The following is a 142517-nucleotide window of genomic DNA, read 5'->3' on the forward strand; positions in this document are numbered from 1 at the left end:
GTCGACACACGAAGAGGTCGAGATATGACGAGTATAATTCGTGTGTGTCGTGATCAAATGCATCGCTTAAACACAGAAAGAAGGAGGTGCCATCTTTCATTCATTTAGCAGTGAAAACCAAAATGTAACTTTGAAGTCTGTGTCCAAAGGGGAGCCTGGAACGTTCCCCATGAGGGACAATCTAAGAGAAAACGGAACAATAATCTGCGCAGTGCGTGGCGGTAAGCTAACAGCACGATTGAGATGTGCAGGTTAGGAGGTAATGATTTGTCGCTACGCTTTCACGTGTTTCCTGAGAGAGGAGTTGTCGGCGCGCAGCGCCGCCAACTCGTCATCGGCGGCGTCCAGCCAGAGCCGCATCTCGTCATTGAGGCCCCTCAGGTGGCTTTGATTATAATCCAGCTCCACTATTTTCTCAAGCATCTTCTTCGGTGTCCTACACACACACACACACACACGCAAGACAATCCGCTTTACGTATCGCTGACTCATCCATGATTTGATCAGTGCACGTCACTCACATGCTTTCCTCCGTGGTGTCCATCCTATTCTGCTCCTGGCATCTAGTTCTGCTTCGACTCCAGACGCCAGCACGGTGGAGGCGGGGTACCGGTGTGGGCTCGTGTTCTTAAAGATGGCCGAGTTGGACCTTTTGCGGGTGGAAAATGGCCTCTACACCAACTTCCAAATCTGCTGCCAGTTTTTAGAAAACGCTTTTCAAGCAGCGGTACAGAAAATAAAACATGTTCTTGACCAACAGACTCCGTGAATGCAAGGCTTATGACTACAGTACTACTGAAAATAAGGGCGGCTTTATTGGTCAACGATTCTTTTTCCTTTTTTTTAAACTGTTAGAAATTGTTATTTGTACATTTTGAGTTGTTTTTTATTATTCTCACTTTGTAAATGAAAATAAATAATTGTGCACAGATAGACATTCTCCTAAGAAAGCCAAAACCTCACATTTACCTTCTTAAATGTTTAGGCTTGAGGTTTATTAAAACTTTCAATTGACCCAGAGCAAAAGATTGTTCAATAATAAAGTTAATCCTCAAAAATACAACTTGCCTAATACTTATGCACACAGTGTATGTGAACATAGCAGAGATACCTGCAGTAAAATGTTAAAAAAATATTTAAATATTCAGCCCATCTGATATTTAAAGAGACTGAATCCGTTTAATAGCATGAATAAAATAGCAGTTTAATAGATTTTTATGCAATAGGGCATCTTTGAAGAACAGTCAACTGACGGATGTCCCACGGCTAAAGCTAAACCTGACTAAAATTAGATTAAATGGAAATTTTTATTTTAAACGTCGCTAACATTTTTCATGGAAGAAAGATTCTCAGAACAAAGCAGCAATCTCAAAATGTCAGTCACGCAATTTGTTGACCCCATTCTGTATCTTTTCATTGCTCAACCAAACTTTTATTTACTAGCATCTCTGTTAGCTAGCATAGTTCCGAATTTACAACAAAATGCAAATATCTTTATATATTCAAAAGTTGAACAATAGCCACGTTAAAAATAGGCAAACATTAACTTACCAGCCCATAAATCCAAGATAAGATGACAGTTCAATGTTTGTCCATGCAGTAAAGTTTATTACTATTGTTGTTAGCAATAGCGATGGTTTAGAAAATAACCGAGATAGAACGACGATTAACGATGATGACGTCACACACGGAAGCAACGCAGGGGTCCATTTTTCAGTGTGACCACATTTACACGTTGTTTTGAAAGCGAGTCCGACAGTGTCTTACCTTTTTATTTTACATCAAAGTGTTATATTTATCCAAAAAAAATAAATAAACACAGTTTAAACATGCATGCAAATTATTAAGAAGAATGCATGATGGCGTACTTTTTTTTCTATGTGTCGAATCTGAAACAGTTCTAAATTCTGTATACATTTCCATGACCTGACAGCGTGGGAAGTAAAGTGAATACTTATCGGTGATCTCTAAATCAACCTGATGGTCCACGATGAAATCAGAGATGTGATCTGAAAAGTCAGATGTCAGAAATTCAGCAGATTTGTACATTGGGGAGACCAAAAACCGCTCCACAAGCGTATGGCTCAAACATAAGACATTCTGAATGACCTATAAAATACATTCTCCATCCAGAGTTTTGTTTTATTCCGTTTTTTATTTTCAGTCCTCAGTGTTTTCTTTGTAAATATAGTGAGGCCAGCCTCTGAGAATGAAGCGATTACCTTTATGTCAAAGTCCACTCAGCTTCTAAGTAGCCCCAACATTTTTGTCCTTAAGTGGTGCAAATACCGGTCGACATTTATACCCAGAAACCCCTTCACCACACACCATTCTTTCTTTTTCCCATACCCTTCCAGCTCATCTCGATCCGAGCTGATCTTCCCTGCTGCTTTAGGATCATCACAAATCGACCGCCAGCTGTTACCGGGTGGGTTCCAGTGATCCTGTGACCTGGAAGTTTATCCCATCCCCAGGCAGAGGTGATGAGATGAGTGGGCAGAGCCAGCAGAGGTACCAACGAAGCCCCAGAGTATGGCGCAGGTTGCCCAAGACTCCGAGATCGTACGGTCGACGAGTCGAGTACCACTCCCTGGTGGTCTGTCCCCGAAACATCAGGAAAAGGTGGAAGAAGAAGAAGGCAGACACAAGGAGGAAGCCCACAACGCACGTGTCTGCGATGAAGGCAAATGCAAAAGCACGCGCTGAAACCTGGCCTGGGGGAAAGAAGGAAAATTAGACTGACGACAGAAATCCAAACTTACTGTAAGTTCATACTGGACAAAGCAGATGTTACCTGAAATCAGCATGATCCAGGGTACGAGCATCAGGAGGACGCTGTGTACCGTCACGCCCTCCTTCAATATGACAATGAAGACCTCTGCATTCATCACAGTGGCGTAAAGGAGCCCAGACCACATAAACAACAAGCAGCACAGGAAGTAGCGGTAGTTGCTGAAGCCCACACACTGGCCGAAGAAGACGCAGTGGTGGTCTCGACGCAGGACACACACTTTGCAGTCGTAGCAGTGGGAGCAGCGGGGAGGAGTGTGAGTCTCGCAGGTATAACAGAATCTGTATGTGGGGGGGGGGGAAAGGAAGTAAATATCCAGTTGACCCGATCTGACATGTAATTCTCTTTAAAATCACCAACCCATGGAAAAAAAAGGGACGTAAAGGCAACAGGTCATTGCAATAACATGCCAGCGATAACGGAGGGGCTGTGATGATGATGAATATATTTATTAGATAGAATGTTAGAGTACAAGTACAGTCACACAGTAGAATGTATTACAGTACAAGTACAGTCAAACATCCTGTCTAAGAGGAGCATTTCAAAAAAGCCCTTGTGGTCTTGTTTCCGTTGAAAGTCCTTCGTACATAAATCATCGACATTTAACAATACCAATAAAATAAAAATAAATTACTCCACAGATGCAAAATAACAATAAATTAAAAAGACACATAATATGTACAACGTAGGTGGACAAATTTGTACAAATTGTAAATTTACTATGACAGGAATGACTCCAGCAGATTTGCCAATGAACACGGCGGCATCTGTAGTACCCCCCCCCCCCCATGCTGTTTGCTTACCTCCATCCCTGGCCCATGCCTTCACCCCCCAGGAACACCCCCCTGATGCTGGGGCTGATCTTGAGGAACAACAGGGCGTTCCAGCAGATGTTTACCAGCATGAAGTATTGGGCCAGCAGGTGGACCGTTTTCCATCTGCCGGACCACGACGACTTCTTCTGGTCCGCCTCGAGCGGAGCCTCGACGACCACCAGGTAGCTCACCTCCCCGGTGATGGAAAAAACCAGAAAGGTGTTGAGCAGAACGGGGAGGTGGCGACCCGCCCTTTCCACCTTGCAAAACACTTGACTGGCGAAACTCGCCATGTTTTTCCTGCTCGTCCGCCTCCCTGAAATCACAGCTCAAAGGGCGCAGGGCTGAAGGTCTGGTCCGACCGCGCAGTTAGCGTCGTCTTTGATTATAAATTAATTATATGATACAAATATTCATGAATATAGTTCCGGAATAGATGAGTGAATTGTAGAGACTGGAAACTGCCGTCGTTCCGCCCTCGACACCGCTTTCCCTGCAGCAAGTATCTGTAAGGAAACTTGTTTTTGGTAATGGGTGTTACATGAAAATACGACCTAAGTGCAACAACCTTACCGTTGTAGTTCCGCTGTAAAGATGGGTCTTCTTCGCTGGCTTTAAAGGTGGCTTGAACACGAAAGATCACATTACTGCCGACTGCTGGACTGATAATATTGGTACATATATTCTATACAGTATTTCAGAGAAAACAGTAATACTTTTTATGCGAATTCTCCTTCGCAATTAATACAATTTAACACAGTTCTTTTCGAGTTCTTTAACCCAACATATTGCCCTGTTTGTCACGAAATCTGCTGCGCACATTTTATACAAAAATCCTCAAAAAGATAGTCTCTAAACTAGATGTTTTAAGACACAGCAATGTATTTTTCCAACACAAACCACCTTTAATTGTGCTTCAACCATTAAACCTTAAGGATTGCATTGCTACGACCTAAAATTCAAATTGTGAAAGTAAAAAAATATCAAATGTAAACTTTCAACATAATTACTAGCTTGAACATTGATTGCCCATTTGGTGTCTTTTCCTGCAGAAAAAATAATAGCATTCTCCTACTTATAAATAAATGATGCTGTCAATTTTCAATTAGTGAGATCTGTTTAAACGGCTGTCCGATATAACAGTGCTAAAGCTTTTCCAGGAGGTTTTATGCCACACTCTAACCTGTTTACAACCTTGAGGCCTTAACAAAGGATTTATTATTCAAAAAGAATATCCACTGATTCTAAGACAACTATTATATGCCACATTCCTCCAACTATATGGGCTGGTATATATAATTTAGTTTTAAATATGTTGCAATGTAATGAAATAACAACGGCTTTGAGGCCGACAATTAAGTGTTTCAGTAACTCTTCTGTTTGTGTACCACTGGAAACGTCTCCTGAGTGTTGAGCAGCTGTGATTTATGTGGCAGAGAGGTCCTCTGCCTCTCGGCGGGTCCGTGTTTGATCCCTGCTCCATGCACCCTGTATAATCCTGAGTGTTTGTATGAGTTGTTATAACCCCTGAGCAAGTGGCGTCTAGTCTGGCACCAACATATCAATGTTTGTGTGAAGGGGCCAGTCAATGAAGAAAGATGCCACGAAAGCCCCATTCATTCACTGTTCACTGATGTGGACTGGCTGTGGGTCCCCCCCCCCCCCTCCCCCGTGAGTACAGACCTTAATCCCTGATAATCCACTGAAATCCTTGTTGGACTGACGGTCGCTGGACACCGACTGGCATGGAGAGAAACACCTTCACAAAACAAAGGGACATGACTCCAAATAAAGGGTAAGAACCAAAGAGAGTGCCAGGGGGGGCGGGGAGGCGGCATTGGATATCGTAGACTCGCTCTCCTTTTCATTAGCAGCTGTTTATCAGACCCTGATGCCTCCCATCTGTAATTGTAAACCTCCACTTCCTGTATGGTTGTTCATCTATCTACGCTATCACTACCACGTGGTTATGGCGCTCAACGCTTGCTGTCTTTTTCCTCCTCATGTGTGTTACTGCAAGCGGGGCAGGCCGGCTGCTGCGGCGTTGGCATGAGCTGAAGGAGAGAGAGATGAGAGCGAAACAAGACAACAGGCAGCTGCTGCAGCAGTTTGAGGAGGCCCAGCACACGCTGAGAGAGATGATAACCCTCACTAATACCATGACAACCATTCGGGTGCATAGAAATAACAAAAAGGAAGCACACATAGAGAAAACAAGTCTGTCTACCGTGCCTTGTAAGACACTCGTACCTTCTACCCATGCTTTGCCCCTTTCTTGACTTCCGACCCCTCCAGATGGAGTATGGAAGATTCCTGGAAGAGCGCTCCCCCCTGCGGAGGCAGCAACTCAAGGAGCAAACACTGCTGCATCAAAAGAAGGTAGTAATCATTACGCATTAATCAACGCCCCCATCCAGCTAATCGTGAAGCTGAATTACATTGTTGCTGTTTGTCAGAATGTTATGTAACACGAATTGTATAATTCTACATTTGAAATGCATCTCTGTTGGCCTCTTATGGCACGCCAGGCAGCTTTATCGGTGCTAAAAGACGTGCTATTCTCTTACAGGGGATGGAGGCGTTTTTGAGGTCACGTCCAAAGGCCAGAGAGGAGGTGACAACGTCGCTTGTAGATGATCCTTTTCTTGCAGGAGGTTTGTCTTCTTCCTCACTGACTTTATTAAATTATATTGTCACATTACTTCTTGCGTTTTATTACGTCATCCCTGTTTGTTGGCAGGCACTACCAAAAAGATGCAAAAACACACTTTGCCTCAAAAGCACTACAGGCAAACTAGCCACTCAGACGACAACCCTCATCTTCCTCACATGCACCCTCAATCCCAGGATGCAATGTTTCCCATTAGATTGTCCTCTCAAGTGCAGGATTCCTACCATATTCCCATCCTCTCACATCCATTGCATCACCACCTCTGGCTAGAGCAGAATCCAGCAGGCCGGGCCGCCCTGCAGCCAGACTATCACAGTTCTGGCACCGCTGGTGCAACTGGAATGCTTTCAGGCTCTGATGGTCTGTGGTGTCACCACAATGTGGAGGAGGCTTCCCCCGAGAAGGATTTGGAACAGTCTGTCGGGGAGGAGGATGAGAGGAGCCCAACACTAAGCTCACATAGAGAGAGAGCGGTGGTGAGCAGGATCTGCAGTTTATCTGGACTGGACATCAAACCAGGTAGCAAAGTAAAATATCACGCATTCATGTGTCATCACTTTCCCCAGAGAATATTTCCCATCATCTCTGATATGCGCTTCAATTTTTTGGGGTTTGTCTAAATACCATGCTTAGTTCGTCTGCATGCAGAGAGCAGCAGAGAGTCCGGTCAGAGGAGCAGAGTTAAGAGGAAGAGGAGGGAGAAAAGAGGAAGATCACAGCATACGTCCTCGACTCGAGGAGGCGCCCGCTCTGAGTCAGTCGCACGGTCAACAGACGATGTTTTGTTGATTACAATCCACCGTAGCCATTAGCTACCCTTCCTCAATCCCAACACATCAACACATAATTGTATCAAAGTTAATGTAAGCAATAACGAACTGGACTTAAAGATTATCACAACTATGTGAACCTTTAAAAACATCCACCCAATTAAAGCATACATTATCCAATCCAACGTTTGAACACGATAATATTAAATACCTCGAGCAGCCATAATTTGTATGTATGTACATTTCCATAGGTGTCAAGAGTTAGAACCCGTCGGCATATTACACATTACATATACAGAAGCCACTGGTTTGGGTTTTTCCTACTAGACAAAATCTACTAATTAACCTTTTTCTGTACATTGTATGTATCCCTTTCAAGGTCCAGGACTTCCAGTGGCAATGTCACAGATGCCGTCTCAGTGGTCCAGAGCTTGGAAAATGATGTCAGATCCAGAACTAGGAGAAGTGCTGGGCTTGCTGTGAGGTCAGTAAGGGCAGCCATGAGGGTCAAGGATGGAATCCTGACCTACGGACACGTTTCAGGGGGTCTAGAGGAAGAGAGTCACTCATCTTGTGAGGGGTCCAAGCGGGAAAACCTAAGGGACCAAAGTCCTGACAACAAATTCGAGAGCTGCACAGAGGAGTCAGGATCCCAGAGGGAGGAGGAACCAGAAAGTGTTCATAAAGACACTGAAACAGAAGGAGGCACGACAGAAAAGGATGAAGACGATGAGAAAGATCTCAAGAGAGTTGGAGAGAAAGAAGAGACAGATCACAGTGTTTCTGAAAGTCACACCACCACAGAAGAAGAAGAGGAGGCAGGCCCAGAAGAAGATATGGAGGACGAGTCAGACGAAGAGGATGATCAGGAAGAAACAGCAGCTATTCTGGATAAAGGGAATGGACAATTGGGTTCTGCTTCTTCCCAGGATGAAGAGGGCAAAGGTGACAGTGACGGAGGCGAGGAGGAAGACAGACAGTCAGAAGAGGAAGAGGAAGAGAGAGAGGAGCAGAGACGAGATGATGCAGGAACACCAGAGGAGAGGGATTCAGAGGACAGCATCATCTCACCACAGAACAAGTAGGAAGAACATTCTAAGTGTTTCACTCACACAACACAGCAGCTACATGCGATGTTGTTCATTTCCAGACGCACACAGATGAATATCCCGGAGGAATCAAGCGAAGACGAAGAGGAGAGAGAAACAGGAGCCTCAGAGGAGTCAAGTGACGATATCGAGCATCTGCTCGCCCCTCAGGAACAAACACAGAGCACAGAGTGAGCGATGTCTTCTACTTGGTGGCTCAAACCATTTTCCAAAATGTATAATAATTAATAGAATCAATGTTTTTTTCAGAAAAAAGGACCTGAAAACTGATGAAAAACACAAAGGTAGAAAAACAGCCTCTAGATGGCCTGCAACAAACAAACACACAAACAAAACGTCCATTCTGATCTTTGCCGTTTCTTTTCCAGCTCCCAATGACAAGATGAAGATTTTTCAAGTTAAAATGAACACATCAACAAAGATGGATAACCCAAGTGACTCCGATCACTTTTATGACTGAACGTGGGTTTCCACTACCTGAACATGGCACGAAAGGAATTATGACAAAGCATCTTAAGTCTGGTAATATTAAGGAGTTTGATTAGATTATTAAGTGTTATCAAACCCAGAATAACACTGACCTCCACTACATTAGTCATTTTAAAACACTAATTTGTTTTACAAAGTGCAATAAAATCAAACAATCAACTTTGAGACTGTTCAATGACTTTAAAGGTCATTGACCCTCAAATTAAAGAATATTAATCAGATATGTGAAAAATGGGTCCAATTTAAATGTCTGGTCTCAGAACTCTTTTGAAAACTGGTTTATTTTCCTCTTACTTGAACCACGGGGACAGATAAATGGTAATAAAATGAACTACACAAAGGGAGACAAAACTTTATTTGAAAAATAAACCAACGTGTTTGTGTGCAGTGGATTTTTGAACATTCTATATACACGAGGATGTTTGCAGAGTGCTTTGGTTGGAGCTGTGAGTCAGCTGGTCCCATTCCTGCTATTAACAAGGATCCAAAAGTCTTTTCCCCCTTTTAGATTTTCACCACCTGAGCGGCTAAACAGGGGCTCGCTCTCCTCCCGTCTTCTGACGCTGCATTGCGTTGAATGAGCAGCCTCCCATAGGTCCCGCCCACCTGGCCTTTGGTTAGCCGTCCAGGATTGACAAATACGCAGCCAATCACATCCTGAGGAAAGAACCAGGGTGGGTGAAATAACATTTAAATAATCTAGTCACATAATATATATATATATATATCAGTGTATGAAACTTGAAGCTGATGAATAGATACGACCGCACCTTTACAAAGTAGCGCAGCTCAGATGGAACGATGAGAACGTCAGGGGTGATCGGCAGCTGTCCAAAGCTCTGGAACTTCTCATAATCCATGTTGACCTCCTCCGCAGGCGGGTACAGTGGGTAATAACTGAGGTGGAAAAAAACAAAAACACAAAACCGTGGGAATCAGTGTGCCAAAAACGTAGTGCCATCAAACCGAGAGGAAGCTTGTAGAGACTCTACCTCCGCTGGGTCAGCATGTGCTTGAGGATACGTGAAAATCTGTCCGAGCCGGTTCCGCTAGAACACAAAGCATATAAGTTTCATGATAGAAATAAAGGATCACACTACAGAACGGCTGCATTCACCAAAATAAATAAATACATAATAATCTCAAACGCTATTGCTCCATGAAAGGATGTAAAAATTAGGAAGGGCAAGTTCGAGGCAGTCTTCCACACCTGCTGATCTCCTCCGCACTCATGTGAAACAGGATATCGGTGGACGTCAAGCCAAAGGTCACACCATCAACCAGCAGGGTACAGGGGTCAGGGGCCAGGGTGACACGCTGCAGAGCAGGGAGACAAGCGTATAGGACCGGCTGCTTGGCCTGCGAGTAGGCACGTAAAAATCACATGTGCAATCCCCAAGCTGAGGTCTCTGTGTGTGTGTGTGTGTGTCTGACCCGAGCCTGGTCCTTGCTGAGGCTTGGCAGGATAAAGGGAGGCTGTGGGTAGATGAAGTGATGGTGGACGTCTCTCTGGGACGGCACAAAGACCAGGCGACAGCCAACACTACGTGGAAGAGAACAGATTGTATCAAGGTAAAGGTTTATGAGCCGGCGCCTTTTTTTTTTTTTTTTTTCCCTGACTGAAGTCTGGTCAGGTAGAAACGAGTTCTAAAGTAAAATTTGATGTGAAATCTCCCTGATGCTACCGCCACACCGCCCAGAATGGTCCAGTGGAATAATAGAGTGGGCTTTTGCCCGTCTGCGACTGACTAGCCGTTGCTCACAGACTCACGAGACTCACCTTCTGGTCCCGTCAACGATACTCTCTATACATCTTGTGAAAATGGCCTCAAACGTCTCGATCACCTCGGCTTTCTTTTAAGAGAAACACGCAGAGAATGAGACGGTCAGAACCAGTTTGATCAACAAACACGATTTGAAGTAATTCATATTTAGAAATAATGCCGCTCCCATTCGTGTGCTGTATATACGGAGGTTCAAATCCTCTTCCAAAAAGGAAAGCGTCACATTTAGGAGATTCAAGATGAAGATAAAATGAACTCAAATATGTTACCTCAATTTGCTCGTGTTTGGAGTCCACATATGGGCCCAGCTGGGGGAGAAGAGAAAGTTAGAAACCGCCCCCCCACAAAATGTACATGCAGTCAGGTGACAGCTGGAAAAGCTACCTATACCAGTATGCAGACGTCAGGACGGTCCCTGATAATGATGCCGATTAGGTCCAGCAGAGGGTCAAAGGTCAGGCTGTCAGAGGGCGTGTAAGGTCCACACGCTACCAGAACATTCACTGGCTCTGCCAACGAGATGAAATGAGTCGAAGATGAGATGAGAATTTCAAATTACTATGAAAGAGACAAAAAACAAGAACAACTAAAACTACATTTGACAAAAGAACAGATGTCCTGGTTTGTGTAACTGGAAGCATCTCAGGATATTTAAATCTCATAAAGGTCAACTGACTTTATTCAACACGGAAATAAGAAATAACGGTTATCAGGATGCGCTGAATTAAATGTGAACATCGCTCCTTACCCTCGTCCCTCTCCAGTATCACCTCGGGCGTGTAGAAAGGAAGCGGGACGCCCTAAGGAAGAGATATACGCAGTAAATGAATGATCTTTGAACATCCCTCAGGCGTAGCCTTCGTCGCCTTGCAGCCAACCTCATAAAGCTTAGAAGCCACTAGTTTTCCTCCCGTTGTGTTCATCCCCTCCATCGCAACCACCTGAGGAAAAAAGAGCAGACAACAGACAAGACATTAAAAACGTACACCCCAGGATAGAGAGAGTCTCTCTCTCCCTCTCTCCCTCCCACGTAGTTTCATAAGGTACAGCCAATACATTATCATCACTTATATACGGGACTCCATGTAGGTTTGTTAGAGTTCTCGGTCAGACACTGGGCGAGTCTCCCGTCCAGGTCCTTGGCGTGCTCCGTTACTCTTGGTGGCCTTGTAACCTGATGCACACACCTCAGTGCACAGGGAAAGGAGAGCCCACCACCCCCCACCCCCTTTGTGAGTCATCACCAACACGGCAATCAAAGCCCGCTCTATTCTAGTTACTTTAAACAGAACAGCAGAGAGGAGTCGGGTTATGCACACCTGGCCAGGAAACAGGGAGAACTCTTTCAGCTCTGACAAGACAACAGGAACTTGCTGACCACCTTGCTCTGGTCCTGCTTCCAACAGAACCGACTGTGCGTTCAGTTTGCCATTGCTGTCGCAGCAAACGTGACCCAGCACTGTAACACTGTCCTGGAAGGGAAGCGAATATTCCACAAATATTCTATGCTAAATCAGGTACTTTATATCCACGAGTAACGTTTCCATGCATTTCCTTTTTTTAAATTGTCCGTACCTGGGCAGGCAGAGAGACAGGTGAGAACTCTTCGATGCGGAAACGAGCCCCGAGCCCCTCGCCGAGCTCCTCGATCTTCTCACTCAACACTGGTAGAAACATAACGTGTACTGATCTTCAGCCTCAAGTGAGACGGCGCCCAGTGTCACCAATGGCTCTCCGTGTGACCCCATGGCAGCACACTATGGCTGCATCTGACATTTTACCATCTCTTTTACACAATGTACTGCGACAGGAAGCCAGGAGTAGTTTTTCGCATGCACAGAGAGGCTTATTTTACCATTTCGAACATCACGCAGCCTCTGGAACATGTACTTGTAGCTGCAGTGGAGGGAGTCTTCGGGGCCTTCCAGAAGGTCCAGTTGGATGCCTTCACCCGGAGCCTTCCTGCCTACCCAACGGGTGCCCTGCGTGGCCCCGAATGAGACCACCACTTCCCCTTTCGCTCCTCGCTGGCTGTACTTCTGTGACGGCGTTAAACTTTCAAGCAGAAACGGGAACAACGGCAGATCTGAGGGTCGCAGTTCAATCACCAGATAGCGATAAACGTTTACTCTGTCATTGCTGTGAGAGCGGCAGCGTTATGAAATACCTCCACTTCGTATTGTGGAGCGTGCCACAAAACTGACAGGTGGGTTTTGCGATCGGTGGCTGTGATTTATTTTACTCGCGCGTGTTTAATTTTCTGTCGTTTTCTTTCGTAGTGGGAGCGTACCTGCTCGAAAAGCTGGTGGGTGACAACAGCAGGCCCGGGCTGGCCAGCAGAGCGGCACTTCTTTTTGATTGAGGGTGTTCAGGAGTGGTCAGTACTCGCTTCTGAGAGCCCTGCACGCACACGCACACACACACACGCAGAGTCAGAAGAGGGTGTACGTGTGAGTCATATTCACTGAAGGAGAACAGTCACAGCTTGCCTTAGCCGGAGTGCAATAGGAATCGAGCAGGTTCTCCTCCTCCTCTTCCGCTTTGATTCTGAATGGCTAATGTCAAGGACAGTAACGCAATGGCTTCAGCAGACTCATTTAGAAAGGGAAATGGCAAGACAGTCCAGTTTGAACAGTTTACTTAGGATACAATTCCTGCAGCGAGTTGATGTCTATAGTTCTGCTAAGGGGCTCTTCTTTTCTGAAGCTCTGTTTGGATCTAGGCTTTTTGTTTAACACCTGCAAAACGAGATGAACACGGTGGATCAAAGCTTAGCTTGATCAGACAGTGGGTTGGTGCCTTTAAGGACGAACAGTCAACACCGAATTCTAAGTACTTTCACTTGAAACGTTACCTCATGGTCAAATTGCTCGAGTGAGGCCATGTTGAGTGGCAGTCCTTTTTTCGTAGTGCTGTAGGCCACCCACTCCAGCACCATCTCGTCGGCCTGTATCCGGTTACAAATGCACTGCTCCACCACTGAGGGACAAATGGGACGAGTGGAACTATTGTTCTTAAAGACAGTCTTGGAGCTTATTTGCATATCGCACTGCTTAAAATGTTCACACACACACACATACTGCATCTTGTTTAATTGCTACTATTATTATCAAACGTATACGATCTATTCATATTTTAACATTTATTCTTCATGTAGAATAGAATACTTTATTGTCATTGCACAATGTACAAAGAAATTACACTGCGACAGCCCTGAATTTAAAAAAGAAGCAGCTCAATACTCTCTCTCACACACACACCCTCATAAAAAAACCCCCATTAAAACAGTCAAATGAATTTTGGCAAATAATATTGCACACATTTCCCACAATGCACCGTGACCTGCTTTTGTTTTGTGTGGACTTACCCATCATTTCTTGTATGAATAACAACTTTGATTTTTGATTCATGCAAAAAATATCGATCATACATGTGACAATGTGCATGTGATTAACGAATGCTGATACGACAAAGTAATGACCATATAATAAAAGGAAAAACAACAAACATTGTTACAAAGTATGCACGTCCTTATATATAAATATGCGCGTTTCGCGGACAGCGTCAGAGGACGTTGAGGTAATGGTCGGCATGTTTGCTAACTTGCTACTTACTCTTGTCGAGGACGGAGTCGTCCCGGCACGGAATGCCGAACATTTCCAGCTCTGACTTGAGACTCTCTCCAGTTACTGCTGCCATTGTTCCAAATCCAAACGTTACACAAGCGGCACCGTGCTAATGTTGTGATACTGGGAAACACCACTAGATCTGTAACCACCTCATTAGCACGCCGACAAGAGAATTACTTTAAAAACACGATTTCGTAAATTCTACCTACAGAAAATCATCTTCACTTGAACGGTGTGTATGAAGAGCAAATCACATCAACATCAGCGAGATGTTTCGGTTTGCCGCGGGAAAATGCCGCCTGTCTTGGCGGCCGGATGTACGTCACGATACTGCTTTAACCGGAAAGTAGCCAGACCACCAAAATAAATGACATAAAGCTGTAGTACAGTACCGAAGTGGTAGAAGTCATCCACTGGATAATGAGGCCAGCGGTATTAATGCTAAATGTTCCATAAAGGTCTCAGACAGAACCATAAGAAAAATAATTATTATCTGGTAGCGTGATATTTCTATTTTGAAAATGGTTGTAATTTGCAACATACAAAGTCTGAGAACATTGAAAATTCTACTATAATGATGTTGAATGTTGACAAAAGTGTGCTAAAGTTCATTTGTCTTGTTTTATCTGCTTATTCTAAAAGGTATTAATACTGAAAGCTAGTGAACCATAAATCAATAAACAATGTCCTGTTCAATCTGTCCAAATGTAAAGAAAACAAAATGCAGTAACATAAACCATAGACCACATTAGGCCCGTACGTGTCTGAACAATAAGAAATAATCTGAGGCATGACAAAGCTATGCTGGTGTTTCAGTTTCTGGAGGACTCGTGTCATAGATCTGCACTGTGACCTGTGAGGATTGCTGAGTGTGACAACATGAACATCCTGCAGAGACAACCAGTAGTCTTAATAAAAGTAGTTTATAAAAGGCTTAAGAGAGTTTACTAAATACTAACAGGAAAGGTTTTTAGTTATTCATTTATTTTATACCAAAGAACTGTGTGAGGGAAAAAGAGATGAAGAATAGAAACAAACAAACAAACAAACTCCTTTCAGTGTTAAATAATTCCATTTCGCTTCATCCGGAACAACATCCAGCAGATTCTCACATTTCCGTTCTGGTAGATTCATCGTCCTCGCAGAGTTCGCCCCTCTGTGAAAATAATGGTTCATAAACGAGTTTGTTAAAATCTCTAAAAGCAACGACGTGCTGGTCGGTATCAGGAACAACCAACAGTCCACTCACATGAGCAGAGAAGCACCTGCCCTTGGGAATGACCTTCCACAATGTCACCATCCTCAGTGATTCACGGAGGGACGCCGACAGCTGATGAGTGTCCCGTACCTGGCGAACACACGCATTTAACTTCACACTGTCTACATGTCTACAGGTACAGCCTGTGCATGGCTGCTTTTACCTAACGGATGCATTCACAGTGTAACATGTCACCTGAGAACATCTCTGCCAATAAGAGTTAATCTATATCTATGAAAACACATTTCTCCACACCTTCATGCTGTCCAGACAGGCTCGCCTGAAGTCCATGTTGCTGCTGGAGCTCACGATACCGACGGACGAACCGAGAATCACCTCAGCGGCTGAACGAAGCTTCTCCTGGTCCTTTCATTTGGCACAGACCAACCAAACACACAATCTCAGATTAATCTGCTGCATCCTGCCAAAGTCTGACATACTCACTTGATAAATACTATAAACAGTATCAACTGATTCTTGCAAAAAATTGTCTTTAAATCAATAGATACAATTTCTCATGAAACAGTTACTGCGCATTGCTATATAAAATTGTTAATAATAAAAAGAGGACTTCCTCTCTGGAATGTGTGCACGTCGGACTCACCTTTTCTCTGTGATTTTGTGCCGTCAGAATGTTCTTCAGTTCTTTCTGGAAGGCTGCGGTCACCGCGTGTCTGTTGTTGCTCAGAATATCCTCCAGGTGGTGCTCTATCAACACCTCAGTGGCTGTTGGGAGGGTCACAAATCAACAGAGCGATGCCCAACCCGAAGCAAGGATTTTCAGTGACTTATACATGCGGGTTGTCTCTCACCCACAACATCAGAGAGCTGGCAGGTGAACTGGTCGTTGTGCTGCAGGAATAGAAGCACCAGGAGCCTCTGCTGCACCGGGGGGACGCTGATGTCTTGTTCTTGATCCGCCCTGTTTTCCTGAACAACTGTGTAAACAGTGCCAGCACTGTACACAAAAGCTGCAGAAGATATACATTATTTTATTTCTTTCTATATAGAAAATGTGAAGGAAGTCAAAGGAGAATTGGAGCACGAGTGATGATTTCCACTTTAAACAGCAAATGCACTACGAAGCTACACGGGCTGAAGGCTATGAGCTGGCGCTGACAGTAATTGTGATTCAATGTGTCATCCAAGTCAAAGAAATCCTTTAAGCAAGACTGCTTTCTGTAAACTCAGTTGTCAGTTTTTCCCCACTTCCTCGCGACAATGTTAGAGTCTGATTAAACATAAAAAATATATACTTTATAAAAAGAACCCTTTATATGCACCGTGTCTATTTAGATTCTTATGCAGAAGGTAGAGTAATAGCCAGATGCCTGGATAGCCTTCATCTTGTTTTCTTTATTTATATCCAGAAAGTTCCCACAGCAGGGCTGCCGTGTTTGATTTTTCCACTAAATGATCCATGATGTTCCCGTAAAGAAATGATCACTGAAACGTTATGCTCCTCCTCTGATAAACAGCTGCCGGCCCTAGAAAGGGATTCAATTCTCCATTTAGAATCCAGAATAAGTGCAACCAGACAGCTCATTAACAGGACTAACCCAAACATCAAACGCTGGAAAACTACTGGGAAATAATGCGAATCAGACATTCCTGTATCAGCCAGCTGTTTCCAATCAGAGAAATGATCAACTATGCAAAATAATTGCTTTCAAATCAAGCAATTATTGCTTTTATAATTGACATGGCCACTCTAGGTTTTAAATAAGGCTTACATTGACGAAATGAGGAATAAAACAGATACAAAAGAAAACACTCTTAAGAATTTGTTAATAAGCCACGACTCCCAAGGTAAAACAATAAAAAAAAAAAAAAAGCAAAATAATGTTGCCAGAATTGTGTTCTCTAAACATCAGTTGAAGTACAAATGTTAATAACACAAGAAACATTTTTTATTCCTCAAAAATCCGTCTTTGGAAAAAACTAAACCGAGACTCAGGTATGATGAGATGCTGGAACGGATGTGGTCTGAGCTGGACATGTCAAATGTAAACAGTCTTTTTCTAGTATAAGTCATGATGGAAAAACAAATGATTAACTCTTTATCTGCCAAAGATTCCACCTCTTTACGCTCTGCAGTGACAACAGCTTATAATGAATATAAATACGCATGTATATTAGGTGCATTCAGTGCATATTTTATTAGTGGGAGTTCTGATGGCCTGATTTCCGTATCACTGCCAGGTTTCTCTCCTCTTTCTACCATTTTAAGGGCTTTGTGATGGTGCTCTCTTTTCTACTTCTCTTGTGTTTTATTGCTCTGATTCAAATTCTGGTCTTTTGTGATCCATAAAAGTCTTTGTGAGCAGCCCTCGGCCAGCGAGCGTTGCTTCGCACATGAAACACATGTGGTTGAAATTAGTCTCCTCCGACTTAGGCCTCATTGTCAGGAACTGATTTCAGCGTTTCAGAAAGAACTGCTTGAGGTTATGTTTATATCCTTCTTAGGAAATCTGGCTTACCCGCCTTCTAGTAGAAAAAAAATAAATATATATATCCATGTCATCAGAATGTTTTATTTCAATTAGTGTTTGTTTTCTACCGTTGGAAGAAGAGGAGCAGCGAAGGCCTTGCAGGCCGAGTTCCTGACAGTCCAGATGTGATGGGAGGTTCTGGAGAAATGTGGAGGGCCCTGTGACAGGAACATTACTGGGGCTGCTTACCAACACATAGACAAAGTCAAGGGGGCTTCATTCAACTCGTAGACCTCTACCACATCAAATGAGGAACACAGTTCCCATACTCATTCTCTCACTCTCCATGCTTCAGCCCAGTCAGCCTCAGGAAGCTGTGTTTGCATTTCTCTCTCGCTCTCTTTTCATTTGTTACGCAACTCTTTTTTTCGTTACTTTTCACGTAAACAATTGAGTTCAACAGTATAAAAGCCGCCCCCCCCCCAATAAATGCACATCACTACACTAATATCTATTCTAATATTTGAATGGCATCACTTTGTGGCCATTCAAAACAATTCAAAACACATTTAACTTCCATTCAGACGGTCCATCTTACAAACTAGTGCTGCTTTGCTTTGTCGTCACTGAGTTCCCCCCCCAGTGTGAGCCGAGCAGCAAAAAGCAGAATCGCGGTTCAGAAACTCCACAATCCTCCAGATTCTGCCCATGATGGGCACAAACTGAACTGCAACGAAATCAATAAAGGATATTTGTATGTGAGTGAGCCTTGTTGCCAGATTGGGGTACTTCACCACACATGGGCTCAGGACTGTGACGAGTTGGACGCTGAGATCTCCAAACAAGCCCTGATCCATGGCGTCAGGTGGGATACTGAGTGGCAGCCTGCCTCCAATGACAGGGTGCCCTCCTCCGCACCAGTGTCCTCCTCTCGCACAGACCGGAGGCCTTCAAACACAACGAGACAACGTACCGGTACCTGGATGTGGCCTCGTATTTATCGACATGCTTTTTTTGTTGCATCAAAAGATGCATGGAACAAATACAGTTGATCCAGTTTAACTGCAGATTCAGGAATAGTGACAAGGGCATTACTGACTGTGTATCACAGGTGACGTCCAACAACAGTGACGGTTGGTTTGGCAATGCAACTTGACTCCTGACCTTAGCACTGCAAGAGTATGAATATAATGTTAGCACCACTTTACATCCAAACAGTCCCAACAACAAACAAACAAGACAAGTGAACCTTGTGTTTGTCTTCTTGTTATTTAAACTGTGTTGGCATGCAAACAAATAAACAATAAGATGCAGCCTACTGCTGTGCAGTTTTTGTATATAAACTGAGTTTTCCCTTGCATGAGTAACTTCATGAAACAAAAAAATGAAATTATTCATTCTGAATGAACAAATTATTATAGTATATACTGATTGATTGATATATTGATCATATTCAATCTATTTAAAAATATAAACAACGTAAAAACAAAGTTCTGCTTAAAGCCACGGTATTGAAAGTCATACCTAATCGTTTCCTGGATAGTCCGTTGACTGGAATTCAATTTGAGGTGGATTTTGATCTGTCAGAAAGAATTGCAGTCAAACATGTGCGACCGATTTTAAATCAATACTCCAGCCACACGGGAGAGGTGAAATGGACCTACCCCTGCATTAACCAAACAGAATACGCGCAGGAATTCTTTGATATGAACACACCAGTCCGGACCGAAATGTGCTGCATCTTTTGTCTGTACATTGCAAAGATAGAAAAAGAAATGTTATATCGCTGAAAGGCTCACTTGGATAACGGCTCACATTTCAAAGGTAATGAAATGATATACTCGATGTCTATCCATGTTCACGTGCTACTAAAGCTTGGTATGCATGATATGGATATTTTTTCTTACTTTCTGATATGTATAAGAATATCAATAGTGGTAACTTTTTTATTGTTTCACCTGAGGGTAAACAAGGCTGGGAAATCAAAGTAATCCCGATCATTGAAGTCTGATCGATTAATCTTTGAGTCCAAATTGACATTTGTGCATAAATCTGGACTGATTTTCTCAAGGTGTTCTACATCAACACAAATAGGACAAAAGGACATAGAACTTCAAAATGTACCATACAATGAAAGTCAATAATGAATTTAATTTATACGTTTTTTTGGTTCAATGAATTAATCATTAACATTTGCGTAACTGTGGCCTAATTACTTTTAATTAATTAAAAACTCAATAAAATGTTTCTAAACAGTGACCTTTGGATATTTACTAGAATTGTAAGACATTGTTCGGGCTCTGGTGTGACTAAATATTTGTACCTGAAATGACAGGAGCAATCTAAGGGAGCCGTAGAGGTCAGTGAAGGTGCACAGCTCCTCAGGGTCAGAAAGAAGGCCGGGGCCGGCACAGGGAAACATGCTCTCCTTCAAATCTGTTAGGACTAATGCAACACAGCACTGACATGGAGACAATACACAATGTGTGTATATATATATATATAAAGTGTGTGTACGTACCAGGTTGAAGAGCTTCCATTTTAACACCTGTGCACCAGGGACCAGCTGCTGCAACTACATCACAAATATGACAGCAGGCACTTTGTTAAACGTATAATGGGCTGCTTGTGTTGAGTATTATTCGAGTAGTATTTTTTTGCTTATAAACACTTTTTCTTTTTTAATAACACACATCAAAGAAGGAGTGTTGTGATTTAGCCATGTTTATACTATGAACCTCACATTACGCTGGTGTAGTAACGGATTTCTGTCAGGCTTACTTCCATCCCTGGATCATTACAAATTTGGATTCATAGTGAATTAAAGCATTATAGTGAGTTATACCCACTAAAATATGTCTACAAACTGGTAGTGATTGTAAATAATTGTTATGAACAGCTCAGACACTTTGGATGAAAGGCAGGTGTTGTTTTGTTGTGTTTACCGGTGCAGATCAGACGTCGGGGAGACTCAGTACTCAGAAGTACCAGAAGCCCCCCTGCATTCTTTGAACGGTGCTGTTGTCTCTCCTTCACCAAAAGCATGAGCGCCCGCAGCACCTTGAACGGTAAATAAACAACAACAACCACCCCACGTTAGCAAAACAAAGCTAAAGCTACCTGGCATGCTGGCTAGCTAGCTTCAATTTAATTTAAAAGTAATTAACTACGAGCAGGGATTTAATGGAAATTAAATCATAGTTTTACACGTCTAAAGGTGGCGACAATGCTTCATTGCCACACTACCTGACGTATTTCTCTGAGCATCTTCTCTGCAGGAATTCAACTTCTGAAAAAAAAAAAGCTTTCCTCCTTTCCACGTATTATCGCACCGAGATGACGTCACAGCAGCAGTGCTGCTTGATTACGTATTAATAGGATATGAATTCTTTGATTCCACGGCTCGTGCATTTTTATAAAAATCTATTAAATAATACTTTTTTTTAAATATATGAATCCATTCACAATACTGAATTTTAAAACTGGACTGGGTATTATTCAATATCACAATGTGATATACCACGTATAAGCCTAAGGAAAAATAACTAATAATAGGTATTCTCGCTCAACATTCTTTCTGCAGGTATTTCAGGTGTCTTTTAAATAACTAATATACAAAAGAAGACTGACAAAGGGAATTCTTTATTTAAATAACTCAGTCAACACTATGTGCCTTTATGTTAATCGTCCCATTCATTTATTATTTCTCAGATCAAGCAAACCTCTTTGTTTATAATGCATAAAAGCAGTCTGCTTTCAGCACATGATCATTTCCCCTCCTTCGCAGACCATTCATTGTAGGATCCTGCATAACTACGTGCACTGAAAAAGAAGACAGCGGAACAAAAATGTGAAAACAATAAGAGATAAACAGTGTGTGAGCTTTAGATAAATATTGAAACAGTGAGGGCTGTTCACCTAGAAGACTTGAGTTGCAACAAATATAAAGGTGTAAAATGTATAGTAATGAATAGGCGCTTATTTACTTAATATATCCTAGTTTGCGGGCCTTTTCTGTGGCCAACACCGCTCTCTTGCCAATTTGGCAGTAAAACACCAGCGCTGGTGCATCCAGTGCTGGCTTGGCAATGCCGTACTCGGCCTTGAACACATCTGGCTCCATTGCAAGAGCAACATCTACGGTATCAACTGGATGAAAGGGAACAAGGAAGAAAATCCTTTGAAGATTATTCATTCATTCAATTCAATGAATTATATACATAAACATTAATGCCTCATGTAAAACATTTACACATCAGTACACACAACATACTTCAATCAAAATGTGTAGACGTAGTAACAAAAAGGAAAAAAAAGACATTTAGAGGCCGCGCTGACTGTATAACACTGATAATGATATTGTCATCCTCGGAAATGAATTCAAAGGTATCTTACTTGGAATATTGACAGATTTTGGAATACGTCCTTTTTCCAATTCCTCTTGTCTCCGAACATCAATTAGAAAAAGATCCTGGCTTTGTTCAACAAGCTTTTTCAGCTCTTTGTAAGAAATGTCTTTGGTGCCTGGCAACAAGAGAGGGATTGCATCAAACACATTACAAAGGCTGTTATTGAATGCTACCATAAAACTGCAGCCCTCATACAAGCTTCAAAGGAATGAACAACCTGCCACAGAATCAAATCAAACAATTCCATCTATAAATTAAGTACTGAGGAAAACCTCAATTATTGATAAAAACAAACAAACAAACTTCGAAACAAATAATGATACCAATATAATTCCACATTTTAGGGGTATATTTTTATCACCAAGGAATCATCATACTTGTATTATGAAGCTCAAATTATTATGTCTAGTAATTGCACTTCTGTTAGATGCTAAACTGCATTTCGTAACCTCGTACTTATACATGTGTAATGATAATAAAGTTGAACCTAACCCCCAAAGCCTTTAAGATAGATCCTCATGGAATATTTCACTCAATAAAATTGCTCCTTCATTTTGTGCCTCACAACGTTTGTTTTACACTCCCTGTTGTTGTTTAAAATTAAAGAAGAAACACCCGTTACAGTTATGCAGACAATGCGGTTCTACTAGTGTAGAATGTGGAATCATCTTCTCGAAAGAACAAATCTGCTGAGTCATTACTTTTACGTCCACTTTAACTGTAATGACTAAAAGCTATTATTTAAAACACGTATTTAATTTATCGACAAACATTTGCGATGTTTCGAGTTATTTCTAAATTTCTAGCAGACGACTGTTTTTTTGGTTTTTTTTATGACGTCCGTGTCGCTGAGTGAAACTGGGAAACCCTCACCTGTGCTCGCCATCCTGTCTGCGTGGCGCGTATTCAGGTAACACCTTTCATAAATATCATAGGAGGTTCCTCTTCCGGCCATTGCATCAACTTCCGTCGAGCTTTTCAAAACAAGAGCATTTAGAATTGTTGCTTCATTTCAAACTGCAAACCTCATTGTTTTGGTAACTCAAGGATAGTGCATATTATTTGGGGTTAATGGTTGGACAAGATGACATATAGACATAATGCGGATTTTATCCTCTTTTCATTTTAATATTAATTTAATATTTTGTTCATAAATATAACTAAATTATAAACTGGAGCTGTATTGTGTAATTTTAATAAAAAATATGTTGCATTTCTTAAATAATCTATCACCCATTTAATTTTACAGCACGCAGTCCATGCTAAAGCTTTCAGATGAAAAATTCAGCCAAGACATTCTACACAGGTGTTATTAAAATACGTTTTAGTTTATTAAAAACATTTGAGACAGTGTATCATATTAATCAATAATATTTACAGTCAGCCATTAAAAAATGACAATATAATAAACAAAAAAAGAGGTTAATTTGCCAGCAAATAAACCTGAGTCCTAAACTAAAAGCAACAGAACTACCCTTGTTAGTCTCATTTCCCAAAATGCTTTCTTGTGCCTTGAACAGGTCTGTAAACAGCTTCTTATTTATGCAGTCGTCATGACAACACCACAAAACTATTTTGCTTTTGTGCAATTACACCGTTGCTGTGCCCCCTGCCTCACTCACTGTGGCTGGGATGGATTGTCTGTATTGAACTGATCTGGATCACAGGGTTCCCTCTGTGCTGTAAGAAGGGTTCCCTAGTCCGTCGCTGGATTCTCTCTTTGCTTTTTTATACATTTGATATTTCCAGAGGATGACAGCTGCCATAATGAGAAGTAGAAGAAGGGCAACCCCTCCTCCTATGATCCCAGCCAACAGTTTGTGGTCAGATGAGTCAAGAGCGCTGTAGCGTCTGCAGGAGAACTCTGATGGGAGGCTGCGCCCTGCATTGTTCACCGCTTCCACACACACCTTAACGCCAGGTTCCAAAGATTCAATGAAACCTTTGCGCGATGGGGCCTGAAACTCAAGGGCGTCCTGTTCTGTTTCCTGAATCACCACTCTGTATTCGGACACGACAGAAGAAGGAGCGCACCACTGGACTTCTACCTTTCCCCTGTTCTCCCCTTCAGTGATTGGTTGCAGCGAATGGATGCGTGGGGCGTGAGGAAGCACATCAGCCCCACTGACTCCAGGACACAAACACCCAGTCCTGTCTGACATTTGGGCGCAGGGCTCCTGATTCTCCAGGCAGGGGTTGTACTGACAGAGCTGTGATCTTCTGTTTAGTTTAGTTGTCATGGGCGACAACATTTCAGGATGAGAGCTGTGGTTGTCAGAGTACTCATCGCCATCATCGTCATCAGAGCCCACGTCCGTAAAGAATATGATCCGTGGGCGGGTAATGGGAGGGGAAGTAGAGGCAGCGTAGGTGAAGAGGTGGGAGTGAAGGAAAGGTGAGGCGCTCAGAAAAAAGAGAAGGAAAACCAGGTTCCTGCGAAGTGACGTCATCTCTACGGAAGAAATGAGAAATGTTGAGAAAGATTATACAGCCACAAACTGATCAGTGACAGCATGTTTACTCACTAACAAAGTCTAAAATATCCAATAAATCATTGCTCATTGTTCCTCTATTATATTAAGATCATATCTAAATGGAAAAATCAAGAGTTTGGAGTTAATGAGGTTTTGGTCATAATGTGAAGAAACTTGTTTCATTACTATACAGAAACAGGCTGGGCTCAGCATCCACACTGCAAAAGGTGAGAGACAGGGAGCTGCTTCATGTTTTTGTTTTCCTTTTTGAAAATTAATTGACATGGATGTAAAAAAGAAATAGGCCAAGATGAGTGTTGTATGTAGTTTCAGCCTTAACATTGTGTGTTGCTGTGTTTAGTGATTAGGTTAGACCGCAGTGGTGGCTAAAAGAGAGGGAGCCGGAACAAACCCTTTGTTGGAAGACAGAAAACACAACCATGGACTTTTTCATGAGGATTTTTCCATAACCCAACATTTGGGATGCTGTATTCACCATAGTGTAAACCCCATCAGCAATTTCATTTTCTCCTGGCACCACCGGAATGGATTTACAATCTATACAATCCTAAGACCCATGCTGTTAAAGCCTGGCGGTTTATGAATACACACAAAACAAGTCTCTATCGGTTGGTAAGCAAACATCATAAAAGTGACTCAAAGAAAGAATTGTGTTTCAAATGGTTTACTGTACCTGTGTGTTGTCTTCAACTCTCTGTCTCCCTGCTTCCAACTCTGCCTCCTCTCAATGTGTGCTAACCGGAGTCTTCTGTTCTCACCCTTTTAAGCTGCTTTTCCCCAGACTCCCTCCTCCTCCTCCTCCTCCTCTGCGACACCCTCCTTTTCTGCCCCGGCGCCCCTCCCTTCCATTTTACTTCTACTCCACTTCTCTCTGAATTTCTTCCACATATTTCTGCCGTGCCCTCTTCGCTTTCTCAAAAGAGCTTTCAACCAACCAACCAGGGCGGGGGGGGGGGCTTGTGCCACATGCGTTTGCTTAGCATTTTAATTTGCTGAGCAGGCTTGTACTTGTTGCAGTATGTGTTTGTATAAATTGGAGGTGTATCTGCCTTGTTTTAATTACTTCTTGAGCTTCAGAGAACTCTGCAGGTCTTCTGGAAACTCACAGGACATAAGGTCACATCAGTGTGTGTTTATATGCGCCTTCGCGAGTAGGGGGTGAAGAATGCTTCCATGCGTATTTATTATGGGCCCCCTCTACTGCCTCTCACCCCCATTGTGACAAGCTGGGATGGGGAACGATCAACGCTTTCTACTCTCACGTCCTTTTATGGGATAAACCTGGCAGAGAAAACGTGTTCCTTCTTTTTCAAAGTGCCCACAACACACAGATTAAAGGAGAAGTACCAGGCTAAGAGGCCTGTTCTTTTTCAAACGGAAAACTCCAAGGCCCTACATGACTTAAAGCATCTGCCTTTATTTAGAGGAAATAGTTTTGTCTCATTTGAAAATGAAATAAGGCTTGTCTATTTTTAAGTACATGTTTACGTAAAATAAACAGAAAGCATTTCACCCAGGAGTAAGAAGAAAATATCAACTTATGTTCACATAAAAGCAAAGTGAGGGACACAGAAGTAGTAAATCATTCGGAGATACAACAGCAACTTTAATCGGACAGCAGGAAACATCGTAGAGATTTATATTTTGTTTTTATACAAGGTTTTATGTAGTCGACTGGGAAAACATGTGGTGCTCACATCTGTGTGCGCAGCTGTGCAGAAGCACTCATATGTTGTGTTGATACCCACAAAATGTATTAAAAAAAAGGATGTTACACAACCAGATCCATGCCCAGAACCACTCAAAATGAAACTGAGGTGTAGCCTAATTTAATCTCTGTCCTTGTAGATGGATGAAATCGAAGAAAGCCGGAGCAAAATGATTGTGTTGCAAAAATGAATGTGCAACAATTTTTAAGGATTCTGGAGCTGGAGTTTGGTATGTGGAAGCAGTGTTCTAATCTTATCTTAGATCAGATGTCATTATGGGTTCCGTTAAAGGGAGTTTGGTTTAGTCTTAGTGTGGGAAGTGACAAGTGCGTTGTCAAATGTGTTAATCATTAGGTTCTATGCTAGAGACTAAGGCATAAGTCATAATGATGCTCATAATCCAACCTTGGTTCTCACTGTCAGCCATGGCAGGCCTGTTATAACTAAATCACCCCCCTCCTCACTAAATGATACACACGTCTGTTTTATAGTGTGATCACCTCCAGCAGCTGATCAAAATCATTGACTGATGAGTCTTCTAGATGATGTCAGTCCTCCATATCACATAATATTCCTCAACCTCGATGAGGTCCACAGCATCCCTGGATTCTTTTATATTCATTATTGCCCACGGCAGGTCAAGGTTTTTATTTATCCAACAAAGTATGGCAACCTCAGAGACACATATCTCCACACACGTTCAGGGCAACCGATTATTCTGACCCCCCCCCCCCCCCCCCCCCCCACCAGCCTTCAGCACCATCATTAGTTCATTATGCGGGTTTGAAAAATAGATATTGAAATAACTTTTGGTTGGCCTGACCTGACATTTGATGCCAGTGTCTTGATTATGATAATTTGTCAAGTTTAATTTGTTCAGTAGATGTTGGATCCTTGTCAAATTCCTGCTGCTACCAGGCTGTTTCTAAATTGCACAGATTTGGAGATTAATACTGAATGTGAAAAAAACAGAAAAAGGATGTTGAACACAGACTTGCTTTTATGCCAGTGGATGTTTTAGCTTCACAATGCCATGCAATTAGTCAATAATTGATTAATGGTTGTGATTGTATGATCAGGATATGAAAATTATGCAATACTACGATGACCCTCAGTAGTGCGCATGTCTGTGCAAAAACCCGCCTTTAATTCTTTTTTTTTCTCTTTTCATAGTTTCATTTCAGTATTCCAAAATCAACCTGACAAAGAACAATCAACACTCACATTTAATACAATAAAGCCTTTGCCGTTTTCCCCATCAAGCTTAATGTATTATTCCACCAAGACAGCAAATAAAATGTCAACATATGTCCTGCTGTAGAAGCACTCCTTTATGGGAAAATTAGAAATGCGTCCTTTATCCTTGGATGTGGAACGGAGATGAGGGGTTTTTCTTGAAATCTACTCGAAGTTTTTTTACTTGACTGAACACAAAATTGTTTTGACTGCACGAGACAACCATCTCCTCCCCTTCTGGCCTGCCCCCCTACCTGCAGAGTCAGCAGCTGATTAGTTTCATTTAACTGAATGGTACCGGTTGCTGTGACTTATCAGAGGAAGTGATTCATCTCAACATTCAGTTCTGAACAAGACAATCCAACACTCAGATCTTTGAGTCCTAAGTCCTCCCAGAAAGCATTTCAGCTTTCCCGCTGTAACATCTCACCATTTCCAGTTATATATATATATATATATATATATATATATATATATACATGGCGTGTAACTGAATTAGGTTGTGACAAATACAGCTAATATGAAACTGGATGAGTGCATGAGTGGAGATAAAGATAGATGCAGTGACCATACTATGAGGTCATGCTTGTGTATGGATTAGGGTTACATCATGAAACAACCGAGCGCCACTCAAATAAGGAAAGAGGACACGAGAGGAGAGCACAAGTACGTGAAATACGTGGAACACGGAAAATCTCGATTTGTTTTCTTTTTTGTTGATTTTACTTCTCTCGTGTCTTTATGGCTCATAAGAGACATTACCCAACAAATCCAGTTTCAGGTGAACCCAAGCCCGGAACAGGAGGCAGACACATACCTGCGATCGGATCAGGCTTCTGATATGGTTTGTTGTTCTCTCTGCATCGGTGATGAGTAAAGCGTCTAAGTGTCCACATCTAAACTACTTGACAGCGTTCCTATGTGGCTGACATCAGCGCAGAGTCAGTGCTTACCATCTACAACGTTCCACTGACGCTGACAGCCTTTCATTTCTTTTTGCCTATCACTGGCTACGGTACCAAGTTCCACAAGGAATTGAGGAAGCCGAGGAGTATGAGTCATACTACTTCAGATAATACTGTCTGCCACCATGCTTTCCCTCTCCTACCACCGCAGCATGTTTGCGCATGCTGGTGAACATACGCCAGACAGCCTGCATGGATCAGCGCCACCATCATTCGGTAGTAGATAGCATCAATGTGAGAAATGTGTGTGTAACAGATGCTCATTCCCTGTGCTACCCACACCTCTCTGAGGATTTAAAATATTCCCTTTAAAACAGGAAGCACTACTACTCAGCATAGTGCTATTATCTTCGACCTCTACTTCATTCTAAAGGAATTTCAGGGTAGCCGTGCATCCAGAATCCAGATGGAGTGGAGTTGTGCGACCAGCTATTTATAGCTAAAAAAAAACACACAGTGGGACCAGAGTGGGCTGTTCATGGTTGCAGTTCCTCATGGGGAAAATTGGAAACAGACTTGCAATGATGAGGCAGATCCATTTAATGTCAAGGACTAATACTGCTACTTTCACAGCATGCTTTCTGTGATCAGTAATAAGAGGTTGAAAGAGTGGGCTGGCAAGAAGAAAAAAAACAACAGCAACAGTTTGGATTAAGTTCATTTTGTTGATGTGTATTTAAGATACATTTTATAAGATATACAATGTACAGTACTGTACTATAAAATAGCTGCCTGTCTCACAGGATTAGATTAGATTAGATTATAATAAATGTTTTCTTATATATTGCAGCATGTTTTTGGTGTTTGTATCACATCTCAACCTTTCTACATGAAAAAATACTTTTAAGGAATTCAAAATTGTTCACTCATCAGTTTAGTTTGCCATCTTAATTATTATATCAGGATAATTTTGTAATAAATAAGAGATTATCATCTACGGCACCACAAGGGAATAACTGAATTATCTCTTAGAAACCCAATTTGAATAAAATGCCCTTTTTGGTCCACAAATGTATTAAATTGCAACCATTAAAATGGTCTATTTTGCCGTGCCATGCCCACAGCTCCCGTAATCATAGCATGCCATAAAGCCCTTCTGGGCAAGCATTTATTAGAATATGACACTAAGTCTGTAGGCAGCACGGTGGCTCAGTGGGTAGCGGTGTTCCCTCACAGCAAGAAGGTTCAATTCCACCTGGGGCCTTTCTGTGAGGAGTTTGCATGTTCTCCTAATGTCTGTGTGGGTTCCCCCTCAGGTTCTCCGGCTTCCTCCCACCACCAAAAAAACATGCACATGAACCGACAACTCGTCCAAGGGGTACTTTGTCTCTCGCCCTTAGGTAGGTAGGGTAGGCTTCAACGCAACCCATGACCCGGAGTTGTAGCTCCACTTAGTGGTGAGGTGAAGAATCAACCTGAAACCGTTTTTTCTTTTGTAGTGGGCTTGGTTTCTTTCTTTCTGATAAAATATAGCCCAACTAATTATTATTTGATTTCTCCTTCATTCCTAGAAAAAACATTTAGTTTAGTTTATTTTATTTAGAAATGTTGTCCCAATATGTACAACACATTACAAATCTGATTTTGAAACACACCAATAAATCCACATAAGTTCATGAAAACATTTACATTAATTATAGGCAACATTGTCTAATTGTCTAACCCTAACCCTTTTCTATTTTTTTTTAAAATAATTTGTTTTCCGGGTTTGCATTACTTCTTCATCTCTTTTTCTATTTAATGACATAGCTTTACTTGTTTGGTTTTTTAATCATTTTTAATCAGTTTAATTTTAAATTTACCCTGGCTTTTACTTTTTGTTTTTACATTCCATTCTTAGTTTCATTTATTTGCTTTATCCGTTGTTTTACTTTTGAACTCAAATGCGGCGGCACGTCAACAAAAAATGTGAATACCAAATAAAAAAAACCCCGAATTATTTAACAATTTCAGTGGATATACGTTGTATGTCAAACTCTGAGCCTATTATGAAGTATTTTTGAGCTGCGTTCGAATTTCCGATGTTGTTGATTGTCCACCTCGTCCGAAGTATTTCCCGATGGACTTGAACGCAGCATGACGCGGACATTCCCCGGCTCTCTACGTGTATCCGGCAAAACACGACGTGCAACCTCTTAAAGCGACTTTTACCGTAACGGCTCTGAAGCTCAGCCTTTGGTTCCTACGACTCACGCACCGGCGAGGAACGGAGGTGGAGACGGGAGGATGAAAGAAGGCGAAGCTTTGGTGACACTTTAACCGGACAGCTTCTGGGGACACGCAACTATCCCGCAAAAATACCGCGTGCATTTTCATCTTAAGAAGAAGAAGAAGAAGAAGACCCTCTTAACATTTATTGCGTGCCGTGCGCGGTACTTGCTCGACTCTTCGGCACGCTGGAAGCGTCAAGCGAACCTTTTCACAGGTTGTCCATTCGTTTTTGATGCCGAGCAGAGAAATTAAATTAAAGTAAACACATGACTTGAGAATCGCCGGTGTGTGTGGTTCACATTAAATTCCAAATCAGGCTGCCATTTCCTGGAAAAATTCAGACATCCGACCTGAAAGAGACTATTAACATTTGCAGGCTCGGATTTAGTCGCCGAAGTTTAAAATTCAAGACTTTTGGGATAGGAAAGAACGCGTAAGGCCACTGCGCGTCCGCACTTTGGTAGGGAGCCAATCAAATCTTGTTATTCAAATTAGCGCTCCAGTGTCAGTGACCTATATCTCATGCATACGCTCCTAGGAGCTACAGGAACCACCGCACCACACCAGACAGCATGGGGACCAACGGGTTAGACAGCCAGACGCAGCCGCCCGGCGCGCAACAGCCGGCGGAGCCAAAAGATGCTCCCCGCGAAGGAGACGAGCGAGGCGGCGATCAGGCGGCTCGGGCAGACGGCACCGTCCAGCTGATCGAGGCCGACCGCAAACCCCCGCTCCTCTCCCCCGCCTCCGAACCCGAGGCTTGCGGGCAGCGCGACCCCCCCGAGGGGGGTTACGGCTGGCTGGTGGTTTTCGCAGCCACCTGGTGCAATGGTTCCATCTTCGGGATCCAAAACTCTTTCGGCATCCTGCACATGCTGCTGGTGAAGGAGCACGCAGACCCAGACGACAAGACCTCTCAGTTCAAAGTGGGTGAGTACAGGTGGCAGAAGTGCGCCCCCCCCCCCCCCCACCGCTGGCTGCTTTGCCACAATAAATGATTGAAAATAAATAAGTAAAAGGTAGAAATCGCGCTCAAAATAAAAAAAAAAAAAAAAAAGGTCAATGCATGACAAGAACAGTATTGTTGTGTAACAACTTGGTACCGGTAGTAATAACGGGGTGTTATAACTGGATTTACAATGGAATGCAAAATTGTTCAATTCAGTTGTTCCTTCAAGAAAGAACTAAAAACCCATCTGTTCAACATTGCTTTTAATGTCTAATTTTATATTTTATCTAATTTATTTTCATGTTCCTATTTTATTGTCAGTATTGATTTGCAGTTTTTATCTTATGTACACATGTAAAGCGACTTTGAGTTTCTAGAAAAGTGCTATACAAATAAAATGTATTATTATTATTTCATTTCTCACCGCTTATTCCGCTATCGGGTCACGGGCCAAGCTGGAGCCAATCCCAGCAGTCAATGGGCGAGAGGCAGGGTACACCCTGGACAAGCCGCCAGTTCATCGCAGGGCAACACAGAGACAGACAACCAGCCACACACACACTCACACCTACGGACAATTTAGGGTCACCAATCAGCCTAGGCTGCATGTCTTTGGAGGTGGGAGGAAGCCGGAAAAACCGGAGGGAACCCACGCAGGCACGGGGAGAACATGCAAACTCCACACAGAATGGCCACAAGCCGGAGACGAACCTGCGACCATCTCGCTGTGAGGCAACAGTGCTTACCACTGCGCCACCGAGCCGCCCGTATTATTATTATGATTATTATTATTAATTCCCGGTTATATGTTTTTGGTCAAAATATCAATCAGCTGTTTACAGTAACCAAACCTCAGCAGCACGGTTTAAATAAACCAGAGGTTGCAACTGCTTCCCTCCAAACATCATGCAACGAGAGGAATCTCGTTCATCATCATTCCTGATGAACTCCATTTCTGCAGTATTCCTGGGGGTGTATGTGCTGCAAGCACAGTCTTCAAATCCTCTTCAAATCACTTTCCTCACTGTTGGCGGGGTGTTTTCCTTTATGATCCCATGCTACTTGTTGGAATCCATCTCACCCAGTAGATGTTGCAGGTTTCTATGGGAGCAGAAACAGTGCCAGGATATTACCAGGACCACCATCGTGCTCCTCTAGCGGTGGGGCGTTCTGCTTCAACATTTCACTCCTCCTCCGGACACGCTGCTGATACACTGGCTCAAAAAAAAAAACCTTTTCATTAAATGTATTCCAGACACTGTTCTTGGTTGATTTGGTTTTTGCAAGCATCTGATAAATGATATAGATAATGTGCAGTGGGATGAATCATTTTGAACAGCATGTGACATACTAGAGTCTGAGCAGATGTAGCTCAGCTCAAGTGACTTTGACCCTAACCTAAAGGGTGCAGGCAAGGTATAGTATCTCATTACATGTGCGCCTCAAATACCTTTTTAAGTCTGGATATTCTTCTAGCATTTTGAAAAGAAATGCTCCTTATCCCTTGGGTGAGTTGTTTTTTAGCGCATCAGCACTGATCTAGAGTGATTTTCTGATACTTGCCGTTCATCATGGACGACGTCGTTATTTTAACTCCGGTAGCTTTGATGCCTTCTCAGATTTTCTTGCTGAAGTGTTAACAGGAAAGCACATCAGGAATCTCAACAATATGAGATCCAATTGATCTACAGAATGTGAAGTGTCAAATATTCCATTGATTATTGCATTGCTTTTTCATTTTTCCGCTTTTAACTGTACTGGTCGGGATTATTAATCCTTCATATACTGAATTTCCTAATATTATCATCAAAGGAAATTCCTTAGTTTGTTCCCATATTTTTGATTTTAACCGCTTGTTCCAGTGAATGTGATCTGAAGGAGACCAGTGTTCAATCTTCTGTTAACAAGCAAGGCTTCGTTTTTCTCTCAAACCATTTATTTTAGGATTATATCACAAGCTTTTAGTTTTCAAATCGAGTCCTAAATTTACCACAGCGTGCAAACTATGAGACAGCCACATTGCAAATGAGAGACTTATAACTGGTTTTTATGCGACTTGAAGGGCTGAATGTCGATCTTAAACTTTGACAGCGTCATCAGTGGTGGAGCATGTGGAGCATATTTAAGTTCCATAGCTACCATTAAAGGTTAATGGACGAGCGTAACTCTGTTACAGCGGGCCTGAGATCGAACAGTTCACCGCATAGCAGTTGCTATAAAAGGTGTTCGGAGTCAGCATTGAGGATTTTGTTTCCAGCTGTTCATTGAATATGGATCTTGGCTGTTCTCTATGAGAAGGAATTAAATTTCCTCCCAAACCATGAAAACAAAGACAGGAACAGCTTAACTGTAAACGATCCCACCGGGGAAGGCTCCCATTGTCCACCTATCCAGTCTGAGAGAGGAATAGTCGGTGCAAGCTTGACCCACATGTGAGTAACGTCGAGCACAAATGCATGGGAAAACTTCAGCGTTGCTGGGGTAACCGTTCTTTTTATGTAAAGGCAGATAATGAGCGAACGAGTTGCAGATGGTGATTTGTTCTTTATAGCTTGGAAGGTACGCGAGCTTCTCTCACGTTGTGACCGCAGGGGTACAAAACCACGGGAACGTCAGTGGAGCACGTTGGAGCCTCGGTGTGCAACAGCGCATTCTTGGAAAATGAAGAACAAAGACAGCGGTGCTTGCATAAGCAGTGGGGAGCGAGCTTCATGTGGGGTTGCGTGTAATAGAATGTGTGTGTGTGTGTAAAATGTGGAATAGGAGTTCCAGCTGTCACAGATTTCAGCAAACTGGGAATATGTGTGTGTGTGAGGCGGCACAAGAAAGGAACTGGGGGGGGCAAAGAAGTGATTTATTTCTTTTGATGTCGGTAGCATGCTTCTTCCATAATTAGCCTGCGGCTGCACAAGCACTGCGTTGTAGCTTTGCTACACTACACTTCCAGGGTAGCTGGAAACCCCAGGCACATGTTTGACATTCCAAATGGAAAGGGCTTGGAATTAGGTGGGATCAACATGTCTAAAATCTCCACTGATAAGTACATACTGTGCACAATCTGGCCAAGGAATGGAGTGTTGTGGTTGGATGTAGTTTTTCACATCAATAATTGAGTTAATACTCTCTAAAAGGTGCACCTGGAGAGAGTGATGGGGTGGGGGGGGGGGGGCTTAGATGTAGCATCGACATCGGATCGTGATGTTGGTCTTGTTTTATAGGTTCATGGTTGTCACTGTCCTGTCTGCACTGTAATGGTGAAACCTTTTAAGAGATGGGCTTGTCCAATAAGTTATTGCTATTGATGGCCCTTATGGAAGAGCTGTAACCCTGGGTTACAGCAATCGCTCCACCGCTGTGGTGCCGCTTGCTGCAGCCGTCCAGGAGAGAAGCAGCTCTTGTGGTCAGGAGTCCTTTTAATTTGATATGCAGTGCAGAAATGTGAATGGAAGGTATTTTATTTATAAGTGCATTTTTATATTTTAAAAAATTTTTTTTGGCAACAGTAACAAGAATGTTTTTTCTTTTTAGTTTCAGTTTTTTCAGTTAATATAGAAAAATGTTCTTGCATTAAACTCATTAGTTCACTAATAATTGGACTATGTTCTCGTAGCTGTGTGTTGAAGACAATGTCGCCACAGAAGCAACCCAAGAGCATATCAGAAATACTGCTTCCTTTTCAAAAGATCCTACTCAAAATAATATTTTCATTTGGCTCAAGCAAGTGACTGTATTAGTATCATCCTACATTATTACATCAGAGAATTCTTTCTCGCTGTGCAAATGGATTTGTGCATTTAGGAGAGCTCATGTTTTTCCCAGACTCAAAGGCCGTTAGAGTGAACATCGTAAATTGCTATCCTTGCAAGATTATTTGAAATGTTTTCTATCCTGAGGTGAAGTCAAGTTCATGCCAATGCTGTGAAATACACAGCTCAGGACAAAGATGATGTGAAATTCCAAGTGAAACCTTGACTTTTTTTTTTTTTTTTGTCTTTATAATTTCTATTTCCTTTAGGTGTTCTGTGCAAGTAGTAATAATACTGCTTTGAGTGAATTCCTGCCTTTTGTTAAGACATCAAAGAAATAGAAACCATTGAAGGCTTACAGATGACAAAGTTAGTGGATGTATTGTTTCCAGGCAGGAGAAGGGAATCCATTTCACCTCATTGTTTTTGCTGTGTGTACACATGCACAGTATCGTATCCTGTATTTGTATCCTGCGCATCTATTATTGTTTTGCAGTACAGTGCATCTTATTTTTCATAAACTTGCTGGATCTTGTTTCACAGATGGGCTTGTTAAACCTTTAAATCTGAATTCAAGATGTTACATGATAACCGCCAGGGTTTCTACATGTTACTGACGGAGCATTCCCTTTCCTCTCCAGCTTGGGTCGGGGCCCTTGCCATGGGCATGATCTTCTTCTGTTCGCCCGTTGTCAGCATGTTCACAGATCACTTTGGCTGTAGAAAGACGGCTGTCGGCGGTGCAGCGCTGGCTTTCACAGGGCTTCTCACTACATCCTTTGCAAAGTAAGCTATTGATATGTTCACATCACTAATTCCTGATCTGATTTGTGCCCCTGGGTATTAGTTACAGTTTAGTCACGTGATTTTTTAAAAAAAGTTTTTTTTTTTCTTCTCTAAAAATAAATATTATACAATGTTTGACTACAAAAGCAAAAGTTGATTTAAATGCACTAAATCAAAAATGCACACATAAAAAAATAATAATCTGTTTTGTATGTTATGACTGTATTTCCTAAACCAGAATATGGAAATGTGAAATTTGCCTGAAAATCAGTTTTGAGTTTTTGTTTTTGTTGGATGAATTAAGCTATAGGATCTTTCCCGTTATCGTTTTAACAGAGCATTACTTTTTAGATTTAGTTTTTTTTATTTCCCGCCCAGATGGCCAAACTTAGGAAAAAAGCCACAGTTACTTATTATGTGATGCGTCACATTAAGGTAATTATTTAACTTAAATGGAAATCAATGTACAATAGCAGCAGGCACAGTATTCAACCCTTAAATCAGACAAATTGAGTTTTTGTGTTTTTTTTTTACATTATCAGTTTATGCATGAATAAAGTTACAACAAAACTACATAATTCCTCTGTCTTTGTTCCCAATGCAGCTCCCTGCCTCTTCGCTATTTTACATATGGGATACTGTTTGGCTGTGGCTGCTCCTTTGCTTTTCAGCCCACGTTGGTCATCCTGGGCCACTACTTCCGCCAGCGCCTGGGCCTGGCTAACGGTGTAGTGACGGCTGGCGCCAGCCTTTTCTCCATAGCCCTGCCTGTTTTCCTCCAAAAGGTGGTGACTCCGCTGGGCCTGAGCAGGACCTTTCAAATCCTCAGCATATTCATGCTTGTCCAAACCCTGCTGGGACTGCTTTTCAAACCTTTACTGCCTGCTGGAGGAGGTATGGGACCCCCAGGAATGGGTCCTGGCTTGGCTATTCCTCAAACCCAGCCAGGAGCCACTGCTCAAAGTGGGAGCAGGATGAGCAAGGTCCTGGGTGGGGTCAGGAAATACTTCAACCTGCGCGTTTTTCATATCGTGACATACCGGCTGTGGGCGTTCGGAGTAGCCACGGCTGTTCTGGGCTACTTTGTGCCCTATGTGCATCTGGTAAGAAAGTATAATGGGCATGCCTGTAGACTATAATTACTAATTGTGTGTTTGCACCTGCCTTAACTTGTCCAAATCCAAATTAAGACTGCACAGATAACAGTTAGGAACAGCCTGTATAGCTGGTGAGCTAATTCTAATCTTTAACCTAAAGGACTAGTTCGTTTTTGGCAGCCAACCACAGACACCCCCTTTCAGTGAGGACAAGAAGCATTTGTGATATTCCCAACAATGATTTTACTTTCCATGAATATTGGAATGCATAATTTAGTTAGTTGCCTGATAACTTGCACATGACCCATTTCCGAATTTGAGGATGAAGATGAGGATGAAGTGTAAAGCTCTTGTGCGCAGCTGTTAAGCTGATCTCTTTCTATCCAGATGTCTGATGTTCCAGCTCCGGCCTCCCTCTGTCAGACCTGTTGTTTCAGGCCCTGGCCCAGATGTAAACACAGCCCCGGCCTTTGTATTGGCTTGACCACCTCAGGAAATCTCTCCTGTATGGCCTCCCTGTATCCCTAAACATGCCTATGCTATGGCCATTGATGAATGTAGGATGTCCTTGTGTTATATTTGCTCTTCAAAGCAGAGCAAATATAACACAAGCTTGTTCAGGAAAGACCTCAGAGGGCAGTTTAATGTTTTGAATCTGAATTGGGGGTTAGTTTTTAGGCGAGTGGGAGCGTCTGACCTATATGCCATTGGGTCTCCCCGTCCTGCTGTTCCAGAGGTTGGCAGATGAAGATGTTCTGTGAGATTTGGCCTCGGGGTCATGGATGGAGAATTACTTCACTTCGCACACATTGATTTGCTGAGTTCATTGATCCTTTGGGGATGGAGCACAAAAACATGTAAAAGTTCACCAGCTTTGTACGATAGCTCTGCAAGCTCACTTATTGTTGGCAGCTTCAGGTGCAAGCACGTTCACATTTAAGCATGAAACGCACAACAAAAAGTGACGCGATACTCTCTGTTTGTCTCTCAGATCAACTATGTGAAGGAGGAGTTCAATGACACCCAGAAGGAATGGGTACTCCTAGTTTGCATAGGAGCTTCGTCCGGCGTGGGACGCCTTGCTTTCGGCAAGATTGGCGATCTCATTCCTGGTCGTAAAAAGATTTATATGCAGGTGAGGAAATATACGAAAGCATGAAAAATAGGGATTGTACGTTTTCTTTAAGGTTTCTGTCAAGCAATATAGGAAAAGTGAAAAGTGGGCCTGAATCATTAAGTCGAAACTATTTGTACCGTGTTGGTTATTTGATAATAAAAGTTTGTATTTTCTAATTCTAAGAGCTTTTTTGAAACTGCAAGTTGCTCTTATAACTTTTAAGACAGTTCCTACTACCATAAATGAAGAAACAGGGTATTGTGTCCCAGAAGTCTGACCAAGTGTTCTGGCATTATTCTCCGAATCTCTCGGTGGTCAGTGTTGCTAGGCAACAGGTGTGACAGTTGCAAAAAGCTTCAGTTGAACATGCGGTTCCGTTTTCAGAATCAGAATCGATTTATTTGTCATTGTCAGTGAGGATCCACAGACCAGGAATTTTTCTCTGTGCCATATGAAACATAAAACGCTGACGAACAATAAATGCAACGAGGATAAATGAGTTACTTCCTTGTACAGCGCACTAATGACTGTTTTAAATGTGTCCTTGCTGGGCCATAAATTATGTGATTGAGACGTGCACATTTAGAGATGTCACCATTATGTGAAACTTGATGCTTTAAATTGATGATCCACAAACTAACATCACTTCATGACAGACTTCATAAACTATTTATGATGCACTCTACGCCAGCTGGATGACGGGGAGGGGGGGGGGGGGGGGGGCTGCACATCTGTGAAACCTTTTTTTTTAGCCAGCTTTCAGAGCACCTTTTCCACAAGAAGGTGAGCACATGAAGGCCAGTTGTGGAGCGGGCAAACAGCAACAGGTACGCAAATAGAACCAGCTAAAAGCAGGTGTGAGAGTCACCGTTTGAAGCCATCGGTATTCCCGGTCATGCAGAAGAAAGTCGACGCCTACTGCTCTCATGGCCCGTTTAATTGCAGCCTCTGGCTTTAAGAACCGAAATGACAGACCTGAAGCTTGCTAATTTGAACTTCCTGTCTGTTCCAGGTGGTGTCCTTCATAACACTTGGCCTGATGTGCATACTGATTCCTCAGTGCTCTGTGTTCGAGTGGCTGGCGGTTGTGTGTGTGTTCTTGGGGCTGTGCGACGGCTGCTTCCTCACCATGATGGCCCCCATAGTGTTCGAGTTGGTGGGACCCATGCAGGCCTCGCAGGCCATTGGCTACCTTCTAGGCCTTATGGCTCTTCCCATGACAGCAGGGCCACCCATCGCCGGTGAGAAGCATGATTTCTTGTTTTTGTGTGCTGTTTCTTATATTTACCCGACTGCTGCTGCTTCATAATAGGATGCATGAGCAGTAACGATAGAGCCAAATGTACGGAGAAAAGGATGGATATAGTAGACAAACGGCAGTGCCAAGACCTACAGAGCGGTTTGGGCTTGTGGCCAACTGCAGGCTATCTTTAAGGATTTCATTTTTGTTTGAGAGTTCTCAAACGTGAATTCATGAAAACAAGTCTGTTCTTCGAAGGTTTGGAAAATGTTTAGCTATATTATAGATGATATCTTTAGAGAAAAGAATATTCAGATATGTGTTCATTACATCTTTAGAATCCTCATAGGAATATGAGGAATGCACTATAGATCAAGGATTTAACTATTTGATGAATACAATATTAATCTGCAGTTATTTTAGACTGAATAAAATCAATCAATTGAAGGACTCAGACTGCAGGTAACGTCTGAGTGTTTTTCTAGTAATGGCTAGCTGTGTAGTGGGTCTCTGCATTTTTCTTTTGTATAATCTCCTTTCTGAGTTTATGAAACATTCAGCATTATTTTCAAAAGCCAAAGTCCCCACATTTGTTTTTGTTTTTTAAATATTGAGAAATGATTCATTATATTAAACATCAGCAGCGCTCTTGAATCTGTCCGCACTGTTCCTGAGCCCGAAGGCGTGTGGAGCATGACGAGGTAACATGGTGTTTTTCCTGCTGATCAGGTGCTGCAGGCTCAGTGGGAGCGCAAACATTGAATGTATTATACTCATTGACCCTGCTTTGGTAAATAGAATTTGAATTTTCTCAATGATTTAGTAGCATTTCTTTTTGTCCCTTGCTAGTTTGACTTTGAAGACAAAGACGGCTATCTACTTTTTATAAATACTGGATATGGTGGGAAGTCTGACTGGATTAGGTTTCGGTTTTATTTGAGAACTATGACGATTGTCCAATGAAAAGAGGAGTTGAATGTTGTAGGATTTATATTTCAAGTCGTTCTCTTTTGACACTTTTCGTTTCATTTTAGGTTTGAATAAAACCATTTCCCTGTTTCATAAAGGCTTTTGGAGGATCTTTTCATCAGATTAGGCTTTCATGCTCCTTTCTAAGGCTACTAATCCACTTCTCTATAAAACTGGCCATCTATCCTGACCCAACACACGAGGACACATTCGTTTTCCCCTCCATTCATGAATTTTGTATTTTTTTCCAGTTATACTCATATGAAACAAGCGTCACTTCCCAGGGAAACATATCCGCTATGTCTCACGTCTATGTATTTCCACTCTTTTGTCCATCCAGGTCTCCTACATGATTACTTTGGGAACTACACAGTGGCCTTCTCCCTGGCTGGGGTGCCTCCTATTTTGGGGGGCATCGTGCTTTTCTTTGTGCCCCTGACTCATCGCAGACTCCGACGAGACCAGGCAGAGGAGATATCCACCACTGCCCACATGCTGCCCACCACCCAGCCGAGTGAGGAGCTCAGGAGCTGCTCCAATGGAGACGTCCTGCCTGGCTACACTGACGTAGAGACACACATCTGACTCTTACCGTACAAAGGTTACACACATTCATGCATATCGAGCATAGATCGTGTTTGTACGCTTAACGACGTACTCCTTTAACCAGTTACGACGGGCTTTCGGAAATGTAAAAGTATGTGTTTAGTGACAAGGAACGGGGGTTTCGTTTAACGATGGCAGCGGTTAGCGACCGCGTCTTTGGAGCGTAACTCTGTCGTTAAGTGAGGGCCGCCTGTACACCAGGAAGTATGTCAATGAACACATATTTCTTCCGATACATTTCTTTCCTTTTACGTTCCAGCACCTTCCCCACCCCATCCTAAGAATGCCTTCCTCCCAATCAGAACTCTCAGCCTAGGACTTCCTGTTGGCTGACCTTTAACCTTATCATCTTCCTGTACTCTCGTTGAGCGTTTCTTATTTTTATGTGGTGAGGAATTGAAAAGGTGGCTCGTTGCCACAGGATGACTGACTGCGGTAGAACACGGGATCGTTTTAATCTGGTCGATTCGACTCATGTCTGCCTCCAAGTGATAAAGTTCTGTTTTCTTTCTATGCCACACCAAGCTTCTCGTTTTAGCATGTTTAGTTTGTTACTGAAACCTAATCTCATTTTGACAAATTTGCAGATTTGATATATTTTTTTATTTATTTTTAATGGAAACATAACGCAATCACCTCAGCTAAACCGCACACTGAACTCACACCCAGGGTCTAGAAAAGGTCAGAGTTACAAGGGGTGAGCCATGATGTGCTACCTGTGTTCATGAAACTCAACCACTACAGTGATAGTTGATACAAAGTCGTCTTATGGGAGTGTACGGCCTTTAACCGTCGCCGTTTTGTCTTTTCCAATCGTCAAACTCTCACATTTCTATTGACCTTCTACTGTATTAGCAGGGTGCGAGATACATCTACTTTTACTGTGTTTGTTACAGCTTTTGAAAAATACATCAGAATAGTTTGTTTCCGTAGTATCGGCATTGCTTTTTGTTTTGTTTGGTCAAAGGCTCGTTGCAGGATTTGTCCTCACCTTTTCCTAGGTGCACTACAACTAAGTTTTTAATGGTAGAGGCAATTGCATAATATAAAAATGATTTTTATGGTCTGTCGATCAGAGGGAGCTCCTGAGCTGCCATCGGACCGTCTCACAGATGGTCCGGTTCGCATCATGACAGCGTCTCTGCCAGAGTTCCCTCGAGTCAGCAGTTTGCGGTTGCTGTTCTACATATACATTTGGACCACTTGCATCTGCACAATTACACACTTTTGTACAATGACAGATGTGAAGTAGAGCTGTGATATTTCACTGTTTTGTGCTACATGCTGAGGGGAGTTGCGGTATTCCTTACTCTTCAGCACCCTCTTTGCTTTCACTGCCGTTATTTGGTCAGTCTGAACATTTAAAAACTAAAAACTACACAAACCTCACTGCTGAGTGTAGTTTTTTATTAGGGAGGGGGGGGGGGGGGGGGGGGGTTGGTAATGTGATGGGACAAACTGTTGTGAATAGGAAACATACATCTATACCTCAGTAGTCAGACATTCCTCAGACACCCAGTGTTGACATTCTTCATTACATTGTGGTTTGACCCAATCTGAACTTCTCAAAATCAGTGGTCAAACTTTTTTCTTTTCTTTTTCAATCAACCGTTCTTTCCTCAACCTGGTCAGTGTCGTTTCAGTCACTATAAAACTGTGGATATTTTTACTCTTCCTTCTTATTTTTGGCTTCGGATCCATTTTGCTCTGTTCTTAAGCCTCACCGTTTCTACTGTCATTTAGTCCTTCCTGCACTTTATCATTAGCCGCTCTTTGCCACGCCATTTCCCTGTTTGTGATTGAAGAAATTCTAATGCCCTTAGCTAAAAATAAGAGACCCTAGAGCCTAGACTAAATGTAGTAGAGAACCATGCAATGGTTAACGCCTAATTGAAAGCAGAGCCATAAGGCTGTAGTTTGATTGATGTAGTTGTACTTTAAGCATCAGGAGTTGATAATGTACCAGCCATTAAAGCTAACGAGCAAAGTCGAAGTTCAGTTTTGAGATTCATCCTCCTCAAAACAATATAAATTACATTAAACTGAAAATTGAAAAAACATTGAACTCGACTAAAGAAAAAGAAAACTTCTCCGTCACTTTTAAATTGACTCATTTTACAATCTTTAATCCAACCAGGGCCCTCCTATGCAGCGAATACCAATTAACTGTGAAAGCGATGTAGTTTTATTTTGTCCTGTGAAGGTAGCAGATAGTACTATCAGTAAAACTGGAGTCCTCTGTTCAACTCTTCTCTAAAACTATGCAGAGCTGCATGTAAAATTAGTAAACCACATCTTTTATGATCTCTTGGTTGATTAGATGATGGTAATAATAAAGATAAAATACTTGTCAATAAGTTTATGTTTGACTAGTTTTTAATACTGTTAAAATTCTCTCATTGCACTTGCTGAAGGAAAAAGCGTTGCAGGCACAGCTGCATGTTTCTGTACTTCATTTAGTAAGAGTGATGAAGGGTATCTGGATGGTGCGTTGTCAGAAATAGCCTGTGGCTTGCCAAAAATCTTTTCCTATTAAAGCTGTAGCCTGCAGTAGTTCCGGGATCAGCTGGAGCCGCTGATCTGAACTAGAAACTGCTAACGCTACCTATTTTATCGTTTTTAGTGAAGTGTTTTCAAGTTAATTTTGGACTAGATGGATCCAGGTCAGAGCTACAGAGAGGCACGCATTCACATTTAACCTGATTATGGTTGGCAGTTATCTGTCGGACAGTTTCAAGATCGCATGACCTCTTTAGACTTTTCTCGACTTGCAGAAAAAAGAAAAAATCACAACTTGAAGTCAAGCCAAAATATCGCGATATTAAGCCTTGCGGTTGTGCCATTATCTGCTCCTCTGACTTCAATCTACTTTTCCTCAGTGTGAAATTCTAAAACGATATGTGAAACACTTCAATGGACAGCTTGGAGAAAGAAAAGTGCTGTCATCATTTACGTTTTTTAAAAAAAAATCATGCAGTATGTGAGGCTGTTGTATTGTTTTCACACACCAGTTACATGTAAACCTCTATGTGGGCCAGATTGTGTGGAAACTTGCATATTTTACTTGTATTGACTGTCATATTTTCAGTCATAATTATCCAGCTTTTTCTGCTGGTATATTTTCTCTATCTCTGTAGTTCACTCGGGCAACACTGCGTCCATTCCTCTCCGTAGCCTTGCATGTTGAACCGAGTAAAGCCTCTGCTGAACTTTCCTCTTTGATCCTGCAGTATCAGGGTGTTGCAGTTAAACCTCCATTGCCTATCTTCTCCTTTCAGTGATGCCAGCCTCTGTCCTCCCTATACATGTTCTATATTAATGCATATTTTTTGTTTTAGTCATTTATAAAAAATGTTTTAACAAGACCAGTTATGTTGCAAGATCTGAAATTAAATCATGCTGCCTGAAAAATACTTTTTTTTGTCAAAAGTAATTCTGAATCTATCAAAAGAGGCACATTTTCTTCTTCTTCTATTAAACCAACAATAAAGATGTAATATGAAAGCAACCCATGCTGTCATGCCAGTCACTCTTTTGTTGTCTGTGTACCTTTTGTCCTCGCCTGTCCCGCTTCCACGTAAGACGCTGCATGAGATCTGGTTGCTCTTCAGCTTGGTGCCGTAGTTCATATCAGTTCACTTGGGGATAAAATCCAAAATTCGATAAATCTATAAAGAAAAGAGGAAAAAACTCAGAACAAAACTGTCTGGATCATCAAAAACTGTCACTATGCCTCATACGAGATCATGCCTTAAGGACGCATTGAACGTGTCCTTTAGAAATGTTATCTCGTTACCATAGCAACATGATTGATTCAGGCTTGAAGCCCTCGCTTAACTCCCTATACCCCATTTAACCTAACAATTGCCACACTTTTTGCATGCCATAGAGCTCGTTATGCACATACATGGAACTATTGATGCAAGATGTATTGTGTACGATCCATGCAACAGCCTTCGCGCTACTGTCTATCCATACATTTGCACAGCAGTGATGAGTACGACGTGTTCAAATGTGGATTGAGATGCTATTTCTGGGTGTAAATATTGGCCAGTAGGTGTCGCCAGACACTAAAAGAATGGCTGCAGCGCAATTCATCGAGCAATGACGTGGGTTGTCCAGCAGAGATCCCTCCTTCCTAATCTTTAAGTGAAACACTGCGCCTAAAACAAAACGAGATCTGTTTGGCTGTTGTTTTTTTTAAAGATTATTATAGTAATTCATCAAAACAAACTAACATTAACAAAGCAAAACAAATCTGTATGTAAATTAGATAAGCTGCTAAAAGTCTAAATAAATGATCACACTGATTCACAATGAAATTGTATCTTTTATTGATAGTATGGCGTAGTAATATACTCATTCTATCATTAATTTATTATATAAATAAAATAGGTTTATTTTATTATTTTCATTCGCTTTTTTTATATATAAATAAAGGCAATCAGCAAAAAAGTCTTGATCAGATCAAGCGCGCAAAGGAAATGGAAATCAACCAAGAACCGAGGTGGTAATTCTTTCCTGCCCCTTTATGGCACTTCCTCAGTAAACGGCTAATCTGCCAACAGAGAGGAAGAGAAGTGAAGCAGGAAATTTCATAAATGTGACGTGTTTTCATTATACATAGTGCTGCCTAACTGGCAATGTGTCTTCTTATATATGAGTAAAAATATAAATGTGCCTTGTGGAAAAACAAAAAACTTAATGACATTCTGTTTCTGAAATATTTCTTCCGCCTGCCATTTCAATCTGTTGCAAAAGAAAAGAAGAAACAAGTCACATTTAAAAAAAAGGAACATTACGGTTGATTGCAAATTGCTTAGAATATCAAAACTTCCACTTTCTCACAGTAACATGCAATAATACATCTTCAGCACATGAATGTGCCTTGTTCTTTCACACGCCGTTAACACAAAGCCAGCAGATCATCCCACCTGGGCAGCTGGCCATGGCCTCTGCTCACCTCGCTTCCTTTTGGTTCACATGGCGTCCACTAGCTATCAGCAGCGGCATACGCTGCTTCTGTCCATCGCTGAGATTGGGGAACAGTGTGCTCTTGTTTTCAGAGAGATAAAGTATGACATGCATGCATAATGCAGTAGACACCATATCTGCACCGAAGCATGTCCTGTTTGCTATCACTTTCCTCCAACTCAAACACTGCCCTTGCCTGGAAGCTTCCTCGGCCGATAACGAGGTTAGTTGGACACAATCGTGCTCCTTCTGGTTCCATGTTTCTCACAGTCAGTCCCAACATACACAACGTAGGACAGCAACATGCTCCTAACATGTTGTTCTTACGGCTTCCCTTCCAATCAGTCTCCGCACTTCGTCCTTGTCTGTTTTCACGTCTGCGTATTTTAAGTTGTAACAGAACAATGTTGGAGCGTAGTCCATTGTTTCTGCAGGGAGGGCCTGGTGGAGGTGGATAAGCCAAGACAACAGAGGAGGGACATTTTGGACTAAAAACAGATGGAGCAAAGAACAAATGGAGATAATGTTCTGGAAAAAGGGGGGGGGACAGACAAATGTTTCATCATTTGTCTATGGACAAACACTCACCTGGAGTCTGTTGTTTGTTTCAAAGGATACTCAGTTGTTTAAATCTTACTTGGAACAGAGGTGTGTTTTTATTGCGTTGAAATAAGTGACAATAAAAACATTCAAAATTCATTCTTTATATAAATTCTCATAAAGCAGAAAAATACAAACTTTCCAGCAATACAGACTAAAAAACATTTTATACATCTATTGAAATATTTACACATGCTTGCATAAAAAGTATTAGCTAAAATACACATCAACTCTGATTCACTTTTACTTTTCACAGTTGGTGTATAAAGACACCAAGAACATTTTAGAAGCCTTTGGTGATAATTCAGATCACCATGTGGACGGAGTAAATCTAATGAGGGGAATGAGCTGCTCGGCGGAGGTCTGCGCTCTCTCAGTGCTTTTCTAGTTTCTGTTGCATCATGCATTTTTCTGCATGAAGTGACCACAAGTCATAAAAATCAAAATGTAAAGAAGTGACCACAGAAGAAATAATCTCACTTATACAGACATGAACATGTAAAGATATAACATGCTTGATGATATAACATATTCATCACTTACCAAAATAAAACCAGGAACTATGCCATTAAAATATTGCCGCATGCTGCCAGGGCTACAGCCAGTGGTGTCAGACACCCTGCTGCGTGTCGCATCCTAGGATCTCCAGACGCAGGGCAATGGTATTGATCCAACCTCGCGGGTGAATACGCAGGTAACGTCCGAAAAGAGGCGGATCAAAAACTGTGAGTGCCTCCTCATCTGAATTTTCATTTCCAGCAAATATCTGAGGAAGCAAAGAAGAAGGAAGAAATTATGAAGTAGAGAATAGGACCGGTCGGGAGGGGGGAGGGGGGGTATACTTAATCAAGCATTGAGAGGCCTAATTAGATACGGCTTTCAAATATAGTTGTGAATTTGGAATCAATGATTAAAAGAAGACATCAATCAGATGTTCCATTAGCTTCCCTGAGACGCTCTCTTGATTGGACAGGAAAACAATGCGCGTACCTTTTCGCTCTGGGAGTTCTCTTCCAACACGCTGCTCCAGGAGTTCCCATCATGACTGACCGTGACTGAGAACTCAGTCACCATCATTTGGGTCCACAGTGATCGTGCTCCTTGGGTCACAACCCCTGTGATGCGCTTTACTTTCTCCAAATCAACCTGCAGCCACTCATGGGGGTTATTGTTCTGGGGCAAAAAAAAGAAAAAGGGCAGAGGAAGCAGTTTAAAAAAAGGTTTATAATATAATAGGAAAACTTAAAGTTAGGATTCATAGAAAAATCTAAATGTTAAAACGCACAATTGTGTTTAACTTCTGTTGTGCATGGTTAAGCTAGTGCGTATCGTTTGCGAGATACACTGCGCTCTGCTGAGGACAGGCTGTGGATGAGCAGTCAGACATGCTGACCCTTATATCTGCTGGAGTGTCGGGATACTAAACAAGAAGGTTAGCTGTTCGGCCTGCTTCCTGTCGGAAATCCAACCTCGTCACAGCCTCGTATTTAACAGACACATAAGATATGACCACACAGCATGTATTTCTCTAGACAGTTTACTGGATATGACAGCGTTAAAACAGATGAGAAGTCTGGGTGCATCTGAGCTCACCTTTGGCCTCCAGGCATTGGCTCTGCCTTCCTGATGGAGGCGAGCGAGGGCAGGAGTCCAACTGAGCAGCAAAGAGGAATAAAATGAGGAGGCACTAATGCTGGGGTCTGGAATCAAGCCCCTCTGGAGGCCGAGAGGGAGCGAGCAGCCTGGTCACACAGAGAGAGAGGGAGAGAGAGAGTGAGACCAAATTCCTGTGTGGACAACATGCAGTGAATCGGTGCTGTGCTAAATTCTGCCAGTTTAAGCAAAACTCACTGTTAAGATCGCAGCCCAGCAGCTCCAGTCGTAGAGCCGGCCTCTGCTCAAAGTCCACCGGGTGAATTCTAACGTAGCGAGCAACAAATGGCGGAATAAAGCGGTTGCGTTTTACCTTGGAACTGTCCATGTTGCCGAAAAAGATCTAGAATGGAGACACAAATACATTGCGGCTCAGGGATCGTGCTACATTATCCTCCCGAGTACCAACGGATCCTTCAAAGCATACAAAAGCATGTTATTAGACTGATTTGTACTCCTTGTTGATTTTTTCACAGAGAATTGAAACTAGCATATTTACTTATTTATTTGATGCTACAACATTTTGTAGTCATGGACGTAATGGGGGGGGGGGGGGGGGGCATGAGAATTAAATACTATATAAAGTTATCTGTAGCTACTTGTCTTTAATATGGTCTAAGGATCCATCTGCTTTTAAATTTTACCAAAATGAGTCATGAAACAATGAAATACTGAGGAGCTCAAGACTCCCGAAGAAATCAATTACTCATTACGCACTTGTCATTTAGTAAATCTAACCTGCCTGTTCCAGATATAATGTATACTGTATGTGTGCAACAGTAGAGGACATACAGTGGTCTGGCTCGTGCTGCTTCCTCTGTAAGTGGTCCAGACTTCCTGGTCCAGGCTGTAGGACACGGTGAAGACTATGACATAGTTGTCCCTCAGCTTCGCCTTGACTCCCTGGGTCTGCACACCATGCAGCAGGGTAGGATTCTGAAGGTCAACCTAATGCCAAAAATGTGCATCAATTACAAAAAAAATAAAAAATGACACAATGGACTGCATAATGTTGCATAAATAGAGTATAGAAAATGCTGTAAAGGGTTAACAGGTGACAGGATCAATGTTGTACCTGTATCCATGACATCTTGTTCCTGCCAATCCATGCATTGATATAACCAGACTGATCCAGCCTTGCCAGCTCCGGCTTCCAGTTATCTGGACACGTGTAAAAAAAAAAAAACCCACACACATAAAATTCATGATCCTACAACCTTGTAAGGAAGACCCGCAAAACAAAACAGGACATCTTCTTACCGACGTAATCTGATGCTGTGATCTGGGAATCCTCAATTCTTCCTGATTTCATTCCCAGAGGCATCATACATTCTGCATGTCAGAACGAGAAGACCCCAGGTCAGTAACGCAGAACAAATAGTAATTTATTTTCATTACATTTTATTAATGATTTTTCAAAATATTTTTATTTATTTTTTATGATGAATTAGCATGCAATTTGCGAGCAAATTCAACAGGCTTCATTCCAGTAGGTATTTTTGAGACATATACATGTATAAATCTCTGTACCCACGTGGATTATGGACCAATAGTTTAGCCCTCATTCCAGCCTGCTGGTAATCCCCTATAGCGCACTCCACCAGCCATGTGCCAACTGTGGACGGTCTCATCTCCAAAGCTCCGAACACTCCTAGGTAACAGACAGCAATGCATTAAATCAAGTAAAAAAAAAAATCACGATTTTGCGAGTCATAAAAACATGGTTTAATTAATGTATTTCATGTAGACCAATCTGCCGATGCGTTTGTGTGCGTTTACCAGGGAAGAGGTTGTATACCCCCATGCGGTGTTCCTGCTTGGTATGAAGAGTGAAAGGTAAACCATGGAACTGTACAGCATGGTACTCTCCATCACTTCCTACATTGAGGAGATGCCACCTGACTCGCTGGTTCTGGGCGACCAACAGACCGGGAAGTGTTTCTGCCACATATCCATTTATTGCTGTGGAAAAAATTAATTCATGATTCATTTGGAGAAACTAAAAGATTACATTGAGGTTACTCGTAGAAAAAAAAAAAACAGTGAAGCTTGTTGCCTCCACCTGCAAACTTATTGCTGATGTGGTACCACGGGTCATCGGTGTTGGCATAGCAGGGTGGAGCGCAGTACCGCAGCAGGTTCTCCTCCAAGTACCAGCTTTTAGTTTCATCAAAAGTGTGGAAGAGGAGGGAGAACTCCTGGACAGTTAGCTGCGTGAAGCGATGAGACTTGAGGGTACCAGCCTTACAGATAACCAGTGGCCCAACCAGACCTGAGTGAAGGTCCCTCTCCTGGAACACAGTGAAGAAACGTTAATCCTCCTCCTCCTCCTCCTCCTCCTCCTCCTCCTCCGGAGCATTTTCGTTTTCTTTTTACAGACAGTGTCGACGCAAAAATATCAGAAATCAAAACAAGGTTAAACAAAAGTAAAACATCAGCTCAAGGCTTACTGATAAATTAGAGAAACACATACAGACCTTGTCCACGGTGGAATAATAGGCCCCAGTCTTGCAGGCAAATTCCGTATCAGTTGGACCTTGTGTCTTGATTATTCTCCAGGTGTACCGCCGTACCTCCCCGGGAGCCACAGGGTCTCCCGGGACCCCAGGTGGAGCAGAGGAGGCATGTGTTTGGGCAACGCCAGCCCCCTGGCTGCGATCATAGATGCCATGAAGGTGAAAGGAGTAAGGCCTGGATGCCTTGTTCTTAAAGACCACCTTAAGTACAACAGAGGGGTGGACAATTCCTGGTTTCACCGATCGCTATTTATGTTCGCAGCAGTAAAACAAATTCATGCGAGTGGCAACAACAGAAAAAAAAATGTATTGGTCGTTTTATTTTGCTCAATTAAAAGGATGACGAACTCACAGTGAGGAGATCATTAATCTCTGTCCTTATTAGCGGCCCCATGATTCCCAGGTGCTCCTGGAGCTCTCCTCTGCCCACAGGCTCTTGGAAACCTTCATCCTTGTAGGCCCGAAACACCACCTTCTTGTACCGAGGCAAGAACTTCCTCATCCCCCGACGCATGTCTCTGAATGAGAGACACAGTTAGCATCTTTAGAGGAACAACGAAACACAGCCTTCCGTGTTACATCATGCTGAATTTGCTAAGCTAAGTAAAACAACACCAATCGCCTCATGCTGCCAACGGTACATATATATATATATAAAACGGTCACATGTCCGGTACAGAAACCTGGGTTGGATGAGCTGGTGTGGTTTTCTGACACCGTAGTCCCAGGTGATCTCCTCGGCAGCAATATAGTAGTGATGATACCTGACCTCTCCAGATCGCAGGTTAATGTAATCTGGGGCAAATCCGCCTGACGTGCTGCTGTTCGCCTACAATGCAATTTAGAATCTTAGAATCCACCGCGGCTGAGACAGAGCATTCGTTTATGATGAAATATGCACTTCATAAAATGTCCAGAAGACACAGACACACCTCTTGGCTGTAGTCATCATAATCAACGGCCAGGCCGAGGCGCGTTAGGTTGCCATCGGCGGTGCGGTTGTATTCCAGGGCCGTGTGAAGTGGCTCAGGTTCAGATGCGCTGTCGTTTCGGTTGATGTCCTGTGAACTAGTTTGCTCTGCAGTTGAGATCTTCTTGCTCAACAATAATTTGCTGCTCAGGGAGATCTTGTTGCTCTCCTCGTGGTCTCCTCCTGGCATTTCCCCCCTTTCCTCAGCCTTCACCTCCGCACTGTTTGGCTTATTTTCCACAGCTTGTTCTCCAATCTCTATCCCAGATCCTCCTCCTCCGATATCTACTCCTGCCCCGTTGCCCTCTGCTTGTCTTCTCTGCCTCACACCCCCCTCTCCTCCGCGTTCATCCTCGTTACGAGAGGCCGTCCACTCACCATCTATCTCCATTTCCTCCAATATGTCCAGTGGGATTCCTCCACCCGAAGCTCCTTCCTGTGATGCTACCATCACTTTCTTCAGCTGGCACCCCGATTGTCCTTCAGCCGCAGTCCCTTCAGCTTTATTGTCATTTTGACCAGATATGTTCACTGACTGAGTGTTATTAATAAGGGTTTTGTTACATACTCTAATCCACATTGTGCGATTTTGAGGCCTTCTGCTCCTCGGCTGTAGATCTAGCTGATCGATAAATTCGGAGATATCGTCCTCATCCGGATCCCGATCAACCAGCGGGAGGTCTCCGTTGTCGCAAGGACGAACTGTGTAATGGATGCTCATTCCCTGACTCCTGAGGCTGCCATCAAAGGCACTGATCTCCCACTCCCCTGAGAGAAGACATAAAAAAGTGATATAAGCCAAGAGCAAAGCAAACTGCTGGTACATCAGTCAAAAAAACCCAAACCTGTGCTGTTCAAACTCAAATGATCTATATATATATATATATCTATATATCTGGTATTGATGTATAACTATCCAAAATGTTCAGCCAAGTTACTTTTAGGGTGTGCAAGGCTCCTATTTAACAGCAATAAATGAAATAAATGAGGTCATAAATGATCTTTAGCACCCTGCGGTACAACATCTAATCCCCCTGTAGTCGGATTTGTTTGATCAACCTTTATTATACAACAATGAGATTCAGTAGAAGCTTTAAATTGGGATTACACTTATATCATGTTAGTTGGCATCTTTATCTTTGGCCAGGTTTGAGAACGAGGTATGAAACGCGACAGAGGGAGACAGGTTAAAGTCAAATCACCGGAGGAAGATAAGTTTGGAAGGAGGTCACTGGCAGCAGGAAAGGAAGCAAGGTACAATTTATATAAAAAAATAAAATAAAATGAATGTGGTGAAAGCCAATGTATCCAGCATGTACTATGAAAAGCACACAGTCCCGCGCTGGCGGGCGACGCTAATGGCTGCACTGCAGGACGCTGGAAGCGTCCTCTAAAGCTTCTGTCTCACCCATCACGTCCGGTTCCATGGTGACGGTCACACCAGTCATGGGGAACAGGGTGAGGACGGACTGGTGGAGATCTTGATACTGGAAGAGGTTCCCGGAGAAGTAAACAGAGAGGAAATCACTCTGGGTACCCACGCTGGCTACGTGCCAGAAGGCAACATCCGTCTTACAGATCACAAACTGGCGGCCGCTGAACATGACGCCATTGACACCTGGAGGTGAAGGGAAATGCATCCGTTTCAACCTGAGCGCTTGATAGCTGAACGCATACACTATAATCAACCGGAGCATTATAACGAGAGACAACTCATAGTTTAGAAGCTAGAAAACAACATTTCAGTTCAGAGATTCACTTCCGAGTTCCGGCCATATTTCCACTGGACATCGGGATCATGTTTTCACCAACGGTTTAGACGTAGTATGCAAATGTGATGAACTCACTGTAAATGATGTTGGAGCTGTAGAACTCGGGGTCCGTGGCGTTGCAGGGGTTCTGCTTGGACTTCTGCATGTTCTCTTTAATGTACCAACTTTGGTTCTCATCAAATACAGCGAATATTATGCTCCACTCTTTATCTGGCCCAAACTTCATGCAATGATAGATTCAGCGAAGGAGACAGACAACATTCATATTAACGCAGGGGAGGAATCATTTTGCTGCTTGGAATTCAAATTGAAAACTGCCATGTCTGTAGCTTGAGAATATTTATTAGAAAAACATTCTTCTCACCAGGCGTCCTCTTCTGTCGATGGCGTTGTTCTTGCAAATCAGTAAGGTGCCCACCAGCCCGGAGGCCAAGTCCCTCTCTGGGGATACAGTGCTCTGATACAGCTGGATGAGACACTGGGAGTCTTCATTCAAGGGTCCATCATCAGGAGTTAGTCTCCAGACGTAGCTGAACGTCTCATTGGGGGACACTCCCATGGAGCGCAAGTCTTTCTCTGCAGCTGAATGATAAAAGGAGATTAAATGGAACATTCATTGGGAACTTGGGGACTTGCAAACAAATAAAACAAAAAAAACCACGAGATAATAATTAATATAATGCAATCTCTGAGTAATCTAAAGCTCCTCCAGATGAAGCCACTCACATGCTGTCTGTTGGTTTACTCTCATGCTTACCCGTTGTGGATCTCTGCAGGGGGTGGATCCTGGTAAGACCATTGGGGTAGATATTAAAAGGGCGACTGGCCAAGTTTCTCAAAGTGATCTGCAGACATAAATCAAACCAACAGCAGATCAGTGAGAAACTGTACAGTTTTTTCTTTTCATTTTTATTTGCATATGATCTGTTCCGGAGTATTTGACTCACAATGATTTCATCGTCGACCTTTCCTTTCAGTAGCGGACCCAGAAGTGTCTTAGTCGGGTTTTTCCTCTGAGTGAAAGATGCATCTGTATATTCTACATACACTGCCTTCTTGTACTTGTATTCCAGGTGATGGGGAGCTGCTCGCAAATATCCAGAGTGCAACTCACTGTGGGGTCAAAGAGGAAAGACAAATCTGAATCTATCCAGTAGCTGTTCTTCTTCTTCTTCCTCCCATCCTTATCTTCCTCCATCATTCCTACCCGTCTGTTGGTTTGAGATGAGGAGCGTAGTCCCAGGTGACCTCTTCAACGGCGATGTAATGCTCCCAGGTTTTGAACTCACCTCCCCTGCTGGCTCGGGCTTGCACTTGCGGTTTAATAGGCGGGAAGTTTATGGTGTTGAACAAATCCTCCCCGACTTCGTCGCTGTAGTCGTCACCGTAGTCCTCGTTAATGTGTTTGACATTGCGCAGGTCAGGTCCCGGGGGAAGGACGGGGTCGGGGCATTTCTCCACCGTGAAAAAAGCATTCATGCCATCTGGGAGGGGAAGGTCGCACAATCAGAACGACCGTTTAAACATTGATTGAGGAAACCGATCGTCGTCGGTGCAGGAGATGCTTCAGGCCTTTCTTACGGTAGCGATGGTCAGGTATCCGGCAGCTCATCAGGAAGCGGCCTACAATAGCAGGCCTCATTTCTGCAGAAATGAAGGTCATAGGGGTCACCTCCATTGTGACCTTACGATGGGACAAAACCTTGGAAAATAAGAAAGCAGCCAATTAGATTTTCAACAAAGACAAAATGCAAACCTCAGGCATCACCGGAAAAGCAGAACAATATTCTGCCTTAACCAAACCCTTCTTTTAACAGAGGCGTCCAGAAAGAAGAAATATGCTGAGAGAAAGTGTCAATTTTAAATATATTTTAGTGACTGGTATCAATTCAAGTGACAGTGACCTGCTTGAAGATGTATTGGAACTTTATACAAAGTCAGGCTTGTTGTTTCCCCCCTCAAGTTAATCAAGTTTAATCATGTCCTTCCTCCTCTTTAATGAATGCCTGACAAAAGGCTTTCCTACTTCCCAACCGATGCCTTTTCCTGATGACTCCTAACAAAAGCCACAAACATGTAAAATGTCGCAGCAACAATAAAGATATTAAATATAATTTATGGAGTTCCGACATCTTCAGGCTTCTGTCATTTTGTTAAAGCGCCTTTGAAGGAGACGTGCACTTATTTGAGGTAAATTTGAATTACCTCAAGCGAGTGATGCTGAAACTGGATGGAGTGGATTTCTGGAGCTGTGCCCATCCCGATCAGATGCCAAGTCACTTGAGTACGGCCCTGACACATGATCAAACCTACACACACACACACACACACACACACACACACACACACACACGAGAGAGAGTGAGACCAAATTCCTGTGTGGCTAACATACAGTGACGCCACTAAGAACTGTGTTAGTTAGTCGTTAACCCCCTACAGCAGCCAGTCGGGTTCAATACCAGGTAACGTGGAGTTGACATATCCATTGATGGTATGAAATTCCTTCCTGTTGTTGGCCCTTTTGAAATTCTCGCTGCTCCTCGCTTCTCCGACTTCTCCGTACCAGCTCTTGGTTTCATCAAACACAGCGAACAGCAGGACAAATGCCGGGTTTCTCCTCTGGCCATCATCTGTGAAGGCACCTGGTAACACACCCACACACACACACCCACACACACCCCCACACACACACACACCCGCACACACGATATATTTCAGGAGCATCAAGAACATCTTATAATTCCCATTCCCACTTTGTGTCAGCACACATTCCAAACTGGACAGTGAAATTAGAACGCCTGTCGTTTAATGAACCCCCCCCCCACACACACACACAAACTCAAGCACCCCTTTGCCCTACCACACACACTGACTTGTTTTGCAGATGAGCAGCGCGCCAATGAGTCCCGAGTTCATGTCCCGGACTGTGTCCACTTGGGATGAGTAAGAGTAGGTGAGGCACTCCGGATCACTGGCGGTGGGGCCGTCTTTGGGGCTGATGTCCCACACGTACTCGAAATATCCTCCAGGAAAGACGGCATCATCGTCCTTCTCTTGGCCTCCTGTGGAGTCGTCATACCCGACTCCTGGGGAAAAACAAAATATAAAAAATACAGGGCATGACTCTCTCAGTGAGTAAAAGCAGTGACTCAGTGAGTAAAAGCAGGAAACTAGTGTCACAAGAATGTGTGTAAAATAACGGAAACTTCCTTAAATCAAATTGCATACACTTAAAAAGACATTTAAAAATTTGTCTGCACATTTAACCGTCTCGTTGAACCTGTTCCGAGTTTAGAATCTACTGATCTAAAACATTGAGATGAAGCACCAGGACTCGTGTCAGATGTGTCCACAGACGCAGGGGGGGGGGGGGGGGGGGGGGGGGTATTTCTTGGATGTGACAGGTGCAGCTTTTCAGATAATGAAAAGCTCCTTTATCAGAATCTTCGCCCCCCCGTGCCAAGACGACATGATCCGTTTAGTCTTTTACAGGAACTGACTGCTGTGGATTTGGACCTATGCCAATGCCCTCCGTGACGGGTGTTACACCCCCCCCCCCCCAAAAAAAGCTTCCCAGAACAGGGAAAGTCAATTATCTTCTTTGTTGCCAGCTCATTTCACAAATAAAATGAGCTATTTTAACGATGTCAGATCCCAAGCGTGTGTTCTGTGTGGAGCACAAGACCGACCGTTTGGCTTGGCACGCTGCACAAAATCTGCACACGCAAGATAGTGACAGCAGAAACACTCATCACTTCTACGGAAGAAGGGAGGAATTTATTCAAGACTCAAAAGAAAATTCAGATTCAACTTGTAAAAAAAAACAAAAAAAAACACGAGCAAGGCCTGGAGTTCTCATTAATGTATCTTTATAACTTATCGATGCTTTAACACGGTTCTCTACCTTCCGATTGCTTCCAGTAGGTTATCCCCACAGGGCTGATGCTGTAGGGATGAGACGCCAGGTTCTTGAAATGGACAACCACTCTTTCACCGGCCTGGGCTACAATCACCGGGCCTTGAATACCTGCAATCAGAGTGTTCTTGAAGAAATCAACATTCCAACGCACACAGCGACCTCATGTTAGACCCCATGCCTATAAATTGAATAAATATAAATGAACAAACCTGTCCAGGCAGGCCTCGGTTTTGGTACAGTGTATGTGGAGTCTAGATACTCCCTGTAAACCGCCTTGATGAATTTCTGAGGAATGTCTTTAGACATTTTCCTAAAACAACCACCCCCCCCCCAAAAAAACAAAACATAAATCAATTAAATTAGGACATAACTAACCAACCATGATTTATTTTTTTGCTATAGAGGTTGTGATAAAATAACATATTCTTTATTTATTTAGCTTTATTTCCCATGATTACACAGAGGCTTAGCTAACTTTAATAAATCCATGCTTACCTTTGGTCAGCCGCCGGGTTGACCTCGTCCAGATGGATGTAATCCCAACCGATTTCTACAGCCGCTATATGATACTCTCTGACAGCAGCGGCGGGTTGCTGCGCCTGCCCTCCGGAGAAGAGGAGCAGCAGCAGAAACATCGCATCCATGCCGGCGTCAGCTCCACAGCGTTCCGGGGCAAAAACTGCTGCTGCCGACCGACGGCTGAGATATTTGTATTTGAAGAGGGGCGGGGTGGAGCGACCACGTGGGGGGCGCGAAGGAGTGTGTGTGGGGGGGGGGGGGGGGGCAACCTGTCAAACCTGTCACTTTGACAGTTTGCTGTATTTTGCACCTATTATATTTAGTTTGTAATTTGTTATTAAAAATATATTTTATTAATTATATTATTTATTGAAGGTGACTCGCAGGTATTAACTTTTTTTTTTTTTTTTTTACGAATTTACCTTTTGGATGCATTTTTATCAATGAAAATAAGAAAGACACCGACACGGACAGCCGTTGAGATCCCACCTCTATGTGCAGGTGAAGTGGAGCCACAGAGGAACTGCGGCTCATCGATTGTGGCTCGAGGAAGAGGAGGGAGAGGAGCGTCATTCATTACAGGGCTTCACTGCCACTTGGCGTTCAGTTAGAGATACTGCAGTACAAAGAGTTTGTTTTAATTCTTATGTAAAAATCTTATTAAGGTTGTGTATAGAAACAAGCATTATTACGTTGCCCCATGTCGGATTTAATTTTTTAGATAGATATGTCTCGATAGAAACAATATTGAAGTGGTATTATTCAAACCCAATGCAACTCCAATAAATTATTTTTAAAAAGTGCAATGAAATAATTGTGAGTCAACTGTATGTTATACTTACAAATAAATGACTCTCTGTCCAATAACAACAGTTCATAAGGAGCCAGCTTTGGGTTTTCTTACTTGAAATCACTGATAAATTCCAGTTGGTACAAAAAAACTAAACTAAACTGATATTATCCATCAAAGCATCTTCCTGGATGCATAACTGGGGCCCGGCCGTGGAGGCAATATTGTCCAATTGAGAAAAGTATACTAATGACAAGTTTTTGTCAGGCAACAAAATAAATGAGAAGTGGAGATAAACAGTTAGGCCTATAGCAAGGCAAAATTTAGAGGTCCAAAGCAGGCAATCGGGTAGAAAAGAAGTCCTGTTGTTGTTGTTGGTAAATTAATGCCGTGTTTTTCTCTTTCTATGCCCCTGCAATGATACTCATCCTCATACAAATTATTTTTTTTAACAAATCAACTACTACACATTCTGTATGTACAAAACCATTTTACTTCTTAAGAATACATCACAGTACAAGAACAATACATCACACACTTTTAAAGCTCATTTCATTAAAGGGCTCATATCTGTACAATGAAAGGCTCAGAAAATGTGCTTCTTAGAATGGAACAGTTTACAGTTTAAACTTGTGACAGATTACTGCAACAAAGCAGCTATATATATATATATAAATGTGTGTGTGTGTGTGGATTTAATGAACAGTTCTGACAACTGAGATGGTAAATTTAAAACTGGTAACACGAAAAATTGATAAATAAAATAATTTTCTTAAATACAATAAAATGCCAATAATTCAAAAGAGGACCTTCTCACTAATCCATATCTATATAATGCCGATTCAAACAAAGTTGTTCAAGTAGAAAAATGTCAATAAAAAGAAAAATCATTCGCAACATTATTTACCAAATACCGTTTCACAAAGTGGGGAAACTTCTCCATCTTGGAGGACTTGCCAAAAAGCACATACTGTATTTACGGAACCGTTAATGATATTATCTTTTTAGGCGAGTACCAAAAATGATTTCATGATTTGTTCTGGGGTTTGACGCTAATTCATCCAAACTTTTCAAATACAAGAAAAGCACATCTGTCTTGTCCAGCATCAATGTGAGACAGTAAACAATCATAACTTCAGTGCATTGACCTCTATGATCTGCTGCAGGATGTTGTCTATGTCCGTAGTATCCAGACTGATGTCACGTAGGTCCAGCTGCGGCAGAAGCGATGTGAGAAGCACTACCATGTTGGAGCGAATGTCGCGCAGACATTCCTGAGACGATCTGATAGGGAGAACGGCAACCGGTCAGATGTGAAGGGAAAAGCATCCGAGCACCGGCAAAGATAGGAGCTGATATTCACAGAACAGTTTCCGTTAAAAATAGAAGCATCCAAGATTTTTACACTGCACGTTTAGAGCGACAGGTTCGTTCGGTGTCCCGTCTGCACGGAATACACACCTGCTGTCTTCACAGGCCTCGCTGTTGCTGGCTACCATCTTGCTGGTCGCTTCTATTTTCTTCATTGGCATTTTCTCCAGGAGGTGTGGATCCGGCTGGGCCAGACTGCAGGAAGAAGTCGAGCTCTGACTCTGACAAAGGAGAGTATAGGATTGGGTTTGGTTCAGGAGTCATGGGAGTGCCTTGTTAAACTCATGCACTGTTCTATGTGACCATACTGTCAGGACCCATGCACAACTTCTAATGGCGATAACGGAGTATTAAACTGTACTTCTCTTTTTTTTTGTAATTAAACTCCTTTTACATTTTTAAACACATAATGTCCCTGAAGATGCAATTCCTTCAAGGGCTGTAACAATTTGAATAAAAATGGACATATTACAATGCATCCACGAAATGAAACACACAAACTGTGACTAAACTGCACGGGAGAATAAACCAAATTTACTTTCATTTCTCTTTGCGTTTGGTTTGATTTTATAATAATGAGCCCAACGCAGTCATCCCTCTGCTGACCTCAGCCACGCCCGCCTGGCAGCCAACGTCTCTGCTGCAGTGGGCGGTTGTCATGGTGCTTTCAGTTGTCTTAGTGATTTCCAGACCGAGAAGCTGTCGTAGCCTCTGGGCCTTTTTCTCCAACTTAGCCAGCTTCCGCACGTTAACCTTTTCGCCATGTTCCTCCAGGTCACACGGCCTCAGCGGAGACACTGCCATCGTCTGGCCGGAGGGGAGCGAGTGGATCCTGGTGAGTTTCAGGGTGACATGCTGGATAGTGTCACTCAGATTCTCCGCTTGGCTGCTTGCATCCAGATCAGACTTGCCCGATGGAAGCATCTGGGTCTTATTTGTTCTACTGTCCGGTTTTAGCTCATCTGCCATTTTTCCTGATTCCTCCTCTTCTTCCTCCTGAAGACGTGGCTTTTTTTCCACACAATTCGCGGATGACACCAATTTCCTTTTCAAGCTGCAATAATGAAAAAGTATTAAGCTTCATCAAAGCCGTTTTGGAAAGCAAACTTGGACGTTCCTGACACTTGGCATGCAGACATGATTAGATTGTTATTAAAGTGGTGTTAGAAATGCACGATAAAGATTTCATTCGCTAAACAAATCCCAAATGGCAGCACCGATCGAGCGCGTGCACCATGTTGGTGCAGCTATAAGATCGTTCTACCTCTGCATTCCCACACAATAACAAAACAACCATCTCGAGGTTCACCAGGAACTGAACATCATTAAGAATTCACTGTACAAATGTGCATGCAACACATTCCACCTTGATGCGTCTGCGTCCTCTCCTTCCATTGTCGCTGTGCTTGTAGTTTCCAGGTCATCTTTCTGTTTATTTTTAATAAACGCCTGTTCTTCTATCCTGTCATTGTTGACTATTGTGCTTACAAGTGGCTTCGCTTGTGTTTGTGCATCATCATCATCATCATCATCATTCATGCGTGTGTTTTCCTGATCTCGTTCTAGCGTGTCAGCCTCTGTGCGGCATTCTTCCCCCGGTCTCCGGTGACCAGGCGTGCACGTGGACATGCTGGTGGGCGCCGATGAACTTTGTGAGGGGATCTGATGTCGAGCTTCTTGATACTGAAGACAAGACACCAGCAGAACAAGCAGTAAAGCACACATGAAGTGTTCACTATATATCCAGAAATGATAAAGCAAATGATTTTTGTTTTTTTATGTTCTACAAACCTTCACATCTTTTCCTTGTTCTCTTGCTTTGGGCAGATCTCTGGAGTAGAACAGACACAGTGAAGAGGTACATGTGCACCTAACCTTAATGACACGCTCAACCTTTCATAAATGTGACATTCAGCTATCTGGACGCTCCAGCAGTCAGTTAGTCGTGACGACGCCTCTTGGATGAGAGAGGAAATGACTTCAACCAACCTTAAGGACGTTTTTTTTTTCTTCTTGATTTACTAACTAGTTATTAACATCATATATTCATTTAAAAAAAAATTGATATTCAGCTCCAACTGATGGACAAATACAGTTCATGTCACCATTTTTGAAGAGCTCACTGATTTGTCATTTTGGGCCTTCACTGTGGATGTACATAATCTACGCTTGAAGTGTTTTAGCAGAGTTATGAACAGTCATGGGGACATCCAGTTGAAGAGAAATGTGAATTACCGCCTCTTGAGGTTTTTCTGGTAAGTGGGTGTTGACAGCTCCATACTGTCTTGTGCTTCCTCTGGTGCAGAGCAGCTTCTGAGAGACAAATGGATCTGGTTTAGATCTACAGCTGAACGTAGGCTCACTGGACAAGGTCCAGAGAAAATATGAAATATAATGAATTCATATTTTACTCAAACAGTAATCCTGAACATAAAAGTTGCAAATATCAATGGCTGTATTAAATACACCATACAAACACCCCATGACAACAAGATTTGACCAGGGTCTTCCATGTGAGTCCAGATTATCTTAACCATTACAACAGATTATTACTATTTCCTGACAAGAATCACCTTTTGTATTGTGCTGACAGCTTGAAAACTAAAACTAAAATCCAGGTGACTTAATTAACTGACTAACTGACTAAGCATCGAGTGCAACAACCAATCAGATTCATTCATTCATATATAAAAGGTTAGAATTCCGATTTAGACTGATATGACCCATTTTAATCCATGGAAATTTTGCAATTTTGCAAATTTTTAAATTTGCGAGTCAAACCACTCGGCAGAGCTATAAGCAAAAGGCCCTGCGATGAACTGGCGACTTGTCCAGGGTGTAACACTGCCTCTCGCCCATAGTCAGCTGGGATAAGATCGTCTTCAAGAATATGAATCAATAAACTGAGCAATAAAGAAAATCATGCACCCACCTGTAACGTGGATTGGGATTCTGGCTGCATGTCCAGTTTTCAGGATCTGTGTTGTAATAGGTTGTGGGAACACATCGCCACTTAAGGCACTCCTCACACTGTAGCCACATGGGAAACCTATAAATACAGATATGCAGGTGTGAAAGCTACCAGTAAACCAAAGCTATTAGGGCTATTTCCTAATTAAACGTCTACAGTTGTACATGAAAATGTCTGTCGAAACACAACATTTTCTATTCCATGTAAATTTTCCAATTTAGTACAGCAGATAAAGTAATCTCTCATTTTTTCCCCTTGACCATTATGTTGACTCTTGTTTGCTATTGTCTCAATTCTCTGGTTTTAAACTTTGGGAAGACGTATAGAAAAATGTGTGTCTTGATAATCACAACATGAAACCCCGAAGAAAACGTTAAAAAACCAGTTACGGCATGCAGACTGCAGAGACGCTGCAATGCCTGCGAGAAATTCAACTGAACTCTATGTTTTAGGATACGGATTGACCACCCCCCCCCCCCCCCCCCCCCTCCATGAAACCTGCTACATACACAGACTGGTGGATTAGGGGTAATCCACTACGCCTTAATATGGCATCACACTTTCATTTGTCATAAAAGACTTTTGATTTAAAGCTCATTTCATCTCATCTGGATGCACATTTCTAGAGACGTGTAGGTTAGAGGAGTATTTATCACTAAAGTTGACACTCACTCATCTTTGTCATGCTCATCTTCACTTAAAGCCGGAAGTTTTTTCTTGGGCTCATTGTTCATTATCACTTCTTTCCAGTAGTCATTGAGTTTTTGGCCCAGAGCACTAAGAGTGAGTCTTGGAAGAAGAAGAAGAAAAGCCGAATACAAGTTAGAGCATCCTGTGATTACATTTCGTATGCGGTGTATTTTAAAGATATTGCACAGTAAACGGTATATATCCATAGATCATATTAGCTTGAATGTGCCTGACAGCATGTTATACCTGTATTCTTTAGTGTATTCAAAGTCTTGCTTGTTGTGAGCAGGTTTGAGAAAGTTACACTCAATGATTCCAATGACCCCGATTCCTACTTTTTGACTGGAAGCCTGTAGGATATTGGGAAGAGAGTTTCAAACAAGAATCCATGAACACTGCATTTGGATGAGAACATTTTGCTTGTCAAGCTCAGACACAAGCACACAGTAAGATCCTTTTTCCCTCTACCTTCAGCTGGCAGCCCACTTTCTCATAGGATTTAATGAGCCGGTTATTGTGGTACATCATTATGCCGTAGTGGGCTGCGCTGTCTGGACTCAGGCCAAAGGTTATCTTCACGTTATCTTTCTGTTTGATATCAGTTAGGGTTATAAGAGCTGGGCAACGTCACATTAATGACAGAAAAAAATTATTCTATGTCAGATACCAGCAAATGTATGTTATATTATGTTATATTGCCATCAACACTTTATAGAAGGATACACTGAAATGAGGTTTGTAGATGTCATGCTCAATGTATTTCAGCCTCGTGGACACCAGTTTGGCCATAACCTTTTTGCCCCTCAAAACTATTTGTGTCCTCGGTTTCAGGTATAAGATACTCAGGTAGGCCTGAAACGGAGAGGGAAACAGAGGGAGAATTAAAAATGCACAGCACTTACAGTTTTTCTCTGTCGCTTTGGCGCTTTTCTCACCTCACTATTAACATTTGCACAGCAGTTAGTGCATTTCTCAAAACAATTAGTGCAAGCTGCAAAACCTGTGCGGATAACATACAAAAGCACGTCACCTGCTCAAAATGGACAGTCCATGCCTCAAAAGCAAGTCTTCATGTCAATGAAGCTGCCAGTGTCATCAAAATGAGAAGTCTTTACACCATCGATTATGAACGAGAGACTCGTGACTTTGTCATGTTTTCATTAGGACACTTTATTCTCTCAGGGTTTTCCAATGCAAAAAAAGAGGCCAGAACTCAGAGCCACGACCTGAAAATGCTCCAGACAGCACTACACACTACTCGTACGGCCATTTGAAAATGACAGTAAAGTTACACATTGCTGTAGTTAGAGCAGTAAGTGAGTACAAGATACTGAATGCGTAAATTTAATATTTTTACTGTATATGCTCTTTGCGATTCTACAGCATTGTGCAAAAGAAAAAATACACTACAGTCCCTTATTTAGAACAAACATAAGAAACGCCCTTTTGGTAGAGCTGTGCACAATAGAGCAGTGAATATTTCTAACTGAATCATTCTGGCACATCCAGACGCTCCTGTCTAGCCACATATTTTCACAACGGATATCTTCCCTTGCAATGCAGCGAAAGAAAGAATCTCCTGGAGTGGGGAATCCACCCTCTGCACGACTCTGCTGTGATGTCACCACATGCTGCATGGCTGCTAGCAGGGCCATTGGTGCATAAAGAAAGGTATCAAATTTGCTTGAATTTGGTAACTAGTTCAACAATTTTGTATGCAGTGACTCAAGCAATAAAATGAAGACTATTAATTTTATTGGGAACGACTATTCTACATCCGTAAGTATAGTCCATTTCGACTGACATGACATAAGCGAATGATAATGCTATAAAACAGCAGAGCATTGGAAGAAAACAACTGAGCATGTCCAAAAGCATTTTCAATTTGCTCAGAGGAAGGAGAAATTGCTACTATGATGTGCGCAAATGAACTTTTCAAGACAGCTTAAAGACAAAGAAACAAAAAATAACTGATGAAATAATCCTCTCCAACTATCAGGAATATCAGCAAAGCTGGACAAACATTGACAACCTCTCTGCGTGATGTAGTTTCATGACGAGTCACACCGCTTGCACTTTTTCTTCACTCACCCTGAGACTGTAATGAACTTCTGGGATGCTCTGCCCAACTTTGAGGAGTCCACTGATTTTCAGACGCTTCCTCATCTCCTCCATCTGAATCGGTGGCAAATGGAAGTCAGTCACATCAGTCGCAAAGTCAATTTCTGGTTCACCGTCTTTGGCCCTTCAAGATAACGTCAGACGGAGCTGCTGTTAAAAGAAGGTAATGACATCACTACTCTGACTAGCTTACATAAAAATAAAAAAATGAATGTGTCATCTACTGCTTCTTTTTTTAGCTGCATTGATCATAGTGGACATCCTTTCCTTACTCAGAACATTTTAAAACACACATTTTGTTTCAACATATGGAAAATGGACTTCAAATCTCAGAATATAATCTTCTTGTAAATTTCTTCTTGGTCTTCATTTGATGTTACAATATTGTTTTTTTGAGTTTTGTTTTTTAGAATTTACGATGCTTTCCAAAGATTTATCTCAAATAATACTTCAGCAAACCAATTGTTTATTCTAATTTCTCACTATGTTTGAGTGTGTCTTTTCATCCGTCTCGCAAAACTGTACATCAAACCTAATCTCAAATTAAAGCAGCTATTGTTACGGTGCACAATAAACAGAACAGGTGAAACCACCATGACATATCTACATCAAAGCACAGACTTAAGAAGGAGCAAATGCATCATTTAAACCTGCGGATGTTCCAGATTAATATCTTTGTGCCTTTTTTGGAAGTAATTGAGTCAAAGTGACTCTGGAGCTGCTCAACGGAGGTGATGATGGAGTTCTGGAGGATAGCAGCCAGGCTGGCCTCCGAGTCATCAGTTAGCACCAGAGACTGTCACACTGGGTTAAGGCCTGAACATGCTGGAGCTCACCCAGTGACAGAAAGCAATCAGAGGGAACAGTTTACTGTTCACACTTTCAACTTAAGTCTACTTATTTGTTTGAATTCAATCACACCCACACCCACACCCACACCCACACACACACACACACACACACACACAAAAGGATATTGGTGTGCTGACTGAAGGGAACAATAGGAACAATGACAGCTTGAGCTTTGATGTTTTCCAGGTACGTCTGAGACAGCATTCCTACACTCTGGCAGCCGCCGTTCTTCGTGAAGACAAGTGTGTCGCGGCCCAGACGCATGGATCCAGACTTGAAACCGTTCCCGTATATGCCGATGGCCTGTTGAGAGCACTTGCTTGAACCCTTCTCTGTGAAACCGAAGCTAAACACAGGGTTGAAAGGGATAAGCTGAGAACCGTTTAATAAAAACATAACTTGTCACTTCTGATAGTCATTTGGATGATCCATAGTCACATAGGCGATCACATGTCATAACTATTAACATTTTCCGATGGATCATGTGTGGATCATAAATATTAATATTAAAAATAACACATATTTTTGCCATTTACTTGTCAGCTTTTCTCACCTGAGCATCTTGTGCAGTTTGTTGGGGGTCATGCCGCTGCCATTATCGGTGAAAGTTAAACAGAGCTGATCATTTTCAGTAACAACATCAATCCAGATCTTCTTAGCGGTCACACCAGGATCTGTTGCATTGTCTAAAGCACAAAAACGGACAAAAAAAAAACAACAACCCTGGTTGAACAAAGAGAAATGCTCGCAGGGTGGAGGGATTTCCTCATGAACTGATTTGCTGTTTTTTTTCTAGCCTCTAGCCATTAAAGCCTGCCCTATTGAAAAACATGTAGTGCGTTTCTTATGTAAAATTTACAAGGATGATTATAAAGGAAAATGCATGTCTTATTTTTGGAGGACTTTGTCAGAGCAGTGCATTTAAGTTCTTGCAACAAGAACAATTATATTTGGTCCTTTTCCTTGAGCATCTACTGACATTAAAATCATGCATCATTGAGTGGCAAAGCCAAACAGCATTTTTGTTTCCTCTTTTACCTACGAATAACCAACAGCATGCAAGAAGACCCTTGCTCAAGGGTACATTGGCAGTGACCTGGAGGTAGACTGGCCCCTCTCCAGTCACCGGCTGCAATCGGTATTTTGGTCTGGGCCGGGACTTGAACCGGTGACTCTCCGGCTCCAAACCCAAGTCGACTGCCGTTTGGACATGTCTAAGAAATAATAATTTAACGAATTTTTTGTTCTGTATTCTCGGGACATATTTTACTTAGCTGGGCTTAACAACAACAACAACAACAACAACAACAAATTTGACACCCGCCACTCATCTCCCTCTATTTGATATGATGGCTCTTTTATCGAGTCTATTCAGAGATCGAGTTGAACCCAGGTCACTTATTGTGACCTTCTCGTTGAAGGTCACAAGAAGACAATGCCACCAGAAACGCAGAACAATGTTATTTACACCCAGTCAACAATCTGCAAAACTGGCTCAACAAACACTGCGACACTCCCACTGCGCCCGTGCGCGAACTTGCGTGTGGTGTAACCTGTCGGCCAACAGATGGACGACACGTCTGCGGCAACAAGGTGTGGATCAACGGCTGCACAGAAGCAGACGCGTTGCGTCATGTCGGCTTCACGTGATTCACAGGTAGGTCCAAAGCGTGCACGGCCCCATTGGACACATCAGAAGCCTCTTTGGATGAGAGGGGACGCATCTTCAACCAAGTCCAGTGGATTCTCAAACGGCTTTCTCAAAAGAGCCGGACTGATATTATACACACACACGCACGCACACCCACACACACTGTTTAGGCAGTGTTATGAGCGCGCCCTTTTCCCGTCGGACAGGTAACGCGCACGGCAGTAGCAGGTGCAAAGAACCAGTCGAACTTTCTTTCTGATTCTTCGTGCGTTACTTACCGACTAATTCCGCCACCGCGCTGAAGGGCCAGGTGTGACTTGTGGAGTTGCTGTTCAGGAAGGACGGACTCATCTGGAAAAGAACAATAATAATAATAATAAACAAACAGCTGTCAGTTTTCAAATCTTATTAATTTGTCCCTGCGACAAAGGCCAGGCTGTTTAATGCGCTCTATGTCAAAACACACGGATAAAAGTGCGTACCGAGCTCAGACGGATTCCATGCGCGCTTAATCTCGCCATGTTGAGCGACGAAGTCCTCTCCAGCCTGTGCAGTCCTCTCTGCGCGCAGCCACGCAAACGACGCAGGTAAAAGGAGTGACGTCATCCTGCCGTATTGTCAACAGAAGGCTTTGTAAGATAAAAAATTTAAAAAAAGCACACGAGGTATCCAGCGCACAAAGGAGGTAAAATGGTTCTAGCGTTTTATTTCATTGTAGTTTATATGTAAAGTAACGTCTTCCAAAAAAAAAAAAAAAAGCTAAGTAATATTTATGCACGCATTATGTTCTAAATATCTGTAGGTCTCGTCTAGCGCAATAACCACGCCCAGAATCACATTCTCATTAGGCTGATGTTTCAGCATTAGTGTGTATTTGTGATTAATATAAAGTGTCGTTTATTGTTGCAAGGATGCAAAAACAGGATGAATGTTTGAGTGGATACTATGAATCCAATGTTTCTAAAACTCGTTTCTGTGTCAATAATAAAGACACACTTGGGAATTTAAAATAAAAATCATGAGAAATGAAATGTTTTATATGAATTGAGTCAAGGAGACTTAAGCCACAATTTGCATTGTTTTTCAAAAGGAGAAACACATTAGAAGCTTAAAAACAACAATTATTACAGACAGTCTCTGGAAATTCAGCCTTTAGATACAGAGAGCAGAGAGTTCCATTGAGATCAGAGGTACAAAGCTCAGAATTCTGCTGCTATGTGTGCTTAATAAACATCACGAGTTACCTACAAATAACTCTGCTGCTGCAAATATATTATACTGTACCAAGTACCAACTTCCTCACACCCTGATTCTCATGCATTACTGCTTGACAGATAATTTAGGTTACTGACGTGACCTTTTGACCTTGACAAGAAGGTCATTTCTTGAAGCATCCTGTCATAGACATCAACAGTCATTGTCAGGTGCTCCTCATGTCAATCCAAGAGTATAGTGACATGCATTTTTTAATTAGCTCCGCCGAGGAGGTTATGTTTTCGCCAATGTTGGTTTGTGTAAGTTTGTCTGTCTTTAAGCAAGATAACTCAAAAAGTTACAGACGGATCTTGGAGAAATTTTCAGTTGGGAATCTCACCAGGAACAGATGACTAAATGATGATGATCCAGAAGGAAGCCTGGATTTTGAATTACTTTGAAATTCTTGTTAACATTGCATCAATGGAGCTTAAAAATGTGTTCCTCAATATCGCGGTTGATTATTGACCAATGTTTATGGAATTTAACACAAATATGTAGGTAGGTTCATCTGGATCTGATCCAGAATGAGTTCAGGAAGAAATATTACATTTTAACATTGAAACCCTTATTTAAGGATTAAAGAAAATCGGTTAAACACACACATCAACACCGATTCACTGATACTTTTCATGGTTGGTGTATGAAGAGCAATTTATAACCTTTTGATGGTGATCCAGATCACCATGTGGATGGGGTCAATCCAAATCCAATTAGAGTGCTTTTCCAGTTTCCGTTTTTATTTAAACAAGATTCTTTCTGTAAAAACTTAGACACAGGAAGGAAATAGGAAAATAGATATTATTTTCTTAATCTTATTATCTTCTCTCCAATCCTGTAATCACTCCTTCAGACAAGCCTTTGTTGCATAAAATAATCCCCATCTTTGGTCTCCACTTTTGGAACGTCCTAGTTTTTCTCTCCATCCATTTACAAGTGCAAGATAGTCCTCTTCAGATAATTCCTGCAGGGAGCAGAAGCAGAAATGCTGAGCAGTCACTCAAAGAATCAGAAAAGAAGTCTGATCCCTGTTGGAATCATTTGGTTGAAACTATAATCATGAGCGATGCCGAGGACACTTGTGCAAGTTTCACCTTGTAATCGTGACACCATATTTGCGTGTGCTCGTGCACTAACCTCAATGAATTCCTCCTTGTTGTCCTCTGCACTCTGGAGTTCTGTCTCAATCACCTGAATGAACTGGGCTGTCCGGTCTTCTGCCCGAACACGGCAGAAACCTGCTTCTTCAAGGAACTGTAATTTCCATATCATAATTTCAACCGCTTCATTAATAACAAAGAAAACCATAAAACAACAGCAATATAATTTATAACAGAATAATGCGTCATATCATGTCAAATGGTAAAATGTGAGGAGACAGTAAAGACTGTAAAGAGAGAAAAAGGAAAATAGATGAATTGATAAAAATAAATAAAAAACTAGTGACAAAAATGTCCATAAATCCATTGTGGAACGTTTTGGTGATGAGGACCAGAGGGATTAGTTCTTGATAATTGATCCCCATCAATAATCGTCTCACAAACAATTAAATACGATGAGTCTCTGCTTTTCACCTTGCCATACTGTGAGGGTGTGTAGAGGACGTAACCTCTCTGTTTGACGTAGTCCTCAAATACTGCTGTCCAAGGCTTCTCCCCACAGCAGTAGTCGCTGATAAGCAACTGGCCACCTGGATTTAACCATGACTGATAGGAAGAGGGACAATGAGTAGAAGCAGAAACAAGTCAGATTCGATGCATAAAAGCCTGTAGGAAACACAGATACATTCAGGTCAATAATAAAGTTCCATAAATGTACGCTCACTCCCAAACTCTGCTGCCCGTGTCCCGACCCAAACCCCCTGCCTCTGTCAAGTGTCCTTGAGTTCCCAGAAAGGCACTTTTGATTGCTGTGTTCCTCCTCTGCACACAAATTTACCTTTGGGTACCAATAAAGACACCTTGAACCTTAAATAAAATGTATTATTATTATTATGTGTCCCCAATAAGATTTGACAGATAACTGCTTTCATTATTACAGTGAAGATCTTCGGATTTATGATGAATTCATCTCAGACTTAGGTAAAAGTCGGATTGAGATCTAAAATGTATTTAGCAACAAAGACATCAATACAAATTCCCATTGTCTTACAAAACTGTGTACAAAAAGCGCCAAAAAAAAGGTTCCGGAACAACATTGAGGCTGGAGACTCACGTGGAAGCGCTTGAAGAGGGCCAGCTTGTCTGGTATGTGCAGGATCGTGTCTCTGCTGTAGATCACATCAAAGGAACCTTCTGGGAACATCCTCCTCGTGGCATCAGCCACCTCAAACTGGACCTGAGAAAGAGAAGGATGTGTTAAACACAGAATGATCAATTGTGCTTCAAGTAATGGGAGGTGAGAACATTTATACATACTGATGGCAGCTTCTCAGTAACTGCCCTCTTAACGGCGATGTTCACCATGTTCTCCGACAGGTCAAGCCCCAGAACGTCCACCCCAAATGTCTGAAAATGAATTCTTAAAATGATCCCTTAATTACCACCAAAACCACAGTCTCTTAACTTTTACCTTTGCCATGTAGAAGTCTCCTCCGCCAATGCCACAGCCAACGTCTAAAACCTTCTGTCCTGGCTTCAAGTTCAGTAAGTCCACGAACTCCTGTTAGCACCACAAAAAAAAGGGGGTCATTCTTCACAAAGAAGGACTCCCATTTCAAAACAACAATGAAACATGAGCACTTTAGGATGAAATAGAGTTGCATCTTGATCTTCAACCAACAGGACCAAAGTGGTGGATCAAATAAACTGTACTTGTATTTCAATGTATTGTAATCTCATCAACAATTATTTTAATGAGCTTCCACACCACTCTGCTAAATTTCTACCTTGGTGGTACTTGGCCCGCCTGTACTGACGTAGCCAGCCCCGAACATCTTCTCGTAGCGTCGGATGCCACGGCTGCTGTACTGCTGGTGGTCCAGGAACTGCTGAAAGGTGCTGAATCCCGTCTGGGTCACCAACGATCGGGGAACCTTTTCCAGCAGCCAGCAGATCTGGTTGGGATTGTTTTTTATCTGGAAAAGAAGGCCGATAAGCAGGAGAGACGATACGGTGACACAGGCAGGAAGGCTGGTCGTGCCAACGTTGCTCCATTCCTCCTCTTCTATTCACGCAAATCACCAAAGTTGACATTTCAGTGGACTGAACTCACGTTACCTCGACATAGGCCTGGATATTCTTCTTCACCACGATTTCAAAGCCACACTTTTGGCCACACTCTGTCCCCTCCACTTCAACTGATGACACCAGGTAGCTGTACTGTGCATCAGTGCGGTAGTAGGTGGGGTTGAAGCCCATCTTGCTGTCACCTTGGTAGAAAGTCCCAAGTAACTTCCAATAACGTGAAGAGAATTCTTCTAAATGCTTTACACAAGATACATGCTTGACGTTAGCTGGAATTCATTATTTTAATCAGTTTCCCGTTTCGGCTCGCATCATTTTGTTTTGCATTATTCCTCTGATGGACGGCAGGCGTGGACAGTCGTGCTTCGACACAGTACCTGACCTGTGATCGCAGGACTCTCTGAAGAAAGCAAAGCCGCCAGGCCTCAGCCAGGCCAGCATCTTCTCCAGGAAGGAGTTAAGCTCCTCGTCGCTCAGGTACATCATCAGCCAGTTGGAAAAGATGAGGTCAAAGCTGAAGAGGACATTAAATTGATCCAATATTAATTGACCTCATCTCAACATTTGATCCTGTGGACCGTGACGTCTTTATCAACCATCTGAAAATGCTGGTTGACCTCTTCTCTGTTGAGATGACGAACCAATTCAAGATATAAAGTGAACACAAACTCCAGATATCTTAACACACACACACCTTTTTTGGGGGAAATCCAGCTTTGTGACATCAGCTCGGATGAATGTTGCGTTGCTATGGTGACCATTGCTCTCTCTGTTCTTCTCCAAGAAGCTTTCCATGAAATCCACAGCGGTCACATGCTTTGCTCGGGTCAGCAGCTGGCTGGTGTAGCGACTGGACACAAACACGGCGGCGCGAATTTAGCTCGCTTCAATAGACTCCGCTCAGGAAATAAAACTTTATTTAACATTACAGAAACCGCATCGGCATCAGAAACATTACCCGACAGACACATTTGATTTGACTACTTATTCTGAGGAGGATATTTTTGTATATTCTAACATTAGCCAATACACTCAAATATCTTCTCATGGCTTGACTACACGATAATAATCAAACATTTCAATGGCTGGTGGACTTTTGTTTCCCAGAGTGAAGCTGCGTTATGGGGGACACAATTGTTGTCTGTCCCAGTTCTTTCTGTTTTTATAGTTTAAGAGGTCTTAAACATGTCATGTCTAACTGCATAATGTTGCTTCTTGTTTAAATTGAATATAAAATAGATTTTATTACAGGGGGAGAAAATATGATGAGTGAAAATGTTCTTTGAGGTAAAATTAACAGCGAGGTTTCACTTTTCTATTTCATATACGACGACGTCACCGGCAAATACATTTTTGCATGGAAATGTGGAATTTCTTAGACTCATACATAAACACAGAAACAAAATAAAGCCCTAATGAAACCGAACGCGGGACGGCGCTCACCCAATGCCAGCTCCCAGTTCCAGCACCGTGCATTCACCAAGGCAGGGCAACAAGGAGAGGATCTCAGTCATCTCCTGCTGAGTCAGCAGGGAGGCTTGAGAATCCAGCATCATGTTCTCCACAGTAGCATCCATGGAGCGCTCGTTCCAAAACTCCGTCATTTGTCTGCGTACTGTAAGGCACACACTTGTCCAGTTACTTTAGCAGGCAAGACATATTAGTTACCGAATATTTCTTATTACAGAATTGCGACAAAGAAGACAAATTATATAAAACAACCATAGAATGGGGACAAATGTCTCTCTGTTGGGCTCCATGGAAGATGAACTATTCCTGCATGCATGAAAGGCTCATTCGAATATGATAAAACATTAATAAAAAATATTTTAAGAAAATATAATAGAGGAAAAACATCTATCTTAAGCTAATGCTGATTAAAAGTGGCAAAACAAATATAGTGTCATAAATACTACAGTATTTTCAAGTAAAATATATTATTCAAATCCAAATATGAAGTAGAATAGAATACGCCATCAGGTGGGATTCTGTTGCTCCTGGTAATACCCCTTACACCAGGGGTCCCCAAACATTTTCCTGTGAGGGCCACATCACTTTTCCCTTCTCTGATGGAGGGCCGGGGTCAGTTTGTACAGGAAAAGTGTGATGATGGCAGGGGTGCCTAAACATTTAGGGGCCGAATGCGGAGCCACCGTGGAGGTGAGGAAACCTGCCCTGTTATTACAAAGTAATTACTATGTAATAAGTTGATATTACAGAACATTGGAACATTAACTTTCTGGCCGTATGTGACCATCATTAAAAATAAAAGGGAGGCTACTCATGTTGTATTGAAAGGAAAATAAGTACATTTTATTTTGGGTCTCTGGTATTGTTCAGGGGGCCAGGCCAAATGTGGAAATGGGCCGGATCCGGCCCGTGGGCCATAGTTTGGGGACCCCTGCCTTACACAAACACGTGTCTCACAAAGTGGTGAACCTTGCCCCAGCCACAAAGGAGCCTGCTAATACCCATTTAATGCTCAGTAATAATACTCACCTCAAACATTAACCTGAAGACTGCTCCTGTTCTAAATGGCAATCATTTTAATACAAATGCATGTATGAAAATGTATTAAATGGATGAGATGAAAAATGTAACGATAATAATAATAATAATAATAATAAACTAGAAAGTGGCCGGGAGGAGGAGTGTCTGGGCTTAGTGTCTCTGCTGCATCCACGGCCCCTGATCTGGATAAGCGGTTGAAAATGAGAACGGAACTTTAAAAAAAAAAAAAAAAAAAACTTTTTGTTATGGCGCATGAATAGAGCACTCACGATGGTCAACAATGAAAATGGAAGCTTAAATTCTGACGCAAAACAAAGAAGTAAAACAAGTTCTTATATCCTCAGGGGTATGTGGAAAAAACAACTTCTGCCTAAGAATCAAGGAAGAAAACATGTTCTATTCAGGATGTTGTATTCTTTGTGAATAAGGACATTCTTGAATGGCATGCTAAGCGTATAGAAAATACCGAATTCATTAAAATATGTAAATAATGAGATAAACAATGACATTAACAGAAAGTGCTCAGCTCGTCCACCGAGGTAATAAATCCGTCACACAGGCTGCAGCTTCAAGCTTCCGATAATCACTTGTCAGAGTCAACACATTCCAGCAGCGCGCAAAGAGGGATCAAACCCCGAAGCGCGCCACCCGCGGACGCGAACGTGTGGCAGCTCCACCCGGCAGAGCCGGCAGATCGTCAAACACTCCCTTTGCTCATACCTTCTTCTTCCATGTCGGCATGTAGTTGATTCATTTCATTTCATTTCATTTAACTCCCCCCCCCAACGCGCCGACTGTGGGGCGATGTTCCTGAACGGGAATGACTTTTCAGCAACACGCAACAGCGCTGTTTAAATATCAGGGCGAACACGGAAGAGTTCATCGGAAGGTGCGAAACTGACCACTGGGATGAGAAGAGCGAGAGAACGGGGGGGGGGGGGGGGGGGGGGGGGGGGTCATTACACTCACCTTGTGTTTGCCGTGACAGTCCCCCTCATCTGACACGCAGGAACTGTCTCGTCCGTGGCACGCGCCGATGACGCAATGTTTGCTCATGGAGCTGCAGGGACCGGTTAGTGCCAGAGCGCACAATGTCGGCGCCTTTCAAATGAATGTCACGCGCACGCGCACGCACGGAAATGATTAACAGGGTCACGGACAGTGCTGAAAGTTTCCCCCCAGCAGCAGCTTCTGCTTTCAGCTTGTGTCTGTGACATTATAGAAGCAATATTTCTGCAATTTCTATAACTGAAATTATTTTGTTCTTCAATGTTGCCATAAAATGACAGAAAACATGACATGAGAAAGTGTGTCTGTGTGTGTGTGTGTTTGTTCTGACATTGAGCACAGTTCTTACATAATGACATTGAAAGTTCAGGGTGACCTGGCTGAAGTGGGTGATAACAGCAAGCATCCTGATACTTCAGTTGTGGGAGGTTGCTGCTGTGGGAGGTTTAAAAATTAAAATGGTATCTTTAAAGCAAAGTGTAACATCATCAAATGTTGAGGCAAGAGGAAAATCCAAAAAACAAGCAGAATTAAAAATCCAGATAAAATGTATTTAAGATGAAGGGATACGGAGAAACACTAAGAATAGAGTCTTGAATGAATGAAATAAGTATTCAGGCTCTCACAATGAAGGGAAGAATCAAGGAAAACCTCAACCCGAGACTGATGCAATGATGAATCAACATTGACAGTGAATAACTTCATTTATCATCTGTTCAAACGTACATTTTCGCAAAAAGAAAATAAACCTCATCTTTTCTTTGTCAATTGGAGAAGCTCCTTGCTTACAAACACAGTAAAAAAAAGAAATATCTGCAGAAACTTAACCTGAGTGTTTAGCCAGATCTTTGTACGACTGTGAGCAACATAATGTTCACGATCATGAAATTTCATTTACACTCAAAACTGTCTAACTTCCATGATGTCATGAAGGCCAAAATATTTTTAAAATGATCTCAGTTTGAGGACTTTGTCCTATATACTTTACTCTTATTAATAAAGTGCACCTTCACCTTTGGCCACTAGGGGTCAGGAAAGGCGCACAAAAAAGTCCGATGTGAAATCAGCTATACCGGTACTTAAAACAACTGTTGTGAAATGTCAAGATGAAGAGGTGTCCTCTAGAAGAGTTAAAGCAAAGCGTAGCGATTGAAGTGAGACGAGGATTTTTATTTCTTTTGAAATCTGTCATATAGAACATCACAGATTCGTCTCAAACAAAGTCAGGAATAACAGTTTACACAGAATTTAGTAAGCCAAAGCTGGACAAGGGGCACAGCAGGACACTCTCCACTCCTTTGTAATTTCTCAAAGCTCTCAATTGAAGCAAAAATGATGTTGAAACGTGCTACAACACAGCCAACCGTAACATATGAATAATAATAAATATCATGTTTGATTACAAAAAAAAAAGCAATCAAAATGTCACCTCAAGGATGCATTTTAAACAGCTTTCATAGGGAGCTGTGTGCAGCCTTTGATGATGATGAATATATTTATTAGATAGAATGTTAGAGTACAAGTACAGTCACACAGTAGCATGTATTACAGTACAAGTACAGTCAAACAGTAGCATGTATTACAGTACAAGTACAGTCAAACAGTAGCATGTATTACAGTACAAGTACAGTCAAACATCCTGTCTAAGAGGAGCATTTCAAAAAAGCCCTTGCGGGCTTGTTTCCGTTGAAAGTCCTTCGTACATAAATCATCCACAAAAAACAATACAAATAACAATACAAATAAAAATAAATCCAATATTAAATTACGCAATTGATGCAACGTAACATTAGAAAGACAAAAATAAAATGTTATTACACCGCCAGTGCAAACTAACAATTAATCTAAAATAAATTACACCACTGACGCGAGATGACAATAAATAACTTACATAAATTACAATAAATTACTAAAGCAATTAATACGTGCAACATAGGTGGACAAAAAAAAAGGAGGGGGGGTTTGACCCGGAGAGAGTCGTGATGGCTATCTCCGTTTCTGTCCCCCTGAAAGGTGTATTTTTAGGGCCTTTTTGAAGGAGGCCAAAGAGGTGCATGTTTTGAGGGCGGGAGTCAATCCGTTCCACCCTTAGGTGGCCGTATTGTAGAAAGATGATTTACCCATGTTAGTCCTATAGGAGGGGGTAATCAGGTTGTTGTTTGAGCTCCCTCTAGTGTTGTGGCTGTGGGTGTCACTAAATCTGTGGAGGTGTTCCGTCAGGTATGCAGGGATTGAGGGGACTGAGGGCAGAGCTGCATTGACTATTTTAAATGCCAATCCCATTTTGAGTTGTTTAACCCTATCTTCTACCCTGAGCCATTTTAGGCTAGCAAAATGTCCAGGAAGAAGGTGGGTCATGGGCCCCAGATTGAGGAGTAGCCGAATCAGTTTATTTTGGGAGGTTTGGAGCCTGGTTTTCAGGGACATTTTGATGTTTGAATACCAGGAGGTGCTAGCATAGTCAAAGAGGGGCTGAACGATTTCTTTGGATTTCTTGCAAGAGGAGAGGCGTAATCATAATAACAGTCCACCGTGATCTTCACTCGTAAATATTCATGAGACCTTTCATGTGGAGATACTTTTGTTTTGTTTGGTGTGTTATCCTCCAAAATTAGCAAATTCCTTCTGGAACGAAGAGCCTCTTGGTCCGTTTAAGAAGAAACAGGTTCTCCTGACAGAGGAACAGTGTTTTGCTGCCACTGCAATTATACAGTTAGTAGTTTAAGACTAGAAAGGCAACAGCTGAGCGAGTTTATTGACAGCACGGTGAACTAAACTCACATTACTGTTTTATAGGAGGGACTGTTTTTTTTTTTTTTTTTTATCACAACACAATTCACAACCATTGATCATTTGAATGTTGCTCCTCTGTTATTCACTACAGCTTAGCCTGATGATCTTGGTCTGAACATGAAGAGGTGCAGTGGTCCACAGCATTTCTGAAAATGTTTTCAGAGTGAGTTTGGTCTTGAAAACACCTCAAACACCTCACAATATCGTATTTAAGCCCCCCCCCCGTCATTCACCAGATTTCTAGAGAAATTACTTTTCCAAGTGACAGAATGGTTTCATGAAATACGCCCACGGGGGAATATTGTGTAGTTACAAAAGAGCATTGTCATTTTAATCGTTCAGTTTTTGCATCATAGTGAGGGATGACAAGAGAGTCCATATTAAAGCCTTGAAGGCTGCCCAGGCAGATAGAGCTTATCTTTTCTGCTTCTCCCTGCCTTTTGTGTTTCTTTTTTATTATATATTTCTATTTTACTATACCCCATCAGTTTTACTACTCAGTCTTCCCTTACATACAGGATATTACACATCAGCACTGAAAGTGTCACCGTCTCGTTTTACCCTTTTCTCGTGGCACACATTTCCTTATTATTATCCCATATTCTCTGGACTGCATCAATCATGGTTTGCAGGGAATGCTATTGCAGCTTTCTTATAAATGACAGAAATAACATTGGTAAAGGTTTAAAGAGACGAGGTGAATTTGTTGCATATTATGAGACTCGACAGCTGCTCGACAAAGAATCCCCGTATGAGGGATGTAATCCTGTGCATCTACGGAGCATTTCAATAAATCATTACTTGAAGCTTTTTGGGGCAAAGGAGACAGTGATGCTCTCGGCTAATGCTGCTTGCAAGAGTCATTTATCAATCGGATCATTTTCCATTTTGCATGAAGGTGGTTTGTTGCCAGACTTTGGGGTCACTTTGCTCCATCTTGGTGAAATTAATCTCGAATGTAAAGTTGAGGAATGTTATGCATTTGCTATGCGAAGCATTCATATTTCAATTTGAAGTCTACAGCCTAAGCAAAGGTTTCCATGTCATGTTGGATGATCTTAATGGCCACAGCATTGTTTCTTTTTTTTGGTGCAGGTTTTATGCAGAAACACACAAAGTAATCGAGTTGTGGTTCCATCACGCAGGCTTTTTACTACAGGCATGCCAAACCTCTGATATGTGAAACCACACTCATTACTATGCTGTTCATGCTATTTTCCTTTTTCCCAATTTACATGAACAACCTTTAATTCGTAGGACAGGTAATTCAAAGCATTTGTCAATCAACATGGAGAAAGAAATAGCCCTTTGATTATTACTTTAAAGTTTGTCCATATGCTTTCTATGCTTTTACACAATAGTAGAATTTACTGTGTTTTAATATCTGCTTTTATGTTTCCTTTATTTCATTCACTGCATCACACAAATGATTCAAATTCTATGTTTGCTTCTGTGTATTTCTCTATATTCTATATTTTCCATCGAGTTATTTTTCATGAGCTTTTTTTTGTGCGTGTTTTTTTTTTAAACTCGATGAAGCCTGGACATTTTGATGTTGCCGATCTTCTGTGATTGACTTCTCTATGGGCACAATTTCTATGTCCCTGTTTTATGTCTCTATGTCTCTGTGAGATCACTGATTTGAATTGCCTGCTTTTATTTTAGACTTCCTAGCCTATTTTCTCTGGTGTCAAACTACAAAGATGCCAGATAGTTCTTAACAAAACAATCTTTTAATCACAATAGTGAATTACAGCCTTCAGAATATGGCTTCATTCTCCAGTTGCTACAATATCTTCTTAGTCTACTTGGCTATTTACAGAACATGCAATTTTAATTAATGAGAAAGCACAGTGACAGCGCTGAACAAACATGCCCCGGGAGCAAATTAATTAAAATGACCTAACCTCCAGCTATTCTCTATGCAGGAATGAAGGTACATGCTGCCTCTAATGAATGTAAATATACAGCTCATTTTCCTTAATTGCCCTTAAATGACATAATTGGAGACGAGGGTGGTAGCAGTCGTGCAATCAACAAAAGTAAGGTAAACTTTGATAGCATCCACCCAGTAAGCTAAGCTAATAAAGCTACCTGAAGCTCGAGATAATTCAGTGAGACAATGCTGTGGATCACTTTATCTCCACAAACTCCTGAAGAAGTGCAGGAACTCTCGAAAAAGGTCAGTAAAATGTAGCTGGTCGCTAACTATCAGAACTTCCTGGTCTGACCTTTGACGGGACTCCATTGTTCCTCTGTCAGCTACGACCCCCTCCCATGTGTTTTAGGATGTGAGCTGAGAGCAATATCTGCACTTTAGATGCAAAGAAAGGGCAAATTTCTAACAGGCTGCCAATTCCTAAAACCAGGCAGTCCGGCTGTTCGCTGTCATTCAGGTGACATCACTGTACGCCCGTGTTGTGTCATCCTTCATACGCCCTTGTTTATCAGTGAACATCTCTCACAAAGACAAGACAGCCCCGTGGATCAAGGACCGTTATTTGTGTAATGAGCTGCAGCCAATTAAATCAACAGGTCATCCTGAAAGCCTCTGTAGGTAGCGGGTTTCTGTCAGGATGTAAAATAGCACTAATAAACATGCAAGAGAGGAGTTTAATATGAGAATATGAGAAATGTGCTGCAGAGTTCAGATAGGCCTGCATCAAAGAGTCAGCATGGCTCACGCAGAAAAGAGATCAAGCAGTGTTTGCTTTTGATGAAGATCTTGTTTATAGAAGATGAGTCATTTTGAGAAACAGTCGTAGGACGACCACTGATGTTGGGTTTTATGACCCAAACGAAATGGGCTCGCTTCTCATCTAGTTGCTGCTGTAAAAGCCGCTTCCTATAAAACCCTACCTCTTTGCACTGAACCTATAATGTGATTTCACAGCCGCTCTCATGGCTCTGGCGACAATGAGAGTTTATTCTTCGAGAACACGTTTTATTTTTTACAGCCATCTGTAAAATTTGTAATCTACATTAACTATTCCAACAAAGGTTATTCCACCTCCTTTTGTCACTGTGTGGCTTCAGTGAAGTACGAGAACATATAAGCAAACCTAATCTCAAAGTTCTTCATGTTAATGCATCAGCTTCAAACTGCACAGTAAACAACAGCCCCGACACCTCAGTGTGCGTTCTCAATCCATTAACCCATGAAGGCTAGCTGTGGAGAATGATGAAGATGAAACAATCCCTCCAGATAAACCAAACATTGTTTCATGCAAATAGAAGCACTTAATCTGAGGGATTGCTTGGTCAAAAATGACAAGGCACGTTGACTGCGGGGTATAAGTCACTGATAAGTGATGTAGATGCACTTTTACAGAATGGAAAAAGACGTGAAACAAGTACCTGAATCATTTCATCTTCTCCAGACCACCATGCCCAGTAGAAGCATAAAAATGTCTGTGAGCTAGACGACATCTTTGGAAATTGAAAGATTTGCTATAAATAAAGAAAAGTATGGCAGGGAAAATGATATAATAAAAGAGTAGAAGTGTAAATTAATATTCAGTGACATTTACAGCATTGCCATTGATTCTGCAGATGTCTGAATTATAAAAATCAATTCACAAATTTGACTTGTGAAATTTTACAGCGGTGGGAGACATATTCTCAGACGTTACTTACCGGTAAGTTAAAATACTAATATCATGCTGTGAAAATACTACACTAAAAAGAATGATGTAAGTACATGGAATCCATAGAAAAACATGGGAACATGAGGTAAACAACATTTAAGATAAAGAAAAATATAAGCACAAAGATAATAAAGCTAAGTGTTTTTTTTGTATGCACAGGGTAGCTGAGCAGACACAGAGGACCTAACAACCGTATCCGGATGCTCATAAGAGGCATCAGAGTACCTGAGTATAGGTACTACCTCCGAATAGGATCTGCTATGAGCCATATTCTCAACATATTAACATTTACGTACTGAAATCTTTAAGAACAGCAATAATAATGACAGCAAATAATCACAATTTGAATTGATTAAATATGCTTTATCAGGCAAAACTCCTTTCCAGCATTCAGGCTTTCCACTCGGTGTAATTAGGGAGTTGTTGCAGGCCAGAGGCTTCAGCGACAAATGACTTAATGAGCAACACAAGGAGCCCCAATTATTCTGTAATTATAAACGTAATTATGGCATGCCTGCTATCTGGCTAGCAGTGTGACGGGGGGTAGAGACAGAGTGAGCTTCACATATAACTGCCAGCTCATCTGTCAGGCAAAGGCAAGCTAGATGAGTTCCAATCAGAGCCTCGCCCTAAACATGTGGCCTGAATTGTGCATTTCATCAAACGTAAGCGCAAGAGTTGATCATGAGGGGGGCTCGACTGTTTAGAATCTCTCCGCCTCTTGTTTTACCTAAGTTGCATTCAGGTTCCCATACATACGGTCAGTTGACACAAAGCGAGTGATGCAGACATACAACATTTTCTTTGACAAGAGAAAGATTTGCCGGATCACGTTTTGGTTCAACACTAATCTCGCATGACCACCTGAACCCAGAAAATATTTTGGGGATACCTTTGTGAATCCTCTTAAACAGCATGGTTCACCTCTTCCCGTTTGATGGATCATGGCTCCCTACGGAAAACACAGGCCGCAGTCAGGTTAGTATTGAGGGATGCTTCAGGGGACATTATCACTCGAAACTAAGCGTACATTTCTGGAGTTGTGGAATCTGTCTCTCCACCAGCCTCATCCATACATGCGGGACACACAGCCCGCCCTGCACCCCCCCCCCCCCCCCCCGCCCAAACAGAGCTGGCAATGATTTGCACTTTACAGAGGACACTCTCCCAGCAGCATCAATTTATTCATTCATCCATTCCTCACCTTGTTTATGGAATAACAAAGTGCTTTCTAGCAGTTTTTTTCCTTTGGTCCAAACCATCTCAGGTCACTGGATATGATGAGTGTGTGTGTGTGTGTGTGTGTGTGTGTGGTGTGACTATGATTTCAGTAGTATATCCTGTAGTATATTACGTTGCACAAATAGGGTCACATGGCAAAATAAAATAACATGACCACCTTTTCATCAATATACCTCTTACCGCACCCTCCCTTCATGCATGTAGAATGAACCGAGAGTAGCACAGAAAAAAAGGGGAACATTTGTCTCTTCCTGGCTACATGGCAGTCATGTTTCTTTTTTTTTTTTTTCCATTGGCACATTTGGCCATGCCAAGTCCAACCACGCTGTGCTCCTTTCTATTTCCATTACCAGTTCAACCGCCCGGAGTTATGCTGAGCCGCTCCCGAGATGGATCCGGAGTGGGGGCCTAAGCACGTCTGGCCTGCATCCACGCCACGCCCCCCCCAAGCAAGTGTGTTTTGGGAGACGAATTTCATGAGATTAGAGAGAAAAATAGTTCAAAAAGTTTCTTTGTATTCAATTCTCCATACTTGTAACTTCCAAGTAAGTCTTTTTAGTATGAAGTTTAATTTCTCTACTGCAAGCCTTGTGAATAATTGTATCGTTTACGGTAATGTTCACTTTCAGCTGTCGCCGTCACGCTAGCTTCATTTCCTGGTTTTGCTGTGTGATTACAAAGACTGAATAAAGAGGAGGGAGAATTTATCGGAAATTAAAGGTTTTATAACAAATTAGCTGAATTTGATTCACAGCTGTCCTTCAATAATAAACAAGAAGAGCACGAGCAGGAAAAGCCAGAGAGCTGCAGCGTGCCATCAATTAAAGCCACGGCTCCAAGTGGGCAGCTCCTTGGTTTCAGGTGATTTAACATTTCTGAAAATGGATGCCCGAACATTCAAATAATACTTGAATATCTTTGGCTTTATACTTTTGTCAGGTTAATAACAATAGTTTCGGTAATGGCTTTCCTGTTTATGTTTTAGTTTTTTTTTTACAGTCCTCTCGTCTTTCATTCATAGATTGCACAAATGTAATAAAAAAACAAAACAACACAAGTCATGCAAGCGTTCCTCATCTTTCTCTTCCTAAAATGAAATGGCAAAACAGTATTTAAGCGACAGTCACGATAAAGAGAAGTCACTCCAACACATTTGGAATCTGACTTTTAATTGGACTTAAATTCACATAAATAACATCGGTACAGATATATTCTGTATATTATACAACAGTATATAATATATATTCCCCCCCTATGAATTGTATTCCACTCTGACTGTAATTGTCTTTCATAAATGCAATGCTGCTCTGTTTGTGCCATTTATCAATTCCCAGACGCCAAAAAGAGAAGAGTGTCTTCTCACGAGTTCTAAAAAATAATTTCCCCATTTACACTGAACAGAAAAGCAAAATGGAAAGTCTATTGCATTATTTCTAAGGTATTACACTGCACTACAAGGAGTGGGTAGCTACTGAAACTGTATATATTTTTCACTGTATTGACTCATGACACAAAGAAAAAAAAGCACTGCCGACTATCCAATATGCATAAACATTTCATGTCAAAGTGTTCTCGTCATGTCTTCAGTTTCCTTTTTGGTTGTTGTTGCAAAAATGGAAAAAGAATGTGCTTCACAAATAAGAAAACCCATCATGAAGATTAAAAAAAAAAAAAAAAAAGTGATGTACCTGCAGCAAGGTCACGTAATCATGCGGTGACCGAGCCTGGCACACGTGCAGATGAGTTGAGGCTGTCAGTCTGGATCACAAATCAACACATGGCCGTTTCGAGGTTCTGACCGACATTATTCAACAAGATGGGTGGACGTCTGGAAATCAGGGAGCATCCAATCCCTCTTCCTGACAGAAAGACAACAACCCTCTTCTCATACTGGAACTCCTCCCACGTTACTTTTGACCAGTGCATTATTTCCTTGCCTGCAGTGTTCAAAACAATCAATGCCTCCATCAGACAGTCACGCCTGACCTGAAAGGTACACTTGGAGGCATGACTTGCTGATCTCTTAATACTTTTCCGTAGTTGAGCGTTTCATCGGATCACAGGATCTTAACTTGAACTCGTCAATCATTAATCAAGTGTTGCATGACGCTCAACATTAAGCAGGTAATTAATGACATGTAAAAAGAGTAAAAATGGTCATGAGGTATCTCCCGATCTTTTCCTGCTACGTGACTTCTTAAATCTGTATAAATTATGATACGCATTTGATTGTCTTAATCTGAGCTGCTACCTGAATATGAATCCAGAAAGAAACTCTCACCTCCTCCAGGGCTTCAAATCCAAATCCACGATTATCAACGAAGCGAAGTACTCAGTAAACCAGCCCTGAAATGTTTCATTCATTCATCACATCGAAGTAAACAGAACGTGAGATGCGTGTTGCTTTGTGAAGGATACTGAATGCACGTGTCTCGAGAAATCACAGAGGAAAACACAATCATGCGGCGACATTCTGACAGACAACAATTCAACGCGTTAACCCCACCTTCCCTGAATAGCTGAACACGAGTTAGTTAGAAACAGCTATTAGTTCATCACAATTTCATTCCAGTAAAAATCACTTAAACATCGCCATCAATCATTTCCCACTTCTAAAGTAGACAGACACTATAATGCTATCAAAAAAACAGCTATGGGGAGGGAAAGTTACTGGTTGTGCTCAAGGTGAAAATCCTTTCACTTTACAGCAGGGACGTCTGTCTTATTGCAGAGCACTTTGAATGACCAGTTGCAAAACGCCTGAAACCAAAGCGTGAATAGAAAAATACGATGATTCAGAAAGAAACGTGGAGCCAAACCTGCAGTAGCGCTCACTGTTGCTTCTCCTCCCCATTACATCCCTGCCACCTTCTGCTTTCATACTCACAGAGGGGAAATAACATTAATTTAAAAGTGCATCATGAATATTTTTGACATTAATAATAAAAGTAAAGCATCTTTTTTTGGCATAAATACAACATTTCCCTCCAGTATTCAAATAAATCTCTTATTATACAAGTTGAGTAGTCAGTCACATGATGCAAATCTACCCCCCGCCCCCCCCGTGATGTTGCTAAAATCTGGGAACTGTGCTCAGACTTCCTGAAACATGGAAGCGACGTCATGGCAACAGGACCGCTGTGTCAAAAACGTAACACTTACAGTTTGAGTCAAACACGTGAACAGTGAACGACGGTCTCATCCTTTTTGAGGGTGCAGCATTTAACAACCACAGGTACTTGTGTATGCCTCAAACAACATGGATCTACAGTTCAAGATGAAAGGTTTTGGGATAAATGTTACGGTGTGCTCCTTTCAAGAGCAGCAGCTACTCCGGAACGGAGATCTCCGCATCCCACACACCTTTAGTGCAGCACACTTTCACTCATTCACTCCTGACAGGTCTGGGTTTACAGATTCCTCCTGCGTACTGTATTTGTTTGCTTATCCCGACAGATGTTTGTAACGTTAGTCGGTTTGTCTATCACAGTGCGGCTGTAGGGGGGGGGGGGGCTCATTTAAAATGTTCTTTGGCCTTTGTTTTGCCCGTGGGACTTTGGGGTATCCTGAAGACAGATGATAGGTATTTAAGTGTGTATTCAAGTGTATTCTGGCGCGACGATGCCAACACTGAAGAAGCTTATTACTCCTTCCAATGAGTTTGAGATAACATCATCCTTTGGGCGAGACGAATGTCGGTATCACAATCTTCAAGGTTAAGAATGTGGAAAAAGTTAGGTGTGAGACGGAGCTGGAACTTTTCAATCAGCGGTTTAAATCCTCTGCAGAGTAATGTTGATGCATAAATTAATGTGCAAGTTCAAAACTGATGCAGATCAATATGTCCTCATGCACAAAGCTGCATGCCTTTGAGTCTCTGGCCTGTGATGCTGGTGCCGCGGCGCTGCAGTGGTCGGTCGGAGGAGGGCAGCCTGATGCCGACATGTGGAATCCTGTGATTCTTGGAAAAAGGGCACAAAGCTGAATGCCCTGGTTTGGTGGCTAAAAGCGGTAATGGAGGTTTGCATGTTAAATCAACTGCTCCAGCTTTAGTTGTTTCCGATACGGTAGATGCTAAAGTAAGTAGTCAGTCTAAGCTTTAAGCCTTTTCACTATTTATGTCTGATGGCTCAAAAGGGACAGGAATTACTGCAGGTTTAAAGTCAGCTTTAACCCAGTGAGAGGCGCCATCGCAGGATAAACGCCAACCTTTCTCTATGCAAAGGAAGCACCGCCACCAAATGATGCTGTACGTTGTTGTGAAATGCTACAGTTCTAATTTAACTGGAGCAACTGGAAGTACCAGAGGGGAGGCCTCTGAGTCAGGATGGCCAGTGGCTCGAGTTGCTTTATTTAGAGAGCTGTGATTTGTTCCTTTAATCCCCAAGTCCAATTCAATTGTTATTACTGAACTGCAATTGGATGAAAATTACAGATTTTGTTCGGTACCTGCTAATTTTGCTGCGTTTTTAATCCATCTCAGATGAGGCATTTTCTATTTTCACTGTTCACATGTGATAACTTCAAACTGTAATTGGTCGAAGACAGAATTATCTCAGTCTTTTGCTGAGAATTGAATGAAGAAGAAGAAGAAGAAGAAAAAAAGGAAGACCTTCAATGGTTCAGGAAAACCAGCTTTACAGCCCCGTCCTCAGAAATCTATGGCATTAAATCATTCTTAGGTATACTAATCTCAAAAAAACCTCATGATTTCCCAGACTGGTGTGCATATTTCCAAAACTTCCCAAATCCATCAGAAAGTAACAGGTACACTCTTCCTGCGGAGGATGGAGCGGCTCTCGGTCACACGTTAATGACTTTCATTGAAGGCCTTCAGTCGTCGAGCCTGAGAGGACTTCAATGAGCCATCGCTCAGCTTTTCTCAGTGGCAGGTCTTCATCCCTGTCAAGTACGGAGACTCTTGTCTGCACAGGCCCATCTGCTGCTGCTGCTGCTGCTCTTGGAAATCTGAGGCCACGCCGTCAACGAAGTCGGGGACGGGTAGTCCTGACAGTATCATAACCGACTTATTCCAGATCATGAAAGTGGGTACGACCGGCAGCAGGAATGAGACTTCAAAGGTGTGAATGTGCTGGGAGTTCATGGCATCATAGAAGGACAGGGAATTGTTGTCATAGTCCAGCAGGACACCCAGCCGCCTCAACTGCAGGCTGGCCTCCGCCAGCATTTCCTTACCGTCATGGCGCACCATGAAATGATTGTTACAACGGGAGAACACCCATGAGGATGAGTTCTTGCCACTCCATTCATTTTTGGGGGCTGATTTGTAAGCAACGCCGATAGCATACCTGCAGGGAAGGAATGCATTAGTGATGTGAAACAACCGTCCTCCTTAATGATTTGACTTGCACAGCCATGCTACCGCATGCTGAGGACACACAAGAATGGCTAAGGCCCTTTGGGGCTTTCCTGCATGAAGAGGTCCACTTCAGAGCTAATTAGCGACAAGAATATCAATGGGGTAAGAGTATATACACTGTGTGTGTGTGTGTGTGTGACTAGATTTAAACCCCCGAAAGAAAGATATTTGAATTTATCAAGTCTCCCTGCAGGCTCATATAAAGCCCTCTTGTGTTGCTTACCATGTGGACGCTCCCAGCAGAACCTCCCAGTAATGGCAACCACTGTCGATGAAGACATTGCCGGCCGCGCCGTACGAGCCCGTGCCGCTGAAACGCTCCGGCGTGTGGCTTTTCTTCAGCGAGCTCTCATCCTTTTCCATGGTCAGACAGTCGTTGGACAGACGCAACTTCTTATGGGCCGTCTTTGGGTCCAGTTTGAAGGGTTGGCCTGGAAAGACACCGGAATTTATGTTTCAGACAATCGGATCAAAGAACATTAGAAGAGAAGCAACTATTAGTTGGTAAAGTCTTGTCAAAGTTTGCATTGAATTGAATGGTAGATTTTAGAGGAAGAAACTTCAAATAAAAAGCAACTCTGCAGGTTATTAGAAAGCGGAGTTGAGAAGTACTCGCAGGGTAAACAAGCAGAGACAGAAAAGGAGAATCAGGCAGAAATCTGAAACAAGGGTGAAAGTCTGGACTTCAAAGCCTCCAGCAGTCTTTGGAGAAAACGTTCCGTAACAGTGCAGGAAGCCACCCGCCATTCTCTTCTTTGCCTCCCATCAGACAGACTCAGAAATGAGCTGAAGGAAACAGCTTTTACTCCCTCTATAGCATGTCAGCTAGCAACAATCCGATGTGCAACGAGACCCGTCATTTTAGTGCAATTGGTGGAAAATTGAGGCGGTACAACTAAGTGAGTGGCAGAAGGAGGACAGGCAAGGAGTGAGGAGGGAACGTCGTGGGCATAAGGTATGTGGGGTGTGTGTGTGTGTGTGCAGACTTCATGGAGGTCAGCCATCTCTTCCAGACCTGACATTTAACTGTGACACCTCTCATTTCATCTCTCAGCCCCCTCCCCGAGCCTCCCACGGCTTAATGAGTGACACAATGAGGACCTCCTCCCCTCTCTCTATCTGTCCTTTCCTTCATCCCTCTTCTCCCATTTCCTCATTCTCATCCTTTCAATCCTCTCTGACAGACTCCCCCCCCCCAATAATCCGTGTGGCGAGTGTGTGTTACCACGTGTGGATATGAGACGACGAGACCAATGTGCTGCTTGCAGCCAATTACATTAATGCGCTCTCTTCTTTGAACTGCTTATCGCTGCCAGCGCAGCCATTTCCAAACACTGGGGCTCTGTCATGCCTTTCCAGGGGATGACTCCTGAGAGCCCGGGCTGGGCCTGAGGATGGGGAAGGCGAGGCACACGTGACGTGGAGGACAAACAGACTTGCAAACAGAGCATCAACTCTGGCCCGGACACAAGCAGACATACAGCAAATGGCTAAGCGGAAATGTTTCGAAGCAGTAGCAGCATGATTCCTATAAATGGGAAAAGTCATGCATAATAGCATGGGTTTTCAAATGGCAAATTCATCATGAGTGAACATAGGATACATTACATGAAGCTGAATTTAGAGGCTTGCAAAGGCAAAACGGGAAGCTCTACTATAGTATATACTCACGTATAGTGGTATATATACTGCACTCAGCTTACCCGACAGCTTCTCCTCAGAAGAGAGGATTTGACCATAAAGATGGGTGCAGTGGTCCTTTTTTTTTTTTTTTTTTTTTTAATTGGCCATGCCCTCAAAGTCAAAAAATAAATAATCATAAGGTAATAATGCACACAACACTGTGGTCAACATGTGTGTGTGTCTTCAAACGTCCGCTGTCACATACCGGCTTACCGGCAGACTGGTGAACAGCATCAGCCCAGTGTTTAACGCCTGAGGGAGGGAAGTGTGCGTTCAGATTAGCTGCTATATTTACATAAACAATATGGACACTTGAAATAGAGCCCAATCTTCACTTGTAAACAATAGAACCGCCGTGTAAAGACACCTTCAAACCGAGATATACAGGTATGCGTACTTCTGCTTAAGTCTTACTGCTGCCCGGAGTATTTATACACATTGAAATGTACTCAAATACTGAATTTGAGTCTGCAGCCTTTCCCAGCGGACACTGAGCAGGAGGCGGGACAGGTTGCCCCTTTAAAGATAAACAACCAATCACACTCACATTCATGCTTAGGGGCAATGTAGAGTCAGTAATATTTATTATATATATATATATATATATATACACTGCATGTTTTTGGTGGTAGGAGGAAGCCAGAGAATGTGGAGATATACTGTTGGATATATGCTGTACTACTAAATAACAGGTGCCATTATCTACTTTTAGTGTTTTGAATTGTGTTACTTTATATGTTCATTCTTTTCATTTAATCTATCAGCGCATTTCCCTTTTGACAGGATGTTTTTTCTTCCTCTAAGTTAACATTTAACAACCCTTACTGAGAGTAATATTAACCACCTCAAAGGGTTTCTCTTGAGCTGAATGTGTCAAATATACCATTTTATTGGAGCACACCACACCATAGTTGAGCTAAATCTATGAGCAAAATCCAATCAGTTAAAAAAAAACTATATTTATTTGACTGAAAGTGAACTTAATTTAAGGACAAACTAAAGGCAATATTAAAACCAGAACAAGCAGAGAGACAGGCTAGCTCAATGCCACCAGTTTATATAATCTGGACACAAAACCAGATGAGTGGAATCACCGTGACAACCGTACTCCACCCATCAGAGACCGGGAGACAGCGGCCTGCTCAGGGTGTCAAATCAGACACCATGAACAGCGCAACCTGATTGCACCGCCTGACTCTGCAGCTTGCAGTCCTGAGCTGAAGGATTAAATACAGCAACACACTGCATGAAATAGTGTACTGTGTACTGCGGCCATCATGAAATAGTGTACTGTGTACTGCGGCCATCATGAGATACTACTGTATTAACAAAAACTTTGATTTCTTGTTAGTGTGAATTCGTCACTTGGGCCGACAGCCAGCTGAAGCACAAACAGATCACTGTTCTATAAATGCAGTCAGAATTAACGAGAGTTCTTTTTTGTGACCAGAATTTGATGCTTATGAATATTTAAAAGTACATTTCTTTAACGTACCATACCTATATAAATGATTTTATTGCTTAAGATGCTGCTTTGACTTTTTTTTTTTCTGTTAACAGGACAAGATGAGATGAGCTTCATTGTTTTGGTTTTCATACTGGAAGCTTCTTGGAATCTATATTTATTGGACATATTACAAGAGGATAAACATTTCAAGTTAGCGATTGCTAATCTGTGGTCTCAACAAAAGCTCTCTTTTTTGGGGTATTTTACAAAGTCTTGCCAATTCATTTGGCATTTAGAGACTAACTGGAACAAGATAATTTGTCCCATCCATGTCCTTTAACATTCACCTGATACTAATGTGTAAAAAGCCGTGCACTGAGGGAACTCATGTCTGCAGACACTCATCCCTGCAAAGAGCCATTTGGTGTCTTCCGCTCGCTCCACACTTCCCCTCTCTCGCTTTCAACATGCCACTTCTCATCTACATTCATGCTGCGCCTCCCTGCCTTTGCTGTAGACAGTCTGGCAGGAACCTCGCCACGGTTTGCTCCGAGGTAAATGCAGAGGTATGGCCAAAGAAATGAAGGCCACGCACACGTATGTATGCACAGACGCTCTTCTCCTTTGCCATGCTTAATTCATATGTTCTGAGAAGCTGCAAAGTTATTTCACATGTAACTGGGAGCATCTAGCAGATCCATCTACAGCGTAGCGTGACGCATTAGTGCCACCGTTCACTTCCATTCACAGACCTTAAGTGGTTTCACTGGAGTGAGCTGAAAAGCCTGTGGAAAGAACTTACGACCTCGGAGCGTGACTTGAAACGTTCTTTCCGTCAAGCCGACTCTATTGTGTGATGCGTGACTGTGAGGCCATTTCAAGAGTACTACCCTGTATTGTCATAGTTACAGTAGACAGTTTAGAATAACGACTGCCCTGAGAATCCAGCCCAGGTTGTACGGTCTCTCCATGATGTCATTGCATCCAAAGGCAATAAAGCCATGATGGAAGCTTTATGGTGCTTCCATTTGTGTGATAATAAAATAAAGGAAATAATTTCACTAATGGCAGTTGCAATTTTTTATTAGTTGAAAGTATGTAGTATTACTATTTGCTCCCTCACTGCATAAAATTTAAAGTGAGCCCAATTTAACAAGGTTTTACTTGCCTGCCCCGTCAACTGAATTTACTCCTAGAATCTTCACAGATTTCCCGAGCAAGACTTTCTCAAAGCAGGTGCAGCAGTAAATATTGTATCGCTTCTTTTCCTCTCCAACTTTCAGATAAACACAGGTATAATAGTACACACCCACAAAATGTATGCAGTACGAAACGCCGCGGGATAACAGTCAACTGTCCTTTTTACGAGACCAAAAGCTGAGACGACAAACTCGACCTCAGGGATGAACTAACAGATGGCATAACGAGCGACTGAAGGGCGCCATAAGACAAGATCATATGCCATAGCCAAGGGCAGCAGAGGAGAGCGGGCCAAGGGAAGGGACATGAAGGAGGGACATGGAGCGTTTGAGGCCAATTCCATAAGAGAGCAGAGTTCAACAATATATTTTAAACCTGCCTGTGTTAAATACCTGTGTACCTGTGTTGTCACTTGTTTTCTGTAATTGCTCAGAATCAGACAGTGAAATTGTTGCACAAGATTCAGGGCATTTTCATCTATTTGATATTTGCACAGTTGAATAAAAGACCGATTCACAAATCATCCCGTGCCTGCTTTTACAGCGTAATGACAGTTTGTCGCATTCACACTTGTTTCCCTGCAAATCCAGTCGAGCATTCGGGGTGTTTTTAGGAGTTCCTTTATTGAACAGATGGTTTGCGAGGGATGATTTTTCCAGCATCTGAGAGACTTGTCATTTCCTTCCGCGCTTTGTAAGCCTCTGCCTGAAATATGATACGCTTAGGCTAAGCACACCAATCTCGCCACAGACAGAAACACCTCGAGTGCCAGGATGGAACTCACGGCTGCTGGATCTGAAGCTTGGTGCTGGAGTGAAAACTAATACACCTATCAAAGTGAGATATTTGCATTCAGGTTTGTCGAGAACCATTTTAAATAATAAACACAGCCCAGCCTCACAAAAGCAGATGAGCAAGGCACTTTGAACAGGGCAGAGTGGGAGACAAGGGAACAAAAGACACACAGTGTCACGATGAAGAACATAAACCCTCAATAACGGATAAAAGTTTTCAACAGTTTTTTTTTGTTATTGTGACAGCTTATCTAAACCTTTACAAAAGAGAGCAATGCTGGCTGCCAATCACGGCCTCGGAGTCTTAACCAAACGCGGCTGTGGGTGGACAAGCTCTCCTCCATGAGGACAGAGCTGCCAGGGAGCAGAGAGAATGACAGCAGAATGGGAGTGGGAAAAGGGGCCGGTCTTTTTTAATCCCCGACGCTGCGCTGCAGCTGGATGCTATTCTACAGTAACAGAGGACAGATCATTAAATGCCACGGATTTGGCTCCCAAAGACCAACCTTGTCTCTGGGAATATACATATTATATGAACTGGGGTGGCAAGGAGGCATAGTGGTTAACGCTGAAGCAGCGAGACGGTACTGGGTTCAAATCCTAACTGTGTGGCATTTGTATGTCCTCCCCGTGTCTGCGTGGGGTCTTTTCCGGGTTCTCCGGTTTCCTCCCACCTCCAAGAACATACAGCGTAGTTGAATTGGTTACTCCAAGGTGTATGAGTGTGTGTGTGTGTGTTTGTGTGAATGGCTGTATTGCGCTGTGTGTCCAGACGATGCGCTCGCGACACGTCCGGGGTGTACGCCACCTCTCGTCCCATAACAAGCTGGGATGGGCTCCAGCAGACCAGTGACCCGCAAAGAGGAAAACGATGTTTGACTATCCGTATGTTCAGAAACCATGAATAAAGCAGAACTGGCCAGTGCATGTGTTTTGTGACTTTGTCGCGTGTTTGTGGTAGAAATGTTAATAAAAACACTTTACTTGTTAATAAAACAATGAGCACGTCTGTATAAATCCTATTCTAGAGAACTGCTGTGTTACGTGAATGCATGAACAGAAACAGACACCTGCATGTGAAGCGGGTCAAAGAAAAGGTGCTACCAATAGATTGGTAGAGATAATGTTGGATGATGTCATCGGTCTCTTTGGTCCTAAAAATAGAAAATGGAACCGACTCCTTACATTTTGCAAAATAATGCAATATAGAATGCAGACCTTTCTATGCATTTATTGTAAGTATTTTCCCCTTTTATATGTTTTGCTTTGACAACAAAGTCAAAGGTGTTGGTTCAACCACAGCAGTAGCAATTCCATGAGCCTAACAGAAGTGCTCCACAGAGACAGATGTGAGACTATGAAATAAGACAGACACACACTCATCCCGCTTGTCCGTGTCACGAGAGGACATTATAAAGCTGAATGGTATTTATATGGTGCCCAATAAGAGTCGTGAGCCTCAGTGACAGTGAGCGGGCTGCCAGCCCGTCACCTCCAAATCCACTTTAATGCCACCCGAAAAGAATTTAAGTACTGACATGCTCCATGTCCCACGAGCACAGTATGTCTAAAACATTTTGAATGGGAGTGTGTGTGTGTGGGGGGGGGGGGTTAGAGAGTCGATGAGTGGGCCCGGTGATGCTTGATGGATAAAGGGTTCACCTCAAAGCCAGATGGCAGCATGAAATGCATTGGTGGAGAGAATCAGAGCTCATTTTAGAGGCCCCACGGTATCAACTATAAAATGTCTTTAATTGGTAATATGGTGGAAAAGGGGGAAACGCTCAAGTATGCCTTGGTGTCCTATTAGCATGGAGCATTCAGCTTATGCTCATTTAAGGGGGGGGGACATTCCACACCAGTAATGTTTGCCACATCCTAAAGGAGCGCAGGCTACACAGTGGATCTAGTATTAACAAGATGGAGACACACCAAAGGAGCGCAGGCTACACAGTGGAGCTGCACTTTAACTAAACAGTCCCTTAACAGTTTCATATCAGCCCCACATTGTCATCAGACACGAGGATCTCATTAAAATGTGCTCCCACACGAGAGCTGCAGCTGCGCAGCTGGAAAAAGGTATTTGTTTGGCCAATTGGAGGTGGGAGAAGTTGATACTGGTTAGGAAACAGTTCCTCATTTACACATCTAGCAGTTATGGGGGAACATTATCATTAATTTGGAGTCATGTTTGTGTGCAATCAATGAACCAGTCTGCCAGTCTCTTTTTGGGTTTGGGTTCGGTTCTACCCGGCTTTTACCAGACCGGATCCTCTGTAACCACGTCTGTCTGCTGCTTGGTGCTAAATGTGTGGAGCACAATGGGCTTTTAGACATTTACCAATGAATTCCGGCTGAAAACAGGTAAACACTGAGGCTCGGTAAAATTGAGAAGATTCCATTTGAAATTCTTTGCTGGTTAACAATGAGCAACCCGTTGATCCATTTCTACCATGCATGATAATTACAGGTGCTTTTAGCAACGCACGACTGTTCAGACAAAATGAATACGTGTTAAAATATTAGGGGCTCTCTAGTTTAGGTTGGCTCAGGTTGCGTGGGCCGTTCATCTCCTCATCCCACTAACAGGTGGATCATTGACAGGTTCGGGTCAGCTGGCAATCAGAAACCAGTTCCAGCCCGGCAGCTGCTCTGCGACTCACATCCACATTTAGCTGGCAAGCATGAGCAGCAATAAAGTGACAGAGAGACAGAGAGAGAGAGAGAGAGGGTGTGTGTTTGGTTTGAGAGAACGACTGATCAGCCCATAACTACTGCAGTTTCCCCATACGCACCAGTTTCACACAGCAGTGTATCCAGATTACAGTTAATCCTAAATACCACAGCCAGACTCCTGACAGCAGCTACGAGGAGCCGGCACATCGGCTCCTCGTTTTCTTCACTGCATTACTGCAGCAATGTGGGTCTGATTTAACATTTTGCTGAGCACCCCTTGAGGCATATCCTAAATTAGCAGTATTGTTGGGGGTTTTAACCATTTAGATGCCGAAACTGAATCTGACGAGAAATGCTCAGGCACGTTGGATTAACTTCAACTCTGGTCTCATTTTTACCTTCACCATCTTTGTTTAAATCGTAATTGTATATTTAATTTGTCAACATGCATGTTGGGTTCGCTTTCATCGCAAGATTCTTTAGAGTTTGTTTGGACACAGTTCTTTTTCAACATTTCTCATGTGTCTGTTCTCCTCATTGTTGTTATTGTGTAATTATTTAATCTGATGCAATGTGGAAGAAGACAGGATAGTGCAGCAAATAAAAAAAAGCCTTCCCTGATTACGCTCACAAGTATTTGGATGATGTATTTTCAGTTTCCTTCATCTGCCATCATCTTCAGCGAAGCAACAATTAGTTGATTACAGTAAAGGAAGCTCTCATTTGTCACGCATTATTGGCTTTTCAGCGTGTGACAGAAACTGGTGTTTGCTTCAGGTACCTAATTCAATTTACACCTTGTTTCCCAGCTGGAGAGATTTAACTGTGCTGGAAACTAAATTAAACCTGAACAATCTATAAATCTGCCACTTCTCCTTCACTTAAATCAAAGACAACCGCTGAAGAAAAGATTTGAACAATGACAGCCTGCAAGCTGCAACTGATGGCGCACAACTTTTTAAAATCAGCATTGAATATTGATAACCGGCAGAACGGCACATGAACCTTCACTTACTGTTGGTTTTCAGGCGGGCTGGCTCACTGTTGCGGCTTCCTGCTTGGTTGATGGCCTTGACGAAGAAGATGTAGCGGGTACCGCTCTGCAGGCCGTGCACCGTGTAGTGGTTCTGCTTGATGTTTGGTACGATCATCCAGCTGTCTGCCGAGTTGTACAAACCTGGCACGTGCACAGAAACACACACAGATACGCATGTACAAGCTCAGAGGCGGCACGGTTCACAGTCTTATGCAACTTTCATGATCCATTCCATCAGATTTACCATGACAAAATCCTTTTAGGCGGTATTGTGTATTCACTACGTCGAGTCTTCAACACATTAAGATGCCTGACAACATGCCTAGTGAATAAATGTATTCGGTTCCCGGACCCCCCCCCCCAAAAAAAACCAAGTCTGATAGCCTCATGTTTAAACGTATGGAATCACAGGTAGCAGCGATATTACCCATTGCTGGCGAGCGACTCAAGTCAATGTGGCTTTCGGGAAACGGTTAGTAAAGGCTGGGTTTGCCTGGCAGTCTATGAACAGCAGTATATGACAGATCCGGCTACGCAAAGCCAATGATTCTAAATCAAAACCCGTAAAGCACAGCTGTTCTGCAGGTTGTGACGTTCAGGCAGAGAGGCAGCTCTTTCCCTCAATGAGTATGTGTGGAAACTTTGACAGTTAGCGGTTGTAAGCGTGGCACTCTTGCATGCACACTATGCTTCTTCTTGAACCGTGATGAAAACAAACACGGTGTGAAATTTGCCACTGGCTGCATTTTGCTCGGGTGTGTTAAAGAAAACTCATAAAGCTTTCTTGGCAGGAACATGCAGTGGTAAATATGCCAATAGGTTTAACAACCAATATGAATGAGTTGAACTAAGCACTAAAAGTGAAGTGCCAAAAGAAGCAGCACTAAGACGTGCCAACAGAAGGCCACACCGAGGTTAATGTTTTGGGCCCGAGCGCCTATTTTTTCTTCTTCTTCTTTTGCAGACTTTTAGGCAGAAAAACAGTCCTTTTAAGCGTCTCATCTCATCTCATGCCTGCAGAAAAACAAAAAAAATCCTGAAAAAGAGAGAGCTCTCAGGGCCACGCGTGCCTCGTCCCTTCTGGTGAGGATGCATTGTGAATAATTGAGCAAGATGGCAACAGCATGCATAAGTAAGAGCTGGGAGTCTGCTTGTAAATATAAATACTTCACAGGACGCAAATAAGGCCTTTAAAAAGTGAGGGGGGGGGGGGGGGCATTAAGAATGTATGAGGGGAGGTGACTTGGAGTTGCAGTCTTCAGACAAAGTACTCGGGAGGGGTTTCACCTTCCTTTAAGATGACGGAGAGAGAAAACGCGATTGTCCACCGTGAGGAGGTGGCATCTGCATTTTACATCAGCCTGCTCTTTCAAAGAGGAAGCCCCCCAAATATTAATCCTCCAACTGAGACAACTGTTCCTTCACATAAAAAAAAGATGCCTCCCCGCCCGTAGCAATTAGGAAGGCTAGTGCAATGTAGGCTTTCAAAAATAGATGCATGGAAGGACAAGAAGGAAGGACTTCATGTTACTCTCCATTTTTAAAGCTTTTGATTGCCATATCAACGCTCCCTTTTCACAAAATCAAATTAGGTCATTACACAGAAATAAGCCATCACCGCCTGTGCCACTGAAAAAGGGGGATCTGTGCCACTAGGCAGGCTGCTTTTGGGAAAACTTTAAATTCAAAGTGTAGGGAAGTGACTGAACATGCAAGAAGAGAAAGGAAAAAGAAACGTAGTAGAACTAGAAAGGCATCGGGCGCAGTGTGGGCACGTCTTCCATAGAACGAACAACGAACGAACGAAGCATTACAACAAAGTAGAAAGTGATTGGGAACAACAGCAACTCAACCACACAGTGGTAGAACTAATAGGTAATGAGAACAATCATTGTCAGACAGCTGCTATTTTTAGCTTTTTGACACTGCAGTATTTGGCTTCACTTGCTGATTCCATGTGTTGCTACTTAGAGCATCCTGCAGAGCAAGCACCTCACGAGCCCCAAATGTCCTTCCTCTCCTCATGGGAAAGCCTAAGGCTAAGGATGAGGCCAAGCGAGAGAGAATGAGAGAAACCGACTGGCAGTCAAGAGGGAACATTTATCCACTTGTAAAGTAAGAGAAAATGGTTGAAACTCAAGCGGTGCGGCCGGCTGGATGGGCTTCCCTCTTCGTTTCCCTTGTGAATATCAGAGGACTCTGTCGGCGCACACTGCTGAATATCTGAGCCACTCCGTCTAACACAGATGAAATGCATCTCAATGCTTCGAATGGCAAGGGCACTTCAGCTGCATGGCGAGATGGAGAAATGTCAAGCTTCACAGACGAGAGTAAAGATGCTTCAAAGCTTAAATTAAGAAGGAAAAGGGGGAGCTGCAGGTGAGTGAGCACGTTTTCCCGTGTGTGCACATAATATATATTAATCACACCTTCCTCATATCAGTAAGAGGTCATTTTCACCCCCACTATGTGATCATTATCTACTCTGCTTCCAACCCGTCTCCCCAGTCCTCTCCCCAGTGGCCTCTTTCCCTTCATGTGTATAGCAACAGAAGCCGATTAGCTAAAAAGAGCCAGATGTCTGATAAATGTGTAAATAATGGCCAAGTACATAATAATGTGAATATGGGGTATTATGGGTTCATCAAAATTTATACAATTATAGCTAAAATATAATGCAGAGGTCATTGGCACATTGAGATCTGGATCTGCTTTAAAGCTGAAAAACAAATAAACAAACAAACATTTGTTTTCAAAGCATCTGCTCATGATCTGTACCCTGCGTCCTACTTTTACAATGAGCCGCCTCTTTACTCAGCACCGCCACTCTATAAATACATACAAGCACGGAGGAAAGCACGGAGTAAACGTGGACAGCGGTTCGAGGTTATACAACGTGGGTCATATAAAATATTGAACATACAAAAAAATGAGAAAAGCTTTACAGCGCTCCAGTTTATTTCAAACGGGTGTGTGAATCCTAAAAACATTACAAAACATTACAGAATCCCAAAAACATTAAAACATTCAAATGACCCTGGTTTTATTTCCACTGTATTTTGTGACTGAAAAGGACCTTGTTCATTTGACTGATTGGCTAAATTGTGTGTGTGTGTGTGTGTGTGTGTGTGTGTGTGTGTGTACGTGCATGACTCACTGATGAAATTTGTCTGCCCGGTATAGATGGTATATTGCAACTCATAGGACGTGACGCTGAACTCGTCCTCGGACGTCCAGTGGACAGTGATGGTGTCATGGGAGGCAGTGCACAGCTCGTCTCTGATGGACGGTGGGCTGGGAGCTGCATGTTGAAAAAAGAACATAGCGCACGTAAAATTAAGATTAGTGCAGACAAGAAAGGGCAGAGTTCTAAAAGCATTCTAGTATATGATGTGATTGTACGGAAAATGGAAGATTTCATATTTCAAAGAGTCTGAGTATTTCACTGACTCAGAGACGAATATTAATTAATTACAGGCCAGACGTTTTTCCATTGACAACACCAAGATAAGTCTAACAGGTGTCAAAGCAGAGTAGACACATACCTGTCAGGTAATCTAGTCCCTCCAAAATCTTCTTCTCTCGCGAAAAGTCCAGGGCAAAGTTGTCAAACGCCTCATTCAGGTTGACATCGGGGATGAGTACCTGCGAGGAGGCTGTCGCCATGGCAACCCTTTTTCAGCGATCAGGATGTGAGGCATGGCGAGAAAGAAAATGTCAGGAGAACAAAAAGGTGAGAGGTGAAAAAAGAGAAGGATGTGAGAGGCGTTGGGTAGAAGGAGAAATAGTTTGGAGATAAGAAAAACGACGCGAGAGAATGAGTGAAGTAAACTCAGAGAATAAACTGAAACCAATTCAGTTATAATATTCCTAAAAAGTAAGAATAGGCAAAGTATAGATAACAATTAGCCGATGCATGCCTGAAAGGCCTCTTACACAGAACGCGTTAATCAGTCTAAGGAGCTGTGAGCAGACCATTAGCCCAGATCGCTTTATGTGTGGAACGATGGACAGAGGTAACCAGTTATGCATAAAGGGGCATACAAATACAATAATAAAAGATATTTATAGCATCTAATACAGCTTGTATTCAATGAAAAATAGAACACTACACAATCATGTAGTGAATGAAGATTCTTCCGGTTCAGGAATCCACCGAGGGCAAACTGAGTGTATTTCCATTGATTTCTGTGAGTGGATTTTGAGGGTTCATCGTTTTCTTTCGATCTTCCTGAGTTGCCAGCATATGTACAGCTCTCTAACGAGTGATGCATGGCAGTAAAACTACTCCTGGTGTAAGTAAAAAATCACTTTATGCACCTTGTCGTGCACCTGCAGGTGTGTCTCCATCACCCACCTTTCAGCTACGTTTCGGGCAGTCTGGAGGAAACGGGCGTGATCATTCTCCTTCAGGCTCTGTTCAGCTTGCGTGATGAGGGCACTGGAGCGCTCCAGACACTGGCGACAGTTTGCAATCTGCTGAGCCAATTTACGCAGCTTCATCACCTGGAACACACACAGCTGTTGAACAGGCTGCAGAAAAACAAACCCAACTTCTTCTCCGCTCAGCTTGGCCTAAGCTTGCGGAGAGGCCGTTCATCCAGGTCATGGCACTCATTCAAGGTCGACTCAGAAGCATCTGAACTTCCACAGCGCTTGAGGTTTGAAGATGTTCCACCTCTCATCTGAGAGGCTTCTTCAGTTCTGACTAATCGCTGGGGATTTTTTTTTTATATATGAAAAGTCTTTATCATTGTAAAAGACACTGATCCACACTTCTACACAATATAATCGAGCTTTGCTGCCAAACTGCTTCCCTATCGGCGCCGCCCCCTGAGACGTTTCCTGCCAAGCGACACCAACAAGTTGCCATACGGTAGATCAAATTGAAGTCTGATGACAACATGAAAACAAATATGTTTTGTCACGGGGAGTTTTTGGACAGACTTTGAATCCTTTGGAAGCTGATCAAATACCTCCTCATAAGAATATCTGTTCCGAAACTTTTAGAAACCGACGACGTTAGAGGGGCTCATTTGAGAAATGTGTGGCTGGAGGATCTTAATCTGCATATGGATGTCATTCTTAATATAAAGACAAGCCCAAGATGTGAATGAAATCTTCAATCCTGCACACGCCTGTCTCACCTTCCTTCGGCTCCAGCACAAACAAGCATAGTGTCGGCATCAAGAGGTGATCAGTTCAAACATGCTCAAGGCCTTTGCTTTTTTAAGTTTTTTTTTTTTTACATTTGTCAGTGAGCACTCTGTTAGGCAATTGCTGCCATTCTGCAGAAATTTGAAATGAGCGTAATCCATTCATCTTCATTGCGGCCCTCATCAAAATCTATCAAATAAACTGAGTGTAAATAAACTCCAAAGGAAACAACACCGCTGGGTTGAGCCTCGGGACTGTCAGCGAAATGTGAACTGTAAAATTAATTAGCCACTCTAGGATGGCGTCCATCTCTTAAGTGATATTCACATGTGAAACTGTGAACATTTGGGGTTCGTGTCCGGAGAGCATTATTTTTTTTTTCCCAAGACAGAGCATCTTTTTTTTGTAACCAAAAGAGAACCAGATCTCAGATAGCCACGTGGCTTTTCTTTCTCTCACTGCAAAGGCGCCTGATCAGAGAGCTTCCCAGCACCCTATTAGCACCTTCCTGCAACGTGTTAATGGGAACCTTAATTTGGCAAACAGCACCTTTGGAGGAATGCCTTCTTAGCATGTGTGTATCTGAAGATAGCTTAAGGGAGCAGAATCATTTTAAATGCAGCGTGCACTCAAAGTTAGTCACATGTATACTGTATATGTGTGCATTTTTAATTTCAAGGCTTGGATTATCCAAATTAAGGTAAAAACACACACTTAGGTGGGAATCTACTAAAGGCATGTCAGCAAACGCTCTCAGAATATCGAATGCGCATTCACAATCTATTGATGGGAAAGCGGCTCCTCCGGCTCTCTAAGCTGAGGACTTCATGGAGTTTTCAACTGATGCCTGAGCTGCTCTTCCACCAAGGCCACAATAATCCTTCATCTCGACGAACAACATTTGTGCAGGCTGTTGACCGCACAAAGAGGGCGAGTGAGACGGGCTTAATGGATGGCTTGATTTTAGCAACATAATTCTGCAGAAGATTACTGCCTCTCTCTCAAAATTATGGGGCATTTTGCAGTGTGTGTGTGTGTGCGTGTGTCTGTGTGTGTGTCTGGCTCATCTACATCTGAATACAAAAGCCTATTTAATCACGGCTCAAATAAAAAAAACAATGTTCATCAATATATTTTGTTCCTTATGAAATAACCTTCCGCTTTGGTCACATGACCACTTTCTTACTCCTTTTCTAATCTTTCTGCTTTGCTTTTCCTGGTCCCGCTCCGTTGGCTTTATTGATTGGTGATTCATCATATTGAGACTTTGTTTTTGAGGCAGCATCTCTATAAAAGGACGCAGCCTTAATTAAAATATCAAAACCAGCATTGCACTAAAAGGCATCCAGCAGACAGGGGCCCCACAGAAGATTTGATAAAACAGCAAAAGAAAGATCACGTTGAACCGGACAAACTGCCCCACCACTCAATTTCCTGCAGCAACATATTGTATTGTGTTCAAAAATAGTAAATTCTCCTTTCAAATACTTTGGGATTAGATTACTAATCCTGGCTCTGCTGCACACCACATGGGAATAGCATCGTGTGTTTGGGCAGGGACAGATTAGACATGGCTGCAGAGCCTTCTGACATTGTTGGGAGGAAATGAGAATGAGAGAATGGCAGCGCTTCGGCTTAATCGTGTTAATCCGTTGCGGCGTCACCTCTGAGTCATTAAATGTCCTGCACAGGAGCCGTTTGCTGAGCCGCCTAAAGCAACCCGACCTTTAATGATGTCCGCTTCCAGGCAAACACACTTGTAGTCAAGGTGCCTTTTGCTTCTTGACCCATAAACAGCCTCACATATTGATTCTTCACCTTTGCAGCCTGGCACTAATCTCGTTCCCTCGGCTGCTTCTGCATTTCATGCCTCTGGTTCTTTACAGACATGGACTCTCCGGAGTAGAAGACGCTCTCTCCCTCTCACCCACAGCCCCATACACTCACACGTACTCCGACTTCAGTCCTCGTGTTCAGTGTTTTGGAATCTTTCATCTCTCAAAGCTCTTTTTTTTTTTTTTTTTTTTTTTGCCTCAGAGGATCTTCAAACAACACTTAATATTTCACCTCTAGGAGGATAGCCGGTTTCACGCGTCCTTGCTGCAGTCTCATAGTCTCTCCACACGCATTCGGGATGGCTACCTATCTGTGGGACCGGGTTTTTTCTCTCTCTCTCTCCCTCTCTCCCCCTCTCCAGGTCATTTCTCAGTTGTGCTTTCAGTTTTTCCTAAAGTGTCCGTATGATGTCTGTTACAAAGGCAGGCTCATAAAAACCAGCACTAAAGGACCTGGGAGAAAATACTGTGTCCGAGCTCTGCTGTCACATTCTTTTGTAAAATCGGTTGTTCCTCTTCCAGTGGACAGTGGCACAGAAGTTCGCTAAGTTTACTTTGAAATCTATTAATCTCGTAGCATACATAAATATGAATATATATTAAAACAAGAAAAGCACTCAGGGCGCAGCCCTCCACCGAGCAGCTCATTCCCCTCCTAATTAGATTTACAGCGTCCACATAGTGATCTGGATCATCATCAAAAGGTTATAATTTGTTTTTGGTGACCAACCATGAAGCGTAAATGTGAGTCGGAGTTGATGTGTATTTTTTACTGATTTTTGAATACATAAATGGGGCTGTCAATGTTAAAATGATCCATTCTGGATCCAATCTGGATGAAATTCGGTGGTGAGATAGAGGCCCCCACCTTACATGACTGTGTCAAGTTCCATAAACATCGGTCAATAATCAACCGAGATATTGAGGAACAGATTGTGACGCTCCATTGACTGTAATGTTAATGAAAATTCCAAACTGATCCATAATCCAGGATCTCTTCTGGATCATCACCAAAATGTTATCATCTGTTCCTGGAAACATTCTGAACATTTCATCAAGATCCGTCCAGAACTCTTGGAGTCATCTTGCTAAAGGATGGACGGACGGACAAAAAACGGTGACGATTACATAACCTCCGTGTCGGCGGCGGTAATAATACAGCAGCCCGTTGGAGGTAACTTTACTGCTAAATGATAAGAATGACGTTTGAATTCCAAGTAGCTTTAAATTTTCTGGAGCTACACTTTAAAATGCAACATCAAATATGTTACTCCAGATATCTTTCAAAACGTGAGCGATTTACCTTTGACTCTTTGATCTTCACAGCGATGACCTGCTTCCTCTGACGGATGATCTCCACTAGCTCCTCACACTCCTCCACCAGCTTGGCTTCATGCATGGCTGTGTTCACCTGGAAAGAGAAGCAGGCACACATGACTGGGACATCCCTCTCTGCAGCTGCCAGAGTCAGGCTAGAATAACTTTGCATGTGGCCACATCTGCAACAACACATACTATAATCACGCTAACCTGGCAGTTCGATATAGTTTATATTGTTCATGTGCCGGGATTTTTGAATCGTCAGCTATGGATTTTAAACACCGATGGCCGGGTCCAGCTATGTGGTGAGCTGGGTTGCAGTTTTAATTCATGCCGCTTCAGACACATATAAATGGTGTAAGATTTTGAAGGCATCCATGAAAACATTGAAGTGCATTCATTCAGAGACAAGTTCTGCAGATCCATCTCTTGATTGCAGGTTAATAACTAGTCCGGATGAAAGCAGCAGCCCAAGATTCCTGTAAATTACAGGTACGGTGTGTCATCTTGGAATTTCATGAACTAGCTCCATCACTCTCCTCCTTTTTGCCACTTCCTATTCATCGGGCACTTCCGCAGGTGCGTTCAAATCCCTTTGCCGACTCCGTGTTTAAAATATACTGTTGGTGTTTCAGAGTTTCCAGCTGCTCATGCTATCAAGAAGGTTGTGTAAAAAAAAGTATTCATGTTCAAATTTTGATTTTTCAAATTCTTGGAGAATAATGGTTGCCAATTATTAGGATTACCGTATTTCGATTATTTTGTTAAAGAAATACTGTATACAATAATTAGCCTTAAGCAGAAAAATGGTACAGGTAATATTTTTACCATTAACCATTTTATTTTATCTACACCATTGTGGTAAAAATGTCACCCAGTGAGAGTAAAATGTCAGTAAAATAGTAAAATAAAATAAAAATACTTGTCCATTAAAAACCAAAGTCAGGAAGAATAACTTCCACCTCCGGTTCTCTTATTGGAGACACATTGAGCAGATATGCACCACACGTTATTATATTAGTTCTGCTCCTGCATTATTCCAAGATTCTATTCATCTGCTCATGTTTTATACTGTGAAAATGAGGACTCTATTACTCCGGCTCCAAAATCAAATGAAAATGTTTCAATTCACCGTCACTCCGGGCTGACGTGTGTGGCCAAGCAGTGCTACTCAAACACTGTCACTCACACACCGGTTAGTTAAACGCATGATTGGGGGGGGGTGCTTGATTTCTCCTGACATTGTGATTTGACGTCTCAACATATCTGCCCCATGTAGAGAAAATCTGTTGACTCCCGACGAATGAAATGTCAGTCTAGATAATGCTGTGTATTTGTCACAGGACTTGCAGCAGCTGCCAGAAATGACCCGCTCAGCCTCAAATAACAAGTACGTGATTTATTTATTCTGTGAGGTTCACCATGCCTTTGCTTACTTTGCACGGCTGCAATCTACCCCCCTTTCTCGCTGATCTTTACAAACAGATGCAAGAATTTAGTGTGAATCGCTGTGGCATATATCAGAGTTTTATGACAACTCCAAGCCCTGAAACGGGAAAAGAGTAACTTAATGAAGTTAAATGGGTTAAAAAGAAAGAAAGAAAGAAAGAAAATTTACATCTGTGGGACCAATGTGGATGGGAATTGTGTAAGAAAGAGCTGCTAATTGGAAATGCTTCAGCGGAATTGAATTTAAGGATGACTTTTTTCATACAAAGAACTTTGTATGGCCCGACTTTTGAACAGTCAATTGTTTCAAGTCAATGCAATATCCGTTTACATTTCATCTACCACTTTAAAATGAAAGAATTGACTCAACATATTGAAAGACATAGATAAATGCATCAGCACAGAGGCAATCAATTTATCGCTTTATCTGTGATGACCACAATGCACTGACGTCTGCATCTTCCCTTAAATTAGACCGACACCAAAGATAAACACCACCAGTGGCCTGATTTCACTGCGGCTCCAGAAAAGTAAATAGAGGAAAGAGGATCCGTGATCTAAAGGCAGCCCACTGCCGATTCCTGCTGCGTGGATGTAAAGAAACCCAGAGAGGGCTGGGTTAATAAGCTTTCTTGCTGAATCAGCACACATGAATGTCTGAGGATTAAAACCAACTGGGACTGGTTGTGGTTGAATGGCTCTTTTTCTTCCTGTCCCATGACACACATAATTTACAACCTTCACAGTGAGGTCATTTAGTCGTCTACCCCCCCCCCCCCCCCCTGGTGATTCTCAAGGGGGATGGACAAACTGTTTCTAGTGCTTTCTCAAACAGTGTTGAGCACACATTATCTCACGTGTGTTGATGTTTCATAGAAAAGCAAAAGTGTTTGACATGTTGGGTGTCACCATGGTAGGCAAAAACAGCAGTGGATATGTAAAGGCCTCCCTCACATTACCAGATCATCTGCACCGACCATAAGTTACGACCAAGTTCCCTGAGAAGCATTCCACTGTTGGAGGGGCGAATGAAAATGCTATTGCATTAAACAACCAGAATAAAAGAGGACACTCGCAGGGAACAAAAATGTGCTTCCTTGCATCTTCTGAGGTGGAAAACGTATCAAAGCATTAACATGGCATAACAGGATGTTAGCACGCCACGTTAGCAGAAATGTGAAAACAAAAACAATGAGCCATACTTGCTCATGAATAATGGCCGGTTGTTCTGAGGGAAGAATTTAAATGTTTTGCAGACAGTGATGTGCAGGAGGCTGCAAAGAAGATTTCTAAACATATTTTATCATATTAAAATGAGTTAAAACATCTTTTGTAATCGAGAAAATATGTGCAAAGGAAAAATGAACCGTGAGAACTATTCAAGCTTTTGCATTGGCTCAGCTTTCAGTTTCAGTTTCCACTGCGAACATTCAATATTCTAATGATTTTTGGCTCATGATATTTGCATGACAACCTTCTCTTCCTTCACTGCTAACCATTAATGCCCACCAAGCTGCACAGTAATTAATGGATAAAAGGCACATTGATTTGTTTCACAACAATTGCAATGCTAATGATTGTTCTAAAAGTTCAAGCATGCCAAGCATCATTTTGAATATCACAGCAACGGACATAAAAACAGTTACAAGACCAAATACTGTGACAGAGGACGGCGGCTTCCCAAGAAAGAGCCACTGTATACATAATGAAGCCATCGCGTTTATTCTAAGACAGGAGAGGCACTACAGTGTCTGCTCCAGGTCACGCTGAAAGCCTGTCAGAGATCCACTTTGCTCAGACTCTGACTCGCCCATATCTCTGTCTGTGTTGCAATGCAGGAGTGTGTCTTCCTGCATCCGTCTATGTTTGGTCCTCATATCACCGATTGCCACAGTAACAATTATCCTCTTGCTCTGTCGCCATCCGTCTCTATTCCCCTTTGGTTTTATGACTTTGCTCGCTGCCTGCCTCATCTTCTACATGACTTGATGCTACCGCCACAAGATTTTTGTCTATTCACTTCATCTCATCATAAAGAGATAGAGAAGATTAAGATAAATGAATTCACCGGAATAGTCATTCGTCCATCGCATGAATAATTAGACCAGCCCATTGACACTCATCACAATAGAGAATATCTGTGAATGGCAACAGATACGAAGGGAAAGCATGCAGCTATCTTTAATTAGATGATTCAGAGTCACTGGTGCATGCCCCCCCCCCCCACGCTCTATTATTCAGCATTATTTTTGCATAAATACTTGACAACTTTTTGCACACAATAGTTTCTTTGTTTCTCTCTGCTTAATGAATCACACACTGATCGTTTAATTTGGATTGGGGGGTGGGGGCGACTGCAAGGGTTTCCTTTCAAGGACCTCGGAGTGAAAATGGAGTCGAGCCCAGTTAATAAGAACGGAACTGCAAAACAGAGCGATGGCAGTACTGAAGCGCATTTATCCTCTGTGGCCATTAATGTCAAATCTTAAAGACTAATGATGGCGTTTATTAAGAGTCGGTGCCTTAAAACAGAAACAGTGTGTGTGTGTTGGTGCGTGAGACTGCGCTTGTGCCTGTCGGCAACGCAGCCCAGGCGACACTATTAGTCGTCTCTGATTGGATGCGCACACTCAAGTCATATAATTACAGCAAGGGCCCAAACAGAAGCGGCCAGCAGTGACGGGATTGGCTGATGTATCATCTCCAGACAGGCAGGAGTTCAGGCTGGGACACCACAGAGCAAACTCCAAGGTTGTGACCACTGGACCAGGTGAGCTTTCAGAAAACCCCCCCATCACATTGTGAAATTGAATTTCCTTTTGAAGAGTTATGCCTTTCGACAAGTTAATCTTCTCGGCTTTGATTTGGGAGCCAATATTTCCTGTGTGTGTGACACCAGTAGGAATTAAATTGGTGCGAGAGGCAACGCGATTCATTCTGAAATATTACCCGAGCATAATAAATTCTATGTTGACCAACACTTATAATAAAGCATTGAGGCAATGACGCGCATGTGGACTGAGCACTGACACCGATCTGCGCCACCTTTGCCCAAAGTAAAAGGGTCATTCCAGTGTTTGAAGTCGTCTTAATAACGGGCCCTTTTTAACGGTGACTGTGGGGCGTTACTGGAAGAGACTCCAGCTCACTCTTTGTTCTGGAGCCATGGCTTGAGTTCATGTCTGCAGAGACACCATTGGCACAAAAACTCAAAGTCACCCAAACGTGTATTTGGCATGTTCATTTTGAAAGCAATGCCTTTGCGTCATTGCTAATGCATCTGTTGTAAAGAATTTGTCTTTGTCTTTGCTTCCAAGTATTTTTTTCCCCAATATAAACTGACTGACGGTACCTTTTATGAACACACAGATCTGGTGCAGAGAATCCTCTGCAATGGTGAGGTGAGCGTGTCGCACAGCGACTTAGAATACGCTTATGTCATTGCAAGCATGACAAGGATGCAGCAGTGTCAGAGTCAAAGAATAAAGCACAAAATAAATGGCTGTAGGTTCAGTTTCTATCACTGTAGTTCTTCAATCAGATGCGCTCCAGTTTCAGAAACAAGGTATTAGGAACACGGCTTTAGAGCAGGTCTCAGTGGCGAAGGCAATACGCTGCTCACAATCAATAACGGCGACAGACTCAGGCGTTAATGTGCTTCTGTTGTGAGTTCTTCATGAGCCTGAAGCCAAAACGTTGAGCCCCAGCTTATTTCTGAAGCTTCACCCACTGATAGCGCTGGATGAGGGACCGCATCAGCTTTAACCAAAACCCAGGGTAGATTTAGCTGCGCGGCAGAAGAGCCAACGCATTTTGAACAGCCACCTGGGACAGTGGTCATCTATTGATTTCTACTAAAGATAAAGTTCACCTAATTTAGAATCAATAGCGAACTGGACGAAAACACAAATAATTAATCAAAATCTCAGTCTGCAATATTAAGAAATTACTTTCAATTAGCTATTCAGAGCATTATGAACTGCATCCACTCCTAATGATTAATCAGGAAAATTATATATAATGACTTGAGAAAATTGGCGGATAGACGGCAAATTACTGTGGATCATCTTTTAAAACGGTTATGCAAATTAATACCTAAAACTTTCATGCTGACTGTGGAGATGCAGATGAGAGATTGAAGAGAGTTGAAAAATTATAAATATAAATTTTTTTATAGATTTGAAAACAAGAACAGCTTTTATACCTCAACTTGCTGACAAATCTGGATCAGCTTGGCCATTTGGTTCTCCAGTTCAGTGTTCCTCTTCACAAGATTGGTCAGGTTGTTCTCCAGGGTTTGCTGTTAGGAGGGACAATGAGGAAGGAGGAGGGACAAAGAGCAGGAGGAAGACCAGGAACAAGGAAACAGGGACAAACATTAGCATGTGTGGCTATCAGCAATCAATGTTCAGTGAACAAGACAGGTTTGGCAATGGATGCACTACTAATGGTCAAATTGCTTTAATTAAAAAAAAAAATTCCACACTTTGACATGCAACTTCAAAATGTTATTAAATAAAGAATAAATATAGGATCAATTATTCTGAATTTCATTCATCTAGAACAACTGCTCCTCACATTTGTGATAATGAATGATGCCTTTCAAACATGACATCAACCAAGTGTTCCGGTGCTCTGTAAGGGTGTCTCCTCACCTCATTCTTGTACTTCTACAAGTACATCTTACTAAATACATGACGCCATTTTGTTTCGCTGCAGGTGTAATAATCATTGGACTAATATAATACTTCCTGTGGCATCGCCTTCTGCTGAGACACACTGAGGTTGTTCTTGCTTTTAATCATGGAGCGATTGTTGCTTTATAATAAATGAAAGTAATGCAAAAGAGTTTCCTGACATGTTACACGACACATCATTTAAAAAATGGAAGAAAAAAAAGGTCCATATGGTGGTATGAAGATTTTGTAAGAAAAATGCAAATTAAAAATAAATAAATATGTGGATGTATAATGGAGAAAAAAATAAAATAATAATTAGACCCTAAGTCTAAAGTCACTATGAATTAAGCAAGTCCTGTTTCACCATAATCATATAGCAGGTAAATATCAGGGTTATAAAGAATGACATTTTCACAACATGATCCCCCCCCCCCCCCATCATTTATTGTTGCGATGCTGTTCACTGCTCTGTAAATGTTTTGCTTAAAAACACCTATAATGATGATTTAACTGGCTGCTGTGGTTGTACTCTGAAGTCACATAAAACAAAAAACCTCCATCTCTGAAGAATTGAAGTGATTAACCTCTGCAGGCTGAGTGTTTGATCAATGATCAAACACTCAATTATGATCCCTTAGCTGTGACTGTCAAACACAAAACGAAAGACACGTGTGTAAATCAGCTCACTCACACACACAAAAAAAAACAAGTACAAAAGATGGAAATGAGAATGAGCAAATAGTGAGCCAAAAATAGAACCGCTGTTCAAAGGCAGAAAAATTAACCATGGCGACGATGAGCATGAAAACAACAAGAACAACCACAGCTGCAAGGAGAACAGTAGAACAAAGCAGCGGGCGAAGCGCCGTGTGTTTGAAGTAGTTCTACCCATGCAGGTGAGACGGAGGTGAACTGAAGGAACACCTGGCCACAACTCTGACTGTCTGCTACTCCTGTACTTGTCCTCCTGTCTCTGTGTCTGTCTGTCAGACAGCCTCTTTACTTTCCAGTAGCTCCTCACCCCGCCAGGTTGATTCACTCCATATTGTCGGTTTCATTTATCTGTCTCCTTATCTATCATCCTGAATCCCTTTATTTATCCATCCATCTACCTGTGGACCGTCTGCCCCTCCGTGTCTAAGCAGCAGGAGTTGGGGGACAATGGGAGGGGGGGGGTTGGGTAAAAGGCAACCAGGGAACTCACCGCAGCGCTTGTCTTTGAAGCCTCCAATACTGCGTCTGACACTCTGCCCGGGCTCACCTGATAAGCCTACGAACACACACATACACCCATATGAGTGCACACATGAACGCACACACAGACAAGGCTGGTCATGCAACATCTGCACCGCCTAAATGTGTAACAACTGACTAAAGCAGCTCCTTGCTGATAAGGTTGGCGCTCGTCTCACAGCATTGGGGGGGTGAGACAGAGTGCCCGTTAATGTTTGCTTCTCCCAGGCCGGGGCTGCAGCTCCATCAGCGGGGCGAGCATTTGGTTGTAGCGCGGCAGCAGTTTGAAGTGAAACATCAATGAAAGAGGACAGATGAGTCATTAATTAGCAAGCAGAAGACGAGGCTGATTAATACATCAGAGCACAGCCGCCTCCCGAGGGACGCCCCTGTCCTCTGCACACATGCATTAGTTTGTGCGTGTTGCGTCCGTCTTTGTCCCTGACTCAGTGTATTTGCATACATACGTTTCACAAGATAAAAGTGTGTGAACCTTCCCAGAGATGATGCCCATGTCTCTCGGTATTAGATACACGTCTGCCAATACTGCAGGGATCCCCTTCACGGAATCAGTGGCAACACAAGGTCTGCTGGTTGACTTGGGTTTGCACTGTAAGGCTTCAGCGCAGCAAGACGGGCGAGTGGCAGAGAACGAGTGAGACGCCGAAGAACAGTCAGCAACAAACCGATTAAAACGCAGACATCAAAGAGCACCAGCAGAGAAAAGCATGGATGAAGGGGTAGAATACCACACGATGGGCTGGAGAAAGCGCCAGCAGGTCCCGGTGACATTCAGGGCGTTGGCCAAATTAAATGGCAAGCCAAGATCATATTTACATAATATGATATGATTATTCTTCCATTATCAAAGCAGCTGTGGCAGCTGTTTGGAGCTTGAAAATGCAAACCCCATTTCCAAAAAGGAAAGTTGGGTCGTTGTGTAAAGTCTAACAGGGAGTTAGTGGGATGGCCCATCGGTCCTGCGCTAAAGGGGCAGCTTGGTGGAGATGCTCCAGTCTCTAATTTACTGTGCTGTCCTCTCTGATTGGTTTGTCTTTGTGCCATTCACGACCTTTACCTCCTTCTATACAGTAATGCTACATCTCTCCTCAAACTAACCCGACATTCTGCATCCTTCCTCTCTTTGCGTCTCCAGTCCTTATTCCGTCTTTGCATAGTTACAACCGCAGCTGCTGACAGCCCATCGTCTCGGCTTAGATCAACGCCTCCTCTGGTGACATCATTGCGTTGAGGGGCTTGCAGGGTCTCTTCGCTTTACAGATCATCCCATTTCTCTTTAAGACTAAAAAGGACAGATTCCTATTTATATTACGTTGCTTTCGGAGACAGGCATTGTGGACAAAAGAAAACAGAATACTTTGTGACTGTAATATAACAAGTCAAAAACAAATGATCTTAACATCTCTTGCTTCAGGACTGCGACAAATTAATGTTTCCTGAACTCAGTAATTCAGCGCCAGCTTTATTCTCCAGTTCAAGGTACTGAATGATCTTATTGCTGCTCTGCTGACTTAAATTGATTTAAATGACTTTAATTCACAGTCAAATTCAAGGTCAAGAACATAAACGCATAAAAACATGAAGTAACATCTGGAGAAAAGGGCAAAAATGTAATATTCCACATATCTGACCTGAGACGAAATGTCTCCTGAACATAAACAGTAGATGTAAGGAATGATTATCTATAGGGAACACATGTACGCAGGGTTTTTAATATGTGCTGCACCAGTCGCCTAATTAGATGGAGTTGACCATTAGCTGACTCTCTGCGCTGCTCCAATAATGTAACAAAAAAAATATATTAAAAAATCAACTTCCACCGCCCCATAAATGGGAGAGACCTGAAGCTAAATATCTGGCTTCAAAGTCTTTGTCTTTTAATTTATTCAAGTTCCTCTCTCATGCACAAGAGAAACACAGTGATGGAAAGACAAACAGATATGAAAGCCGAAGAGAGAGAGAGAGAGAAAGAGAAAGAATAGAACAAGCTCAATTTACATCTGTTGGTAACAAGAGGCTTTCCAAAGGCTGAACGTGTGAGTAACTCAAGCCTTCTGGGAAGCCGGATTTTTGTCTGATGATAATATTCCATAGGGCAGAACTCTGGAGGCCAACGGATTGTAACGGGGTTTAACAAATGGGGAGTCACATAGCCTCTTGCTGAGGCCCAATTAATGAGAAAAATAGGGATGGGTAAAACTTACTCACATGTTAAGTCATTTTTATTTTCTATCTCGACCGAAAGAGCTGCCGAAAGCAAAGTGCATGTATGTGCGTTTTGACTCTTCCCGTTGTGCGCCACAATGTATCTTTGAAGGCAAGAGCGTTCCCTTATTCCGCATCAAAAAAAAAAAAATAGACAGCAAAAATTGCCAATTTCAACTCCGAATGAAGTCCTGCGAGCCTCGAGCATTATGTGGCAGCAAGTTCAAGAGATTTCAGAATAGTAGGGAGCGAAAAATAGGAGCAGACAGCTGGAAGAAGCTTGCTTTTCATCTTATAGAGAACTTCATCTAAAGTTGGTCTGAGAAAGTCTTGTCTGTACCAGTCACCCCCCCCCCCCAAGAACTCGACTACATTTATACCTTATAGCTTATTATATGAGTCTAACTATTCTATAAAGGACTATTTAACAGTAACAGCTTTATCAACATGCAAATGTATTTTTAAAGAAAGCTTTGAAAATGAATATTGACAATGACTATTGAAAGGAGGGCAGGAGGCAAGATGCCTGCGTACCCCATGGATGCCTCATCGCCCATCATCTTCCCAAATATGGGGTTGGCCCCCCCCAAAAAGGCTAATTTAAGAGAATAAAAATCAGCCAAGTTTAGCTGAACACGGACAGACAACCAGAGCAGATTATGTGCTTCAAGGTGATTAACCTCATCCTGCCCTTACATGCTGCTTTATGAGTTGGCTGAGCAGGAACAGCATGTTGTCAAAAGTTGTTTTAAGATGGGCTCTTTTTCCAAATGGGAGTGTTCAGAATGCACTGTGCAATTCGGAGTTCGTCGCTATACTTTAACCCCAGATTACTGATCAAACAATGCCAACACAGAAAGGAGTCAGTGCATTCGTGGTACAACAGGCCTGATATCATATCTGTGTATTCAAAAGGCCATGCCTCCCGGAAATGTCGAGACTCACAACGTGAGAACGGTCTACAAAAAAACAAAAAGAGGAAGAAAGAAAGGCCAACTGTTCCAGTCACTATGTGCAGATAGGACTAATACTCAGGTTGCATTTAAAGAAGTTCCCTAAACGTTGGAGTCTTCCTTGAATGTCTCAAAATGGTCAAACTAGTTTCACACCATATAACTTCGACTTCAACTGGCAACACATCAGCCTGATCCGTCGGGATTCTGCCGCCCAAGCAGATAATCCAGGCTGGATCTTTTGAGTCAATGAGCATCTCCAATTAAGCGTCGTTCAAGCGATGTAGGGAGTCCCTGCTGCCTTCAAAGACTCAGCCCTGCTGATGACCTTTACCACTGACCTCTCTGTGAAACTGGAAGACTGTATCCCATAGAGACTTTTTTTTCTTCTTGTCTTTGTCTCACATTTCCTTCCTACTTAAAAGAAAAATGAATAGTCTCGGCACAATTTACACATGTGAAAAATGTGATTTATGGAACAGGATATTGGTAGGATTTTGACAGCATCACACAAGACTAATATTTCCTCAGCAGTTCTTACCTTTCTTTATGAAGTTTTTAGAAAAAGTTATGCAAATCTTAGATTTCTTTTATGCTTGCAGTCCCTATAAAAACACAGCACTCCAAATGCTGTGCACACAATTGGGAAATACAGCAGTCACAGTTGTAATAGATGCAGTGTGTGTCAGTGTGCTGTGCAGCTCATTAGGTAAGACTTCCAATGCTCGTTACTAAACACCTGCCCTCTACGTTCACCTCGCACGACACCAGCATCATGAGCTTCGGACTCCTCCTCTCTTCCTGATTGGATGCCACTGCAAAATGGATTTTATACCCGCAAATTAATTTGAGCACAAAAAATGCCTGGTTTCTTTTGTGTGAAAACCAGACGCGGTGCAGAAAGAAACAGAGGCTGAGAAAGACCCCCCTTACAGCAAGATACTGGCACAACACAGCCGCCTTTCGTTGACCATAATACGATCATCTGGTCGCAGGGCTCATTGGTGTGTTTGTATAAAACGGCTATTCATTTTGCCTTAATTTCTGAAATGCAATGACAGAGAGAGCAGTGTGCACAATCTGAGTCATTCTGACTGATTGGATCCCAGAGGCCAGGACTTTGCTCTGTGGTTCCATTCCCTCTCTGACTCAATGCTACGATGGAAAAACAGTCAGCAAGTTGCAGTACCCTTTCAACAAAACACTGCAATTCTTGTAATGTCAGTAGAAGAGTGGACTTCATACATTTATTACTTTAATTCAAAGGGCCTTCCCCCACTATGAATAACCGTCTGCATGTCCAGTTATTTGTCTGTCCTCTGCATATCTTGATCCATTTTCATCTGGTGCTTCACATCGTCGCGTGTGTTGCTCGATGCATTTAAAAAGTACTGCTGGACTAATATGGAAGAGATCGATATTGCTGCACTATACATTATGCATCTATCAATCCTTGCAAGTTTACTCAGAGTGGCGCTACATGATGTTTTCCTCTGTGTAAATGAACATAGTCGTCATTCATTGCATCACCAATGGCTGTATATAAAAAAAGGACTATTTTAGGAAATGGTGGAAACGTCTAAAATCTTGGATACAACAAAGCTGTCAGGATTTTCCACGCACTGCAGACTACTCTTCACCTTGGGGTGAAGATCGACTTTCTCACTCCGGTTTGTCACCTCCACTTTATGTTCGCTGTCTCTGCTTAGATCTTTAAGGAAAAGGCAAAGTTACAGAGAGCCTTTGGGAAAGGTTGATATAAACTAGATGGCGTTTTACTCCTTGAAGATGCTCCGAGCTGCCAGGAGAACGCAATGAATAACCGATGTGAGAAGTTTTCACAGCTAAACGCCTTTGAAAGTTCCTTTTGTTATATCAGTATATGCAGTCAAGGCAAAGTTACACAGTAGAAAAACTTTAAGCCTTTCATCTGGATGCCTGCATCACCAAGTGCTGGAAAACATCAAATCAATAGCTTAATTATTTCAAACTTCTTCCCCAATTATGATTAATGAACAATTATTGATTAGAGTGGGTTTTTTTATGTGCTGAACTGTTTATGTTGGATTTTCTTTTGTTTGCCATCCACTTTCAGTGAAGCCAAAATGGGTGCAAACAGCTTGTAAAGAGAATTAGAATTCGTTCTGCCTCTGGAAGGCTTTGTGTCCTTGATAGCATCCTTCTGTTTGAGCAATGCACATATTGTCGATGCACTCCGCTCGTACTGGCGTGCCAGATCACTTACACAGACACCACGGTCACGTTGATCGATAATTTCATGCTTCATCTCCATAGTTATCACGTGCCTTTTCTTCTCACTGAACAAAGAAGTAGAAGCAAACCGACCAAAAACAGCAGCAGAATTTGGTTGTTCAACGTTTCAGCTTTCTTACCATTGCTACTGTAGGAACATCAAATAAATACCTCAAAAACATTCAGATACATTTACTAATGAGAAAACGAATCGAAACAATGGCCTATTTGCCATGGAATCGAATCGAGCGACAGCAGCAGCCTCGGGCTTTGCTGCAGGCAGCTTGGGTAGGAGTGAGGGCTTGTCATTTAAACTCGTGCTACGATGAGCAAATCACCAGGAATGCTGACAACATTGCATCCCAGTAACTCCTGTTTTCCTTCCCCGACACTTCTGATCTCTCAATCCTGCAATGTCAGCCGTCACCACCCATCTCCAAGCTGAGACAAATGTGTCACAGGACGAGTTGGACACTATCATCCATGCGTTTGTCTCTTCACGGTTGGACTATTGTAACATTCTGTTCAGCTTGCCTTAATAAGAAGGCGCTGACCCGGCTACAATACGTCCAAAACCTCTGCTGCGAGGCTTCTGACCTGCGCCGACATTGGCTCCCCGTCACTTTTAGAGTTACTTTTAAAATCCTGATCTTGACTTTCAGAGCTCGGAACCTGCAGATGGTTCCTCCGACTCGGGACAAAACCAGAGTAGACAGAGCCTTTAAAGCGGCGGCACCCCATCTCTATATGACCTACATCTGTCCCTGCGCTCCCTGGGTCCAGTAGAGACTTTTAAAAAGCAGCTCAAGACAATATTTCTTTTTTTTTTTTTATACAGGCCTTTGAGGACTAGTACACCTTAGTTTTATGAATTTTACTGTAAGTTTTTTATTTTTTTGGTTCCTTTCATGGTTCGTGTGAAGCACTTTGTGACTCCTGTCTGTGAAAAGTATGGAAACATATGAAACTGGTTCTTCCAAAAAACAAGAGATGACATGTCAGGATGTATGTAACAATACTCAAGGGAAAATATAGTGCATCATAACTGACATATAAATTGCAACAAAAGAGGGGGCTGGGTGCAGAATCCCAGGTGCTTTCACTCCCATCTCAAAAAGAAATCCAGAATGCAGAGAGTGCAGAAAAAAAACTCTCAGAATTTGCTTATGTTGACAGATCTCAGCTCAGTTTTACGACATTCTGCAGATGACAAATCTATAACTTCTGTACAAACCTGATTTTTCTAAATCATGTGATTTGATCACCATACTTATTGCATGGCTTCCCAGAGGTCTAGTTGCTCACGGTATGAACGTTCATTATTATTCATTATTATATTAATTCTTGAATGTGACAGTAGCTTTTGCTGTGAAACAGGGAGGTTTTCCAAACTGAAGCATCCCATCTTATTCACCCCAGTGTGACCATCTACTCGCATCCTGCAGGCATTGAGATGCAGACAATAAAAAGAGCCAGACTATGAGGGAACCACGGCCCTCTCCCTCTCATACATGGTGGCGGTGGTCAGTGACAAGACAGAGTGCCTCTATTAGTATCAGAGAGGCTCTGTCCACCAGGACGGATGGGCAGCGTCCTCCAGGACGGGTGAGGTGAATTACTCCATCTCTACTCCGTCTCTCTCTGTACTTTGTCTTATGTAATTGGACAAAGAAGCAGACGAGTAAATTATAGCACTATCGTCTATTTATAGACGAGGTCAACGGTGGCTACACACTAGGAAGCCGTTACCTTTCCAGCAGCTGGCAGGGAACCCCCGGCTGCAGAACAGTGAGCAGATAAAGAAAGGACGCCAGTAAGAAAGGCAGAGACAAGCATAACCAAGTACATTTACATAACAGTGGCTCGACTCTATTACTTAGCATTCCTGACATTACAATTATGACACAGGGACCCACAAAAAGCCGATGGTAGCACAGCTGGCTGTGAATGGGATAGACACATTCCCTGGGTTCCTGCAATGCTATGTGGTTGCTTCTCTGGCACTGGTACCTGGAACACATATTCCTCGTTGTGCAACTCCCTGGAGCGCTGAACTTCCTCTGCATGACCCGAGCGACACAATCATACAGGTCGGTAAGTCATGGTCAGAATCGGAGAATGAAATTCAAACGGTAAATTAGAATATTATTGGGTTTTTATATCCAAAAGCTCATGCAGCAGATGTATTACACATAATTAACCGTAAAGTGAATGACACAAGGATTTACTGAGAAATAAACAATAAGCAAATGGAAACCGAAAGGAAAATTCAAAGTTCGGAATCAATATACATTCTATTCAAAATTTAGAAGCCTCCTGCAGAGTTCAAAAAATAAAGCCCACACACACAAAAACGCTCTCTCAGATCTCCTCTCAGTGAGGTAGAGATACAGCACGATGAAAGTCAGGAACACAATAAAGTAATCGCAACGGGCTTTTATGAGTGCCTTTGAATGCCGGGAAAATACACAGTACTATCAAAGAATGCTCACTAAAATATCTCAAAAACAAGCAAACCCCAAAGTGAAAACACGCTGCATTTACTGTACTGTCAGAGAGAACCAATCAGTTTTACCACCCACAACTTACATGGTGTATTTTTTTAGCAACCTTTGTTATCCAATAAGTTGGATAACGGTGCACAAGATTCTCCGTGCATGTTTCACTAAGACATTCACTGGGCTGGGACGCAGTGAAAAAACATTGGTGTCCAAGGCAGCTGTTCAGAGGCAGAAGCTGCTGATAACGGAGTGGGAGGCTGAATCCTCCCCAGCAGTCGACACAAAACTCGCCTCCTTAGAAATCCACTCCAAGCGCTTCACATTCCTCGAAGATAACCAAAAGATTTGACTGTCTTGTTCACACAATCTCAGCTCGTCAATCGCATGCCTGCTGCTGTTACAGAGCCGGAAGGACAACAAGTGATATAAATATAAATATAATAAGCGCTGTGAAGAGATTTACAAACATCTATTAGATAAACTCTTCGCCCATATTCCCCTCGTCTTCATTCTCTACACTCAGTGGAATACCTTTTTCAAGGCTCAATATTTCCTTTTTTATTGAAATAAACTATGATCCAATTTCCAATAACAAAAGCATGCAATCACAATGGCTGTCCTAGAAAACAAATCAAAATCAAACTATCCCTTAACCTCAATTGCAGATATATAAAAATGCAGATCAAAGGCAATTCCTGCAATCTTCAAGGAAGGAAAAATATTTTACCGCCGCTTCTTTCCTTCCTGCCCAACTCTTCCACCCAATTTGAAGGTAAACTGTGAAGTAGTTTATGGTTAAGTAAAATAAAATAAAAAGTACTATCTTGCAAAGAGAAGAAAAAGAAAATTCTGAATACAACATGAAATACTATTATTAAACTCTGGCACTCTTTCCCAGTGTACTTGCTGAGAACGCGCCAACCTCTGGATAAATCAGAGGTCACTGTCGTCTTCAGAGATTCAACGATTACCCTCCCAGTGGTGCCACACCGCTCCAGCCTGGCAGCCTCACAACAAGATAAAAAACGCAGGATGCTATACAGAAAAATAAGTCAGTCAATGTACCTTCAGCTTTTATGCGTAAAAATGCATGCACACACGGCATGATAGACGTTTCTTCAGAAAGACACAGTTTATCTCAGAGTTGATTAAAATTTGTGGATTTTAGTCAAGCGATATAAAAATTTATACAAATTCCCAAATGAAGCACTGAAAAGGAATTTATCATGCGAGACTTGGTAATATTCATAGATTGCATGCGTCATCACTTTCCTCAAAGAGAGGCCCTCCGTATATCAATGCCATACGTGCCGCGTATTGATTCAGATTAATATAACGAAGCGCCGACTCGGCAGATATTGCGGGCACTAGTCTGGCCCATAGCAAGATGAGTATAGCTACTGCTGATTAATGTGTAAATCCTCTTACGCTGCGACGCGCAACTGGCAGCCATCTGACTAAAGTGCATAAATAATAACTTTATGATGTGCATTGCGCTGATACACCATGGAATACAGCTGTTGTAAAACATAAGAAAGGTCGGATGGCAACTCTGGCAGGTTTTCTTTTTTCTCATGCAGACTCCAGTCCAGGCCGTTGAGTGTTTTATAAAAGGCTTCTTTAAATAGAATAGATTTTTTTTTGTCATTTTATTAGAGGGTAAATATATAAATACCTTCAGATTAAATTTTGGCATACTTCCTACAACATATGGCTGCTTGAAATTAGAATGACAGCGCCAGTAGCATATAAGTGAACCCTGTTTTTACTTGATGGAATCAATTTGAGGAAAGGCATCAACAGATAAACAGAAATGGAAAAATCCATCGCTCTGTCAAATAGACACAAAACTCATAAATGATTAATGCTGGTAATATCCCACTTCCCGTACTGCATTGTATTACAGCTGACACCGACGCTCGTAAAAGCTTTTAATTTTCTTCTTGCATGATGTCGAGCCTGGGAGCAATTTGATAAGCCGTTTTACTTCATGACCCGCTAAATTTTATGATGGGCCGGTGCAACATATTTTCACAACACGTGCATGATGCGTCGACAGGGCAAAGATGCCAGCTAGCTACTGCATACAGACACACGTTTTGAAGGCAATCAAATACCCTCCTACACATAAACACACTGGAGGGGCTCTCACATGTGCTTCTTACCAGTGAAATGCATCTGCACTTGTGGTAAGATGGACGAGAGTGGTGTTACCTAAAAACAAGACACACCGGCATGAGGTCAGAGGAGGAGAGACAAAGAGCGACAGAAAGTAGGCGGGAAGGAGGATGAAAATAAAGCACTGCGTGGTAATGTTATTTAGGTAATTAAGGGGACATTAGAAATCTATGTCAAAAGAAAAGATAAAGAGAAATTCATTAATCTATGACATTTCAGTTTTGTACAGTACGTCACTGCAGCCTTTTCCTTGTCCCTTAAAACCACTGCTGCCTGCGTTTCCCCTGCAACACAATCAGGAGAGTTGAACTCCATTTAATGCCATTTTAAGGTTGCGTAAAAAAAAGAGAGTCCAAAAGTCCAAATGATTTTTTTTTTTTTGAAGTGGATGCCATTAAAAGCATGACAATTTGCGTGTCTGTTGTGCACGCTCGGGTGTAAATACAGTATCAGTGGAGTCAGCGGCAGGAGCAGACGAGAGCGTTGAACTTCAATAAGAAGCTTAGATGGGGGGGGGGGGGTGTTAGATACGAGGCGTGAGGGAGTGAAGAAGAACTTGATGGGGATAAAGGGAAATAAGCAGGGGGGGGGGGGGGGTGGAGAGGAGAGGGGAGTTGGGGAGGTGTCAGTGTGCCGCTTCAAAAACAGGAATTAATCCAACAATTGCTTGGAATACTTCTACAGCCTCCTCATGCACATAATCGTCTGTCCCAAGAGAAGACGCTGGAGACAAGTGCACGTGCACAGACAAAACGCACTGCTACTGGGTGAATGTGCATGTGCACCACTGGGAGCTGGATAGGTCTTTCAGATTGCCTGCCACTTATTGCATGTTTTGATCTTAGTGTCACAAATGCCAGCAGCTCTGCTTAGGCTTTGCCTCCGTGTCAGGTCATTAGCACAAGACGCTAACTTGCAGACAGTTCAAACCCCCCCCCCCCCAGAGGCTGGGAATCAGAACATTAACTCCCAGTAATGCTCGGGGAATCAAACAGAGTGGCTTCATGGGCTGCGGCGCATTTTTCAACATCTCCCATGTGTTTTCGTCTTTGCTCTTTTGCCCTTTCCTCTTCTTCAGAATTCTTCCTTCTCAATCCAGTTTTTCTTGAATCGAACATTGACTGCTGCGCGCTCCGGTTAGCTCAGCTTCCAGCAGCACTTCACTTCACTTCACTGCCACGAGGCTTGTGCAATTCTGTTTTATCATCTTGCAAATATTTCAAACAATACCAAACCATTTCAACGCTTAAAGACACAGAGATCGTTTTGCATGCTTTCATGGCTTCACATTGAAATTAACGCAACAGCCGTTTTAATTTTTTTTTTAAACTTGTCTGAATAAAACATCCTCTGATCAAATTCAGAACACCCAGAGCAAAAATGAGATTACATCACCCGTGTTTCTGCCTTTGCACTTGCTCCCATGTCGTTTGAGGATAAATTATTCAATTCCACTGATAACTTTCAAGTCCTTTCACGGCTTCTCTCCCACCTCTCTCTGGCTTTGCAGTTCCAGACACACTGGCACACACTTTGAGGTCAGCCGGCAGAGGTCCCTTATCTGTTTCAGGGGCACGACTGAGGACTTGTGTGCTTTGCAGCCAGGGCTCTGAGGCTATGGAACCATCTGCTGTTGGTTGGCTGAGTCATTCATCTCTTCAAATTCCCCTTCTTTTCACTCGAGCTTATTCGAGAGCCCATCCAGATTTTATCTGAGCATTTTAATTTCCTTGTGAATCTTTTTTTCTTTGTAGTTTTTTTCTTTCTGCAGATTGTGTTGGCGATTTCACTTTTGCTGGCTTTGTGAGACACTTTGTAACTGAAGAGAGCTCCACAAATGATAATAAAAAATAAATAAAAACATGCACTGGAACACACACCTGTACGTATGGCTACAAGGTGATTGCTGTCAAGCAGTGTTGACTCAGCAACAATGCAACATAAAATTACAAACATGACGTGGATGCCAAAAGGATAAACCCTTTGTCATCACCCAATTGAATGAATGAGTGAATGAATCATTTGCTTCCTTGCATAATACAGTTGAAACCAAGGTTGGTGAATATGAAGCTGACAATCTCGTAAACATGGAAACAGCTAATATGGCTCTGCCAAGCAGTAACTCCTAAATTCAACCAAGTAGCATTTTATGACCAAGTTATTTAAACTCTATAACAACAAATGAATAGGAATACCTAAATCATTTAAAAAACACAAAAATAGAAATTCAAAAATGGCTTATTCGTAAAAAGAAGGGCAAAACCCACAGCATTACTGCATGAGTTTGCACAATCTCTTGGGGATTAACAGAACTTTGCACCATATTTCCCTCGGCTTCGCCGTTTAGGCCGCTGCATAGTTCCCACTTCTTAGACCTTTTGCATACCTGCATTCTGTTTCTAGAGCCATCTCACAGTCAGCCATGACTGTTAGACTTCTTAACCTTCCAGCGTCACACATATAAGACTCATATCCCGTCAGAGAGAGCTCACAATAAACACTGGCAAGCTTTTGCAGGTGGATGTTAAGATGCAACAACATGAGCTCAAATGATGCCCGAAGGATCCTGTGATACGCACGTCCAAAGCAGCAGGTGACGAAAGATTCATGAAACAGAACATATCCCAGCAGATTTAGTCACTCCGAAACAAATCAATATCCAGAGTGCAGTACCTTTAAGTTGCAGTCTTTAGGAGTATTAAAGTAATACTCCATGAGAAAGGTCTGCGAGGAAAACGATACGACTGCCTTGTCTTCTGAGCAGAGAGTTCTGCTCAGCAACTGCCCGGGAAACATGACATGGAGAGAGGAGTCAAACAGTGTGTGTGTGTGTGTGTAGTTCTTCTGTGGTATTGTCAACATGAGATGCAGTATGGCTAAACATTTAACCAAAAGTGTTGTTCTAAGAAAGAGAATATGAGGGGCTGCCGTGCAACACACACCCCTTTCTGACCTACATATTGCCTGATTAACTATGTGTCAAATACGACTTCCTCTCCATAAGTGAGAAGATTAAAAGTTAGCCGCCGCTGATGAGCCGAGCTGGAGCTCGGACAGGGGGCCAGTCCCAGATTGTGAGAAGACTGGAGATTTCAAAGTCAAACAGTTCAAGACTGTTGGGGGGTTCAAGCTTCAAAAGAACCGGTGGAGAGGAAAGAAGCAGGAGAGCGAGCTAATCTCGGCGAACCGTCTCACTCCAGAGCGTGGTATAGAAGAAAGAGGAGTTTAGGGAAGAGTGGAAAAACGAGGAAGTGTTGTAGCAACAAGAGACGCTGGGCAGCTGAAGCGGGGTGTTGGTTCGACGCTCAACGTGAGCAACTGCAGAAAATCATCCGAACGGGATATTTTTACTAAAATAAAACATTCCATTTGTGCCAACACAAGAGACTGTTTGTTGCTTTTTGTTTTTAACAAATTCACCTGAAATGTTGAGCACATGTTGTAACACAGAACCTATAAACGCCCGTCTGCTGACAGCAGCGGTTTCTCTGGTGTCCCTCCGTGTAAAACACAATTGCAACCTCGGGACAAAAAAGAAAAGCCAAAGGAATTTGTTTTGGTAATAAACACATAGGACCGAGTGCACATTTATAAAATTAGACTCTTAAAAATGAAATAAGGAGAGAGAATATTAACTTTGTAGTGTGTGGTTTTGCTTCTTCTTTCCCTTAACTGCCCATAAATAATAATAAGGGAGGGCATAATGAAGACTCAATCAGTATATCATTAGATATTTTTCTCTGTGTATTTATTCTTTAGGTCTTTCCTGGTGGACTTAGCACCAGCTAGTGCCTCCCTCTGCCGTTTTTCAGCCTGATTCAGCAGTCCTAGCCTTTACGCAGAGCCACTGAAAGCTCAGCGGCCATAGGGAATGCCAGCTCATCGACTATTATAATGACAGCGCCTCCCCTATTCCCTGACTCTCTCTCCCCCCTCTACAGTGCATCATCCCTATTGTCTCACTCATTCTGTTTGGGATCTGTCTTTGTGTCCATCTTGCTGAGCAAAGGCTGCTCTGACTGCATGCGATGCAACTGTGCTAAAAGTCTGTGGTCAACACAGGATGCACATCCCCGAGGCCCAAATGGATGGATTAAACATTTCTGCTGCCAAATGCCAACAAAGTTATCAGGCTATAATATGAGAACGTCTTTACGAGGAAGGAAACAGCCTCCAAGCCCAGCGGTAATTCAGCCGTCTCCTTCAACTTGATTCTTTCACAGACGTAAACAACCCAAGTCGGAGCGGCAAGCCTGCAGAGCTCACATAACTCTGTTCCACGCTTTGCTAATTGAAAGAAGCACGGCCACTGACCTTCAGCTTATCGAAGCGCTCGGTGAGTGACGACACCTGGTGCTCTCGGTGGCGGCCGACCAGCTTGCAGAGGGCACAGATGAGCTGGTCGTCCACCAGGCAGTACATGTTGACCTTCTCGTTCTCGTGCTCCAGGCAGGTCAGGCCGCGGATGTGAGTGTCCGGCACCGGCTCCACCAGTCGATGGCTCGTGAACGGCTTCTTGTTGGGGTGCGTCGCACGGAGGCACCGGTCACAGTACGACACCTCGCACGTGACACACGTCTTGACCGCCTCGCGCGGCGGATCCTGCTCGCAGAACTGGCAGCTGATGCGCGGATCCATCTTGGCAACGACAGCTGGGCTGTGATTTGCGTTGGTGTGGTTCATGTGGTTGGCGTGGGGGTGGGAGTGGCTGGAAGTGGCCGGACTGCTGCGGGCGCTACTTCCACTTGTGCCACCTCCGCCGCCGCCAACCGTTCCGGCTATTGTTCCGCTCATGGTGGCGGTGTAGGGCCGCTGCGGCTGCAGACGCCGGCTCTCGGTGGGGGAGTTGGGGCCGCTGAGGGAGGCCTTTTGAAAGCGGTCAATGATGTTCTGCAGCGTCACATTGCGCTTAAGGCCCTCCAGGCCGCGGTGATTCAGCGTGATGACGTAACGGCACGTGGGGCACTGAAAAGCGGAAATGGACTCGAGGGGTTTGCTGGTGGAGCAGTGAGACACCAGGATGCGGTGTGCACAGTTAAAGCACAGGCTGTGGGCGCAGGGCAAGAGCAGGGGATCCTCAAATAACTCCAGGCAGATCGGGCAGGTCAGCTCAGACTCCAGTGTTTCCATCTTCAATTGGACCAACCTAAAGGCGACATCAAATCCCACAGAAGCCGGCCAAGTACCTGAACAAAGCAGAAACAGAAGCTCTTTAGAGGGTATTTACATCACAGGGAGGCGTCTAGCTTCAACCTTGCTGCTGCTCTTGATCATTTTTAGATTATCGGAAAGCGCACTCTTTTCATTATTTCTGAATCTGTAACGAGATAATGCACCAAGTTTGCCTGCCTTATTTTTCAGCCACAGCACTGTGGATTAGGGCTAATTGCTTTAGCCTGGGGACACTTGATTCTTCCCACAGAGCAGGTTGAGAAGAATGAAATAGATGTTCGCTGACCGGTCGAGAAGGATTCAAAATCAATGGCGCAAAGGAGCAGAAGAGAGAGAGAGAGAGATGGGAAACGTGTACCAAAGAGGACCGCTGCTTCGGTTGGAGCGCCCCGACGCAAACGCCTCATCTCTACGTTTGTCCTTCTACATTTTACTTCTGCTTTTTCTCACTCTGGCTCAACATTTTTGCCTATTTTTATGGTCTCCATGGTGACATCCGCTTGACTTATCCAGGAATGAAGACAGGAATTTAAGTATATTTTAAGCTTTTAAAGAGTAATCCCCAAAAATATTTTCAAGTAAAAATGGTCTGAACTATAACCCCCCCACCACACACACACACACACATTTCAGATCCTGCCCATGTTTCTACAAGCCCTGAAAATCTTGGCATTCTACAGCCTGCATATTAAGCTGCCTCCCCTGGGTGGCCCTAAAACCAGTGACATGAGAAATCACCAATATGCCAAGCCCTTCATCCCCCGCCATCGCCCCCACTGATGCATCGGCAAAGGAGATCAGCTCGCTGTGCCTCTCTGCCCTTTAAGAGAAACAAAGGAGACACCGTGAAACTGCAGCATTAAACTAGATGGACACAGACAGCTGACAGTGACAATTTCATCAAGCGAAGTTGGTCCTGAAAGACTGCCCTTGCCTCCCTGTGTGAAAGTCACGCAGGATTTACTCATGATTCTAGGCTATGACTAATAGAAAAGTACTTTTTCACCTTTAAGACATGGTTTAAACTAAAGGATCTGTCATTATGTATATAAAGATTGTGATATACAGTAGACCCTTAATGCCTCGCAGGTGAAAACGCGCCAAGAGAAGGGCTGTAGTCTCTGGATTCAAGGACAGCAGTGTTTTCTCTGCTGGTCAACTGGTCAACAGTCTAAAATCAGCAAATCCTCACATTGAAGAATAACTGGGGTGATCCTCCACTTGCTCAGTGTGCCTGACTTTAGATGAATAAAAGCATTCACAAGTTGTTGTTGAGGCACCACTTCAGTGGAATTAATTACTCATAATGAGATGTTGTATATTTAGCTCGCCCTGCATTCAACAGCTCATTATGCCAAGACGCAATTCTGACTTATTGTATGAATTCGTTTCCAGTAAGAAGTTACGCAACCACCCGTGATGAAGTAGAAGCTGGAGATCGGACTACGCAGTGGCAGAAACAAAAAGTCAAAAGCTCAAAACTATACGCAACGACAACAGACTCCACCCCTCCGCTGCAGCAGGAACTCTGCCTCGATGCCGGGAAATGCGCAAAACTAACGGAATCTGATTTAGCATCCATAGGAGGCAAGAAAGACATCAAACTGATGAAAGTAGTTTTACTCACACCGTCACAAAATTCATTACCTGGAAAAGAAAATAACAACCGTTCACAACAATCGACACTGTGATGATGCTGAAAGACAATTGGTATTGGGATTGTGTGGGTGGAGCCTAATGAGTTGCAGTTGTGTGAGAGCACAGGCACATAATGCCCTCTGACATTCACCTAGACTGCTATTTATGTGGCCGTTATCACGCTGCCTGGCTGCTCGAGGGATAACGAGAGAGCGTTCTGAGGCACGCTACCACGGATTTATCGCCATTTCCATCACTGAGGGTGAGGACAAAGACAGACTTGAAGACCTTCAAATGAGGGGAAAGGTCACTGGCCCCCCTCAAGTTCGTCAACTTCAGGCAGAAATATGGCTTAATTCTTCTCGAGCCTTGACACTATTATGTTGAGAACAATACATATCAGTGAGTCCCTGCTGTGTTATTGCAGTTCTGAAGAAGAATTACTGCAAATCCCCCCCGTCCTGTCTATTAATCAGTATTTGAAAAGCGACATAACAAGGTCACACAAATCTTACCCTTTCCCACAAACATACCTCATGTCATCAGCATCACGGCAAATTCAAGTCCACGAAGACAACAACAACTTAAACCAGAATCATTGTCTTCGACTGCATCGATAGTTTTGCTTGCATGAATGTGGATTTGTGCAACTGTCCAGCTCAGATTATGACGGAATCAGCAGACTGACTTTATTCCTGAGGACGGAGCTCATCAGTGCTACTCATGCTGATGCTAATGTGATTGTGTTAAATGGAGCGTGGCATTATAGCGAACACCAAGCGTTAACGCACAATCACCAGGCCCATTAAGCTTCAGCAACGGCGCTCTGGGGAGACGGCACTCGGCGTGATGGACGCTGCTTGGGGACTAAATAGCCGTCTGCATCGTGCAGCCGTGTGCGGCACGCAGACACAAACACACACACTCTTTCTGTCTCCTCGTGTCTTTTCATCTGCCGTTCTTGTTAAGGTTAAGTGTCCCATCTGGACAAAGAACAGCTTGAGCTGGAAGAAAAACAGTCGCACGCACACACACACACACACACACACACATGCTAATTTAACGCGCTTTCTAATGTAAGATTTGTTTTCAGAGGAGCCAAACAAACTAAATACTATAAATGATTAATTCAAGTGTAAAGAGCAGCACTAAATATATAATGTCCTTTGGCACACACTTGTTACTACGTCGCTGTGAACGTGTTTAAATGAACAGATAAACGCCCCCCCCCCCCCGCTTGCTGCATGTGTCACTGCACCTTCAGCGCCACCGCCTGTCGGCGCTAATCACGGGCATCAAGAGGTCTTCCCATCAGTCCCCAATACATCCCGACATCTCTGCAGGGAGTTCGGAGCTGAGGCACCGAACTCAAAGTCAAAGCTGTAATAGTAGGAATTTCAGTCTTGTGAGCTGCCCGACTGATACGTCGTTAGCCTACAGAAGAGTGGCGCTGTGCTTGTATTCACACTCACAATAACAGACGGCCAACTTTAAAAATGCTGTACTATTATTATTGTATCAGAATGCTAATACAGTGGAACCTCGGTTCTCGAACATAATTCGTTCTGTAATATTGTTCGAAAACCGAAACTAGACACGAGAGTAACAGCATGCAATATTTCGTTGAAATCGTTGTGTCAGCGTTTTAACCTCAACACAATCAAGTATCAGTCATCTAGATTTTGGCCTGGGGGCCGACCAGGAGTCAGCTGCATTTGCACCAGGCAGATTGCACAGTGGTTTTGGGGATGAACAATGATAGATGCTGTTAAAACGGCAGGTCCAGCTTGTCGTGTGCGACCTTAATCTGCTGTGGTCCTGCTGTTGTGCACTCACTCTTCCATTAGAGTACCGCTAGTGCACGTACAAACAGGAAAAAAAGGCTAAAAATGACAAGCTGCTTTTCGGATAGCTTCGTGCGACAGATAGATTCTTTTTAACGGAGTGAGATAAACGTAGCAAGAAATGCTGACTTGATGGTTTCTCTCTCGATCCTTACACTCTGTATTTTCAAAACAAGGATTTTCCTTCAGTACTTTATGATGTAATTAAATACCATACCTGAAATTAGCAGGTCTCCTCCACCGAAAACAGCCGGCACATTTATTAGATGTTGGGAAAATAATTTTGCAAGGCACAGCCACTACTCAATGGTGCATTCATTAAAATGACTAATAAAAACACCCAAACACAGCAGCGCTGTGTGAATGCTTTCCCCAGCTCGCAAACATCTCGGCACCTAAACATACCTTCTACCCCTAATCGCCACAGCAGAAGAAATGGGTCATTGTTTGAGTAGATGCAGCGGAATTCTGACATATTGAGAGGATTGAAATGCTGGAATTTCTTGCAGGGCAATTTATTTTAGCAAATGGGATTAGGACACAAGCCAGGACTGCAAGATCAAGATGGAACATCAAGATGCATTTAGAGAAAGGAAAACAGACAGCTCCAGAAATGGAAGCACTCCAAATAACCAAATGCATATACATTGTGCATGTACACAAAATGACTTGAAAATGATGGCAATTGGTGATGTAACACTGTACAGATTTTGATTTTGCTTTATACCATTTGAAGTAAAATACATTTGTTTTTGTCAATTTGTCACAAAATACGTTTGAATTAAAATTACATTTGTTTATATCAAATCTTGACTATCGGCCACTTTTTTTTTTTTATCATAATCCTCTTTAATGAAGAGGAACTTATTGGCACATAACATCAAATGTCACTAAACTGCAGGAGAAGACCGGATCTTGTTGCACAAACAGCATGATTATGGAAGCGGGATCGAGTACCAAAGTATTATTAACTTGCTGTGCTGCGTTTCAAAGTGGCCTTTGACAGGCCATGTGTCTACTTTATGGGATAAGCAGGAATACGCAAGCATCTGACAAACCAACCAGCTTTTTTTGCCACTCGTTTCTAGCCCACTTTAATTTTTCCTCTTCTTCTCACCTCCATTTGCATAATCTGTTCCTTATCTTCCTCTCTGTTTTCCTGCCGCTCTCTTTCACCCCGGGAGCCCTCAGACTCTGCTGGTTTCCGACAAACATGTGATTCCTATTCATAGAAAGCAAACACTAATGCAGCCAAGTCGCCGTTTCCATTTCGCACTGGGTGCAGCAGAGCAGGCTGGCTTGGGCTGCTATACTGGAGAAAGCTGCTGTCACTGGGCCAAATTTCAAAATAAAATATAGACTTATAGGTTGCATCATTACATCCGCACACACACCGAACTGCAAGTCGATTGTACAATTAATTTAGTTTATATATCAGTCAGAAATTATTTAATTTCAGGACAGGGAAGAAAAATCAACTGAAAATGACGGCCACGGATTGGTAGCTTGTCGGGAATAAAGTTAATACTTTAAGATGTCGCGTCGTCGGCTCTCTGAGGCCCTTCTGTTGCAAGCCTCGTCAAGCTTCGACAACAATGAGTGCCAGCCATGCTCACTTCCGTTATTTACGTGCATTTGCCCAGGTGAAAACGAAGCAGGATTAGAAGTAGGCAGAACAGCATATTATATATTCCAATTAAAACCAAGTTTATTCTCGCGCAGAAAGAATATTGAAGACAATTTTCAAAGCAACACAAATTCCTTTGTGTTTTCTCCGATTAAGCTATATCTGATGTTTTCTTTTATTTTCTATGCATTATTGATGCTAAAAAAGACGCCGCCCTTGCCTTGCAGGAAAACGCGTCTGCTTGTATTGACAACTGACACCAATTTAGGCTTGATTTTCATCTGAAAATGTGTGTTTATAAGCGCGCATCCAAGTTAATGGTTTACCGTTTACTGGTATTTTCTATATATATGCAAATTTACTCAACATGTTGTGAAAAGGCAATCTATGCGTTGCATAAACAGCACTTTCAGCTTCCCGAAAGAGATTCTCTTCACTGGGAAATTGGATTTCTGGCCCATGCATACCTACATTAGCCTGGAGAGACTGTCAAGAAAACAATAGTCTTGCATATAGAGATTGACAGTAGATTCCTTAAAAACGGATGGCAGCTTCGAATGCATCTTGTGGAGCAGACCAACTGGTCTGTGCGGGACCGTCCACTTCAATAGCAGCTTGCAAAAATACGTTAGTCAAATACATCAGTGATAGATGAGAGTAAAACCCAGGCAAACACTAAACGTCTCGGCTGCTTGTTCTATACCTTTCTTTCCCATTCCTTTTGTAGAGACAACGACTCAGTGGTGAACGTGAACATACTTGTGCACGTGTACTTCCATCGGCATGTGCGTGTAGTTTCCTGAACATGCAGGCAGCTGCGGCGACATCTTCCAAACTGGCCCGAAAACGCACGCAATCTTTTTATTTAAATGCAGGAGACTCACTTGAGTCGTCTCATCCAAATCATCGGTAACCCCATCACACACCGCCAGAGCAACTGACGCCCCCCACCCCCACCCCCTTTCCTTTCTCCTTTCAATGGATGTGAAAGTAGTGAAAAAGAGCTTGAAATGACAAAATTCAATTGCCAATTCCACATTTTAAAATCTGGATTTATTTTCCATGTGGGGACTGGAAGCCGAACCATTAAAGACAAGCGTTCCTGATTGAAGTACATCGTCCACCTCGGGTCGACGTCTGCGCATTACCACCGACACAGTGCATCCAAAGGGGCCATGTGTCACTTTAACTGTGGCGGATGGAGTTATTAATAAAGCAGGAGTTTGTGATACTTTTATTTATTCATTACGACTGGTTGTCAGGGAACGTGAGAGAGATTGAGAGAATCTACTCTCAAAAATAGATCACACACCCAGAGAGAAAAACAAAAGGAGCAAATAAAGTGGAAAGGTGGGAGACCTTGCCCGTGACCCCAGGGAGGGGGTTCCTGTCCTCAGTCTCACGCTCTTGCTCTACAAAAGCAAAGCCTTCTATTTTTATAGAGCTGTAATGTTTGGCATTTCCTTCAAGGGGGGGTGGGGGCATGCACGTCATTGTTTTTCTTGGCTGCTGTTCGATTGGCTCAGCAGGCCCCATGCATGGAAATGTCAGTAGCTTGCCCCACGATTTGTTTTATTTTTAAATACACAATCATTGGTCCTGTTCTGAGATGGGAAATCCAATTTGTCAGAATTATGGCCAAATGGATTGAAGCATCCTTCACGATTATATCCAGATGGTCCTCTCCTCATGTCTCGTAGTACTTTCACAGCGACCCGAAGTTCCGGCAGGCTTTCTGAAATTAAGCTTAGGAACGGAACTCCATCGCCAAGTGAGGACCAGCTGTACTAAATCAAGATTTGAAGTTGACTAGGTGTTTCTTTATTGTACTGTTATTTCTGTTCAGATAAAGTTTAAGCTAAAAAAAAAAAAGATAATTAAAATAATGATATCGTTGAGGCAAATAAGTTGTTGAAAGATGTAAGTCCTATTGGATTTTTTTCATAACATCTAGTTCATAAACTGCATTTGCATTTGCCTGGATATGTTCATTAGAATAAACGACTCCACTAAATGGTCCAGGAATAAAGAAGAGGGGGACCCGGCAACAGGTTTCCCTTAAGATTAGAAGTCTACATGAAAACTCTGTTGTGACAGTGACGTGTGAACCGAGGGGAAGACTGTATCCTGTATGATCGTATCATCCCTGAGTCACGCCATCTTCCCCGGGAAGAGCTCCAACACCGGACTGAGAGTCCTGCATCACAGAACGATAAGGAGTAGTGAACTCTAAGAGCGTAGCAGAAGTAATCAGCCTGCTTCTGGTGCCAGCAGGTGAGATCATGGGAAACACATGGCACTCTACACGTTTATACAGGCAGCTGGGTGCTAACTACCATTTTGGGAGATTGGCTGCCTCCTCAGCTCAGCTGCTGCTATTCTGCAAGGCTGGAAAAAGCCCCCCCCCCCCCCCCCTACTCTCTTCCTGTCTGGGCAGAGTTGCATCGTCACTATAGGGTCATCAGCCACCGCCACCAGCATCTTGACTCCAATATTACATACTTCAACCCCTAGTCTTTCCTGATTTAAAAAGAAAACTGAAATATATATAACATATTAATTATGAGTGATTCAGGGATTATTGATTGTCGCCTTGTCCAAATATGGGCCAAGGAAAAGGGAAGGCATTTTCAAGCCTATCCCGAGCGATGAAGAGAAACAGGAGGTAATCCGTCACACCATAGAGACACCCATGCCTGCCTTCCTCCCCCATCATCATCACATAGAAACCATTTCCTCCGTCAGTTACCGGTAATACTCCCTGGTAAGACTTGGCAATCTGGTAGTTGCATTCAGTTTTTGTGCATTCCATAACTAATAATCATTACAGCATTCACATAATGCATAATTACAACTCCAGTGCACTAACCAAGGTATTTCTCTGCTAACAGCATTCATCCGGGTTGCCAGTTACTGCCAAATATTTGTGATCCACCGCAGCCTGTTGTAGGAAATAAAGACGAGTTTTCTATTCATTATGTATGATTTCCAACAAGATGTGTCTGCGATTGGCTCGACTATAGAGATAGCTTTCTATTCATGACACTCGTTTCCCACACAATTTAGAACTGCAAAAAGAATAAATACATGACCATTCTTACGCCGTTTCTCCTAAAGCATTGTGTCTGTGCTCACCAGAAAAGCCCTCTTGGGTATTACTGCTATTATTAAACAGTCAGACGCTTGGATTTCATCCTACGAAATAATAAAAACACTGAAATCAACAAAGAATATTCAGGCAAAAGAATTCCTCCACTGTTTTATACTCAATATTTGCCAATATATACTCGAGAACTTCCTCAGCTCATTACTAACCTCACAGTACGTGCAGAAACTATTTTGACTGAGGGTAGACACTTCCGAGCACACAGGATGTCTGTGAATATTTTCCGGTCACGGTAGATCTCTGTGTGGAATGAAGGCAACTGGGCTCTCCTGGGAAAGTTTGAAGGCATTTTGCTTCTCATCTTCAGTTCTGAAGGGGAGTTTCAGATTGTCAACTCATACCGAGACTCCTCGGTACGCAGTCATGTAACTGTAGGTTTTGCTTTTTCCTGCTGACTTTATTTAACCCAGAGATCTCTGGAGCACCCGGCTTATCAAACTCTGCTCAATGAGATCATTTACACGAATCATTCTCGCTGAAATCTCTATTTGATGTGACAGCCGGCGGAGTCACGGAGCAGAGGACAGAATATATTTTTGCAGTATTGGTGTAGTGTTATAGAGTGTCTCAGTATGAGTGCCAGCTGTTTGAAACCGAGACCCTCTGAACACACACCAGGACTCTCTCCCCCCCCCCCCCCCCCCCCCCATTCATAAGTCTCAGATCTATGTCATTACTGTACAGATTTTCTAGACCTATTTAATGCCGCTTGGAATTAGATACATGACTTAAGTCACCTCTGAAATGAGGATGAAAATAAAGTCCTCTCAGAGTAAAAGGTCCATCCAACTGGATTTAAATCAAAAGCTGCTGACCACTAAATAAAATAGATAAATAAACCTTCAAGGGCTTGAGTAAAGCTAAAGGATACAATCTATTTCTGACCTGATGATTAGTCAGACTTGATAAATCAGCTTAATGTCACAAGTCACTCGACATAAAGTGACCAGTTGCACTCACTGTGCAAAAAGTCAAAGGGTCCAAATTCTAATTTCATTTTTCAGCTGAACTATTTTTATTATTATTATTTTTTTTTTACTTCCTGTTACAATCGCAATAGAAATGTTCTAATAATTCTCCTAATCTGTCACAGACTCAAAAAAGCACTGAATGGGAGCAGCACCTATGGGATTCAGAGAGAAATGGATACAGAGGACAGCGATAGATCGACGACTTATGAAAAACCACAAAAGAGAGAAAGAGACAGAGAGAGAGGGGGAATAGATGAAAATAAGACTTGGAAATGACAGTAGAGAAAAGACTTTTGAAAGTCAAGTGAAGGCCAGAGCGCCGACTCCGTTCTTGTACGTTCGTTCGACGTGTGCATGACTGTGCCGATGTGCAACAGTCCTGACAAGCCATGTCTCTACGACACAGGGCGGGTTTGTGGTAAACACAAACTACAGTTATGAACATGACTTTGGGTTTGTGCTTTCAGCCACCTTATCGTGCCACAACATGAACACACACACACACACACACACACACACACACACACACACACACCAAAGAAATTTGGCAATCTGGATTCACCAAAGCCACAGACTGAATTACAAACATGACCCGAATGAAAGACGCTGCCTGGCTGACATTTATCTCACGGCAGTCCTGGCCTTCCCTGTTAATGGCATTTAAAACTTTAGCACAGACTCATTTGAAGCAGTCAACAACAAACACCCCCCCCCCACCAGCCACCAGCTGACCTAAGCAGGATCATCAGAACAAAGCGGAGATCGTTTGGTATTCAGCACCACATGAGCTGAATTATGTGCCCCGACACGTCAACACTTCTGACAACTTTGGGCATTTCATCACACTTTTGACAGGGCATTCATTTCTGAGGCGGCGGCTCCCGGTGGAAGATTTCTTTCTGAACCCCCATCAGGTTTCAGCTGCTTTAGATCAGCTGACAGTAGAAAGGAACCAAGTAGGAAAGTGTCACATACACTGAAATTAGAATGATTCTATTGTGTAACTCTCATTGTTAACATTGGGCTCGTCATCTGTTGCAAACCGCCAATATATGAAGAGACAAATGAACATTCCTCCCCCCCCCCCCCCCCCCCCCCCCGTGGGAATGAAACAGAAAGAATAAAAGAAATACCACAGCCTCAAAATTGTCAGAAATGGGGGGGCTTTTTTTTCCTGCTGGGAGAATGCGCAATAAGATGGACAGAACGGATTCTATTGAAAACTAGATTTCGGTTCCTAAATGAGGACTCTGAAACAAACACGTGCTGGTTGAAATTGTTCCACATGCTTTGACGGCAACGCGTGAATCTGTTGAAGAAACCTCCGCGCGTCAACGACGTCTCAAAGGAGTCGCTATTTCTAGGTCCTCTGCGCGTCCGGCTGCTGAGGATAGAAAATACACCAACCCAATCCCGCGTTTACCGTCAGGCCACTGAAACCTTACGACGCAAATGTCTCCATATATGGCATAACCTAAGATTGGGGTGCGCGTGCGTGTGCGCCTCAACAAGACAACCCAGGACAGACCCTGGACATCCACCGGGAACCAATGACCAAAGTTTGAGTCGCGTCTGGGCTATTTAAGAGAAAGTTGGACGCACGTCAAGAAAATCCCAAATGGATGGTGGAAAAATGAACCGCCACTTCTCCTCCTCCTCCGGCACCCCGGCGGGTCTGTGCGCTGCAACAAACCAGAACCCCCCCCCCTCCCCCCCCCGCAGCCGGGGGGGGGGGGGGGGGGGGTCAGACACCTACCAGCTTTACATGCCGAACACTCTTTTCTTTTGTCATCTTGAAAATAGCCCGGATTTAAGTTGGAGGAAACACAGGAGCGGCTGGTCTCAGGGGGCCGAACCGAGCCGGGACAGCGGCGATGAGAGCGTCTCCCCAAGTCCGCTCCAACGCAGCGCAACGCAAAACAGCAGCTGGGCGCACCGCACCGCTCCGCTGGCCGCTGCTTCCAGGCAAGAGGAATATTCAACTTTGGAAAATATCAGAGAGGGGAAGACAGGCGCAGGAAAAAAGAGAGAGAGAGAGAGAGAGAGAGAGAGAGAGAGAGAGAGAGAGGGGACGAATCAGAGGGCAGCGGCTCCTCCTCCCCATGCATGCCGGCGGATAGCGAGGCAGCGCGTTGAGCCGAGCGCAGCTGGGCACGCCACGAGAAACTGTTCAAGGCTGTTGCGTTATCCTAATGTGCGCATTGGTGGAGGGCAACGTGTGACGTCATATAGAGTCACTGGATTTGATCCCAGTTGAATGAGAGGTCAAAGCGACGCGCTAACGTCTATGAAGGTAGCCCGTTAGTCTGGATCACCCGCTGCTAACCGAGGCCCTTAGGATGAGTAGACAGATGGACTGAGGGCCACGGTCCCTTTTAATTTTAACTTAATTTTTGTTGATTATACATGTTCCCTCCCATCTATAGACAATACCAATCCTACCAAGAAACATTAAGAACATGTGCCTGTCTGTACATGCATGCGTCTTTGGAAGCAGGACAGATATAATGGAAGATAACGGAGCTTTCATTCCTAACTTTAACCCTGTGTAATACCATTTCCTCCCTGTGCATCATACTCCAATTTAGAAACACACAAAGCAAATATAAATTTAACTGATCGCACAATCAGCGCTTAGAGCTTCTGCAAAGGCTTTTGACACTTTAACAAACCAATAAACATTCTGAAATCCAATTACGAGGCGTCATTGATATTTTCAGGAGCTCTATGTGGACTGATAGTTGGATGACAGTGAGCTCCTGCAATCGGATATATGAAATCATTACAAGTGGTGTAATATTTTAACACAGAGTGATGTGTAGAATGAGTTGCATGTGGGTGGAACAAGTTGTTGGTAATGTGCTGCAGACAAGGTGTGGCCTGACAGAAAGGTGTCAACATGAGCCACACAAATCGTTTTGTTTACCACACACACACCCACACACACACACACGTCTATCTGCATGGAAGACAGCCGTGCCTTTTGTTGTCTTGACGGCTGCTTGTGGATCCCGTCTCAGCCAAACCCCGCCTTTCTGTCTGCAGCACTATCAGCCTCGCGTTGTGCAAACACTACAAATGCTGGTATGTGTATCACACACTAGTCTACCCGTCTGCTCGGCTTGTTTTTCCCACAAGCTCCATGGAAAATCACATCGCTGTTAAGCCAGGGTGGCGTCAACCGTTGCGTATGTGGACAATTCAATCAAATTACACACACTGGCAATTGTATCCAAACTGGAGGTGCGAGGCTCTTAATTATTGCTTTCAAAATAGCAGGTTTACGCAAAGCCAATCAGTTTGCAAGCAAATAGTCATTTAGAACGGTTGGATTTGGTTTCTTCTTTATTTAATCCGGCATCTGTTGCCATGTAAACACAGGATATTTTGTTTTTTATATCTTGATGAACTCATTTGCCAACCGCTTATTCCATTATCGGGTCGCGGGCCAAGCTGAAGCCAATCCCAGCAGTCAATGGGCGATCTTGATGAACTTTAAATATATATATATTTCTATATAATCACTGGAGTGGTCTAATCTTGGTGCCTGTCCCATGTCTGGAGAAATCGGAAGGGTTGCATAAGGCTAGGCATCCTGCATAAAAAAAGTCTGTGCCAGAGCAACAATATATGGATGGAAAAATCCTCTGTGGCAACACTAAAACCAGGATCGGGCAAAGGAAGAAGTCTAATGAAGGAAAAAAAATATATTTTATATGTGGTGAAAGAAATCCACAAAGAATATTAAACTTTAATCCCTGGAGGAAGTATTTTGTATTTGAGAGTCTTTTACACTTTGAGTCGGAC

The 142517-nt window shown here is 42.7% G+C and overlaps 10 protein-coding genes across 10 annotated transcripts; 1 reads left to right on the top strand and 9 right to left on the bottom strand.

The window, feature by feature from the left end:
• Positions 1 to 2421: 2421 nt before the first annotated feature.
• Positions 2422 to 3899, bottom strand: zdhhc24 (zinc finger DHHC-type containing 24). The gene is made up of 3 exons (XM_068740580.1): positions 3595 to 3899; positions 2795 to 3072; positions 2422 to 2714 (listed from the first exon to the last, which is right to left on the bottom strand). The coding sequence occupies exons 1-3, from the start codon at positions 3897 to 3899 to the stop codon at positions 2422 to 2424; spliced, it is 876 nt and encodes a 291-aa protein (XP_068596681.1).
• A 5189-nt stretch (positions 3900 to 9088) lies between these two features.
• On the bottom strand, positions 9089 to 14128 carry pola2 (polymerase (DNA directed), alpha 2). Its single transcript, XM_068740466.1, has 18 exons — positions 14044 to 14128; positions 13284 to 13408; positions 13079 to 13167; positions 12919 to 12976; positions 12720 to 12829; positions 12285 to 12484; positions 12005 to 12093; positions 11749 to 11901; positions 11308 to 11370; positions 11178 to 11229; positions 10820 to 10938; positions 10699 to 10737; positions 10426 to 10499; positions 10080 to 10188; positions 9856 to 9962; positions 9638 to 9694; positions 9416 to 9542; positions 9089 to 9302 (listed from the first exon to the last, which is right to left on the bottom strand). The coding sequence occupies exons 1-18, from the start codon at positions 14126 to 14128 to the stop codon at positions 9150 to 9152; spliced, it is 1809 nt and encodes a 602-aa protein (XP_068596567.1). The 3' UTR covers positions 9089 to 9149.
• A 984-nt stretch (positions 14129 to 15112) lies between these two features.
• top6bl (TOP6B like initiator of meiotic double strand breaks) lies at positions 15113 to 21015 on the bottom strand. The gene is made up of 11 exons (XM_068740695.1): positions 20995 to 21015; positions 20694 to 20808; positions 20072 to 20193; positions 19273 to 19328; positions 18472 to 18696; positions 17797 to 18022; positions 16129 to 16294; positions 15921 to 16042; positions 15572 to 15682; positions 15308 to 15406; positions 15113 to 15214 (listed from the first exon to the last, which is right to left on the bottom strand). The coding sequence occupies exons 1-11, from the start codon at positions 21013 to 21015 to the stop codon at positions 15167 to 15169; spliced, it is 1311 nt and encodes a 436-aa protein (XP_068596796.1). The 3' UTR covers positions 15113 to 15166.
• Positions 21016 to 21408: 393 nt separating this feature from the next.
• On the bottom strand, positions 21409 to 23099 carry LOC137895082 (thiosulfate:glutathione sulfurtransferase-like). The gene is made up of 4 exons (XM_068740562.1): positions 23031 to 23099; positions 22144 to 22272; positions 21735 to 21897; positions 21409 to 21570 (listed from the first exon to the last, which is right to left on the bottom strand). Exons 1-4 carry the CDS (start codon positions 23041 to 23043, stop codon positions 21516 to 21518), a joined length of 360 nt encoding a protein of 119 aa, XP_068596663.1. The 5' UTR covers positions 23044 to 23099; the 3' UTR covers positions 21409 to 21515.
• Positions 23100 to 23507: 408 nt separating this feature from the next.
• si:ch1073-303k11.2 (LRRN4 C-terminal-like protein) lies at positions 23508 to 25378 on the bottom strand. Its single transcript, XM_068740816.1, has 2 exons — positions 25326 to 25378; positions 23508 to 24609 (listed from the first exon to the last, which is right to left on the bottom strand). The coding sequence occupies exon 2, from the start codon at positions 24605 to 24607 to the stop codon at positions 23819 to 23821; it is 789 nt and encodes a 262-aa protein (XP_068596917.1). The 5' UTR covers positions 24608 to 24609; positions 25326 to 25378; the 3' UTR covers positions 23508 to 23818.
• Positions 25379 to 31345: 5967 nt separating this feature from the next.
• slc16a2 (solute carrier family 16 member 2) lies at positions 31346 to 41262 on the top strand. The gene is made up of 6 exons (XM_068740697.1): positions 31346 to 31703; positions 36110 to 36254; positions 36859 to 37357; positions 38343 to 38486; positions 39481 to 39709; positions 41018 to 41262. The coding sequence occupies exons 1-6, from the start codon at positions 31346 to 31348 to the stop codon at positions 41260 to 41262; spliced, it is 1620 nt and encodes a 539-aa protein (XP_068596798.1).
• A 5702-nt stretch (positions 41263 to 46964) lies between these two features.
• f8 (coagulation factor VIII, procoagulant component) lies at positions 46965 to 58322 on the bottom strand. The gene is made up of 27 exons (XM_068740424.1): positions 58183 to 58322; positions 57897 to 57997; positions 57673 to 57795; positions 56642 to 56854; positions 56228 to 56410; positions 55974 to 56077; positions 55350 to 55470; positions 54976 to 55252; positions 54716 to 54881; positions 54526 to 54613; positions 54133 to 54350; positions 53844 to 53988; positions 53405 to 53614; positions 51959 to 52764; positions 51710 to 51855; positions 51379 to 51544; positions 50988 to 51227; positions 50573 to 50801; positions 50290 to 50472; positions 50045 to 50161; positions 49771 to 49842; positions 49586 to 49671; positions 49303 to 49458; positions 48709 to 48853; positions 48451 to 48599; positions 47848 to 48030; positions 46965 to 47623 (listed from the first exon to the last, which is right to left on the bottom strand). The coding sequence occupies exons 1-27, from the start codon at positions 58320 to 58322 to the stop codon at positions 47468 to 47470; spliced, it is 4923 nt and encodes a 1640-aa protein (XP_068596525.1). The 3' UTR covers positions 46965 to 47467.
• Positions 58323 to 59472: 1150 nt separating this feature from the next.
• Positions 59473 to 69173, bottom strand: zgc:152774 (uncharacterized protein LOC553526 homolog). Its single transcript, XM_068740394.1, has 17 exons — positions 69135 to 69173; positions 68931 to 69003; positions 67555 to 67687; positions 67127 to 67347; positions 66800 to 66947; positions 66120 to 66273; positions 64752 to 64880; positions 64497 to 64616; positions 64275 to 64378; positions 64011 to 64127; positions 63300 to 63416; positions 62603 to 62680; positions 62165 to 62198; positions 61734 to 62050; positions 60974 to 61421; positions 60458 to 60582; positions 59473 to 60280 (listed from the first exon to the last, which is right to left on the bottom strand). Exons 1-17 carry the CDS (start codon positions 69171 to 69173, stop codon positions 60124 to 60126), a joined length of 2514 nt encoding a protein of 837 aa, XP_068596495.1. The 3' UTR covers positions 59473 to 60123.
• A 1560-nt stretch (positions 69174 to 70733) lies between these two features.
• pmt (phosphoethanolamine methyltransferase) lies at positions 70734 to 74695 on the bottom strand. Its single transcript, XM_068740525.1, has 11 exons — positions 74535 to 74695; positions 73786 to 73941; positions 73469 to 73605; positions 73125 to 73276; positions 72794 to 72982; positions 72478 to 72567; positions 72324 to 72413; positions 72121 to 72243; positions 71481 to 71612; positions 71044 to 71160; positions 70734 to 70870 (listed from the first exon to the last, which is right to left on the bottom strand). Exons 1-11 carry the CDS (start codon positions 74693 to 74695, stop codon positions 70748 to 70750), a joined length of 1470 nt encoding a protein of 489 aa, XP_068596626.1. The 3' UTR covers positions 70734 to 70747.
• Positions 74696 to 89174: 14479 nt separating this feature from the next.
• Positions 89175 to 129422, bottom strand: mid2 (midline 2). The gene is made up of 10 exons (XM_068740240.1): positions 128607 to 129422; positions 114153 to 114218; positions 112474 to 112569; positions 106804 to 106911; positions 102866 to 103014; positions 102054 to 102181; positions 101666 to 101809; positions 98488 to 98649; positions 89896 to 90103; positions 89175 to 89601 (listed from the first exon to the last, which is right to left on the bottom strand). Exons 1-10 carry the CDS (start codon positions 129420 to 129422, stop codon positions 89175 to 89177), a joined length of 2304 nt encoding a protein of 767 aa, XP_068596341.1.
• Between the last annotated feature and the right edge of the window lie 13095 nt (positions 129423 to 142517).

This window comes from Brachionichthys hirsutus, chromosome 6 (assembly GCF_040956055.1).
Source record: "Brachionichthys hirsutus isolate HB-005 chromosome 6, CSIRO-AGI_Bhir_v1, whole genome shotgun sequence".
NCBI classification, from domain to species: Eukaryota; Metazoa; Chordata; class Actinopteri; order Lophiiformes; family Brachionichthyidae; genus Brachionichthys; species Brachionichthys hirsutus.

Bases quoted from the DNA above. Each gene is read 5' to 3' on its own strand.
- zdhhc24 (XM_068740580.1), bottom strand. From the start codon at position 3,899: ATGGCGAGTTTCGCCAGTCAAGTGTTTTGCAAGGTGGAAAGGGCGGGT. The intron at 3,073-3,594 runs GTAAGCAAACAG...CCCCACATACAG, and splicing joins GGCATGGGCCAGGGATGGAG to ATTCTGTTATACCTGCGAGA. The intron at 2,715-2,794 runs GTAACATCTGCT...TCTTTCCCCCAG, and splicing joins CTGGATCATGCTGATTTCAG to GCCAGGTTTCAGCGCGTGCT.
- pola2 (XM_068740466.1), bottom strand. From the start codon at position 14,128: ATGGCAGCAGTAACTGGAGAGAGTCTCAAGTCAGAGCTGGAAATGTTC. The intron at 11,230-11,307 runs GTTGGCTGCAAG...TCTCTTCCTTAG, and splicing joins TGGCTTCTAAGCTTTATGAG to GGCGTCCCGCTTCCTTTCTA. The intron at 10,939-11,177 runs GTAAGGAGCGAT...TCTCGTTGGCAG, and splicing joins GATACTGGAGAGGGACGAGG to AGCCAGTGAATGTTCTGGTA.
- top6bl (XM_068740695.1), bottom strand. From the start codon at position 21,015: ATGCTCAGAGAAATACGTCAG. The intron at 20,194-20,693 runs GTAAACACAACA...GTGTTGCATTAG, and splicing joins CCGACGTCTGATCTGCACCG to TCCTAACAGATTTGAAGGAG. The intron at 18,697-19,272 runs GTATGACTTTCA...TTGTGTTTGAAG, and splicing joins ACTATCCAGGAAACGATTAG to GCCTCCGGTCTGTGCGAGAG.
- LOC137895082 (XM_068740562.1), bottom strand. The intron at 21,898-22,143 runs GTAAGATACCTT...CCTTTCATCCAG, and splicing joins AAAATCTGTCAATATTCCAA to TTGATACCGTAGATGTTGCT. The intron at 21,571-21,734 runs GTAAATAAGCGC...CTTCTTTTTCAG, and splicing joins CGCAAACTAGGATATATTAA to TGCACGTAGTTATGCAGGAT.
- si:ch1073-303k11.2 (XM_068740816.1), bottom strand. From the start codon at position 24,607: ATGACGTCACTTCGCAGGAACCTGGTTTTCCTTCTCTTTTTTCTGAGC.
- slc16a2 (XM_068740697.1), top strand. From the start codon at position 31,346: ATGGGGACCAACGGGTTAGACAGCCAGACGCAGCCGCCCGGCGCGCAA. The intron at 36,255-36,858 runs GTAAGCTATTGA...TTCCCAATGCAG, and splicing joins CTCACTACATCCTTTGCAAA to CTCCCTGCCTCTTCGCTATT. The intron at 39,710-41,017 runs GTGAGAAGCATG...TTGTCCATCCAG, and splicing joins AGCAGGGCCACCCATCGCCG to GTCTCCTACATGATTACTTT.
- f8 (XM_068740424.1), bottom strand. From the start codon at position 58,322: ATGTTTCTGCTGCTGCTCCTCTTCTCCGGAGGGCAGGCGCAGCAACCC. The intron at 56,078-56,227 runs GTATTGAACCCG...GTGTGTGTGTAG, and splicing joins TGTCAACTCCACGTTACCTG to GTTTGATCATGTGTCAGGGC. The intron at 54,882-54,975 runs GTAGGAATGATG...TTGACCCCACAG, and splicing joins CATCTCAAACCAACAGACGG to TGAGTTGCACTCTGGATATT.
- zgc:152774 (XM_068740394.1), bottom strand. From the start codon at position 69,173: ATGGCGAGATTAAGCGCGCATGGAATCCGTCTGAGCTCG. The intron at 67,688-68,930 runs GTAAGTAACGCA...TTTGTGCTTTAG, and splicing joins CGCGGTGGCGGAATTAGTCG to ACAATGCAACAGATCCTGGT. The intron at 61,422-61,733 runs GTGGAATGTGTT...TCATTATTGCAG, and splicing joins GAGGACGCAGACGCATCAAG to CTTGAAAAGGAAATTGGTGT.
- pmt (XM_068740525.1), bottom strand. From the start codon at position 74,695: ATGACGGAGTTTTGGAACGAGCGCTCCATGGATGCTACTGTGGAGAAC. The intron at 71,613-72,120 runs GTGAGTCTCCAG...TCTTCCTATCAG, and splicing joins CCCTCTTCAAGCGCTTCCAC to TCATGGTTAAATCCAGGTGG. The intron at 71,161-71,480 runs GTGAAAAGCAGA...TGGAAATTACAG, and splicing joins CACCCTCACAGTATGGCAAG to TTCCTTGAAGAAGCAGGTTT.
- mid2 (XM_068740240.1), bottom strand. From the start codon at position 129,422: ATGGAAACACTGGAGTCTGAGCTGACCTGCCCGATCTGCCTGGAGTTA. The intron at 114,219-128,606 runs GTCAGTGGCCGT...GTGTGTTCGTAG, and splicing joins AGCGCTTCGATAAGCTGAAG to GCTTATCAGGTGAGCCCGGG. The intron at 103,015-106,803 runs GTAAATCGCTCA...TGTGTGTTCCAG, and splicing joins TGAAGATCAAAGAGTCAAAG to GTGATGAAGCTGCGTAAATT.